We start from the raw sequence: 141553 nt of genomic DNA, 5'->3' as shown, positions 1-141553 counted from the left end.
CCCTTCCAGCTTCCTTTTAACTATTCGCCTCATTTTTGTAAAGTTCCCTCTTTCAAAATCAAATGTTACAGAGTTTGGGATTTTAGGGGGCACTTTCCATTGGTATGAATGCTCAACTTAATCGCACTGAGGTCTCTGTTCCCAATTGGTGCAAACCTCTACATCTCTAACCAGTCTCGGGTGCCACTCAGAAGAAGAAGAGCTGGTTTTTTTATAGGCTGACTTTCTCTACCACTTAAGGAAGAATCAGACCGGCTTACGATCACCTCCCCTTCCCCTCCCTACAGCAGACACCCTGTTAGGTAGGTGGGGCTGAGAGAGTGTGACTAGGCCAAGGTCACCCAGCTGGCTTCATGTCTAGGAGTGGGGAAACAAACCCAGTTCACCAGATTAGCCTTCACCGCTCATGTGGAGGAGTGGGGAATCAAACCCCGTTCTCCAGATCAGAGTCCACCGCTCCAAACCACTGCTCTTAACCACTACACCACGCTGGCTCCCTCTCAGAACCAAGTCCAAGATCACAACCCCTTCGACTGGCTCTGTGACCAACGGCTCCAGTGCACAGTCATTTATGATATCCAGGAATCTCGTATCCACAGAGTGACTTGAGCACATGCTTACCCCAGTCAATGTGAGGGTAACTGAAGTCTCCCAGTATCATAACAATATTGCTGTGGTTGTGGTACATCTGAGACTAAAAATGTCAGCTCCCGCTGAAGGCAATTCTTGATATTGATAGCAAAAAATACGGTAATGCAATTCTGATGTCTTTGGGCTGTCGTTCCCGGAACACGGCATTCTTTCCAGCCAAAATCATCACACTTCTTAAGTTATGAAAAGAAAAACGCAGCGCACCTAAGACAGGTGACACATATGCTGCAGGGATTGTTATCTGGCATTCACGGGGAACTGGTAGCTGCTGCACAACTGTGCCAGTTACTCAACCTTGACACCATGTGCATTTGTTTTGGAGTTTTCCTCCCTGCTGCCCTCCCTCTCCCCACCCTGACTTGCATCTTGAAATGGCTTGCTGTCTGTCCTTTACCCTAGCCCCTGAGAGCCCCCCCCCATTGCTTCCTGTGGTCCTCTGGCTCTTCTCCCTACCTGCTGATCCCACAAGCCACCCTAGATAACCACGTGTGTACTGTTTTAGTAAAAGCAGATCCACAGCACGGCCCCACCGGAGGGAAGGAAAGGTTGCAATGGTTCCAGGCACAGCAACAGAAGCCACCTCCCTCCCTCTGGCCCTCTTGCTTTCAGTCTCTGGAGTCATAGAATAACAGAGTTGGAAGGGGCCATAGAGGCCATCTAGTCCAGCCCCCTGCTCAATAAAGGATCCGCCTAGACGCCCTAGAGCATCCCTGACAAGTGTTTGTCCAGCCTCTGCTTGAAAACTGCCAGTGAGGGGGAGGTGCTCGCCACCTCCCTAGGGAGCTGATCCCACTGTCGAACAACTCTTCCTGTAAACAATTTTTTCCTAATATCCAGCCGGAACCTTTCCGCCCACCATTTAAGCCCATTATTGCGAGTCCTGTCCTCTGCTGCCAACGGGAACCGCTCCCTGCCTTCTTCTAAGTGACAGCCCTTCAAATACTTCAAGAGTCTTCACATCACGTCTGGCTCACAAGCCCAGCCCCCGCCCACCTACCCTGGCCTCCAGCACCCCAGACCAGCATAGCCACAGTCCACCAAGGCCAAACGCAGCTCGTGATGACTGTCCCCCAAAACTGCTTCTCCACAGCTGTACATCTCCAAGCAGAACTTACTCTGGGTCTTGAAGCCCCAGGAGCAAAACAGCCGGGGGTGGGGAACAGGGCAGGGTCCAACACCCCCTCGATCTTACTCCTGATGTACTCCTGATTCCTTACAAAGCCCAAGCCAGGGCTTTATAAGGAATCAGCAGTGAGCCCAGCTCTTATACCGTGGGACTTTTGCCCTAGAGCAGGGGTCGGCAAACTCTTTAGTCAAAAGAGCCAAATATCAACAGTACAACGATTGAGATTTCGAGAGCCAAATTTCTTAAACTTAAACTATATAAGTAGGTACATTGTTTATTAACTTAATTATCTTTAATCAAAGTTTTAAGTCTTAATTAAACTACAGGTACCCTGAATAAAACTTGATATCATACTTAATAGTGATCTTATTTATGGATAAAAATTAAATTGTAAGTCCCTGCCATTTCCCCCTCCCCGTCCGGAGCCCTCGTCTGGAGGCCTGGTCTACCGCCATAAAAGCCTATTGGTAGACCTGGCCTCCGGCTGAGTCCCATTGGGAGGCCAGGTCTACCCATTGGCTTTCTTGGCAGTAGACCTGGCCTCCGGAGGCCCATAGAAGCCAATTGGTAGACCTGGCCTCTGAAGGGGGGCTTTTCCCCCTCCTCGGAGTCCAGGTCTACCGCCAAGAAAGCCAGTGGGTAGACATGGCCTCCCAATGGGACTCAGCCGGAGGCCAGGTCTACCAAAGGAAGCCCGCCCCGCCCAACAGCTGATAGGCGGGGGGGGGGGCAGGCACTGCGGAGCCGCCTGCCCAGAAATCGTGTGGCGGGAGGGGAGGCTTTAGCCTCCCAACCATTGAGGGCAAGGGCAAGGGGGACCCAGCCATTCTCCACGGCGGGTGGGGGGGGGGAGAGACAGCGCGCTCCGCAGCCCGGCTGCCGGCGTGAGCGGGCGCAAGAGCAGGGGCTCGGAGAGCTGCACTCAACGGGCCAAAGAGCCGCATGCGGCTCGGGAGCCGCAGTTTGCAGACCCCTGGCCTAGTGGCTGAGACTGGTTGGGAGGAATGCAGGCCTGGGATTCAGCCTAAGGCACCTGCCGTGAAGCCCAGGGGTCTCCCGAGGAGATCAGAGCGAGAAGAACAGGACACAAGGAGACTGCAAAGCTTGAGAAGGTCAAGAAAAGGGCAACCAAAATGATTAGGGGACTGGAGCAACTGCCCTTTGAGGAGCAGTTAAAACGATTAGGGCTGTTTAGCTTGGAAAGAAGGCGGCTGAGGGGAGACATGATGGAGGTCTATAAAATTATGCATGGTATAGAGAGAGTGGACTTCTCCCTCATAATAGCTTCTCCCTCCCTCATAATACCAAAACGTGGGGTTATCTGCTGAAGGTGAAGGATGAGAGATTCCAAACAGAGAAAAGGAAGTATTTCTTCTCACTACGCATACTTAATTCGTGGAACTCCCTGCCCCAGGATGTGGTGATGGCTGCCAACTTGGAAGGCTTTAAGAGGGGAGTGGACGTGTTCATGGAGGAGAGGAGGTATTCATGGCTTCTAGTCAAAATGGATACTAGTCATGATGCATGCCTATTCAGGATCAGAGGAGCAGGCCCATTATATGAGTTGCTGTGGAGCACAGGCAGGATGGTGCTGCTGCAGTCGTCTTGTTTGTGGGCTTCCTGGAGGCATCTGTTTGGCCCCTGTGTGGCCCATCAGGTCCAGACTGCTGGACCTGATGGGCCTGGGTCTGATCCAGCAGGGCTTTCCTTATGTTCTAAAGTGGCACAAATAATGGATACACGTGGCCACACTTTGTACCTCTTAAACTGCTGGCCCAGAGCAGACAGAAGGCAGCACGCAAAGGTCGGTGTGGCCTGCTGGAAACAGGTTGTGAGGTTCTGGCTCAAGCTCGGAGATGACAGCTGAGAAGAAAACAGACCGATGTGGAAAAATCTACCACGTCACCTGAAATACTTTCACTGGGATCACGAATGGGGACACCCCACCACCGCCTTTCCCCTCTGATCATTGCTAACCGCTTGGGAATTAGACCACCACAATGTCCATGCTGTAGAGAAATACAGTTAACAACAGTGCCAAAAGCCACCTCTCTGCATAAAGGTATCCACAACCATCATGAGTGAAACTGTAAGCTGACAGACCAAGTTGCTTCAATCACAGGAAACAAAAAAAGGAAGAGAGCTAACACTACAAACCCATTTCCATCAGGTCTGAGATATTTCCCCCCCTACTTCTTGTTCAAGGTGTCTTTCAGAAGAATTCCCTTCTCATGGAACAAATGGACATCCTGAAAGTCTGAAGAAGAAAGGCAATGAACGACCACTTTTAAAAAAAACAAACCTAAAACAGACATCCCAGAGGAGCAAGAAAAGACAACGTGAAGAAAAGGGAGGCCCAGGTCTGAACCACCCTTGAAAGATGCTGTGTCGGAAGACACCCTTCCCTGTTCACACATCAGTTTCCCAGGAGTAGAATGGCAATATCTGGACAGCAAATGCTTCCACAGATTTGTGATCGCATTTAGGTTCATCTAAACATGCAAGTCAAGGGACTGTTGCAGGCCTGACCTGGACCAAAAACTTGCAGCCATGCCCCCGAAGCAAGTGTTCCTCAAGAAGGGAACCCATTCCACATGCAGCCAGAGACTGGCCATTAGCCCTTCCAGAGAGGACCACACACACACACACAATGCTCCTGGGAACTGCTGCTACAGTTCTCTTCCTGAACCCCCCAAACCTCTCGTTAATCCTCTCGACATGATCTTACCCGTCATCCTCACCATCCATGAGCTGCACAGTCAGCGGAAGGCCCTTCAAGGGGAAGAGAGAGGCTGCCATGCTGCCGGACCCGTCCAAAAGGCCCGAGGGGATGCCGGCACCGCTTTCCAGGCCCAGAGGCTGGCCCATGCCCATCAAGAGAGCGTCTGCGCAGCGCCTGGCTTCTTCGCCTCGGGCGGCTGACGACTGAGCGAGAGATTGTGCAGAGAACTGAGCGGAGTTCAGCGCTGGGGCGTTCTGGGGCAAATGGATGCTAGTGGACGGCGACGGCTGGGGAAGCTTCTGAGCCAAGCAGTCGTTCTGCACGCCTGAAGACGGCGCCGCGTTCTTGGAGGGTGCCAAGCCGACAGGAGGGGGCACGTTTGCCGCACAGTGGCCCGAAACAGGCACAGCACCGACGGCAGGCCCGGGACTAAGTGCGGGCACCTGCTGGCCGGCCATCCCTGGCACAAGGGGCTCTCCCGGCTGCAGCTGCGCCTGGGCCGCCAACAGAGGCGTCTGCGGGGCCAGACCCAGCAGCTGCGGCAGGCTGGAAGGGCCGGCTTGTGCCCCGGGCGGGATCATCCCCGTGGGGACGGGCGGCCCCACCTGGGAAGGGGCCATCTGACCGGCAAGCAGGGGCTGCTGCACCACCGGAGGCAGGCTGGTTCCTGGCGGCGGGGGGTTCATCATCGGCATGCCAGCCGCTGCCGCCGGCATGGGGGTTGGGGCACACGCAGCGGCCAGGTGCGCCGGTCCCGACGGCTGCCCAGACGGGAGCGGGGCTTGGCGCACGTGCTGCTGCTGGCCGTAGTCTGCCCCCGGGAGGGCGCCGGGCTTGGCCGCGTTGGCCAGCGCAGGGGCCATGTGCCCGGGGCCCGGGGGGGCCTGCCCCGGCCCGTGCAGCCGCTGCAGCGTCGGGGGCTGGGCGTAGGGCAGCTGCTGCGGGAGGGCGCTGCCGGGGGGCGGGCCGGCGGCCTCTGGGGGGAGCTGGCCCTGCGAGCGGCTGTGGGGCAGGCCGGCCGGCTGCGGCGCGGCCCCCTCGGCGCTGTCGGGGCGGGGGTTGCGGGGGCTGGGGCCGCTGCCCAGGGAGCTGCCGCCGGCGGGGCTGCCGTCGGGCGGGGGGGCGCGCCGGGCGTCGGGGGGCGCGGGCGGCGGGCCCTCCTTGTCGTAGAAGTCGGTGCAGGTCCAGCGGCCCTTGCGGAGGGGCTCGGAGCCGGAGTCCAGCTTGACCACGCGGAAGCGGGAGGCGGCGGCGGCCGGTCCGTTGCTGGAGGGCGTGGGGGCGCGGGCGGGGGCGGGTCGCGGGGGGTGGAAGGGCCCGTGGGGGTGGGCGCCGCCGTTGAGGTGGGGCTGGTTGGGGGAGAGGGCGGGGGGCGAGGCGTCGGCCTCGTGGAAGTTGCTGAGGGTCTCCTCGGAGGAGCTGCGCTCGGGGCCGGTGGCGCGCGAGAGGGAGGCGTCGAGCAGGTCGGAGGAGGAGAGCTCCTCGGTGCGCGACTCGTCCAGCTCGTCGTAGCTCTCCGTGTCGTCGGCCGCGCTGTTGCCGCCGCTCGGGCCCCCCGACAGCTGCGCCGCCGCCGCCGCCGCCGCCGCCGTCACGCTCGTGATCTGGAAGCCGCTCTTCTTCTTCAGCTGCGACCCCCCGGCGACCCCCACGCCCAGGCTCCCCGGCGCGGCCGCGGGCGGCGAGGCCGGCGGGGGGTCGTCCAGGCTGCCGCCGCCCGTCCGGGGCAGCAGCAGCAGGGCCGGATGCGCCATCTGCCTGGCCGCCGCCGCCGCCGCGTCTGGCGCTGAGTCAGGCTGCTGCATTGGACGGCAGCGCCCGGCACCGCCCGGCACGGCACGGCGCCGCAGGGAGGATGGATGGACGGCGGGCGAGCGGGCAGGGAGGCGAGGCCGGGCACACGCAGGCGGGCGGGCGGTCGGTCGGGCTGGCTCAGACGCGCCCCGGGCCGGAGCCGGCCGCCAGCGCCGCCGCCCCGGCCATTCACTCGCCCCGCCGCCCAGCCAGGCAGGCAGGCCGGCAAGAGGAGGGACCCGGCAGCCGCGCCGCCCCCAGACGAGACGAGAGGAGAGGAGAGGAGGAGCAGCAGCACCCGCCGCTACGGAGCCGCCGCCGCCCTTGCGCACGGGGGACCTCTCCGGCGCGCCCGGCGCCTCTCCATCCACAGCGGCCCCGCGGGGGCGGACGGGCAGCCCCGCTCCTCTCCTGCCGCCGCCGCCGCCGCCGGACTCGTGGGGCCTCGGGGCTGCCGGCTTCCCCGCGCCACACTCCTCCTCCTCCTCTCCTCCTCCTCCTCCTCCTCCCGGGCGCAACGGGGGGAGGCGGAAAATGGCGCGCCCGGCGCAGGCGCAGGCACCGCACAGGCGGGCGGAAAGGGCCGAGCCCGAGGGGGAGGCGCCCCGGACAACCCGCCCAACCCCCTCCCCCCCGCGGGGGACCCCCGGCCCAGCCCCGGCCCAGCCCCTGCCTTGCTGGCGGCGACGCGCGCCCTTGGCTCCGGCCCGACGCGCACCTGGGCGCCCGCACCGCGGAGCGCTCCGGACCCCGGAAGGCGGAGCCCCAGCCCCCTGCGGGGCAGCCCCCGCCCGCCCGCCACCCCGGTGCCTTTCAGAGGCGCCCAGAGGCCCCCGCCGCTCTGGCTGCCCGCACTCCCTTCCCGTCCCTGCTCAAGCTCTACCCATCGTGATAACCTCTCTGCGGAGGCCACCTGCCAGAGGTGGGGGTCTTCACCCAACCGTGACGGGTGCTGCAAGAACAGACCGAGGGAGGACCCCCACCCGCCACCCTCCCCTCCTCCAGAGGCCCAGCGCCAAGGGTGGGGAGGCTGGCCTGCCAGGGGCCGCCGGGCTCCCTCGGCCCCCCCTTTCCCCTATCGCTCCCGGAAACAACATGGGGGGGGGGGTCAAAATTGTTCTTATTTAACGGTGACAGGTTGGCCAAGGACAAAACCACAAAGAGCTGGGGTGTGACTCCTCACAACCCCAGGGTCACGCTCCACCACCCGTCCCCTTGACTAACCCTCCAGCAGGAGACCAGGGGACCAAGTCTCTGGCCTCCCTGCTTTAAAATAAAAAAGTCAGCCCTGCAAGGTGGGACGCTTGCAAGTTGAGTTCCATTGACAAAGCATTCAGGTAGCTCACAATGGGTAGCAGCGTTAGTCTCTCTGTGTGTGTAACATGCCTTCAAGTCACAGCCGACTTATGGTGACCCCTTTTTTGGGGGGGGGGGTTTCATGGCAAGAGACTCACAGAGGTGGTTTGCTTCCTCTGCACAGCAACCCTGGACTTCCTTGGTGGTCTCCCATCCAAATACTAACCAGGGCTGACCCTGCTTGCTTCTGAGATGAGATCAGGCGAGCCTGGGCCATCCAGGTCAGGGCTAGTCTGTCTGTAGCAGTAGAAAAGAGGCAGAGTCCAGTAGCACCTTAAAGACCAACAACATTTCTGGCAGGGTAGGAGCTTTCAGGTAGCTGTAGCCAATAAAGTACTGGATTCAAACTGAAGCCCCAAAATCCAAGATCACCACAAAATATAATTAACAGGGTTTATTAATGGAATGCGCAGAGATATACAATATAAAAGCAGTGAACAGCGAGGATAAAATAATAAAAGCTAAGGCACTTTCCCAAGCTTTGATTCTCTAACCCAGATGTTACCTGAACAGCCTGAGTTCAAACAGTCTCAAAGTCCAAGGCAGGTGTTATGGCCAGCAAGGCCCACCGGGTCAGGAATCAAGAGGTGACCCAAAGGCTAAGCAGGTGACCTTAATCAAGTCTGTTGCCAACAGGCCCTAACCAGTCAGGTGTGTTGCCAGCATGAGAGTGGGTACACATGAAGCTGCCTTCTACTGAATCAGACCCCGGGTCCATCAAAGTCAGAATTGTCTACTCAGACCAGCAGCAGCTCTCCAGGGTCTCAGGCGGAGGTCTTTCACTTCATCTACCTGCCTGGTCCCTTTAACTCACTGGTTCCCAACCGGGGGTCTGAGAACTGAATTAAGGTCCGCGAAACAAAGTTATAAACCCATAATAAATTAATATTTTCAATTAAAAGTTCTCTATTATAAAAATATATTCAAATATTATTCTAAGTTTGATGTTTAACTAACAGTTATGATTAAAGTTTATTTTCAAATTCTCGGAATTTTTATTTTGAACCTTGGGGTCCCTGCACCGAACAAAAAAGTCCTAGTGGTCCCTGGCCAAAAAAAGGTTGGGAACTACTGCTTTAACTGGAGATGCTGGGGATTGAACCTGGGACCCTTCTGCATGCCAAGCAGATGCTCTACCACCGAGCCATGGCCCCTCTCCAGGGTTTCAGGCAGAGGTCTTTCCCATCACCTACTTGCCTAGTCCCTTTAACTGGAGATGCCGGGGATTGAACCTGGGACCCTTCTGCATGCCAAGCAGAGGCTCTACCACTGAGCCACAGCCCCTCCCTCTGTGTACTCTGCAGCTGTCCAGGGCCTTACTGAGCAAGGTATCTTCTCCCTCCCAGGGGCCCTTCTGCTAAGGAGCTGGCAACTCCTTCCCCAGGTTCTGGGCCGGGACACCTCTAGGCCTCAGGGACCTGTGTTGACTCCCTTCCTTACCTTGTCCTCTGAAACCTGCAGTCAGCGAGACCTCGAGTTCTCAGAGAGAGAAACGTGGATGATTTTGGTTGGCCTCAAGCCTGAACCCATGCTCTTGCGAAGAGACGAGGCTGGTAGGCAAGCCACTCTCTTCGACAGCCTGTGGCTACCTTTGGGATTTTGACTCAGCATGGGGGGATGGGGTGGGCAGGGCCACAAAATGGCTGCTGCCAGGGCCTTTGAGAAGAATTTTATGAGGTGGCGCAAAACCCCCCCCCCAAAAAAACAGGGCCCCTTTCCTGATCTGCTAGCCATCTTTTAAAATCACAGTGGTTTTAATCATAAGGTCAAAAAAGGGATAGAAGGTGAGAGAGGGGTGGAATGGAGCGCTTCACTGATTTTCTGCATTCACTGATTTTCCCATACTCCCTTCTACACAATAAAGAGTGAAAAGAGGGGCTGGAGAGAAGAATGCACATTTAAACATCTTTAGAAGCTACAATGCAGATCACGAGAAAAAAAAATCAACATTCTTTTATTTATACTACAATTTTGCAATAGATACGAGATGAAAGAATTATGAATCAAAAGTGAAACAAAATAAGCTTTTTGTTTACTTCAAAATGAGCTTTCCTTGCCTCTTTTTGTGAAAAATTTCTAATGACAGAATCAAAATTAATTGTTCTGGCAATCTTTGATTCAATGCTCACCTTGGCCAAATCCACAAAATGTTATTGAGACATTGTAGACCTTAAAAAATTTCTTAATCAGCTTGAGTTTTGCTAAATGATCTCTCAGCAGGTGTTACTGTTGCTGGAATTGTTAAAAGAATTCATAAATTGACACAAACATCTGGAAACAGGTCACCAAGTTCAACAGATCCAATGGTTTTAACTGCATTTCCAAAATTTGCCTTATGTGCTGAAGGTAAAAAGAGCCTTGTGGCCCAGAGTGGTCAGCTGCAGTACTGCAGTCAAAAGCTCCGCTCACGACCCGAGTTCTATCCTGACGGGAGTTGGTTTCAGGCAGCCGGCTCAAGGTTCACTCAGCCTTCCATCCTTCCGAGGTCGGTCAAATGAGGACCCAGCTTGCTGGGGGTCAAGTGTAGATGACTGGGGAAGGGACTGGCAAACCACCCCCCAAACAGTCTGCCTAGTAAACATCAGGATGTGATGTCACCCCGTGAGTCAGGAATGACCCGGTGCTTGCACAGGGAACCTTTACCTTTACTCACTGAAGGTAAATGCTGTATTTGTTTTAAAAAATCCTCATCGTTAGGGTTGCCAACTCTGGATTGGGAACTACCTGGAGATTTTTTTTGGGGGGGGGGGAGTGGAGCCTGAGGAGGACCTCTGTGGGGTATATTGGTAGAGTCCAACATCCAAAGTGGCCATTTTCTCCAGGGCAACTGATCTCTGTTGCCTGGAGATCAGTTGTAATGGCAGGAGATTTCCAGCCACCACCTGGAGGTTGGCAACCCTAGAGTCATGTGATCTTCCAACTGGTACGTGCTGCCCCTAGTGGATGACATTGAGAATACAATGTAGTAACAATGTAAAGGATATATAAAACTATGCTATGTAGGCCAACATAAGATATAAATACTAGTCTTCATATGCAAACTTTTTATGGGACTACAGGAAACTCGAACCCTTGAGCCTAGCCCAGGTGCAATGCACCTGCTCTCATAGGGCCTGGCTGCTGCAGGAGGCAGAGCCAACCTTTACATGTCAGTGAGTGAGGTTATACATAACTCTTAATAGCAGTAGAAAAGAGCAGGAGGAGTCCAGTAGCACCTTCGACTATGAAAATTTCTCGTAGGGTGTGAGCTTTCGTGAGTCACAGCTCACTTCAGGTGTCTTTTCTACTGGTACAGATAGACTAACACAGCTACCCATCGTGATAAGCTCTGCTTAACAGGAAGCCTTTTAAAATGAATATATTTTTCATGTTCTTGTTTGCACACAGCTTACTTTCAGACACACAGAGAGATCCTCGTGCGCGGTGGCACCTGTTGCTATGCTCTTTTGAATCTGCACAGCCAATCAGTTCTCCGGTGGGCAGTCAGATCTTTGCCTGGCCAAAGATCCACACGGCCATGCCCACTTTCTGAAAACATTTGGCAGGCCCCAGGAAAGGTGTAAGCGGGTGCCCATGGGGGAACCTCTGCTCTGACCAATCTCCTGCTCTGACTAGCTCCTAGCAATGCAATCTCCTATGCCCTTTAGGGTCAAGATCCTAATTGGAGCTGAGGTCAGCTAAAAGTCAGGTCTTCATATGGCTTCTAAGTTATAGATTAATAAGCTACAGAGTAATAAAATTGGTTTTTCTTAACCCAAACCAATATTTAATAAAAAAAGAATCCTCGCCACAGTCATCTGTTTTAACTACCCAGTTCCAGGACTTAAAGAATCATCCCTGATTTATAGTAGACATTTCACTCTCTCTCTCTCTCTCTCACACACACACACCAAATAACATGAGAACTTGGAAACACTTGAAGTTGATGGGTCGTAGATTCAGGACAGAAAACAGGAAGCCCTTTTCACACACTGCGGCTCATGTGAACAGCACACACAAAAGGTGCCGGGTTCAATTCTCACCGTCTCAGGTTGAGGGAAAGAGCTTTCTCTGCAAGATTGGCCAGAGAGCTGCTACCTGTCAGAGAAGACAGTACTGAGCTTGGCCAACCAATTGGGCACCTGCAGATCGGTTTAAGACGGGTGGGCATACTCATGGAGGGCAGGTCAGTGGCTGTCAGCCTTGAGGGCTAAATGAAACCTCCATACCCAGAGGCAGTGAACCTCAAGGTGCCAGTTCCCAGGGGGAGGAGGTCGTCACCAGCCCCTCCTTGGGGACGTTCTGGAAGCATCTGGTCAGCCACTGGGAGAAGCAGGATGCTGGACTTGATGGTCCTGGGCCCAGAACAGTAGGGCAGGTGTGAACTTATGGGGCACGTGGGACTTGGAGGGTTCTAACTATAACTGGAAAAGGAGTTCACAGGGAAGTGGTGCAGCGCCCCCTCACCCCATCCTGGCCTCATGGGGCTCTGTCACCTCAACTGCTTCCTTCCTTCCACCTCCCACCTTGGCTTTAGTATCGGAAGTGAGCCAAGCGGGGATAAAAACACAGGAAAGGGTTCAGCCCCCCTTCGCACCACTGTTGAGACACACGTCAGAACAACAAATTTCTCCCTGCCCCAAAATGTGATGATGGCTGCCAACTTGGAAGGCTTTAAGAGGTGAGTGGAGATTTTCATGGAGGAAAGGGGTATTCATGGCTACTAGTTAAAATGGCCACTAGTCATGATGCATACCTATTCTCTCCAGGCTCAGAGGAGCATGCTTATCTTAGGTGCTGTGGAACACAGGCAGGACAATACTACTGCAGTTGTCTTGTTTATGGGCTTCCTAGAGGCACCTGGTTGGCCCCACTGTGTGAACAGACTGCTGGACTTGATCAACAAATCAATTTTAATGTGATTCCTACTTACATTTATGAGTTGTAAAAAAAAATGAAGAAAAATACTATGAAAATTGAAAAAACTGCAGCCAAAACCTTTGGAAGATGCACATAAATGGATGTATTTTCACAGCAAAAAAGGTGCTTGTAATAAGTGATCTGATCACCTTTTAAGCAGCAACCCTGAAATGGGACACGGACCTTCTGACTCCACGTGGCTGACTTAGGTTCCTTCAGAGGGGACTTCTGTGGTTTCCAACACCCTCCTCCTCAACAGCACAAGGAATCTGTGATGTCTGACAACGGGCCGCATCCTTGTTCTGTCCAACCCATTCATTCTGTTCTGCTGACTGATGCTCAAAGCCACAACATGTGTTCGATCCACCACGCCTGCCTGGAAAGAGCCCTTCTGCATCTCCAACGGTCTGCCCAATCTCCAGTCCTCGTGCTGAAACAATCTGCGCGTGCTGCTCAAACATATTTCGGACGATGTAGCGAACGCACTGCAAAATCACGTTCCTTTCGTGCCGAATGTCCTTGGCGAGCAGCTAAAATGAAGAGCACATGACATGCTCCCGTCAATAGTCAGAAAGGTGCATAAAAAGATCCGCACGTGAAACCAATAAAAGACTAATCACAAATAAGGTTCCAATTTTTTTTTGTTTTGGTTTTATGTATTTTTACATACTCTTTGTATTTTACTTATATTGTAAGCCGCCTAGAGCTCGGTAAGAAGAAGAGTTGGTTTTTATATGCCGACTTTCTCCACCACTTAAGGAAGAATCAAACCGGCTTACAACCACCTTCCCCTCCCCACAACAGACACCCTGTGAGGTAGGTGGGGCTGAGACAGTGCGACTAGCCCAAGGTCACCCAGCTGGTTTCATGTGGAGGAATGGAGAAACCAATCCAGTTCACCAGATTAGCCTCCGCCGCTCATGTGGAGGAGTGGGGACTCACACCTGGTTCTCCAGATCGGAATCCACCACTCTTAACCACTACACCACGATGGTGAATAAATGTTTTAAATAAATAAATGTTCAGCCTGCCAAAATTAGTGGCCTGAAATGACAGATTAGTTCTCTCAGAAGAGATACAGCTGCAACACAAGACAAATGCCTGCTTTTCCACCCAGCCAAGGTCAATGGAAACAACGATGCTATCTGAGCTTCAGGCAAACAGCTGCCCCCCCTCCCCCGCAATCAATTCACAAGAGCGAGGCTGGCTTAAAGCCCAGGTCTGCAGCGTGGTTATTCTTCCACGTTTTAGTAGAAGTGTGACAGATGGGCAAGTGGCACACAGTATTTGCCTTGGTTAAGCCTGTTCCTACAAACCTCAAAGACTGTGGCCACGTTCCAGCAATGGCAAAGGGAACCCTGAAGAGAACACACAGGACACGCTTAAGCCACAGAGAAAGCCCACTCTGCTTTCCAGAGATGATGCAGCAAAATTATCTTATGCCAGAGGGGAGGGGCTGTGGCTCAGGGTTAGAGCCCCTGCTTGGCATGCAGAAGGTCCCAGGTTCGATCCCTGGCACCTCCAGTTAAAGGGACTAGGCAATGTGAAAGACCCCTGCCTGAGAACCTGGAGAGCCACTGCTGGTCTGAGCAAACAATACTGACTTTGATGGACCAAGGGTCTGATTCAATATAAGGCAGCTCCATGTGTTCAGGGGGAAGGGGCTGAGGCTCAGTGGTAGAGCATCTGCTTGGCATGCAGAAGGTCCCCAGTTCAGTCCCTGGCATCTCGTTAAAGGGACTAGGCAAGTAGGTGATGGGAAAGACCTCTGCCTGAGATCCTGGAGAGCCGCTGCTGGTCTGAGTAGACAATACTGACTTTGATGGACCAAGGGTCTGATTCAGTAGAAGGCAGCTTCATGTGTCCTTTGGGTGTGGGGGGGACATCAACCCATAACCATGAGTAAAAGACCCGGGGACCACATGTGCATCAAGTTAAAACGGTTGCATACAATTTATAACCAAGTCCGAAAGTCAGGAATGGCGGTTTACCATCTCCAGCAGTGTTGGGCGACGTTTTGGCAACTTCCAAGGCCCCTTCCTCTGTCGGCTTGGACCTCTAGAGCGTTCGGCGCATGGACTCGATTTCCCCAACCTCTCAGCTCCACTGTGAGCAGCTTCTTTATGGTCTGTGTCTTTGCAGGCAGGGGGGATGTTGGAAGGCTGAGGCACACTTCTGAGAACGGCCTGATTTTCAGCAAGTATGTTTGCTGACGTCTTGATGGGCTCTTCTATTTTTTTTAAAAAAAAAGCAATTGGTAAAATAACCAGGGCTGAAAGCATTTATCAAATTAATTTTCACTTTAAGCATGATAACTGTGACCACCAGGGGTGAGGGGTGGGGCGCCTGGGCCTAACTAAAGGACAGCCTGTAGCTGTTACAACTAGCATTTAAGTTCAGATTTGTGTAAGGTAAGCAAATTATAACTTGGATTTTCTTCCAGGCCAGGGTTTTTTGTTGTTTTTTTGGCCATCTTCTGGGCATGGAGTAGGGGTCACTGGGGGTGTGGGGGGGAGGTAGTTGTGAAATTCCTGCATTGTGCAGGGGGTTGGACTAGATGACCCTGGTGGTCCCTTCCAACTTTATGATTCTATCCTTCTGTGACAGTGGAAAACCATCACCAACCCCCAGCAATAATTTAGCTTTTCTCATTTTGCTAGTTCTTGTCTACATCCTTTTTTTTAAAAGGATGTAGACAAGCTGGGACATGTGTCCAGAGGAGGGCAACAAAGGTGGTGAGGGGTCTGGAGACCAAGTCCTATGAGGAAAGGTTGAAGGAGCTGGGCATGTTTAGCCTGAAGAGGAGAAGACTGAGATGGGATATGATAATCATCTTCAAGTACTCGAAGGGCTGTCATAGCGAGGAGGGTGCCGAGTTGTTTTCTGTTGCCCCAGAAGGTCAGACCAGAACCAACGGGTTGAAATTAAATCACAAGAGTTTCCGTCTACTCTAGACATTAGGAAGAATTTTCTAACAGTTAAAGCGGTTCCTCAGTGGAAAAGGCTTCCTCAGGAGGTGGTGGGCTCTCCTCCTTTGGAGGTTTTTAAGCAGAGGCTAGATGGCCATCTGTCAGCAATGCTGATTCTATGACCGTAGGCAGACTATGAGAGGGAGGGCATCTTGGCCATCTTCTGGGCATGGAGTAGGGGGTCATTAGGGGTGGGAGGTAGTTGTGAATTTCCTGCATTGTGCAGGGGGTTGGACTAGATGAGCCTGGTGGTCCCTTCCAACTCTATGATTCTATGATGGTCACCACCAAGGAGGACCTGGGAAACTACTGGTACTGACCAGGATCCTAGCCCACATGAGTTTATCCAGAAAGGTGCTGACCATGATGTGTGCCCGGCAAGGGGGACCAGCAGTTACAGCCCAACTCACCATCTTCCTCGCTCTCTGACATGCTGCCATAACTGGCCACCAGGGAGCTCAGAGCGGAGGTGATCTGCCTGGGAACGACAGTCACGCCCGCTGCGGCGTCCTCCGCAGCTCCCGCCTCTTTGTCCGAATCTGAAGGGAGACAAAATCCCTGGGGTCACCAGGGAGCCAGATGTGCAAGCAAAGCCCACGGATCACAAGCCGGTCTTCCTCGTGCCCCTTGCTCCCCCCGGGGGGCCCCTTCTGACCCTCAAGAAAACTGATGATGAAGGTGGGGAGGGAGCTAGAGGTGATTCATAGTGATCAGCATGCAGCAGAGCACACGCCGCTGAGCACACTGTTCTCAAAAAGAAGCATTTGATACAGATGTGCCGGGAGCCCCTGATAAGCTGAGAAGTCGTGGCTTTGGCATATTCATCAGGAATGTCCTAACCATGGGGGGAAAACTCACCTTGATATTTGTTCTGGGATTAGCATCTCATTGTGATGTCAATCACTACCCTTCGACAGAGTTCCCAATCTAAAAACCCATTCCTTTTTCGACAGGAAGCCGGTCTCACGGCCTCTTTTATTTGCTTTTTTAGAGGCACGCGGGGGCCCCTTTTCCCAGACACTGAATGTGTTGTTGCAAAGGTTAAAAAACAGCGACGAGCCAGTGTGTTGTGACCCTCAGGGGAAAGCTCTGCTGGAGCATCTACAAATGAGCAAGTGTGACTCTGGAGCCCCCGAGAAGCAATTCCTTGTCCGGGGACCCCGCGCCAAGACCTCCGGCTGGCTCACTGTTGGAGCCCACGGGAGGAGAGGCCGAGTTCCCCACAGGTTTCCATCCTGGCAGCTCTAGGACACTTGTGGGTGGGAAGACCCCACCTGCCCCGCACTCCTAGACAGCGGGGTTGGCTAAGCATCCAGCTGACTGCAGCTCTCAGAGCCAATCTCCTCCTTCAGCATGGTTAAGAGCGGTGGTTTGGAGCGGCGGACTCTGATCTGGAGAACCGAGTTGATTCCCCACTCCTCCACACGAGCAGCAGACTCTAATCTGGAGAACAAGGTAGGTTTCCCCACTCCTACGCATGAAGCCAGCTGGGTGACCTTGGGCAAGTCAGTCTCTTAGAGCTCTCTCAGCCCCACCTACCTCATAGGGTGTCTGTTGTGGGGAGGGGAAGGGAAGGTGATTGTAAGCCGGTTTGATTCTTCCTTATGTGGTAGAGAAAGCTGGCATATAAAAACCAACTCTTCTTCTTCTGGCAGGCTGGAGGGGGAGGGGCCTCTGCCTTCAGTTAAGCAAAGCATCATTTTGCGATACGGCCTTACCAGGATCATTGGTGGCCAAAAGGCTGAGGGGGTCCACATCTCTCACAGAGGCCTGGGCTTTTCCAGAAGGCTCAGCTCTTTCAGCTCCCGCATCATTTCCACGGCCTTTCAGACCGGCGGCATTCAGGGGAAGAGACGTGGTCTGGAAGCCACCCCTCCAGTGTCCTCCTCTTCCGCGCTGCCGCGAATTCTCGCCTTGGAAGGGCTTCCACATCCCCTTCATCTTGCTGAGGGAAGAAGGATGAACATCTGTGCCACGCCATTTCCAGCCTGCTATACCAGCTCCGCTCACATCGGATACGCCCAAATTCTGTCCGGAGCATCACGCAATGCGACACTCATCAAAATAACCACCCAGTCAAGCCCACCTTCCATTCAGCATTAAGTTACACCAATGGTGCATTTAAAGCTGTCACACAGCCGAAAACTGTCAACGGTATTTACAACATTAGCATATTCACATTATCAAAAAGTACATCCTGAGAAGTCGGAGGCTGCCTTTTGAGGCCCCGTGTTGTCACAGGCCGTCCAGAAACACCCCACAACAAGCAATAGAGGCAACCAAGTCTACAGACGTGGCAAGTGAGTGTCCGATGCCCCTCTCCCCACCCACCACAGAACATGTTTTGGAACACAGCTGGCACGGAAGACCGCCTCAACTCTGTCCCTTCCCGAGTGGCAGGATTATCCACCCCACAATGCAGGAAATTCACAAGTACCTCCCCCACACACACCCAGTGACCCCTACTCCACGTCCAGAAGATGGGGGAAAAAACCCTCCAGAATCCCTGGGCTAATGTGGCCTGGAGGAAAATTGCTTCCTGACCCCAAAATGGCGATCGGCGTTTTCCTGGGCATGTAAGAAAGGGCCATGAGAGCAAAACACTGGCACAACCCTTCCTGCCCTCCCTCTCATGATCTGCCTTCCTCTTATGATCTGGGTGGGGGTGGGGGTATGAGTTTTAAAAAGCCAACGCCCACGTTGTCAGATACAAGCATTGATTTAATGACATATACTTGCTTTTCAAAAAAAATATCTCTTAATGGAAGACTGTGTATATATATTCTTATAACCACTCTACTATTGTATGTTTTATTCTGCCGGTCCACGACCATGATAAAATTGTTGACTGATTTCTTAGCACATGTCGGAGGGGGGGGGGGGAGAGGGGATAAAGGATGAAAATAAAATGATGGTTTGGAAGGTCCTGAAGCAAATCCAACCGTCCATGAATATTAAGTGCCGGGCGGTGGTCAGAGAGCGGTCAGAAATGATATCTGAGCCCACTGTGAGCCAACCACGGCTTGGTGTGACATCTAAATACAGCCATAGCCTGTTCTGGCAGGTCTGCTGGAGATGTAACCAGCACTGCACAGGATGAAGGCCAACACTGTACCTGGCAAGTCTGCAGGCGCTTGATCGCCATGCCAATGTTGTAGCCTGGAGTGGGGGTTAAAGATGCACAACTTGGACTTGAAGCAAAACAGACCACGGAGAGACCAGCACCTGGGCGGAAACCCCCTAGAAACCCCCTCAGTGCCATGAGACCGCCATGGAAGAAAGAGCACACAGACCATTCGAGACGGAAGGAGACCAGCTTGCGCCCCCCTCCCCGCGATGGTGCGAGTCATAGTCCCACAGCCCCCACCTGCCCCAATGAGTAGCCAGATCCACCCCCCAGGCTTACCCAAATTGCACCGTACTGAGCACCTCTCCTCTCTGCTCCTTTTCCATTTGCAGCACTTTCTTTTTTTCAATGTTTGCCAGCGTAGGGAAGTTTCTAGAAACAACATCCACATGGAGAAGCTTTATTATGAAGCTCTCTACGAGGCTCTGAAGCTTTCCTTACCCACCTTCGTAACTCATCAGTGGCAACGTGAAGAATTGGTTTGTACACCCCACTTTTTCTCTACCTTTAAGGAGTCTCAAAGCAGCTTACAGTCTTCTACCCTTCCCCTACCCACAACAGACACCCTGTGAGGCAGGTGAGGCTGAGAGAGTTCTGAGAGAACTGTGACTAGCCCAAGGTCTCCCAGCTGGCTTTATGTGGAAGAGTGGGGAAATTGAACCAGATTCTCAAGGTTAGTCCCCGCCGCTCATAACTCCTACACCACACTGACTGTGCGGCAAGCCAGCTTTTGTAGCAAAGTTCAGCCCGGGGGCAGGGGGAACATCATGCACAGGGGGTGGGGGTGGGGTTTGACAGCCCTGACTAGAGGCAGTGGATGTTCTGATGCCACGGAGGACAAAGAATCGTCCTGGCTGGGGCTAAAGAAGCCCTTCCTGCTGAATGGCCATGGGTTACCAGAAGTGGCCAGAGCAACAGAGGACTTTCCCTTCTTGGCCTCAGAGATGTTCCAACTTCTACTCACTTTCTTCTCTCTTCCCTCCATTTAGCAATTTCCTCAAGAGTATCTAACTTGATTCGTTTGGCTCCGGGAGAATGTATCTACGGAGAAGGGGAGAAACTCTTTAAAAAGAATGAAATACAAGTGCAGGTAAAGTACAGATAAAACTAACCTCTGCCCAAAGACTAGACGGAAACAGTAATGTAAATTACTGTCAATATTCCCCCCTCCTCCAACAAAATTTACAGACTGAGACCCTGGAGTGAAGCAACTTGCTGAAGCTGAGCAAGTTTGAGGCTAGGCGGTTCTTGGACGGAAGAGTGCTTGGGAACGGGAGAGAAGGAAGACGGGGCAGAATTGCATGAGCGCAGAGAAGGAGGACTGCTCACGGGAACGGCCATGGAGGAAAATAAGAGAACATAAGAAAGGCCCTGCTGGACCAGACCAAGGTCCACCAAGTCCAGCAGTCTGTTCACACAGTGGCCAACCAGGGAATTGTGTTGTTTGGTCAATATTGGAGGGCTGGTGGAGGGGGGTGGAGAGGACATTGAGGTCAGTTAAAGACACAGGCTGAAAATAAGTCAAAAAATGTAGAATCCTACAGTTGGAAGGGACCACCAGGGTCATCTAGTCCAATCCGTTGTACAATGCAGGAAATTCTCAACTACTCCCCCTGCCCCGACTCCCTACTCCATGCCCAGAAGATGGCCAAAAAAAGCCCCTCCAGGACCCCTGGCCAATCTGACCTGGAGGAAAATTGCCTCCTAATCCCAAAGTGGCGATTGGCACTACCCTGGGCATGCAAGAAAGGGCCACGAGAGCCAAACACAGATGCAAACCTTCCTGCCCTCCCTCTCGTGATCTTCCTGTTTACAGAATCATGCAGATAGGTCACACGTTGAAACCGCTCACTTGGCAGCTGAAACAAGGCAGATTGTCACAGCGCAAGTTACAGAAATAAGTAAGGGTTACTATCATTAGTGGACTTTGCAAGGCTGTTTTATATGCTCTGTGCCCTGACAATAAACACCAAAACATCAAAATAGCATGACTGAAACAAGGCAAAATTGCAGTTCAAAAGGGATTGGGCTCTAAGCTAAAGAGGGGAAGGTACTTACATTCTTCCAATGGATGTGAACCAATTTTTCATGTGCACTAAAACTACACCCGTCTTCTGTACACTGGAACAACAAAAAGACCACGTTTGGAAGCTGTATTAGATTTACATGCCTAACTAAGAGCTAGTTAGTCAGTCCAACAGGCCGTGGCTCAGAGGTAGAGCCTCTGCTTTGCATGCAGAAGGTCCCAGGTTCAATCCCCGGCATCTCCAGTTAAAGGGACGAGGCAAGTAGGTGATGTGAAAGACCTCTGCCTGAGACCCTGGAGAGCTGCTGCCGGTCTGAGTAGACAATTCTGACCTTGATGGACCAAGGGTCTGGTTCAGTATAAGGCAGCTTCATGTGTCCATGTGTTCACAACTGCGGTCAAAAGCCACAATCTCTAAACTACCTAGCGTTATAAATTACAGCTCTACCTATGGGTAAAATGTGTAATTTGCACCCTTGGTCAGTAGTTAGAAGACCTTTGACAGCAACGGCATCCTGATGTACCAAACAGCCCTAGAAAGGCCAACACTGCAAGTCCCCTATAGATGAAATGAATTCCCCTATAGATGAAGTGCCAGCCATTATGCCAGGTGGGCAGTCAACATTTGCCATCATCTGAGGAATTGCTGAAAACTACTCCAGCACTTAAAACTATTGACACACTAATTTTAGCACGCTGCAAAAACTCTGCATGATGCACCACAAATGTAATTGTCCACACAACCATTACAGCAGAATTTAATTCTCGCCCCCGGAGTTCACTGGGGCACCCCACCACTCACATTTTCATGTCAGTTCCCTATTGGAGATTACAGTATCCCTTCTACTTTTAAAAAAAGAAACGTGTAAGAATTTTAGAGTCAGTTCTTCAACCTGCATCATCAACCCAGTGAATTCATACCACAATTTTTCTTTAGATTGTTGTTTGTATGTGTGGTTTCATTCCCCACCCCCAACCCCGGTCCCTCTTATTTCTATGTTCTTACCATTCACAAAAGCCACGGTTACTGTCTACCACAATGAAACATGGATCAAATCAGATGCCCCTTTAGCAGTCACAACTGAGCGGCTGAGTAAGAACCCCACCTGTCTGTGCTGAGAGAGATGCTCCTCATACTTCGCCTCGTTTTTAAAGCCACGATCACACGTGTCACAATAATGAGTAAAAACTGGTTCTTTCCTCTTCTTGTTCTGCAAACACACAAGGTGGACATTAGCTAGGATCACGACCATTGATCTCAAATACTCTGAGCACAAGTATTACTGGTCTAGTTCTAGAAGTTTCATCCTAAGAAGCATTTCCCAAGGAACTAATCCCCCTTCTTAATTAACAAGGAATTTTTTATTGTTGAAAACAGGACAAAAGCGCAATAACAAACCACAGCAGACTTTTGTAGTAGGGCCTGTGTTTATATTATGCTTGCAACAGATAAGGATTCAACGCTTTGCCTTGGTCTTACAGGTAAATGTGGGGCTCAGGAGATGTGCCCAGGCAGAAATACGATAACCATATTGAACAGCTGTCATATAGAGGATGGTGCTGAGTTGTTGTCTGTTACCCCAGAAGCTCAGACCAGAACCAACAGGGTGAAATTAAATCAAAAGAGTTTCTGTCTAGAAATTAGGAAGAACTTTCTAACAGTTAGAGCGGTTCCTCAGTGGAACAGGCTTCCTCGGGAGGTGGTGAGCTCTCCTTCCCTGGAGGTTTTGAAGCAGAGGCTAGATGGCCATCTGTCAGCAATGCCGATTCTATGACCGTAGGCAGATCATGAGAGGGAGGGCAGGAAGGTGTGCGTCAGTGTTTGGCTCTCGGGACCCTTTCTTGCATGCCCAGGGTAGTGCCGATTGTCACTTTAGGGTCAGGAAGCAATTTTCCTCCAGGCCAGATGAAACCTGGGTTTTGTTTCTTTTTGGCCATCTTCTGGGTGTGGAGTAGGGGTCACTGGGGTTGTGGGGGGAAGGTAGTTGTGAATTTCCTGCATTGTGCAGGGGGTTGGACTAGATGACCCTGGTGGTCCCTTCCAATTCTACGATTCTAAACTCAATAGGTGCAGCATTCCTAAATACTTGCAATCATGTAAAGAATTTCTTCCTGGTACACCCATAACAAGCACCGTTTTCTCACCATTCTGCTCTAAAGAATGATTCTCAACCAATAAGGCTATACCGCCTGCATCAATCCAGTTCTGCTGGCTTAACTCTAGCCCATGTCCTCTCAACAGCACCGATAACCTAGCACTGGAATACACAATTTTATATATACTGGATTAAGCAAGTGTGCAAATAATTTATCAGACGTATCCTTCTCAAGTGAGTTTCTAATGTACAATTCTGAGGGTGGAAAATAAGGAAGAAAATGGGGAAGAAGTAGGTCCTTCCTTTCAAGTCCTGATTTATAGCGCAAGGAAAGGTATTTAGGAATTGACCAGCGATGTGCAAACGACAGCTTACATTGGAAAGAGAGGATGTCAGGAAAGAGAAAAACCCCTGATTTTAAATAGGAGACGTATACGTGAATCTCAGCCCAGGCTCAACACTGTTAATTCAAATGTGCAGCCATCCTTTTCAAAGCATAAGAAGTTGCAACACTGGCAAAGTGTTTATTACTCAGCATGAATAAAAGTTAATACCACACACTACGTAATAATGCTCAGTACCTTCTGCTTGTAGTTTTGTTGATAAGCTCTGAAACGTGGCTGCCCAGTTTGTTCTGCTTGCCAGTCTTCACCAAAATGGCAATTTCCCCCTTTAAAAATAAAAACAGTTATTAACTTGGTGGGGGAAGGGGAATCAAGCAAAAAAAAAAAAAAAGCAGCACTTTTGTGAAAGACAAGAATGTTCTAATCCCCAGTTTGTGACTGCAATAGCAAACGGCCCTGCTGAGGCGGCAAGGGTGCCATTAATGGTTTTATTTGCTTCATTTGCCGCCTGCCCCCTCTCCCTGAGACTCAGGGTAGATCGCACAGTGTAAGCCAGCGCAATCAATAGGGCCTAGCACCTAATAAGCAACATTACCAGAGCAGGATTTTAAGGTAATGCTATTTTTCTCTGGAAACTGTTATTTTAAGTTCTTGGTGGTCTGTTTTTGTGTCCTCTGTCATTATGCTGGGCTGGGAACCCAGCTTTTAAAAATCAGAGAACCCCATTTCAATAAATTACTAAATCGGATATTGAAAAGAGAACAACTGATGTCTCCAGGCAACAGGGCTTGGCTTTAATTACTAGGGTCCTCGGGGCAGTAAATGGTCAAAGCCTGAACATAACTTTTAAGATAGACTGGTATAAAACACCACCAGAAACAGTTAAAATGAAACACATCAACAGGAAGAACGGACTTTGCAAGAGGGATCTCAATGTACTTCGACTGGGGTAAAACTGTACAGAAGTAAAAAAGAGCCAGAGTCCAGCGGCATCTGAAAGGCTAACAAAATTTCTGGCAGGGGATGGAGCTTCCGTGAGCCACAGCTCACTTCTTCAGATACAGCTAGAATGTGAGTCCATCTATTCTTCTCTACTTGAGGTCAGATGGACTCACATTCCAACTGCATAGAATCATAGAGTTGGAAGGGGCCAAACAGTCCACCTTGTCCAACCCCCTGCTCAAGGCAGGATCAGCCTAGCATCCCTGACAAGTGTTTGTCCAGCCTCTGCTTAAAAACTTGAATCTTGAGGGAGGAAACTTGAGGGGGAGCTCGCCACCTCCCTAGGGAGTTGAATGCACTGTCGAACTACTCTTACTGTAAAAAATGTTTCCCTAATATCCAGCTGGTACCTCTCCGCCTGCAATTTAAAACCCATTATTACGAGTCCAGTCCTCTGCTGCCCACAGGAACAGCTCCCTGCTCTCCTCTAAGTGACAGCCCTTCAAATACTTAGAGAGAGCAATCCTGTCCACCCCCCACTCAACCTCCTCTTCTCCAGACTGAACATGCCCCTCAGCCTTTCCTCATAGGGCTTGGTCTCCTTTGCACTCTTGACCTGAGGAAGTGAGCTGTGGCTAACGAAAGCTCCATCCCCTGCCAGAAATTTTGCTAGCCTTTCAGATGCTGCTGGACCTTTGCCCTTTTCTACTACTACAGACTGCTACAAAGGGAAGATGACTGGGGAAGGCCCTGGCAAGCCACCCGTAAACCTAGTCTGCCTAGGAAACATCAGGATGTGACGTCACCCCACGGGTCAGGAATGACCTGGTGCTTGCACAGGGGACCTTGACCTTTTCTGCTGCTACAGGCAGACTAACACGGCTGCCCATTGTGATCTGTGCAGAAGGGCAGCTTAATTGTAGCATGCCCCCTGACTCCTGTGCGTTGCACGCTGCGCCAGAGACAACACCCGGGTCACAGGCTGCCACAGAATGTAACTCTCGGCCACGGGGGTCACCGGGGGCATCTCAGGCTCACTGTCCGCAGGGCATCCCTGGCAGGCCACTGTGGGGACAGACCGCTGGACTTGATGGACCTTGGTCTGTGTGGGGGGGAGGTAGTTGTGAAATTCCTGCATGGTCCAGGGAGTTGGACTAGATGACTCTGGTGGTCCCTTCCGACTCTATGATTCTATGACCCACCAGGGCCTTTCTGATGTTCTTAACCCTCGTCCGTCCCCGTCGTGTAGGTGGGTGACTCCCACCATCCCTTCCACCTGGCGAAGGACAAACCCTATAAAGCACGGCTGCTTGGCCTTTTCTGAGGCTGGCCGCCCCTGGCTTTCCGGGCCAGTCTCCGCCAGAAATGTCGTTAGCCTTTCAGGCGCTGCTGGGCTCTGGCTCTTTTCTTTACTTCTATACAGTTTTGCCCCAGCCGAAGTACGCTGAGGTCCCTCCCGCAGAGTCCGGGTTAATCACCTTTCTTCCTGCTGATGTGTTTCGTTTTAACTAGTAGAAAAGGGCAGGAGCCCAGTAGCACCTTAAAGACTAACAAAAATATTTTCTGGTAGGGTATGAGCTTTCGTCAGCCTGTGGCTCACGAAAGCTCCTACCCTACCAGAAAATATTTTTGTTAGTCTTTAAGGTGCTACTGGACTCCTGCCCTTTTCTACTACTGCAGACAGCCTAACACGGCTACCCACTGTGAATTACTTTCCCATGAAGGAAGGGTGCCAGGGTAGGCCCAGGGAGAGAGCTTGGGTTTCTCCCGTGCCAGCGAATGGCTCCTCTTGGCACAGAGGAAAGGGAGAGGCCTGTTGGTTCTCACCCTCAGTGGCTCACCATGTGCCTTTGTCCTGATATAGAAAAGAGCCGGAGTCCAGTAGCACCTTAAAGACTAACAAAAATATTTTCTGGTAGGGTGTGAGCTTTCGTGAGCCACAGCTCACTTCTTCAGGTAGCTCATACCCTGCCAGAAATTTTGTTAGTCTAAGGTGCTACTGGACTCCTGCTCTTTTCTACTGCTAGTTCACAGTGGGTAGCCGTGTTAGTCTGTCTGCAGTAGTAGTATAGTATACCCTGCAGTAGTAGTATACCCTGCCAGAAAAATTTTTGTTAGTCTTTAAGGTGCTCCTGCTCTTTTCTACTACTGCAGACAAACTAATACGGCTACCCACTGTGAATTTTCTTTTTAACTGTTTCTGATGGGCGTTTTATACCCTTTACGCGCCCTCCCTCCCGAGGAGACCGGAGCTCCTCCGCACGTGCAACGTTGGGGGGGGCGGCCACCGCTCTGCCGGGCCAGCAAAAAGGGGGGGGGGCGCAGGACCGGCCCTTGCTCAGCACCCGGGGCGCCAGACGCGGCGGCCTCCCCCCTCCCCGCCAGCGGCGCCGCAGCAGGAGCCCACGTACCTGGGGGAGGGGGTGGAGGCGGCGCCCAGAGGCCGTAGGCGGCCCAGCCGGGGAAAGGCGGCGGCGGGTGCGGGAGGCGCCAGGCGGACGCGTCCATCTCTCCCCCGCGTGGCTCCTCGCAGCCTCCCCTCCAGAGAACACAAGGCACGCTTCCGCCCGGTCGCGCGACGTCACCGGAAAGGCCCTCACGAGGGCGCCTCAGTGCGCACGCGCCACCGGAAACAGACCCTCCCGCATCCGCCCATCTGAGCGGGTGGACGAGGGGAGGGAGAGGAGAGAGAGAGAGGGAGGCCGGGCAGGCGCGCAGTGCGCAGGCGCCGCCCTTCCTCCCCCTCAGCCTCGGCGGCTTCCCCGCCGCTCTCCGGTCCGGCCATGGCGGCCTCGCGAGACGCGATCGGGCCCGCGCTGCCCCCGGGCTTCAGCCGCGCCTCCTCTCCCGACGACGAGGCGGGTGAGTGAGTGAGGAGGAGGAGGAGGAGGAGGAGGAGGAGGAGGAGGGGGGCCGCCGACGCCGGCGCCCGGGAGGGGTGGGTTGGGGTGGCGAGCGCCCCGCCCCCCTTGCCCGTTCCCGGAAGTGGGTTGCTGGAACAGGAAGTGACGTCCTGAGGGGGGAAGGGTTCGTTGCGGTGGTCAAAACAGGCCGCGTTCGTTGCGCCTCGTGTTTTATTTATTGATTTCCGTCGTTTGCAAATCAAAGAATCGATACATTATTGCAAATCAGTAAATAGAATTGCGGGTTTTTTCCTCACTTGGACCCCAGGCGGATTGCAGAGGCTGAGTCGGAACAATCAACGGGGTGGGACGTTCAGTAGACAAAGCAAGAGGCCCTTAGGGGGCTGTGGAGCCAGCCGGAAGCCTGGAAACAACTGGCGCAGGTGGGAGCCCGAGCGTTGGCACGGCACATTGCAAGGTGCCAGGTTCCATGCCAGGGTCCTACTTAAAGCAAACTGTGCCCTGTTGTATAGATCACAACCCCCGGTAATTTATCCAGATAACGTTTGTGAAGCCTTTTGTAATGTGACAGCAGGTAGACTTCCCCTGACTATGGAAGATCCACTGATTTAGCAATTTGTAATAATCTCTTTTCCTTTCTGTAAAATGTATTAGGGCAACCAGGGAATAGCTTGTTGCTGGGCAGAATCTCCCTGTGTGTCTGTGAGCTAGTAACTGGGGTAAGAGTCATGGAGGGTTACAGTAAACCATAACAAGAACTGGGTGAAACTATTACTCCACTGCCACCTCGATGTCTGGAGTGTTATCAGCCTACCCTGAATGTTGATGGGTTGTCATATCTTGAATTTGGATAAATATCCCTTCCTCAGTATGATCGGGGCTCAGAGATTTTTACTCGGTAGAGTGCTCTGGGTCGCAGCTGCCAGAATAAACTGTTTTCTTGAATAACGATCTCAGGTCTCTCTCTCCCCCCACGAACCCCCGTTTGCCGTATCAGTAACAGTGCAGCCTTGTGCAGAAAAGCCCTCTTGAGCAATTCAGTTTTGCAAGTTTGCAGATAGTCGGGAGAGCCGGGGCTTTCCTGACGTCCTCAGACAGGCCATTCCATAAGGTGGGGGCCACAACAGAGAAGGCCCCCTTGTTGATTGTGCCCATTCGCAGTTCGGCACCTGCAGAAGACCCTGCTGTGATGAGCGAAGCTGTTGTGGCAAAGCACAGGGAGAGAGGTGGTCTTGCAAATAGGCCATAAGGGTCTTTGTGATAGCCAAAATTTTAAATTGAGCCCAGTAACTGCTAGGCAGCCAGTGGAGTGCCTACAGGATGGGAGTAATATGCATCCTCCATCTGAGACAGCCAGCGTGGTGTAGTGGTTAAGCGGTGGGCTCTGATCTGGAGAGCCAGGTTTGATTCCCCTCTCCTCCACATGAACGGCGGCAGAAGCTAATCTGGTGAACTGGATTTGTTTCCCCACTCCTGCACATGAAGGCAGCTGGGTGACCTTGCGCTAGTCACAGCTCTTAGAGCGCTCTCAGCATCACCTACCTCACAGGGTGCCTGTTGTGGGGAAGGGAAGGTGATTGTAAGCCGGTTTGATTCTGCCTTAAGTGGGAGAGAAAGTCGGCATATAAAAATAAACTCTGGTTCTTAAGTCCTGATAACAGCAGAGCCACAGCATTCTGCACCTATTGGAGTTTCTGAGTTGGTTTTGAGGGGAGACCAAAGTACAGTGCATTGCAGTAGTGTCACCATGGCATGGATCCAGGTAACAGTATTGTCGAAGGCTTTCACGGTCAGAGTTCATTGGTTCTTGTAGGTTATCCGGGCTGTGTGACCGTGGTCTTGGTATTTTAAATACCAAGACCACGGTCACACAGCCCAGATAACCTACAAGAACCAGATAACGGTGTTCAGGTGAGCTCTACAGTAATGCAAGTTTCCATAAACTGTCGGCACGTGTAAGAAGCCAACTGCTCGGCAAGAAGAAAGGGAAATGTCTGTTGTGGTAACTGAAGAAGGTTGGAGCCCAACCGCTCTGCTCAGCAAAGTCTGACTGACCCCTTTCTCCAGCAGAAGGTTGAGGCTAGGTGGGCCAGGGGAAGGGTTCAGAATGTGCAGAGTGATTAGATAAGAGCTGAGGTCTCTTGGCTTCCTAAACCACACCTTCTGAGGAAGAGAGATTTCTCTTGCAATGGAATATTTTAACACTGCTTCCATCAACTGGGCTGTGAATAAAAATACAGCTTGACATAAAACCTTATTGTCATATTTTTATATGAGGCAAATGAGCACTTTTGCTCACAGCTGTTTTAAATTCTGTATTTAAAAATAATTCTTTCAATTCTTAAGAAATATAGTTTGAATAATTACACTAATTAATACATAAACATGGTGCATTTAGTTGCAGGGCCTGCACTGCCTCCTGACTACAAAAGCAACCTGAAACGACGAGGTGGTGATGAAGACCGTGCCTCTCCTCGTGTGCCTACGGAAACAGATTCAGATTCTGAAGATGAGAGAGGTGCAAGCCAAATGCCCAGGTCTGTGCACTGGGAGGAGGGTGGGGGTTTGTTCTTGTTGTCCTCCTTGGGCCCAGCTGGACGATGGTCGGAGCATCTTCAGAGCTTACTGTGTCATAACAGGAGAGAAGACCATGGTCTTCATCCTCGGAGGTGGGCAGGACTCTTGGAAAGCACCCGTTCTTGCTGTCTGTCAAAGCAACATAAGAACGGCCCTGCCGGATCAGACCAAGGCCCATCAAGTCCAGCAGTCTGTTCACACAGTGGCCAACCAGGTGCCTTTAAGAAGCCACAAACAAGACGAGTGCAGCAGAATTTATGGAACTCTGTGTGTTTGAGAGCCACGTGGTGTACTGGTTAAGAGTGGTGGTTTAGAGCGGTGGACTCTGAACTGGAGAACCAGGTTTGATTCCCCACTCCTCCACATGAACGGCAGACTCTAATCTGGAGAACCCGGTTTGATTCCCCACTCCTCCACATGAAGCCTGCTGGGTGACCTTGGACAAGTTACAGCTCTGATAGAGCTCTCTCAGCCCCCCCGCCTTACAGGGTGTCTGTTGTGGGGAGGGGAAGGGAAGATGATTGTAAGCCGGTTTGATTCTTCCTTAAGTAGTAGAGAAAGTCGGCATATAAAAACCAGCTCTTCTTTTTTGTGTTTGAGCATTAATCGGGAATAAGATATATTAGATGAGTAGCTTATGATAACCCTGTGTTTATGTCCCCTGAATGGAAAGTGAGGAGTGCTATTTCCAAGGGGTAAAACAAGGGATTTTGTTGATGTAAAACAAGGGATTTTGTCTTTGTTTTTCCTTTCAAATGGAGTGATTATTATCCACATCCTGGTAATGACTGAAGCTTCGTTGCTGTGTTTTCAGAAATCAGAGAAGACTTCAAGATGATGATGATGGATTCTTTGGCCCTGCCCTCCCGCCTGGCTTTAAAAAACAGGATGATTCTCCAGAGAGGTAATCAAAATGAAGATTTGTTTGGGTGTATTTCTTTAAAAGGGATGGGTTTTGCCATTTAGAAGTGCCCTAGAATTCTGCAGCGAAGATTGTTTATGTCTGTTGCACATGAACCAAGACTGAGTTTTCAAACTAAAAGGCTGGAAATAGCTGCGTCTGAGTCTCTTTATCTAAACCAATCTAAAATAACACATTCAAGTAAGAGAAGTAATGTCATTTGCAGTTAATGGAGATGTTGTTTCAATAGCATTTTAAAGGCTTGTCTTGAAGCCCGTCTGTGGAAATAACAAGTTCCTGAACTGCTAATTCAGACGTCTGGTGTGCCTAAAGTGCACACTTACAGTGGCAAGCCTTTCTGGTGCCCAGGATGCTAGCATCCACCTGGCAGGGCTCAGATGAAGCTCATGTTGATGAGCTTGTCTCACCCCAAGATGCTGAAGTGGATCTTTGGGTATGGGGTGGGGAAATAGCTCAGCAGGCATGGCTCCTCCAGCAGCTACTCATCTCTGCCATTCCTAGCCATGCTGCCACGGTGGCACCCAGGAGTCCTACATGGCCTGGTCATTCCACAAGAAGGGCACGGGAGCTGAGACTGGCTAGTGTTGGCCCCTCAGTTACTAGCATGCTTGGCTCAGCCGCCTCTTCAACAAGGAGGAAACTGGAAAGAAAACCAGTTCTTTCAGACACTGCAAAAATCTGGAATAGTTCTTTCACCACTGGAGACCTAGTCCCAGGAAGCAGTAGACATCCCAGATAGGATGTGTGTGTGCGCATGTGCACTAAACGTAGTCCAGTGTGAAGCTTCTTCAGCCAGAGCAATTTGTTCAGCTCCAGGTCTGTTGTGAAAGAATAAATAGACACAAATCTGACATTAAAAATCACAACACTCAAAAATCAGCGGGATAACATTTTAATCTTCCAATGCTGACCTAAGAGTGGTACTACTCAGAGAAGCTTCAATGAGAGATTACAACAGAAAATTACTGAACCCAAGTTAATTAACAAGTTCAGAACAATGGACAGGATTGAATAGGGATGTAGGATTTTCATTGTTCTGTTCAGCATCCGCATTTGTGCTGATACTGGAAGCAGGCCCTGGTTTGGCTCTCACCTGTAGGAAAGGCAAGGGCCGTTTGGATGTTGTGGAGAGTGTCCTGCAGGCTGGGGGGCTGGGGGCAGGCGTGCTGAGTTGGCACTGTTGACTTTCTCCCAGGTGTGATTCAAGCAACAGGCTGTTCTGTCAGTGGGATCACATAAATCATGAGCCAGAATCAGGCCTTATCGGCTTGAGGAACAGATTGAGTTGGAATTCAGTGCCCCCCCCCCCCACTCGGCGAGCATCAGACACTCGGATAGGTGCCTTTAAAAGGAATTGCAACATAGCTTAGTTCAGAGGTTCCCAAACTGTGCTCCATGGAGCACTTGGTGCTCTGCGAAACATCTAGTGCGCCATGAAGAGATTGGAAATAAAAAGAAATAAAATAAATGTGACAAAATCTCAAAATTGTGAATTTTTGCGGCCGTGACCTGTGTGTAGGTAAGTATCAAGTAGAAATTATTTTGCTTCTGCAGCATTCTGTGAAGCAGTAACTATAAAGGGCTAGTCAGCGTTCATTGCGCCAAACTCAAAGTTTGCCGTCTGTCGCTCATCATATCGGCCCTATAATATGTAGCAAGGATAGGTCGAAGTGCATGTCATGCTTCACCTTTTGACCGCCGGCACCTTCTCGGAACCACGTGAAACATTGAGAATGTCGGCTGGAAGCACAAAGCAGGCAGCGAAACCAGAGAGACTCAATGGCACACGGTGCCACGCTAACCTCCTCTCTTCTGTGAACTTTGCCGTGCTTCCCAGATCCAGTTGTTCATCTTCATGGCTCCTGCGCACATTGGGACTGTGCATGCGTAGGCCACCCGTGGAAAAGATTTCTAGCAGACTAGGAGCACCCCATCTCCCTCTGGCAGTTAACTGCCAAAACGGTCACCTGACCAGGAAAAGGGACGCTACTCCCTCAGTTCTCTTTTTGCCGCCGCGAGGAGAGGATCTCCGTTGCTGTTCTGCGTTTTTCCTTACCTCACCTCTTGAGGCCGAGGAGACTTCCTTCTCTCGTTAACAGTCATTCTAGCGAAGAACAAACTTCACGTGAAGAAGATACGTGCCTGCATTTCTACCTTGTCGTTATGGCTTAAGAAGGGCCTCCTCAGGATTGTGCCAACTGTGGCTTTAAAATGGCGCTGATAAACGCCCATTTTCTGTGCCTTATCTGCCTGAGGGATCACACAGCGGAGCTGCCTGCTCTTTCTGTCCCCAATTTACCCTGAAGGCATGATCTGGTAGAGCTGGAGAAGAGCTCTTTTTCAAAGGCTTTGGCTGTGTGCCAGCCTGGATGAAGGTACCCTTCCCCCTCTGTGGCAAGGGGTGATCTGACGGATTCATTGGCTCTCTTCAAAGGCTTTGGCTTCGCGCCAGCCTGGATGAAGGCACCTTCCCGCTACTTGGCTGCGTCAGCTCTGAGGGAAGAAACCTGGAGATGTTGCCTGACAGAGCCTCAGATTCAGAATGGCTGCTCTTTAAGGCTTTGGCTGCGGCCTGCCTGGCTGAAGGAAGCCCTCCCCCTCCCTGGTCTCAGTTGGAGCCGTGAGCCTGGCGGCGTGGCCTGGCAGAGTCTGCCTGACTGAAGGCCTCTCTCCCCCTCCTCCTGTCCGATCGGAGGGGAGAAGCCCGGGTAGGGTTGCCAGGTCCCTCTTTGCCACTGGCGGGAGGTTTTGGGGGCAGGGTCTGGGGAGGGGAGGGACCAATGCCGTAGAGTCCAATTGCCAAAGTGGCCCTTTTCTCCGGGTGAACTGATCCCTATCAGCTGGAGATCAGTTTTAATAGTGGGAGATCTCCATCTACTACCTGGAGGTTGGCAACCTTAAGCCTGGAGTTGTAGCCTGATGGGAGCCTCTTTTAACGGCTTAGCTAAGCCTGAGTGAAAAAACCTTTTCCTGGCTGCCCTCAGTTTCCAGGTGAGATCCTTGGAGGCATGGGTTGGCAGAGCCTTGCCATTCTTAATGGCTCTTTGTGCAAGGTGTTATGTATTGCGAGGGCCTTGTGCTTTTTAGTTGGGGTTGTCTGGTCCTCTTCACCCTCTGTAGTTTTTGGGGAATTGCTGAAGTGGGTGGAGTTTCCTGTGCTTGTTGTGTTCCGAGACAACAAGAAGGCTTAAGGCCTGCTGAGCTGAGTTTTACTACTCGACACAATAGCCTCAGTCCACCATTTTGCTGTAGTCTCTCGGCCCTGATCCTCAGCACAGGCCCTGTTTCAAGCAGAGGCCAGGCTCGCTATGGCCTTCTCCATGGGGCGCTCAGAACTGATCACCACGAATGCTTTTTGGAGGCAACCCTGAGCGGTTTGCCTCTCCTGCTGGTTCTATGGCAGCCTTCATAACCATCAGTGCACCTCTGAGCCCAAACCCTTTGTGGGCAATTTCCCCTGTCGGCTTCATGTATGCCCTTACTCCCATCTTCCTACTAGGGAATGGTACTGGCTCTCCCCAGGGTTTTTTATCTCACTGCTGCTTCTGGGAGAGAGCTCTTATTTCAGCTGGGCTCCGACTGTCTCTGGAGTCACTCTTATGTTACACCATTTGTGGTGAAAGCCGGTGTGATTTACTGGTTAGAGTGTTGGGCTCGGATCAGGGAGACCCAGGTTCAAATGCCATTCTGCCTGAAAACTTCCTTGTGTGACCTTGTGCCCATCTCATTTTTCTCAACCTGACCTGCCTCGCAGGGTTCTGGTGAGGATGCAGTTAAAAAGGGTAAAATGTTACAAGCCACTTTGAGTCCCCATTGGGGAGTAAAATGTGGTACCGTTCAGTACTACCCCAGGACAGGAAAAAGGTGCAGTTTTGAATCATTATTATGTACTAAGGAGGGCACCTGAAAAGCCTACCTTCAGGTCCAGGTCATCTGTGCGTGTAAAGTGCCATCAAGTCACAGCCAACATATGGCAACCCAGTGGAGTTTTCCAGGCAAGAGACTAACAGAGGTTGTTTGCCATTGCCTTGGTGGTCTCCCATCCAAGTACTAACCAGGGCCAACCCTGCATGGCTTCTGAGAACTGACGAGATCAGGTTAGCCTGGGCCATTCAAGTCAGGGCCCAGGTCATCTAATCATATGTATTACAGTCTTTAAACTTTGCTTGGTTGTCTTATTCACGGACCTCTCTACCCTTCCTGCAGAGAGTCCCTCTGGAAGCTGCCAGTGGCAAAAATCCACATTCCCCTTCATTTGGAATTATGCCTTGTCTGTGTTACGAAATGTGTGGCAATTAGAGTGGTCCATGTGAGGCTGCTATATTGTTTTCTGTTGATCATTGGTTGTTGATCAACCCGTTTTATCCTTCTGATTAAGTTCCCTTTGCTTGTCTGTCTTTTGTCAGTCATTATTTTTCTACACATCACAACAGAATTTGGGTTTGGTATATATTTCACCCTTCGGTGGTGCCCGGATTTGTTTTCTCTTGCTGTCAAGATGGAGCTAATAGCATCATTCTGGTGACCCAAGTAATGCTTTTTTCTCAGGGCACTCCTTTGGACTCTGAGCCTCTTGAGGACGAAACAGCTGCCTGTTGCAGGTTTTTGGGAGCACCTACGTGGCGATTCAGACAATATCGTCGATTTTCTTTCAATGGGTCGCTGGCTGAAGACTGGGTCCTTTAAAAAAACAGTCAAAACCTCCGTCACTGTACCTCCAATTGCTGTGGAAGCATCAACAGCTAACAGGTATGTTCAAATATTATGTTGGATGAATTTTTTATTCATTTTCAATTATTTACCCAACCCTTATTATTATTAATTTACTCAGTTGATATGAATATTATTTTTCAATTGTAGTGTGGAAGAAGATGGAGCAGTTGCTGGTGCTAGAATTGCTGGACAGGATGAAGAGTTTTTGGATGAATCAGCGGCAGCACCTCCTAAAGTGTGGAACCAACTACCTAGTTCTTCGGAGTCTAGTGCGACAGGAAAAAGAACAGTAAAAAGGAAGTACCACGATTCCTACTTGGATATGGGGTTCATTCAGACCAGTGACAACAAACCACAGTGCGTAATTTGCAGCAAAGTATTGTCAAACAGTTCAATGTTCCCAGCAAAAATGCGCCGTCATTTTGAGGGGCTTCATCCAGAATGGAAGGGCAAACCGACTGATTTTTTCAGACGGAAGTACGGTGAACTTACACAAGCCCAGAAAAGTATATCGTATCACTCAAAAACAGTTAATGAAAAGGCTTTGATGGCATCCTACTTAGTCAGTTACCGAGTTGCTCAAGCTGGCGAAGCCCATACCATCACTGAAAACCTTATCAAGCCTTGTGTAAAGGACATAGTTGAATGTATGCTGGATGGAAAAGCCTCAAAACTAGTAGACACAGTTCCTTTGTCAAATAACACAATCTCGCGACAAATCAGGGACTTAACAGAGGATGTAAAAGCTACTTTACTGTCACGAATAAAACGCACTAAATTTTCGCTCCAAATGGATGAATCAACAGATGTAGCTGGGTTGGCAATTTTAATAGTATTTGTACGCTACCAGTACTTGGAGTCTTTTGAAGAGGATCTGCTTCTTTGCAAGCCGTTACGGACCACCACAACTGGCGCTGAAATTTTCAAATTAATAGACAAATTTTTCACAGTGAGTGGCATCCCATGGGATAACTGTGTTGATGTGTGCACAGACGGTGCGAAGGCCATGACTGGGAAGACGTCTGGTGCTATCTCAAGAATAAAACAGAAAGTCAAGGAGTGCAGCAGCAGCCACTGCGTCCTCCACCGCCATGCCCTCACTGTGAAGAAAATGCCGCCTTCCCTGAAAGGAGTCTTGGACGAAAGCGTAAAAATAATTAATTTTATCAAATCACAACCTAAGAATACTAGGCTACTCAAAATGTTGTGTGATGACATGGGGAGTCTACATATATCTTTACTTCTTCATACAGAAGTAAGGTGGCTTTCTCGCGGCAAAAGTTTGACTCGGCTCTTTGAAATGAGGGCTGGAGTCAGAACCTTCCTGATTGACAATGACTTTGCTTTGGGAGACTGCTTGTGTGATGAGCATTGGCTCATGAAATTGGCATATTTAGCTGATATTTTTAAAAAGGTTAATGATTTAAGTCTGTCACTTCAAGGAAAAGCAGTAACTGTTTTTGACGCCAGCGATAAAGTACAAGGATTTAAAAAGAAAATAAGGTTTTGGGCAGAATCAATGATAAATCAAAATCTAGACAGCTTCCCAATGGTAAAAGAATTTAGAGAAGAACTAGAATCAGACATACCTGACGATACTTTAAATGAGTTTCAAGTCCACCTGCTATGTTTGCTTGATAGTTTCAACTGTTATTTTCCGGAAGAACACTATGAAAAAATTAAAGAAAACTTTTGGGTTGTAAACCCATACTCTGCTGTGTCGGAAATGCCAGCCTGTCTGACATCACAGCAGTATGAATGCTTGATTGATTTGACATCAGATTCTGTGATAAAAGAGAATTTTGCAGCTAAGAAGTCACTATCAGAATTTTGGTGTCAGCTTAAAGATGAATTTAAGGTATTGTCAGATAGAGCAAAAATCATCCTTCTGCCCTTTGCAACCACTTACTTATGCGAATCAGGATTCTCTGCCTACGTGGCTACAAAAACGAAATACAGATCCTATCTTAATGCAGAGCCGGATATTCGGTTGCAGTTGTCCCAAATTCAACCAGATATAGCCACGTTGTGCAAATCAAAACAGTCCCATCCCTCTCGTTAGAATCTTAAGTTCTTTTACGACACCAAGTTACATATTTTGGTTTTGCAACTGTAAAAAATGGTTTTAAATACCAGATCTGTTTGGTTACAATACTTGCTTTGAATTCGTTCTGAAGTGTGTTGCCTTTATGTTTTTTGTGTATGTAGTGAGATTTGTGGAGAAAATGAAAATTTTGAATGAAATAAAACTTGATGTTTAACGTGCCCAAATGCTTAAACTGCTTTCAATACTACTGTCATTTGGTTTAGAATATAGGTGCTAGGTGAAAATTGGTGCTCTGTGATTAATTTCTCTCCTAAAAAGTGCTCCATGGCTCAAAAAGTTTGGGAACTGCTGGCTTAGTTAATAGTTTATATAATAGCTATTGCTTCATGTGGTATAATAGGGTTTCATATTTGTTAGCTGCCTTCGGTGTTCTTTTGAACAGGAGGGCGGCGTAAGAAGAAATAACACGACATGGTGAACTGAGGTGTCAGGCACTGTCACATGGATTCCTGCATCTCAACTGAACCTTTCCAGACCTGCAGCAAAGAAAATCTACGCCAGGCTGACTTTTGGTCACATGCCCTGCATTATTAATGTCAGACAGTAGCTGTGTTGGCCTGCAGTAGAACAGCTAGGTTCGAGTCCAGTAGCACCTTAGAGACCAACAAGATTTTCAGAGTGTAAGCTTTTGTTTGTATCTGGCAAAGGAAGCTGTGTCTCTTGAAAGCTTATACCCCTAAAATCTTGCTGCTGTCTAAGGTGCTACTGGACTCGAATCTAGGTGTTCTGTGGTAGAAGAAAAATCTGCATGGTCTTCTAATGCATTTTAAGTTAACCAGCGGAAGGTCATGCCCAGGACTCACCGTGGCAAGTATTCTCAGAATCAGGCCCAGGGGGAAGAGCAGCCACTCAGCGCAAGCAGAGCAAGAGGCTGTTTATATGTTTCAGGGAATTTCAGTCACAAGTCCCAATTGTCCTGTGGAAAACTTTGCAAGCTGACTGGGTTTGGGCTTTTATGCCATCCTCGTTCCATCCAATAGGCCGCTGGATGCCCTGGGTCAAGCAGAAGGGCATATTGAGGTGGAGGGAGAAGCACGGACAGGCGAGCAAACTAAGAGCCAGTGTGTGGTGTAGTGGTCAAAGTGTTGGACTAGGATCTGGGAATCCCCATGGAAGCTTGTTGAGTGACCTTGGGCCAGTCACCCTAACGTACCTCACAGGGTTGTTGTGATGATAAGACGGAGGAGAATGCAAGCTGGATAATGCTGCTGCAGTTGTCTTGCTTGTGGGCTTCCTAGAGGCACCTGGTTGGCCACTCTGAACTGAGTGCTGGACTTGATGGGCCTGGGTCTGATCCAGCAGGGCTTTTCTTGTGTTCTTAACAATATAAACTACTTTGGTCCCCCTTTGGGATAAAAGCGGGATATAAATAAAGTAAATAAAGAAATAAAGTCATAGTTCACAGCAGTTTCTAATCTCTACTGATTCATCTCTGTTTTGAAAAGTGTTCTGTTTATGCTTAAAATGTGTTTTGTTCTCAAGGCCGGTTATAGGCCCTGCTTTACCACCAGGCTTCAAGAAACCATCAGAAGAGGGTGAAGAAAACAGATGCTCCCCGGGGTCTTTTGTGCCATCTCCGTTCACATCCCAGGTGCGTAAAACCAGGACCTGTTTGTTTATTTAATTTATTTAGGTTATTTATAGTCCACATTTCTTGTGTAGACTCAAGGCCGATTATATAGTGTAAGTCATGTACAATAAACAGGATGGGACAGCCAATGAGCAATACAGTAAGGTTTGAACTACAGAAATCTGAAAGCATACAGAAATCTCAGAGCTGAAACAAAGCATGGCCTTCTAAACATGATACGTTAAGAGGTATAGAAAATACCTAGTCTGGAGCAGACTTGCAACGATAGGCAGTCCCTTTCCTTTTACCAATGCAACTTTCTGACCACGTCACTACAGTCCTATTTACCTGTGCGAAAAACCCTCTTGAATCACTCTTCTGCATAGTTTGCAGAAATCCAGGAGGAGCCCTCCTGACCTCATCAGGGAGGCCATTCCATGAGGAGGGGGCCACAACAGAGAATGAGCCTGCTTCTATTCCTGGAGCATGCTTGAACTAGGTACCCAAAAGTTTGGGTAAATTAAAATTAAATGAAACAATTAAATATATTTATTACTAAGCAAATGCATATATTAAAAACAGGCCCTTATGGCAACAGATACATAGTTGATAATCTAAAACCACATGCCAAACGCGTTTCGGCCCCCAGGCCTTCTTCAGTGGCCTAGTAAAACATATTATGCACACATAAACAAATAGAGCAATTTCATATCCACCTGGGTATGTATTATAATTTGTATTCCAAGTGGCATATGCTAACAGAATGTTAATATGGAATACTGACCTACTTTACAGGGTCATGGTAACAACTGCATGAAGCACCTGAGAAATTTCAAAGCGCTGGATAAAGACTGAATAGTTTCTGCGGCAGCTTTTCTGCTGATTGGGTTGATGGGATTTCTTTTTCTCTCCTTTGGTGAGACAGGACAGCAATAGTAGCGAAGATGAAGAAGCCATAATTGGCCCACTGCCTGCCAAGGGACCAACCGAATCTAGTGTAGCTGCAGACTTTGAGTGCCGAGCTCGGAGAATGAAAGAGAAACTTCTTGGTCACGACGATGTAAGCAAAATCATTACTTTTTTAAACTACTTAACCGTCTTTCGGCAGGCCTTTCCAATAAGCTTGACTTTGCTTTTCCTGAAAGTGGTGATCGTGGAGTAGATGGATGTGCTTCTAATTTTGTTGCCTGTTTGCAGAATGAATCCAAACAAGTCAAAAGGGAGTCTTGGATGACAGAACTTCCCCCAGAACTGAAAGGCTTTGGGCTTGGTTCCCGGACGTTCAAAAGAAGAGCCGATGACAAATCAGGAGATAGATCTATTTGGACTGACACCCCTGCTGACAGAGAAAGGAAAGCCAAAGTGAGTCTTCATTCCAGCACTCCCATATGCTTATTGTCAAGCAGGACAACCTTCGTTCAGAATTTGAAAAAGGGAGATCAGGCAGTTCCCCTCCTGTCTCCAGGTGTAAAGCTTGGTCACAAGTGGAAGGGCTGAAGAGGAAAGCAGTGGAAGTGGAAGGGACACCTGGTGGTCTTGGATGGACTGCCCCCCCCTTCTGCCCAAGGCTATTTCTGTTTATGTTTTATTTAAATGGCCTTTTTCACTTATTGGAGGAGGAGGAGTTAGTTTTTATAAGCCAACTTTCTCTACCACTTAAGGAAGAATCAAACTGGCTTATAATCACCTTCCCCTCCCCACAAGAGATACCCTGTGAGGTAAGTGGGGCTGAGAGAGCTCTAACAGAGCTGTGACTAGCTCAAGGTCACCCAGCAGGCATTATGTGGAGGAGTGGGGAAACCATCCCGGTTCACTAGATTAGCCTCCGCTGCTCACATGGAGGAGTGGGGAATCAAACCCGGTACTCCAGATCATTCTCCACCGCTCCAAACCACCCCTCTTAACTACTACACCATGCTGGCTCTCGCACCACGCTGGCTTTGGGGGTGGGGGGTGGGGAATAAATATTAAATGTTAGTTTGGGAGTTTCCCCACTGGCAGCTCTGCACTCTGACCCCTTCCTGGTGCGGGAGCTCTTGCGTAGCTCCTATTCAGGCCCTGGTCTTGCCAAGGGCTTCCCTGGTCTGGGCTAAGGTAGCTGCGGGCAATGCCCTTGGCTCTTGCGCGATGTGGGGGGGGGGGGAAGCGTAGCAAGCAGCTCTTGGAGGTAGGAAAAACAGGTGTGGTTTCATCCTTAGGTGTGTTGATTTTTGGGATAAGCTCTAGCAAGAGGATTTTTACCTTGCTTTGTGGGCAGTCGAGTTTTGCGTCGTTTGCCCTGCGTGGGGTGCCTCTCAGGCTGTTTTGACAAAGGCCCTGTGGCATCACAGTAGCTGCAGCAGGGGAGGGCATCTTTTAGGGAAAGGGCGCTTGTGTCCTTGAAGCCCTCCATTACTGGCCTGCTGCCTGCACAGGCAGGTCTGTTCTGTCCACTCATGCGGAGAACGTCCTTGTTCAGCAGGGGTGCAATTTTCCTGTCATGAGAAGTAAAATTGTCCTCTCGACTGAACAATCCAAGTCCGTTATTGGGACTTGGTGCCTTTTGACTTTAATGTACATTTCCTGTGGTGCCTGCTAGTCTTTTCCTACTCCTGTCTTTTCCTCCTCTTCAGGAAATGCAAGATGGGAAGAAATCGGCGAGTAAGGGAGATGGAGCAATTGTGGTGTCAGAACGAGACAAGAAACTGGTTGAACAGGTGTCTTCACACAACGTACGCATTGTTCTGCATACCCTTTCTTGACCTGCCTGTTTTTTGATGTTTTACGGCAATACGCCTTGTATCCCCAAACTATCAACGCAGCGTGCGTGTTACTGTGAAAAACATGCCATTTTCAGCCACAAGCTTTACATTACAAATAGGTCCCAGGCAATAGTATTAGTTAAAAGCAACACAACAAATCCATTGTGACGAGCTGCCTTTCAAACCCCTGCTTTCAATCAGGTTGCTTGATCTGGAGCAGGGGTGTCCGGCATGGCGCCTTTGAACACCTTTTCTGGCACCTTTCAAGTGTTTTTAGAAAGTGGGTGGGGCCAGGTGGGCTTTTGCCCAGCAAGGCTTCAGATTGACTATTGGAGGTTTCACTGGCTGTGCAGATTTTTTTTTACAAATGCAAAAATTTATTCAGTGGCATTTGGAGTGCCCGGGAACAGGGCAGGGATGGTATGGGTGGGTTACTCCATTTTCATTTGCATTTTTCCTGTTTATTTGCCCCTGTATTTAAAACATATGAGCTGCTTTTTCTATTACGATGTACCTTTTTAATTCCATTCACCGTCTGTTTTTGAGTGGTGGCTTAGTTTTGTGAAATGTTGTCAGTTTACCCCTCTCATACACAGGTGTGCAATTCTTTCGATGTTTCCTTTTTTTATTTGCTGTCATCTTCGTTTTCCAGGACTCTCAGAGGTCTGAATCTCTTATGGAGATACACCACCGAAAAATGAAGAGGAAAGCAGCTGAAGAGAAGAATAAGCCCCAAGAGAGAAGGCCGTTTGATCGTGACGAGGATCTCCAAGTCCATCGGTTTGATGAAGCGCAAAAGAGAGCCCTCATTAAACAATCCAGAGACTTGAACACCAGATTTTCCCACAGCAAATGCAACATGTTTCTGTAATGTGAGTGAAGATGCTTAAGTATATTGTGTACTTTTCAATATTATGTAGTGTTATCTAATAAAACAACATAATCTTTGTAAATACTACAAGTGTTTGACAAATAAGTTTTCTTTCTGCCACTGTCCTGCAGCCCATTCAAAATTCCTTTGGATTAGTAGTTCATTGAAGGTCCATCGCTGTGATAAATTACTCCAGTTTAAGCCCATTGAAATCAGTGGAGTTAGACTGGAACTGATTTAACATAGGATTTTGCACCATCAGTCTTGGGGTGTGGATTTTGCACCATCAGTCTTGGGGGTGGTGGAGGAAAGTGCCATCAAGTTACAGCCAACTTATGGCGACTCGGTAGGTTTTTCAAGGCAAGAGACATGCAGAGGGGATCTACCATTTCCTGCCTCTGCATAGCGACCCTTGTTTGCCTTGGTGGTCTCCCATCCAGGCACCAACCAGGGTTGACCTGCTTAGCTTCCAAGATCTGACGAGATTGGGCTAGCCTGGGCCATCCAGGTCAGGGAAGCAGCAGTCTTAATAATATAATAAAAAGATATATGGTCAGTTCCATCAAAATATAGCCAAAAGGTAAAATTCCCACTATGAGTAATGAAGTTTCAAATAGTCCTAAACAGATGCTGAGGAAAGATATTTATGTAGCTCTTACTTTGGTTCTGGAAGTGTTTGAATTTCCAATGACAAGATGACATGTTTTTTTTCACAAATCCAGTTTTGGGCCTGGCAATGAGAGAGTTGAAGTGGAAGCAGAGGACAACTCAGGATCCCTTCTTAATAGGGAGTTCAGGGAAGATTGTGTGGGTATTAGACAGGAGTGTTGACAACGTGTATTAGTCATGCGTTTTGCCATCTCAAAACATCTGCAGCATTTTGGAACAATTGTTTTTGTTTCTCAGGCGATCAATCATCTTCCATTCTCTGACTGGATCAAGTTCATGGGCCAATAAAATCATAAGCAGTCACTGATCAGCTGGATATAGTAAGCAAGGTTTTGTCTCTCCAAGGACAGGTTTTCCTCTGCTCCCCCCAGAGGCATACTTCTAACGCAGGGGTCTTCGGTGTGGTGCTCGTAGGTGCTGTGGTACTTTTCCTGGCACTCACCAAGTGTTTTTAGAAAATGGGTGGGGCCACTCAGGGCTTTTACCCAGCAGGGATTCTGATTGGCCACTGGAGTGCTGATTAAAAGGCAGCCTGTTAAATTAAGCTTATGCTTGAAATATCGGAGTTACTATTAGAGCTACAGATCATCTTGCTCCCTGACATTTTGCGGTTGGCTCCACCTTCTGTGTCGGCCATCTTTGTTACTGCGCCCATGACCCTGTCAGAATTCCAAAAGTGCCCACAGGGCTCAGAAAGGTTGGTGACCCCTGTTCTAATGGGTGTGTGAAAAGGAGGTATGTCTTTCAACAGTGACTTTACCAGTGCAATGCTGTGGTACTAAGCCCAACTTCTCCCTGTTCCTGTCTGGATTAGATACCAGCCATCCCACGGAGACCAGGGTGCCACGCAGCAGGTTGTTTGGCCTGCCAATTACCTCTGGACCCAGGAGGCTTAGCTATGCTGTGGGTTTGTGCTTGAGAAAATGAAGTGGACTTCTCCCTCTTCAGTCAGTCTTATTACTACAGTCCACAACCCAGTAGGTATATAAGGGAAGCATTAATTACAGAAATAAAATTTATATACCAATGATCTTGTTAAAACACAAGACAGTCCTAATAGATACCAGATAAAACAACACATATCTGTCAGCAGTTAAACATTGCAACGTTTCTCCTGGGCAAATACTAGCGATTCAGTCGTTTCAGGAGCTCAAATCTCTGCCACTCTTCAGAATCAAAGGACCTTCTCAATTTTTCTTTGGTTACAGACCTGGGTGCAAAACCGGACTTCTCCCTCTTGAACCAAGTTCATATGACAATTGCATCTGTGAAGTGGTTGGCGGAGTGTGTTACAATAAACAGTCATTTATTAATGATAACATACTGTGCTGGGACCTGGCAGTCTTAACAAATTAGTCTGTTATAGCCTCCTGTGATTTGTACTGAGAGAGAGAAAGATGGTAGTCCCCTGTTGATGCTAACCAGGCAGAAGATGGTGGGGTGAGTGGGGGGGGGAGACAAATGAACCAGGGTATCGACTCCCAAAATGAATTGTTGCTGAATATACTTTTGAAATGTAATGAGAAGAGAAACAGTTGTTTGTGACAGGCACTGTGGAAATAAAGTATGACTTGTGATATGATTTATAGACCTTGATTTGGAAACGCATGAGTTCAGTTCATGGATCAGATGAAAAGATTTGGCAGGCCTGAAGCTCCGTATTGGTACAGTTTGTGCTGCTGTCCCCGTGTGGATAATGACCCAACCAAGAAAAGGGGGGAATCCCCTCCCCAAAAAAATTCTGAATCAGGAAAAGGAGACTTCTGGGCTACAGGTTAGCGCTGTTTCTAAAATGCAGCCCACCCCGGATATCTCATAGAACATGATACTACTTTGAATGAATAAATCCCTGAAATATCACCAAAGGAGTTACTGGAACTAAAGCCCCCTAAGTCAACAGAGCAGTGGGTGAGCTGAGAAAATTAAATCCAGAGGGAGGAACCAGGCGAGAGCAGCCAAAACCAGGATGCCAGAGTGGACTAGGCTGGCTACAGAAACGTTCATCTGGCCCTTGAGATGGCTGAAATGAAGCCAAAGCGGAACACGAAGGCAATATGGAGCCAGACAGGAGGTAGACCCTTCTTGGGAAAGCGTTCTGCCAGAATCAGAACGGGAACAGTTGGGGGCTTTGGCAAGGGGAATGGAGCTCAACGTTTTCCTCCAGACTTATAACCAGGCTGTACTCCAGCCCAAATCCAGTTCGCTCCCTTCCCTACCTGTGTAAAAGAATAACTCGGGAACTGACATGGGCCTGCATTTGCCATTCAGTATTTTTCCCCCAGGATGATGACAAGTTTTCCCACCTGCTCCTCTTTATCAAGCCAACAGTGATTTCTTGAGGAAAGTATGTACAGTTTCATGTATTATTGAAAGTTGCTGGAGGCACTGTTTGACTTTTCTTCAGGCATCTTGGCCAAGCTCTGTCTGCATGGACACTGTCTTAACCAGCTGTTCCTTTTCAGTTGCCAAGGTAACGTGATCAAGGTTAAACTAAATCCAGATTCAGTGACTTTTAAAAACAAAGCCATTAGCTACCGATTTAGAGATGTTAGGACAAATCAAATGTCAAAATCAATGACATGCAAAATGGAGCAATTAACTTTCCGCAGAGGCCGGGGCAACAGTTTTTATTCTGTAGTGCGCTACGAAGCAGAACCCGGGTCTTTGTGCAAGTGCATTCCTTAATCAGACGTCTAGATAAGATTGGTGAATATAAAGAACACAGCACGAAAGCTCAATATGATCTATTATGTACAATATACACATGTATGAGATTCCATATACAATAACATATATTCAGTTCTAAACAGAATGACAGTTTTACATATAAACATAAATCAAACATGTGGAATCCAAAAGAGAATAGTCCATGAAGGGTCCAGCAGTACCAAGGAACAGAGTTCTAAATAAGTACAAAAACTTCCAAGTACTGCCCGAATCAGTCAATCTTCCATCAAACTGATGCTGTAGCTACAGTACTTGGAGGTTTTTGTACTTATCCAAGAGCTTAGGTGAGGGAGGGTGGATTTAAAATGTCACAAATCACCTTAGCCTTGAAACGGAACCAGGGCGTACCTGTCTTAGCTGCAGCATATTTCTGTCTGTCGAAATTGTGCTACCGTGTTGGACATCTTTCTTCTTTAAATGTACCAAAAGACCAGCAAAGTTCGCCTCCCTCAGAAGCACTGAAGCATAGCCTGGGATTTCAGTGGGTCTCATAGGGAACAGAAGAGTCGAGGCTGCCAGAACTTGGTGTCAGGCAGCATGAGACGGGCGCATTGTCTCCCTAGCAACCGTTGGAGGAAAAAATCTCTTGCTAGCAAGAGGCATCTGGAGAGCTATTAGCGCATGAGGCCACAAGGGTCAGATGCCGTTTCTTTCTCTCGCAAGCAATTAAAAAGCATAGGCTTCTTCAGAAATCGATATGCAAGAAGAGCCCCAGCCAGAGCAAGTGGGGTTGCTTGTGGGGAGCCTCAGCACAGAAGGAATCTTTTGAGCTGCATGCTCGGGAGGAAGTCAGGTTTACAGGCCGATTAAAAATTCTGCTTCAAGGCTGAGTGACAGCAAAGCCAAATGCGAAACCCTTGCCAAGCCTCTGACAACAACAGGCATTTATTTGGGAGAAGATGCTTCTCTGCCTGCATTAAGGCCCCTGGATTGTCTTTCTGACAGCAGCTCTTTGTGACTCACTGGGGGCTGTCTGGGGGGGATGCAGGGGCTTGTTTCTGGAGGGGGGGAGTAGAGCACAGAAAGGGGGGGAGAGAGAGAGAGGAAAAGATGTCTGAAGCATGCAGAACTTTGAATCCTGGCCATGGTCTGTATTGTGAAAATGCAAGATTGGTCATGTACTCAGATTTAAGGCTGACAATGAGGAAATTTGAAATTGTTCAAGACTTTCTATTCCTTGGCTCCACCATCAACCAAAAGGGAGACTGCAGCCAAGAAATCAGAAGGAGATTGAGGCTGGGAAGGGCAGCCACAAAGGAGCTAGAAAAGATTCTGAAGTGTAAGGATGCGTCACTGGCCACCAAGATCAAGTTAATTCATAATAGGGAAGAATAGTATTCCGTATTACTATGTATGGGTGCGAAAGCTGGACAATGAAGAAAGCTGACAGAATGAAAGTTGATTCCTTCAAAATGTGGTGTTGGAGGAGTTTTATGGATACCCTGGACCTTTTGCCTTGAAAACCCCACCAGGGTTGCCATAAATCAGCTGTGACTTGACGGCCACTTTACACCACCAACTAGCATTTGCCTAGTTTTGTTTTTTAGCTGTAAAGGAGGTGGGAAGCTAGAACAGGCTAGTTTTTAACACATGAAAGCAGAAATCCTAGCCTTTTTGTACCTTGATATAAAATCAACTTTTAAGACTAAATTGATTGCAAAATGATGGGCCTACTCATGCTCAAAGATGGTTCCCCAGGAACTTACATGAGAATCTAAGTGTGTGTGGGTAAGAGAGACACAGACATTAGTGGAAACCGAGACTCAAAGATCCTCCAAAACCAAATTCTGGGCTTTGCACAGGAGCCTGACTAATGCAGCTTCTCCTTCTAAATTCTTGACATTTTCAGTTTTCACATTATTTTTATATAAAGGGAAGGGTAGACAAATATAGATCACAACTCATCTATCAGGAATGGGCTCTGGCTCAACGGGAGAGCATCTGCCCCGCATGTAGGTGGTCCCGGGTTCAATCCTTGGCATCTCCGTGTGCAAGATCTCTGCCTGAGACCCTGGAGGGCTGCTGCTGCTAGCCTGGGTAGATAATACTGATGTCAGTGGACCAAGGGTCTGATGCAGTGGAAGGCAGCTTCATGATCCCAACTCGCTCTACTCCCTCGAAAAGAGGGAGCCCTCTTTTATTCTCTCAACCCTTTTCCAGGGTATTTTTAAATCACCCCTCTTCTTCCATGAACTTTGGCTTCCTCTGTGTACGGAGCTCCACCTCCTGCAGCGGTCATTTTGTGGTTGCACCCACCATAGACTCATACAGTTGGAAGGGACCACCAGGGTCATCTAGTCCACCCCCCTGCACAATGCAGGGAACTCACAACTACCTCCCCCACACACACACCAGTGACCCCTACTCCACGCCCAGAAGATGGCCAAGGTGCCCTCCCTCTCATCATCTGCCCAAGGTCATAGAATCAGAATTGCTGACCGATGGCCATAGAAGAGTTGGAAGGGACCACCAGGGTCATCTAGTCCAACCCCCTGCACAATGCAGGGAACTCACAACTACCTCCCCGCCCCCCCACACACACCCAGTGACCCCAGCGCACGTTTCCCCCACCTGAGCCCTCAAAGCTCTGCATGGGGTGTGTGTGGGGGGTTTATTTTCCAGTTTAGAGAGCGGCGAATCCCAGGCGAAACCTTCCCGCGCATCCCCGGAACTCCTTGCCGCGAGTTTTGCAGCGCCCGCCTGCGCCACGGCCGCGCGAGAGCCGGACACCGCCCGGAAGAGGCGGGGCGGAGGAGGGGGCGCGGCTAGGCGACAGGCCCCGCCCACGCGCCCTCCCTCGGCGCGCGCGCATCTGCGGAGGGGAGGGGTTTGTCCGCCCGCGGCCGCCGTAGAGCGTGTGTGTGCAGCGCCGATCGCGGTCCGGGCGGGTTGGCGGGGCCTGGGGCGTCCAGGGAGGCGCCGCCATGAGCGACAAGGGGGAGCTCGACCTGACCGGCGCCAAGCAGAACACCGGCATGTGGCTGGTCAAGGTGAGGCAGCCCCCCGAGACCCTCCTCAGGCCTCAGCGGGGGGGCGGCGGGGGTTGTGCAGGCCTTGGCCGGCAGGGTTGCCAGCTCCGCGTTGGGAAACACCTGCAGATTTGGGGGGGGGGGTGTCTGCGAGTGTGCGCCTGGGGGTGATTATGTTGGGGGGGGGAGGGGCTTCGGTAGGGTCTTATGCCATAGAGGCATAAGAAAGGCCCTGCTGGATCAGACCCAGGCCCATCCAGTCCAGCAGTCTGCTCACACAGCGGCCAACCACCAGGGGCCTCTAGGGAGCCCCCAAACAAGACGGCTGCAGCTGCATTTATCCTGCCTGTGATCCACAGCACCCAAAATAGGCATGCTCCTCTGATTCTGGATAGAATAGGGATGCATCATGACTAAGAACATAAGAACAGCCCTGCTGGATCAGACCCAGGCCCCTCGAGTCCAACAGTCTGTTCACACAGGGGCCAACCAGGTGCCTCTAGGAAGCCCACAAGCAAGACGACGGCAGCAGCACCATCCTGCCTGTGTTCCACAGCACCTCATAGAATAGGCATGCTCCTCTGATACTGGAGAGAATTGGAATGCAACAGGACCAGTATCTATGAGAACATCAGAAAAGCCCTGCTGGGTCAGACCCAGGCCCCTCAAGTCCAGCAGTCTATTCACACAGCGGCCAACCAGGGGCCTCCAGGAAGCCCCACACACAAGACGACTGCAGCAGCAGCATCCTGCCTGGGTTCCACAGCACCTGATATAATAGGCATATTTGTGATCCTGGAGAGAATAGGTATGCATCAGGACCAGTATCCATAAGCACATCAAAAAGGCCCTGCTGGATCAGACAAAGGTCCATCAAGTCCAGCACTCTGTTCACATAGTGGCCAACCAGGGGCCTCCGGGAAGCCCCACACACAAGACAACTGCAGCAGCAGCAGCATTTGTCCTGCCTGTGCTCCTCAGCACCTCACAGAATGTACATAAGACGAGCAAGTCGTCTTGCTTGTGGGGCTTCCTAGAGGCACCTGGTTGGCCGCTGTGTGAACAGACTGCTGGACTTGAGGGGCCTGAGTCTGATCCAGGTGGGCCTTTCTTATGTTCATATAAGGTTCTTTTAAATAAAATTAGGGAGAGGCCGTGGCTCAGTGGTAGAGCATCTGCTTGGCATGCAGAAGGTCCCAGGTTCAATCCCCGGCATCTCTAGTTAAAGGGACCAGGCAAGTAGGTGATGTGAAGGACCTCTGCCTGAGACCCTGGACAGCTGCTGCCAGTCTGAGTAGACAATACTGACTTTGATGGACCAAGGGTCTGATTCAGTAGAAGGCAGCCTATGACACCTGTGTTCTTGGGAATAAGCTTTCCTGGGGTTGGAAATGGCTGCCTGGTGGAGGGGAAAGGTGTGAATCCTTGTGCTGGATCTAACCTGGTAGCTTGCATTTTCTGTTTAGTTTTAAAAATATATAATGAAACCATTCATATTTATTTATTTATTATTTCCATTTGTTGCCCTGCTCTTCCCGGCCAAAGCTAGGCTCAGAGCGGCTTGAAATACAGACTTGTTGCAATAGTGATTTTCTCTGCTTCCATTAGTAATATATTTTTATTTGGTGGTATTGTCTTCCACCTGATGAAAGAAGACAATTTTTTTTTGTTAAAAAAGAGAATATATTGCATAGATTACTGTATCTTTTCCCATTTCTTTTTAGGTCCCGAAATACTTGTCTCAGCAGTGGAATAAAGCTTCAGGGAGGGGCGAAGTAGGGAAGCTGCGCATCAGCAAGTAAGAGGTTAATGTTTTCTCTCTTTCTGCATGGAGTGAGAAGTCAGGCCTGGGTGGGTCTGCTTTGGGAGACCCTTGGGAAGTAGCCACCAGTGCAGAATACCTTGGCTCCCCTCCTCTGGGGGTCCTGGCTCTCTCTGGGAATCCCTCCTCGTGTACCCTTGGTGCTGAAGGGAGAGGATGCCCTGTCCCCTGCCTCTTCTGTCACAGAACCGGACTTTTTCCTTAACAGCACCAAGCAGGAGTCTGGAACGCTCTTTTGGTGAGGGACTTCAGTCCTTTTCCTTGCTGGTTGTAACTTATTGCTGATTTGTTTTAAAGCTGTGATTTTGTTGAGAATGCGTTATGTTTATCCTTGCTTGTAATCGTTTTGGCTCCTGTGAATGGCAGAGATTATGGTGTATCAACATTGAAACAAATAATAGCCTGGCTGGACATGGTGCTGCCCAGATGGTTTCCTAGGATGTCACGGTTCACCCTGCCTAAGCCCTGGAGCGCTTTTTGAAGTATTTTTTTTAAAAGTGAGAAGTGATGCATGAACTGACAGCTGGGTTCTGAACTCCATCTTTATATTTTTTTTCTTCCTTCACCCCTAGAATCTCACCCTTTAAGATATGTTGGTTACCAGCCCTTGTAATTGCAGATTGATGTGAAAACATGACAGCAAAATTATTAGAACTTAGACTGTAAAGGAAGGAGGTACCTTGGCGTGCGTCCATCTATTCACAAAGTGGCCTGCCTCCTTCCCCTCCTGCTACAGCCGACAGAGCCAGCCTGAAGCTTTGTTCTTTAGGGATCTTAGGTCTTCGGGAAAAGCTTAGAGGGGAAAGTGGGGATCGTCCATGGGAGGGGAAATAAGTGGGAATAGTTGCCCTCTCTTCCACAAATGGAAATGCCATTCCATCGGAGGAACAGCATGGTTGGCTATATGCCCTTCCCAAATTCCGCCATCCTACCCCAAGTAAATCATTTCTTTAAGTAGTTCTGGTTTGTCTGTTTGTCCTCACGTGCCATGCATTCCGTCTTGTGCTCTCTGAGTTTTTTCCCTAGTTGGTATCCATCCAGTGCCATGACTAATTAGGCTCTGCGTGGCGTTGGGTAGGGGCAGCTCTGCTACATCCTCTTTGGTCATTGAATTCTTCATCTATTCAACCAAAAATGCCTCGTTTGTTTGTTTGTTTTGCAATATTGTGTTGCTGTCTTGATTTTAGATCCTGATCACAGTCTGACTCCAAATCCATACCATTTACCATATTTCAGTCTCTCCTAGTATCATGTGAATCATAATATTATTTATAAATGTATTTCCATCACATAGTAGTTTGCATTTACTTTTAAAAATCACTTATAGTCCCGTTCTCTGACTTCTCAAGGATATTCTGACTTTCAGTAGTGATGGAATTATTTATGGGCATTAATGCATCGTATCCTTCCTTTCTTTTACAGAAATCAAGGAAGAACAGAAGTAAGTAAATGCAATACAAGTACGGTAGAAGTAGATTTTTATTGGAGTGTGCCAATTCATTACATTAAAAGCTCTTTTAATATACAGGATAATTAGTAGAGAAGAAAATGTGTGTGTTGATGATCGCAAATGTACCATTACTATTTATAAAGTGCCCAACATTGCTGGGTGCCATACAGAAGTTAAAAATAAAACATGCCCTATCTGGAGGCTTGCAAATTAAATGTAAGATGTGACAGATAAGGGAGGGAAGAGAAGAATTAATTAAGGGAATAAGGGAATTGGGTGAATAAATGTTTCCTCAGGAGGGGGCTTGAATGTAAAAACAGATGAAAAGAGTCAAATTTTCAATGGAACTTATTTCCAGAGACTGGAAGTGGCACGGGAAGGAACTGCAGGCAGGTAATGGAGAGGTTAATATTAAGTTAGTCCAGGAGTCTTGAATGAAGGGCCCAAGCAGGAACTGTTGAGAAAGGAACAAGACCATGGACTCATCTGAAACAAACTGCAAGAATCTAAAAGTTGGTGAAGAGAACTGTTCCAAGGACTTGTATGATATGGATGAGAGAACATTTCATATGAGTGGCAGCATTTGAGACTCTCAGAAGAGCTATAAAAGTAGAAGCAGGAAGAAGAGCAACAAAAAAGGATGCAATAATTAAGCAGGAAATAATAAAGATAATGAACCAACATGTTGGAGGTTTCCGTAGCAAGGAAAGCGCAAGTTGTAGATCAATGGAAAGCAACAGACCTAGGCCAAAACCTGGACACAGGGATGCTAAAGAGAGTCTTTCTTTAAAAAATCAAAAATTGTAATATTCTGAATTTGAGAAGGACAAAGAAGAATATTATTATGAGCAAGGGAAAATACAGTTTTTACTCAAAAGGAAGATGAGTATGAATGTAAGATGACACCATTAAAAATGTTATGCATACTCAAAATAATTATTCAACATAAAATGGCAGAAGGCTCATTTTCGGTTTTGGTACAACATATTAACATGGTTCCCCCTCTGGAATTTGATTCTGGAATTAATTACTTCATGAGTGCCGAGTCCTCTCTAGGGCTTTAGTCTGGAATGTTTTCAACCTGCACTCTCGACTTTTCTCCCCACCCCCCTTGCCTTTTGCCAATTTCCAGCCACTTAAACAAAAAATGTATTTAAAAACTCTCAGAGTAATAGAAAATAATTTTGTTTTGCTTAATATTCATCTGGATACTTTTTTTAAATAACTTACAGTATATGTTGAAGTTTGAAAAAATCTCCTCCCTTTCCCAATCCTGTCAGCAACCCTGCAACCTTCTGCAGTCTGTGGGGTGTAAAAGGAGCCAGAATTTATTATATGCCGGTTTCTTTGCCTTCCTCTGTAACTTGTGTGATGAATAATTATGTGTGTGTGTGTGGGAGGGGGAGAGGCTGGAGAAGGAGATGCCACTTGAACCCTCAAGGCTTCAAGTATCTATAGTACTTGAGAAAGATGCTTAATGCGTCTTTGGTCACTATAAATAGCTATATAGTACGAGGATGTGCGTGCGAGGGGTATTTGGAGGGTGGCTTCTCTGGAGCAGGTGGAAGATAAGCATGCAGTTGTCCTGCAGAGCCATCCAGATGAGCTTCTAGCAGGAGGAAGAAGAATGAGGCAAATGGTTCCACTCGCTCTAAGTGGCATTCCTCTCCTTGTGTCTCCCCAAGCAGTTTCTTGTTTGGCTGAGCCAGCATGGTGTAGTGGTTAAGAGTGGCAGACTCTGATCTGGTGAACTGGGTTAGATTTCCCCACTCCTCCACATGAGGCTAGCTGGGAGACCTTGGGCTAGTCACAGTTCTCTGAACTCTCAGCCCCACCTACCTCACAGGGTGTCTGTTGTGGGAAGGGGAATGGAAGGGAAGGAGATTGTAAGCTGGTTTGATTCTTCCTTAAGTGGTAGAGAAAGTCGGCATATGAAAACCAACTTTTCTTCTTCATCATCATCCCCTTGATTTCTGCCCCTCCTGCTGCAGCCCCTTAAGCATCCTAATATGGTGTTCCTGGTAGGCACGAGACCCTCAGGAACTGCATGGAGGGTCAGCAGTGGGAAGGGGAACTGGTGAAAATTGTCTCTTCAGTGTTACTCCTCTGAAGATGCCTGCCACAGCTGCTGGCAAAACGTCAGGAAAGAAAATACCAAGACCACAGCCACACAGCCCGGATAACCTACAAGAACGAAAGACTGGAGGCTTGGACCAAAGGGCATTTTCTGCCATCAAAATGGGTGGGGGGACAGCCCGGATAACCTACAAGAACCAATGAACTCTGACCATGAAAGCCTTCGACAATACTCCAGTCTTTCATTACAAGATCTTTTTTTCCTTCCTTAATTATTGCAAGCAGTTGACAATTGCTCTTTTTGTTAATAATATTCCATGGCATTTGTGGTTCTCAGGTATCTTTCACTTTGAACGAAGATCTTGCAAACATCGATGATATTGGTGGGAAGCCGACTTCTGTCAGCGCGCCCAGAGAACACCCGTTTCTTTTGCAAAACGTAGGAGGACAAACTTTAACTGTGTTTACAGAGAGCTCCGTAGGTAAGTTAAACTAAAAAGCATTGAGTGCAAATCCTGATTAACTAAAGGCTGCCTAAGGCTGAATTAGACCCCCAAGCTCTCTCTGATGGTCTCTTGTCTGTGTTCTTCACTGTTGTGGTTAGTTTCTTGATTCATTTATGCTGTCTGAAGAAAAACATTAACAGTAATTGACTAGTGCCTGTAAATCCAGAATAAATTGGGAAGTTTGTTGTTTTTAGAATCTCTCCTACATGTAGCTAATACTACTATGAAGTGTCTTCATCAAAACAGAAACAAAGAAGTCATCACACTGAATTTTAAGTTCAGATTTTGTGCATTTACATGCATTTGTTCATATACATAAATGTTGGTCTTGCTCGTTCATCCGTGTTTCCAAGACATTTTATAGTACAAAATAACCCACAACAATAGCAAGATCTAAGATAAATTTAGCCTCCAAAAGCTTGGTGGAAAGGAATGCTTTTGCTTGCTTCCAAGGAGAATAGATGAGCCCTTCCAGATGAAAGGCTTCCCATAATTCTGGGACTACTCTAGAAAAGGCTGTGCTCCTTGTAGAAGACAGCAGGACCTCCTTCAAGGGTGGACGTTGCAACAGGCTAGCCTTAATATTCAGGGAAATCAGGATGGTCAAGGCAGTCCCTGAGATAATTTAGACCCAGACTGTTTTGGCCTTTAAAGGTTAAAATGAGGGCCTTGAATTGGACTCAGAAACTGGTTACCAGTGAAGTTTTGAAATTGGCTGTGATATATTAATAGCAGTTCTCTCATGTAAGTGATTGAGAAGCTGCATTCTGTACCACTTGACATTCTGTACCACTTGAATTGTTTTCAAGGACAGTCCCACGCAAAGAGCAGTACAGTAAACTGATTTGAAAGTTACTGTGGCATGGAGGATATGACCATTCCAGAGAGGTAGCAGTGTTAGTAGTTTACTGTAGCAAAATAAAACAGGAGTCCGGGGGCACTGTAAAGATTAACCACATTTATTCCAGCGGGAGCTTTTTTCAGTCACCGCTCACTTCTCTGACTCAAGAAAGCTGCTGCCGCCAGAATCTCCCATCCTCAGTTGGTCCAGCGCTATTTACTGGTCAAATAGGCAATACAGTGCATTGAAGGCAAGATGACAGCTATGGTTTGTTTTGCCCGTTATTTGGAAATATAAGGCAGAGAAACGGCGGGAGATTACAAAGCATAAACAGAGCATTATTTCCCAGGAGTGGCGTTCCCAGGCTTTGGTATGTGTAGCCGTCCTTGAAGTCTGGACGGTTCAGCAGAGAAACGAAAGGAAACATCTAAACCGAGATAACAGCCTGACATCCTGCTCCCCTTAAGTCCCCCTCCCATCCGCCAAGGGGGCTGGTCTGTCCGGGTAGGTATTGTGAAAGGCGTTGACGAGTTTGGGGGCGGAGACATCCCGTGCGCGAACCCATTCGTCATAGGCAGGGGGGAAGTGTTTCCAGCGGATCAGGTATTGTAAGGCCCCGTGGTGTATGCGGGAATCCAGGATTTTGGAGACTTCGAAATGTTCTCCCCCCCCCCCCCACCATTATGGGCTGTTCAGGAGGCGGCTCCGGGTGCCATTGTGGGGAAGCAACATGGGGCTTTAGAAGGCTGATATGGAAAACGGGGTGCACACGCCTCAGAGTTTTGGGGAGAGACAGTTCCACAGTGACAGGATTTATGAGGCGGGTGATGGGAAATGGGCCAATGTATTTAGCACTGAGCTTATGGCACGGACGGGTGGAGCGCAGGTTCTTGGTGGAAAGGTATACCAAGTTACCCACTTGCAGGTCTCTACCGGGGAAACGATGCTTGTCAGCCTGCGCCTTGTATTTGCGCTTGGCTCGGTCTAGGTTGCTAACCAGCCAGGGCCATGTTGTACGGAGGGTGTGTGCCCAAGAGGCAATGTCGGCATCCCCCTCCCTCTCTGATCCTTCTATTGGGGTGATAGGACCGAAGTCCTGTCCATACACCGCATAAAACGGGCTGAAACCTGTGGACTGATGTACAGCATTATTGTAGGCATATTCTGCAAAAGGCAACAGTTCCACCCAGTCATCTTGGTGGTAATTGACATAACAGCGCAAATAGCATTCAAGTACAGCATTGACACGTTCGGTTTGACCATCTGTTTGGGGATGGTATGCACTAGACAACCCCTGCTCCACCCCCACCAATTTGAGAAAAGCTTTCCAAAACTTAGCAACGAAACTACTTCCGCGGTCGCAGATTATCTTGCGCGGAAACGAATGTAGTCTAAAGACATGTGACACGAAGAGGCAGGCCAACTTCTGAGCGGAGGGGATCCCCGCACATGGAACCAAATGTATTTGCTTAGAAAATAAGTCAGTGATAACCCATAACACAGTTTCCCCCCCGCTGAGAGGGAGATCCGTCATAAAATCCATAGCAATCACTTCCCAGGGTTTGCTGGGTATTTCAAGTGGTTGCAGTAGTCCTGGGGGCTTGCCTTGAGATCGTTTGACTGTGGCGCAAACAGGACAGCTGCGAATAAAAGAGTCAATGTCAGAACGCATCCCCCCCCACCAAAATTGTCTGCGCAACAGGTGAAGGGTCTTTAGGAACCCAAAGTGTCCAGCTGTTTTTACTCCATGAGCCAAGTGTAAGACGTCTTTTCGGAGCGCTTTGGGCACATATAATTTCGAGTCTTTGTACCAAGAGCCTCCTTGTTCGATTACACCAGGAGGCAGGGTTTGATCAGAGCGTTCCATAAGGCATTGTTCCCGAAGGGAATTTAAGAAAGACTCGGAGACGGGAACCCCCCCCCCCTTGTTTACGGTGGTAGTAGGAGCAGTTATGGGGGTTGACGAGGGGGAAGCGCTTACGTGCGGTGGTGTGCAGACTGCAGGCGGCTGGGTGGCCGGTTGGGTTGGAGGAGCTGGAGCGCCGGCTATCGTGTGCTTCCGTTGTGGGGGCAGCTGGGCGGCCGGTAGGGCTGGAGGAGCTTGCGCGCCGGCTATCGTGTGCTTCCGTTGTGGGGGCAGCGTTTGGGATCGGGTTTGTACAGCCAGTACGGGCAGGGCTTCTCTCTGCGCGGGCGTAAATAAAGAGTCTGTTGGCCGATCGAGTTTCGCCGGGTATTGAGGCAACCGGGAGAGAGCATCTGCGAGAATGTTTTGCTTTCCAGGTACATGCTTCAGGACAAAACGAAACTGAGCAAAGAATTCCGCCCAACACTGTTGTTTCGCGGATAACTTATGGGTTCCTGTGAGGGCAGCTAGATTTTTGTGATCGGTCCAAACTTCGAAGGGGACTTTAGACCCTTCCAGGAATTGTCGCCATAGAGTAAGTGCATGGTGAACGGCTGAGGCTTCTTTCTCCCAAATGGGCCAGTTCAATTGGGAGTGCGCAAATTTCTTTGAGAAGTAAGCGCAGGGGTGAAAGAGACCATCTGGTCCTCTTTGGAGCAGGGCCCCTCCCATAGCTACGTCGGAGGCATCGACTTGTACAATGAACATTCGATTTGGGTCTGGGGGCCGTAGCACAGGTTCCGACGTGAAAAGGCATTTGAGGGCTACAAAGGCGGTCTGGCATTGATCAGTCCACAGTATCTTAGCGGAGGGTAACGTAGCAGAGCTTCCTTTACCCTTGGTTTTCAGAAGGTCGGTGATGGGCAGCGCTATTTGGGCGAAGTTAGGGATAAATCCGCGGTAGAAATTAGCAAAGCCCAGAAACTGTTGTACTTGCTTGCGGTTGGAGGGAGGAGTCCAATCGAGGACGGATTGGACCTTGGCCGGGTCCATGCTAAGGCCATGGTGGGAGATTATATATCCCAAGAAAGTTATTTTGCTCTGGTGAAATTCGCATTTAGCCAACTTTGCAAAGAGTTGGTGATTGCGCAGGCGGTGCAGAACTTCTCGGACCAAAGTGACGTGCTCATCCATGGTTTTTGAATAAATAAGAATGTCATCCAAATAAACTACCACCCCGCAGTACAGTAAATCATGGAGGATTTCGTTGATGAGTTGCATGAAGACCCCCGGGGCACCTTTTAATCCGAAGGGCATCACAAGGAATTCAGACATTCCAAAACAGCTAGAGAAGGCAGTGAGGGGTTCGTCCCCCTCGCGGATACGGACGTGGTAGTAGGCTTCTACTAGGTCCAATTTGGAGAATATACGTCCCTCTTGTAACTGCCCCAAAATATCTGAAATTAGCGGTATAGGATAGGCGTTGGCTTGAGTAACTGCATTCAGTTTTCGGAAGTCGATGCAGAGGCGCAGGTCGCCCTCCTTTTTTCGGACGAAAAACGCGGGGGCTGAGTTGGGAGCATTCGATGGGCGGATGAACCCTCTGGCAAGGCTTTTGTCCAAAAAGTCCCGTAGTACAGTGCGCTCGGAAGCGCTCATAGGGTAAATCTTACTCTTGGTTAATGTGCAGTCCTTCACCACCTCAATTGCACAGCCAGTGGCCCGGTGGGGGGGTAAGGCATCACATTCTTTAATGTTAAAGACATCCACAAAGTCCTGGTATACATCAGGTAGGGACGGCGGTGATGGGACATCGGAGATTAATGCTGGAGCGGGTGGAGACAGCACCGCAACTTGCTGTCGGTGCTGATCGCATTTGGGGTTGGCAAAGGAGATCGTGTTCGTCTCCCAGTCTATACTGGGACTATGACCTTTAATCCAGTTAATTCCCAGGACCACTTCAAATCGGATAGGGGCTATGGTAAAGTCTATTTGCTCCCAGTGGGAGCCAATACCCATCGCCACCCCTGTAGTGCGATGATCAACTGGGCCCCCCTTGAAATGGCTTCCGTCCATTTGGGCAAATTGGACGGGGGCTGGTAAAGCCTCGGACTTGACTTTGAGTGCTGCAAATGTGGCCTCATTGATTAGAGTGCGACCGCAACCGGAGTCAATGAGTGCCTTTACGGGTAGTTGGGGACCACCTTTATAGTGTTGTAAAACTGCGTCCACATAGACGGTGGTTTCCACTTCCTTCACTTTAGTGGGAGCTTTCGGTTTAGCAGGAGATTCTGCAGAGGTCTGTGGAGACGCTCCACTCACCACAGACCGGAGCCGTTTTTTGACAAATCAAGGAGGGTTTCCAGGTTTAAAGCTGGAGGATTCCATGGGTTCTCTTCGTCAGAAGAAGGAGAGTTGTCCCCCAAAGGGGCATTTGTAATCCGGGACCCTGCGGGGTCATTCGATGTAGGAAGGATAGATGAGTCCTCAACGTGAAGTGCAGAGGGTGTGGGTCTTCCCGGCGCTGCGCTGCGGGTGGCAGCGGTGCCTCTGCGTTGAGGTCGTCCTCTAGCTCGGGCTGCCATGCTGGGACGAAAGAGTTCAGGGCAATGTGGGCAGACTGCCGCAAAGTGGCCCAGTTCCCCACAAGTGAGGCAAGCACCTCTTTGAAACCGGGTTTCGCGATCCTGGGGTGGACGCGCGGGTTTCCGTGGATTGGGGGGCGGTGCCTTGGGCTGGGGTTTTTGGATGCTTTTCTCCTTGTTTCTTTGGCGGACAAGGGAAATAAAGCGCCGGCAGCTTTCCACCTCTTCGGCTAATAGAATCCAATCCTCGAGGGTGTCGGGATCACCCCGCATATACGACCAGTTCAGAATGTCAGGGTGTAAAGCTTCCCTGAAATGGTGAATTAGGGTGGCTTCGGGCCAGCCCACAATTCTGCTTGCTAGTCTCTGAAATTCATCGGCAAACTCTCGAACTGGAGTGGAGCCCTGTCTTAGTTGTAGAAGCTCCGCTTTGGCTCGTTCCCCCAGAAAGGGGTCCTCAAACCTCCTCCGTAAGGCAGTCATGAAATTGTTGAGGGAACGGATAGAGCGGGATCGGGTGTCGAACTGGAGGACCATCCAGTCGGCTGCTTTACCTGTCAAAAGGGAAGCCACATAGCGAACCCGGCTGTCCTCTGTAGGGAAGAACTGTCCTTGTTCTCGCATATAGCTGTCTACCTGATGCAAGAAACAGGGCAGGGTTTCGAGAGATCCATCGTAAGTAGTTTTCAACTTGAGTTGTTTCCAAGGACCGGGCATGGGTTGGCCCGGTTGCACGGGTGCCCTGGGTGCAGGTAAAACGGGACCTCCGGGACCCCGGGGTTGAACAGGCACATTAGCGGGTGGCTGGGCTGGCACTCCCTGAACCGGTACTGCGGCCCCCTGTGGAACGGGTTGTGCCGGGGTTGTCAGGGCCTGTTGTAACTGCCTGTTGTCCTGAAGCAAGCGTTCCATTAGCTCCTGGAGTTGATCTACACGGCCAGATAGCTCTCGATTCTGAGCTCGTAACAGGTGAACGTCCTCACCCGGGCCACCTGTACGATGAGGTTTGCTTGTCTGAAAACTTGTGGCCCATTGAGAACTGTCCCCATACAAGTCCTCTTCCTCAGACTCCTCGGAGTCTTGGCATCGTTCTGCGAGGCGGCGTGCGCGTTGGGTCGTGCGCGACGGGGCAAATACCGGGGAAAACGACAGACCCAATGGAGGACCGCTCCGTCCGGAGTCTTTGGGGCGGCCGCCTGTCCGCGCCCGATCCGCAGCCAACTGCTGCTCTTTGTCCCTTGCGGCTTGAGCCTCGGCTTCCGCCTTAGCCGCCTCAGCAGCTTCCCTATCCGCGCGAGCCTGTGCGCTTTCAAGTCTCAGAGCGGCAGCTGCGGTAATGTGCGGTAAAAGTTCCGTTTCCAGGAGCGTGAGTAGGGGGTCGGGCTCCCCACCTAGCAGTGGTTGCACTCGGACCGCGACCGCGGGTGCATCGGCCCCGAACGTCGAGGTCAAACGTTGAGCCAAGGTGGCTATCGTGGTATCCTTTGTACAATCCGCAAAGAGGAGGGCCGTCTGGATAGCGACCCTCTTGGCTTCAGCTTGACAGTCAGCTGCATTGGGTACCAAAGAAAAACCTGCCGGAGCGGCTCCCGCCATGGTACGTTCCCCCAAGGCGACAGGACGCTTTAGAGCCGTGGATGAGAGAGTCTCACGGGCAATAAGCTTATCCAATAAACCGGTTAGTATTTGTAAGTCCTCAGTTGCCAGCCGGGCATCATCCAGCAACTGATCAAAATCCTGGAGGTCTAAACGAGCATTAGTATCCTCTGACGTTAACATCCAGAGAACCCTCACTAGAGATTGCCACTGCGTCTGGACCAGTCCACTCAAGCGGCAAACCTCTGAATTAGTCCTAAAGAGTTCAGCTACTATGTCCCGTAGAAGGGTAGGATCCTCTGATGAGGACTCCAGGGTTCCAAGAAGCAGTAGTCACGGTTCACTCGGAGAGCGCCCTCCTAGCTCCCATCCGAGTGGCAGGCGAACCCTCCAGGGCTCCAGCCTGACTAAAGAATCGATGAAGAAGAGTGGAGGATAGCTGTCATAATGTGAGCTCTTGACCCATCGAACCAGAAATCACCACAGAGACAATCAGATTCCAAGCAGATGGCTTTACTGGTCAAATAGGCAATACAGTGCATTGAAGGCAAGATGACAGCTATGGTTTGTCTTGCCCGTTATTTGGAAATATAAGGCAGAGAAACGGCGGGAGATTACAAAGCATAAACAGAGCATTATTTCCCAGGAGTGGCGTTCCCAGGCTTTGGTATGTGTAGCCGTCCTTGAAGTCTGGACGGTTCAGCAGAGAAACGAAAGGAAACATCTAAACCGAGAAAACAGCCTGACAGAAGTGATATTTCTTCCTACGGTTTCTTTTCTGGTAGTTGGCAGGGGAGGGTAGTAAGGAGCCGGCTTCCTTGCCTCCCCGCCCTATGAGAATTCATCCCTTTAAAACTTCCAAGCTGATGACAGGGGTTTCTGAAAGGGGCTGCCTGTTCAGGTCCCATCAATGAAGAGGGTTTTCCCTCCCCCATGAGGCTGCTGGTTTTGTGGGGTCAGGTAAGGAGCTTGAATCCCTGCTCTGCCTTGGCCCCATGGCCAGTTGTAAGCCCTGGTCCCACTAGGTGGCCATGGGACAATCAGTCTCTCTCTCTTTCGGCCTAACCTACCTCACAGGGTTGTTGTGAGGATAAAATGGAAGAGGGAAAAACAATGTTGAAGGCCACTTCAGATCGCCTTTGGGGAGAACAGCAGGGTATAAATATCTACAGTAAATTACATTTTCATGTTTCCCAATTTATAAGCTGGTTTGGGGCTCCTAGAAGAAGCATGTGTTTGGGAGGGGGATTCTTTCCCCCCCTTCTTCCCGTTATCCTCCTGGAGCCTGACAGTCAGCAAAGGGAGTGGGGTGTGTGCAAGCACAGTACCCATTCTTTGTTTTTTGGGGGGAGATTTTGCTTGCCTTTGTTGGGGGGTGGGTGTTTAGGAATTGTATTGGGATTTCTTCCGGGTGTGCCGAATGTTGGGAGAATTCTGCAAGTTCTCTCCCATGAGCTCTTTAATGTTTGGACCCCTCTGCCTGCTACTTACCAAAGCAAAGCCAGAGAGTGTAATAGGAAACCACAAACCATGTTCTTAGGACAGTCTCAGACCATACATTCATAGCAGTAAAGCATATAGGTTTATTGAACTTGCAAAGGTAAGGCATAGAGAAGAATAGCACTCAGACAGATTTAACAATACCCCACATAGAAAATGATACATAGACAGACAACAAACAGACACAAACAGAGCCGCTCTGGGTCATTCCAAAGGAGAGAGAGAATGCTTTCTCCCTGGGAAGGACAAAGAAGGGATAGTTGGACTGTTCATTTATAGAGGAGAGGGTCTCAAATGACCCCTCCCTGTCACATTCTTAGGAAATTACTTTTCTGCAAATCATGACTAAATTGTTTAGAAATATCTTGTTCCATAATAATTTTTTCAATATCCGTTTTGATATCTGATTGTTTTTGTCCATCAGTCAGTGTTCCAATGTTCCAAAAACAACTTCTCCCTTAGTGAACAGATAATTTGTTGTCTGTTTTAATAACCTTGCATAAATTTTGGGGCATCTGATGTGCTTTGGGTGATTAACGGCTAGTAATGCAATTACTTATGACCTTTTAGGTCAGAGTCCTGGTTGGGGCTGATGTCAGCTAAAGGGCTGCTTTTAAAGGGTCAGGTATTATTATTTTTAATGGTAGGGTAAGCATGTGGTCATTTCTAACCCAAACTCATTTAATATAAATTAATAAAATATTTAATATGAACTAATGTTCAATACTGAAAATTCTCGCGACAGTTCCCCCATTTTTGGGTTAGAAATGACCCAAACTACTTAGCGGGTTGTGTCCTAAAAGTGTAAATATTGCTGGCATACATGTGAGAGGCAATAAAGCATAATTATAACAAAAACAGAAGTAAATGAAATCAGAATTATAATATACACAAGTATGTTAACTCATCCTGTTAAACTTGGAAATTAATTTTGCACCTGGGGTTTTTGGTTGCAGAAGTGTGGTTGTGCAGGGTGCCTCCATTTTCCTATCAGCTAGCTGCTGAAACTATTTTCATACATCCTATTTCCTTAACTCCCACTTTTCTTTTATTCCAGCCCTTTGTGCCACTTTCCTGATTTGCACAGGGCCAGGGTACAGTAAGAAGAAGAAGAGTTGGTTTTTATATGCCAACTTTCTCTATCACTTAAGGGAGACTCCAACCTGCTTACAATCACCTTCCCTTCCCCTCCCACAACAGACACCCTGTGAGGTAGGTGGGGCTGAGAGAGCTCTAGCAGAGCTGTAACTTGCCCAAGGTCAACCAGCTGTGTAGGAGTGGGTAAACCCACCCAGTTCACCAGATTCGCTTCCGCCGCTCATGTGGAGAAATGGGACTCAAACCCGGTTCTCCAGATCAGACTCCACCGCTCCAAACCACCGCTCTTAACCACTCTACCTCGCTGGTGTAGTAATGCTCTGACTGGAATGGTCCAGAATATCCCGATCGCATCAGATCTCGGAAGCGAAGCAGGGCCAGCCCTGGCTAGTATTTGGATGGGTGACCAGGGTCGCAATCCAGAGGCCAGCCATGGCAAACCGCCTCTGATGTTCTCTTGCCTTGGAAACCCCAGGAGGGGTTCCGGGAGTTGGCTGTGCCTTGATGGCACTTCCCACCAGGGTACAGTAATGCTGGCTGTGGTCACAGGCTTCCCCCTTCCTGGAAAGTCCTCTCAAATGGATGTTTAGTAGACTGAAGAACGAGGGCTGTGAAGTTGTTCCCCACCTTCTCCAGTCCGTTTTCTGTTGCTCGTGTCTGCGTGAAATAATATAAATTGCACTTTTCTTCCGTAAACATCGCCATATTTACATCTTCTGTTGCCATGCAACAATGTGATTCGTGCTGCAGGTTATTTTTGTCTTGCTTTTATGGTAAGGCATGTCTGTTCTGCACTGGATGCATATATTTCAGTATTAGCGGGTCACCTGAACAAACTCGGTTCTTTTTTCTGTTCTCAAATATGCAGTTGTAGTACAACCTGGTGAGCAGCGACAGTCTATTTTAGGCTGTCCTTTTGAGCTGCCTCACACCTGCTGCTCTTCAGAAACGTATGAATTCTTATCAGCGCTCTCAGGTTCCAACGTGGGTGAAGATGCAGCTCCATGGTGGGTCACGTGCTTGTGCTCATCCTCCAGCTCTTGCAATTATCGTGGTCCTCCTGTGGGTGAACGTGCAGAGAATTGTGTCAGGGGAGTTGTGGCTCTTATCCCACTCCTTGCCTCCCAAGCGTGAAATGTTGTGATGTGGTAGAATCGGAGTTGGAATGTGATTGTCACCTGCTGTGTATCCAGTACAGATCAATAAAGGTCTGCTGCTGGGGTTGTTCAGTACACTCAGGAACTTCTCCTGTGGAACTTTGCCCATGCACCCGACTCACAGTTCAAGAATCACCTGGAGGGCCAGATAGGGAAGACAACAAGCTTATTCATGACCTTTTAAAAAAAATCCCGCTGTGGTGATAGGACCATCCTCTGGGAGTGTGCTTTTCAGCAGCAGGTTTCTGCACTATCAGGCTGGCTGTGTCTCCTTACCCAGCCAAGAATTAGCCTTTGTTCTCAAATTATTTCCAAGGTGACTTCAGTTCTGAGTGCTTCTGAAACTTGGAGGAGAAACAGGAAGTCAGGCTCATAGAAGATTTACATGGAATGGGTGCTGGACGTCCCACCTCCGTAAACGGGTCTCTGACCCTCCCTATCGTTGCCTTCCATTTGGGAAATCCTCTCGAAGCAGCTCTCACCCGATTGACGCATCTTGCCTTTCCCAGCATGAATCTGGGCCAGTTGTCCACACACGGCTGACTTTCCTTTACACCTTGCTCCAGTGGTGGATTTTGGAAAGGGCCCAGATTCTGGCATTTGGGTCTCCGTTACAGATTCTGGAATTATTTGGGTTCCATTATTCCCAAAGGGGGTTGGGGGGTGGTTGGAGTGGCTGTTTTTCAACCAAATGGCACCTAAATTACAGGAGACCTGGCCCTGCCTGTCCCCTAAAGCTCCCCCCCCCCAGTTTCAAGAAAATTGGACCAATGGGCCTCTGAACCAGGTGCCCCCGGTTCTTGTCTCCTCTGTTTCCTGGGGGGGGGGGGAGAGATTCCAAAAAAGTCCGTAACCAAACACACAAGCGTAACCACGGGCCAAAAGCCTCCAAATGCAAACGGAACCGACGTTTAAGCCAGAGAATCCCAGCAGAGCCACGTGCTAAGGTGGCCAGCCCAAAACAAGCAGTGTCAAATCAGAGGATCCCGGCAGACTCCAGGGCCCATGTGGCAAGCCCAACAGACCCCTCAGTGGGCCTGCTGTTCCCTCTCATCCCTGCAAAGGACAAACCCAGCAGCCGTCCAGCGTTGCAAGGGCTTCGTTTTAGGTGCTTTTGTGGGATCTGCTTGCGCTTACTGAGATCTTGTCTACTTTCCTAACGCCTCATGGGCCAGTGATATTTGTGTGTGTGTGTGTATGGGGGGCTTAAGTGGTTAAGAGCGGTCTGTGGTGTAGTGGTTAAGAGCGGTGGTTTGGAGTGGTGGATACTGATCTGGAGAACCGGGTTTGATTCCCCACTCCTCCACATGAGTGGCGGAGGCTAATCTGGGGAACTGGATTTGTTTTCCCACTCCTACACACGAAGCCAGCTGGGTGACCTTGGGCTAGTCACAGCTGTCTCAGCCCCACCTACCTCACAGGGTTGTGGGGAGGGGAAGGGAAAGGTGATTGTAAGCCGGTGTGAATCGCCCTTAAATGGTAGAGAAAGTTGGCAAATAAAAACCAACTCTTCTTCTTATGGAAGCTTCAAGAACAATACCTTTTGACACCCAGATTATTTATTTTCTGCATACAGGGGTGCCCTTTATCCCACAGCCTAGGAGAGCTGCCTCCCTCCCCCTGGTCAGAAAACTTGTCAACTTGAAAACAGGCGTGGGAGCCTTAAAACGCCAGCCCCGAATCCAGAATCCATCTGAAAAATGCCAGTAAGGTATTTTTCAGATATGTTTTTGACTGGAAATATCCAGTAGCTCCTAATCCACATGCTTCTGCTGTTCTGTAACGACACTGGCAGAATTCTTCTCTGCTTCAGACTCGACACCTGCCTCTCCAGCTCTCTTTGTGTGAATAAAAATAGCACCACTCTGGCAGTTTTAGCCAAGGTGCATTTGTGCTGTAAGATAGCATTCTGTGAAAGTCGTGATGAGTTGTATCAGCAAAGTTTTAGTAGAACTGCTGGATTCCCCACCCCCCCAAGTAGTCTACAGGGTTTGAGGGGGGGGGATATTTACTTTTTTAAATTCTTACCTACACTTGCAAGTGTCTTGCTGGAGAAAGATGCCTTGTATAAACACATTGCCATTTGTAATTAATGGAGAGTCAGCGTGGTGTAGTGGTTAAGAGCTGTATGGAAAACCAGGTTCGACTCCCCACTTCTCCACATGAAGCCTGCTGGGTGACCTTGGGCCAGTCACAGTTCTCTCTGAACTCTGTCAGCCCCACCTACCTCACAAGGTGTCTGTTGTGGGGAGAGGAAGGGAAGGAGATTGTACGCCATTTTTTTCTCCTTAAAAAGTAGAGAAAGTCGGCATATAAAAACCAACTCTTCTTCTTTCTTTATTTGCTTTAAATGCTCTGTGAGGTGGATCTCCATTATTCCCACTCAGCAAACAAACATGGGGTTTTCCTGGTGCCGAGCCTGTCTTCGCTTGACTTTGAACCCCAGCCCCCTCCATCCCTGCTTGCCATTGGCAGAGTCAAAAGGGCATTTGCCTCCACCATGCAGAGGGGATCTGAAGATACAGAAAAGCTCGTTGGCCATCCCTCTCTTGAAATGATATGGCTGGAACCCAAGGCAAATGTGATTTTGGGTTGTATCAACAGAAGAATAGAGCCCAGATCACATGACGTGATGGTATCGCTTTACTCTGCTCTGGTTAGACCTCACCTAGAGTATTGTGTTCAGTTTTGGGCACCACAATTTAAGAAGGATGTAGACAAGCTGGAACGTGTCCAGAGGAGGTCAACAAAGATGGCGAGGGGTCTGGAGACCAAGACCGATGAGGAAAGGTTGAAGGAGCTGGGTATGTTTAGCCTGAAGAAGAGAAGACTGAGAGGGGATATGGTACCATCTTCAAGTACTTGAAGGGCTGTCATATAGGGGATGGTGCCGAGTTGTTTTCTGTTGCCCCAGAAGGTCGGACCAGAAACAACAGGTTGAAATTAAATCAAAGGAGTTTCCGTCTAGACATTAGGAAGAATTTTCTAACTGTTAGAGCGGTTCCTCAGTGGAAGAGGCTTCCTTGGGAGGTGGTAAGCGCTCCTTCCCTGGAGGTTTTTAAGCAGAGGTTAGATGGCCACTTGTCAGCAATGCTGATTCTATGATCTTAGGTAGATCATGAGAGGGAGGCCACCTTGGCCATCTTCTGGGCATGGAGTAGGGGTCACTGGGGGTGTGGGGGGACGTAGTGGTGAATTTCCTGCATTGTGCAGGGGGTTGCACTAGATGACCGTGGTGGTCCCTTCCAACTCTATGATTCTAACCCTGGGTTAGAGCTAGGAGACATGGATTCAGCTTGCAGCTCAGCTAGGAACGTGCGGCGTGGGTAGCTGATGCCGTCTCTGAGATCCTTTTTTAAAAAAATCCCAAGAACCTTTTAAAATACCAGACTGCAACAATTCTGTTTAGTTAGTCTGCTCAGCTCAGGTGGAATTGCCCAGCCGGGTCTAGGAGATGGATGAGTCTGCAGTCCGAGAGTAAAGCCTCACTCCTGGCCAGTGCCAAGGGGGGGGGGCCCTCTACGTGCCAGCGATGGCTAGCCATGACCGGTGCATCTTCGGCTCTGATGTTCTCGTGGGCGCAGATGGCCGACATGGTAATTCCACAGGCAGGAAGATGTGTGAAATGTCCCCATGACAAATTGGTAGTCAAGGGAGACGGCAATTAATACAGCTTTCTGTCTTGTTTTCCCCTATTAAGCAATGAAGGCACAGCGTAAGTGAGGAACCCGCAGTCCAGCCGCTTTGTAAAAATGGAAAAACCCAAATGTAGGGCCATCCTCATAAAGGACGGGTGGGAAGAAGGGTGGATATGCGCCCCATTACAAATGACAGTTCTTTCAGCCCTAAAACACTCCTCTCTCTCAATCTCAGTTTACATAAAACATTGTTAACTGGAGTCCAGTGTACCCTTAAGGTGTTTTTTTTTGGGTGGGGGAGGTCATGTTTCAGGTGTTTCTAAAGAGGATATGTCCTAGGGGTGTAAAACTCTTGGAACCAGAATTCTGCAGCCCTTATTAAACTCTCTAGGAGCTTCTTCCTTCTGGAGGGGTCAGGATAAATATCACCTTAAAATGTATCTCACCTTCTCAACGCAATGTCATTTTGGGGTACGTTGCCGTGTACCTCAGATCCGTGGGCTGCTGGAATAGAGGGAACAAATTGGGGATAGCCAGTAAAGAGGTAACCTTGATAAATGTGTGGCATTCCCTAGACACGGACATTAGACAATTGGAGGTTGCTCATCTTTGGTTTCTCTGACCCAGCTGATTTGGACTTAATATATTTTTTGGTGGTGTTGTCCAGCTATGATCTGAGTGAGAGGCTGCTGTTTGGGTTTTGATTGTAATTGAGGAAGGGCCAGCCAGGGAGGAATGGGGGAAGCGGTGCTGTAAGAAACACAAATAAATGAACTTACATCCTCTTGGAAAGAGAAACGCCAGTTCCGGGTTCCTTGCTGCTGAAGATGTCTTCATAGGACGCCCAAACACATGGAGGTGGTCTCGTTTCTGCGGGCTTCATCATTTTGACGACCAGGGAGTTTGTCCATTAGATATGAATCCAGCTTTTCAATCACAAGGGCCTCAAAACAGCTTATGACATTTGCTGATGTAGTGGTAATTTTTCTTCCCCACCCCCATTCCTCCTGGCCCAGCTCGGACGTTATTCTGTTGCTGCCTTGAGAACGGTCGTGGCGGGGTGCTTAGCGCCCTGAGCCCCATGTGCTCAGGACCAGGGGTCTTCAAAGGGCCCCATTCTGCTGCACCTCTGCCTTCCCAAGGGATGCCCTGGAGAATTAGGTGGCTGTTTAGGGATGCCAACCTCCAGGAGGCGGCTGGAGATCTCCCGCTATTACAACATCTCCAGGCGATAGAAATGAGTCCCCCTGGAGAATATGGCTGCTTTGGTAATTGGACTCTATGGCATTGAAGTCCCTCCTCTCTCCAAACCCCGCCCCCTCAGGCTCCACCCTCATAATCTCCAGGTATTTCCCAACCTGGAGCTGGCAATCCTATGGCTGTTCCTTGTTGGGGCTCAGTTAAATTATTAGGAAAGGAACAACCAAGCACCAGTTCTGCAGAAAGAGGTGCCGGGTTCTTGGGCCAGGTGTAGCGGATCCATCCACTACAAGAAGTGAAGCATTCAGCAACTGTTCATTCATTAATCTCTCGCCCAACTTTCTCACCAAGACTCAAGGCCAAAGAGTCCAGTATAATACTGAAGTCTCCCCAGGCAGTTCACAATAGTCTATGAAGTCTGGTTATTCTGGCTATTAATACCCAAGACCACAAAGCCCTAACCCTCTCTTTTTTGTTCTTTCCAGAGTACCAGACAGATGAAAAATCGGAGAGCAGCAATACTGGTAAGTGCGGCTTGCAGCAATTTAATTATGCAGCTAATAAAGTAACCTATATTTTTAGCATTTGCATTTTGCTTTCTAGGAATAATCTGACTTTTCCCTAAAGATTCCCTAAAGATTCAGAGTGTTTCAAGTTGAAAATAACAAAACAAACCAATTATTTGCTAGAAGTTACTTGCATTATTCTGAAGAATTTAATTCAAAATATAGTCATTGGGAAGAAGAAAATGGTAGAGGATGGAGGACGGTATCAGAAATTGAAAATAAATATTTTTTTAAAGGGTGCCAGTATTTCTTGGAACTTTCGCAGTGTTTGATACAAGTTGCAATAATCACTTAATAAAATCTCTTTCAGAAACTTAATCCCTATTTGCCTATACCGCATCCTATATACCATGCCGGCTCAGATTTGTCTTTCCATCCTACAATATGTAGGGCATCACTATTAAAGTGTAGCCACCAAAAGATGTTCACTGAGCCCAGACAATCAAGCCTTGATTGATCTGTTATTCAGTTTCTTGTTAAAATCTACTAATAGATCAACATTTTCTAATATATGGACCTAATTATAATTTTGTCTATTGCATCTCCCGTATTTAGAACATCTATTTTTTAAAAAAAATTACTCAGGGTTGGCTCCAGTGGAGGATGTGGGTGAATGGAAGTGGGGGGTGAGACATTTTTTGCTGATTCCCCCCATAGGAGACCTGTGATTCACACACACACCCCCGCGCGCGCGCTGTTTCTGGGGGCTCCCTCTCTCCCAGGAGCAGCGTTTGAGGGGGCGTTTTGGCCTGATGGGGGAGGAAGGAGACCAGAAAGTTGCCCTCTGCTGATGAAACCCTTCCATCCAACAGACATTTTAGATGGACCAAAGGCATGGGTTGCATTTCAAGAGTATTAGAAGGAAACATTTGGAATAGGTCGCAAGTTGTTCTGTACCAAATGATAAGGCTGAGCCCACCGTTCCAAGGCCCCTCCTTACAATGAAGAAAAATGTGTATGTAAATAATCTGAATCTGTTCCCTACTGGACTATAAATCTTTAATATGATTTATTCAGTGATGCCAATATTCCTTATGAATAACAACTGTGACTGTATATGGCTGGATCTGCTGAGCTTTTTCACTCTTCCAAGGGGGAGGAGGATCCCCCTTTTACACACCCCCAAAAGGCTAAGCCAGGCATCGTGAAACCCATATGGATAAAAAGCCATGTGGAATTGGTGGGTGGGGGGTTGGAACTGGACAAGAGCCTCCCTCTTTGCTCTAGTGCCGGTAGAAAAGCTGGGAGAAGCCAAGCAGTTGTGGGGGTTATGTTGAAGATCTGGCACATTCCGCCAGTGATCTGGGGCAGGAAATTCTCTGCTGCTGTGTTTTCCCATGGAAAATGTTCATTTCCATCAGTGAACTGTTTCTTCATGAATGGAATTCCAGTCAAATGAAACAATTTCAAGTTAGCTTCATTTCTCTCCTCTTCTCCCTCCTTGCCATGTGAGGGGCACATTGTTTGTTTCATTTACTAAGTAAAAATCATACAGTAAATCAGTTCAGAGCATGTGGACATTTGCCAGTTCAAAATGTTCTGGAAAACCACAGGTTGCGAGCTAACCATGAGTCATGACTGTATGATGCAGGTTTGTTTTTATTTTGAATTTCTGGGATTTATTAGAGTATCAGCCAGTATACACTCGACTAGATTTTACTCCCAAGTTTTAAGTATCTCAAGTATTTGAGATACTTGAATTCTGCCATGGATGGGAAAATCTGCTTTGTTAATTGTATGGTAGAAGAACTGTTGAGAGAGACGCTGAATACAACTAGAACAATAGTAAAATATAGGTAAGAGGCATATTGGTCTTTGGTTCCAAGGGAGAAGAAAGTGTGTTGGGGATGCTTTTTGGAGGCGAATTTTTATTTTTTATTTTTAAAACCAAAGTCTTGGCTTAGACCTGTATCACGCAGCCTGCATTCCAAATAGACCTTTGCTGTACACCATTTTGGATGGAAACATTCAATCACTTCTGGCATGGAGGCTTCTTACACCTCTTCCCCTTGGAGAGCTGGTCAGGCCCTAGTTGCGTGGTGTGCCGAGGGCTACCACATCTCTTGTATGCACTCAGAAATTTGGGGATGCATCAGGGCACTGTAATGCATGCAGATAAAGTGCTGTATACACTCAAAGGGGCTGTCTCTTGGGACCTTTCCCCTTCAACATGCACCCCCCCCCCCCGGGGCTCAGCTTTTGTAGGCGAAGCCAGTGGGATAGAAATGGAAAAATAAATAAGAATCAAAAAGGGCACAAGGGTTGTGCATTTGGATAATTAGTCCAGGCCCATTTATTTGTTCTTTGTGGGAATATGTTAATGTAGAAGGATCAAGTCAATCTGTCAGCTTTTGTCTAACCCCTTTGAACTAAACAGACCTGGTGTGATGTTTCTGGAATGGACATGATGTTAGGCAAATTTCCTTCCATGCAAAGGAGAGGCAGAAACGGCTTTTTAAAGTGTTTCTTCTTTAGCTGTATGGGGCACTCCTACTTCATGTATTAGAAAAATTACTATGCACAGCACAGCTCTATTTATAATGATTAATATTTTCTATTAGACAGTAGTTGCATTTTTCTTCTCCCAGTCAGTATAATAGATCACCCGGTCTCAACAGCGCTTTCCCAGCCCCAAGATTAGAACTGATCATTCCTCACTGCTTCTTAGTAAGCTTTTTGCCTACTGTCTTTTCATGCATAATTATCATCCCTACTGATATTTTGACAGACTTACATTTGGTTTTTAAAAACTCTGTTAATAGAAAGTGTCAGATTTTATCCACTGTGTCTTGTAGCCCACATCCAAGTCTAGTGTAGCGGTTAAGAGGGTCATAAGAAAGGCCCTGCTGGCTCATACCAAGGCCTATCAAGTCCAGCGATCTGTTCACACAGTGGCCAACCAGGGGCCTCTAGGAAGCCCCACAAACAAGGCGACTGCAGTAGCATTCTCCTGCCTGTGTTCCACAGCACCTGATATAATAGGCATACTCCTCTGATACTGTGGAGAATAGGTATGAATCATGACTAGTATTCGTTTTGACTAGTGGGCATGGATAGCCCTAGCCCTCTCCTCCATGAATCAGGGTCAGCCTGATATCTGGAAGGCCCCAGGTTGGAACCGCCACCCCTGAGACAGAATGTGAGCAGACAATTGCCGATCTTACCCATTTGCAGGATGACACCCTCAGCTTTTCTCAGATGGGCAAGGTTGTTGCAGCCGAGCATAGTAGGAGAGGCAGTGTCTTAGGCATGTAGGCCCAAGGCCATTAAGGGCATTGTAGGTGAATAACCAGTACCTTGGACTACACCTGGTAACTGATGGGTAACCAGTGGAGCGACTGCAAATGGGTTTGATTTGCGTACTCCGCCTAGTACCTGCTAGCAACCAGATTGCTCTGTTCTGAATGAACTGGAGTTGCTGAGTTGACTTTAAGGGCAGGCCCATGCAGAATGCATTTCAGTAGTCTAAGCCTGAGGTAACCATAGTGTGAATCCACATGACCAGATGAGCTGAGTCAGGGTGGGGGGCCATCTTCTGGGCTAAATGGAGTTGGTGGAATGCCCTCTTTTTGCAGCAGTGTTAGTTTAAATATTTATAGCCCTTAAGTATTTAAATTTATATCCCTTCAATATTTATATCCCTTCAAGCAGAAGTGTGGCCCCTGGGGCAGCCAGCAGTACTAAGAAGAGAATAAATTTCCAATAGAATTCAGAGATTTGAAAAATTTAGCTGAATAACTTTGTGTTTTTATTCTTAGGTGGCTTCGTCGTTTTTATGTGGTATATTAATGGGTTAGTTTTATTCATTTTTTAAAGCTGTATTGTATTTTGTTATTTTTGTGGCCCGTAAGCTTCTTCAAACACTTCCCTCCCAGGAATCGAAATAGTGGAATAGAAATCCTCAAAGGAAGTGATTCATTTTGCTCCAGGGACGAGGCCAGAGGAGGAGGCGCATTGGAATTCTTGTCCATTATTCATGGCAGGAAACGGGTTTTTGTTGGGATCTTGAGGAGGGGAGCCAGTCTTGGAAGAGAGTTTCAGGGGGGAGCCGGGTTGTTCTGCAGCAGAACAGCAAGATTCATGTCCAGTAGCGCCTTTGGGACCAACAAGATTTTCGGGGTGCGGGATTTTCGTACCCCGAAAATCTTGCTGGTCTCAAAGGCGCTATTCATACCCCGAAAATCTTGCTGGTCTTGAAGGCGCTACTCGTACCCTGAAAATCTTGTTGGTCTCGAAGGCGTTACTCATAACCCGAAAATCTTGTTGGTCTCGAAGGCACTACTGGGCTCGACTCTAGCTAGTCTTGGGAGAGAGCAGAGCAAGTGATTTCTTATCCCAGGAACATGTCTTGGTTACTTAGTCTCAGAGCCCCCGGAGAGCTTCCCTCGCCTGCTGAAATACCGTTAGGAAACCTCAGGCCTTGTTGGTCTGCACTCTCCGTAGTAATTGAAAAAGCTGCTCACACCCTCGTTGGAACTGACGGTTAGGTGTAAACATGTTTGGAGAAAATGGGTTCTGTGACGCTTCATGCGCAACAGCCTCCTCCATGTTTTCCGCTACACCAGACTCTTCTCTGACAGCGAAGGAAGCAGAGCCCCGTCTGATTCGTTAGAACAGCTCTGGGGGCTGATGAAATGGCAGAGCCTCGTAACAAAACACTAACCTATGCTGCTGCTCTCTCCTCCCCTCCCCCCCAGTGTATGTGGCTTATCCCAATTTAGACTGAGGGTAAATGACTTACCCCGCTCCAGTGTACTACATGACTAAGCAGGGATTCGAACCCAGATCTCCATAAGAACATAAGAAAGGCCATGCTGGATCCTCCGTTTTACCCTCACAACAACCCGGTGAGGTAGGACAGTGTACAACTGGCCCAAGGTCACCCAGCGAGCTTCCATGGCACGAGTGGTGATTTGAACCTGGGTCTCCCAGCTCCTAGTCTTGTCACTTTCATAGAATGATAGAGTTGGAAGGGACCACCAGGGTCATCTAGTCCAACCCCCTGCACAATGCAGGAAATTCACAACTTCCTCCCCCCCACACACCCCCAGTGACCCCTACTCCGTGCCCAGAAGATGGGGGGGGGAACCCATCTTTAACCACGGGCTCTCCTTCAAGTGAGCTGCATTTAAAACCCATTTCTGTGCATAAGGAAACAAGCCCGTGGGGAAGCCTTGGGCCCCTCTTCTTGTTTCTGTGTGGAAAAGGGTATTCAGAAGATCATTTGAAAGCGGAACGGCACCTTATGGACTGTGTATCATGTTTTTTCTGAACACATCAGTAAATCTTTACCCATCTTTTAACGCCGTATCAGCCAAGGTTCAGCAAGTTAAATGGCCATTGAACATGAAATGTGTGCCCTTGGGGTTTGTGTAGCGGAGGGCAGTTCTCGCACTTCGCAGCTGCTGATGCAGCTTGGGGAATCCTGGGCCTGCCTAGAATCAGCATTCCCCCTGGAATCCAGGTCTGCTCTTGGCTGCCGTCCCAGAAACCATTCTGTTCTCACTTGATGGATAACCTCCTGGGGCGGACGACTACTGACGATGTGAGGCTCCGTTTTTTCAAACATGAAAATGGTGTTCTTAATTTTGACCGGGAGGTGAAAAAATAATGACCATCTTTTGAGGACCACTGTTGCCTTGCTGGTTCTTGTTTATGCACGGGCCCCAGGCCTGGCTTTTGGCGAGCAGCAGTCTGCGGGTTCGGAGGCCAGCCTTGGGCAGGAGCGGTCCTTCTCTGCTTCAGCCCAAGTTCCCCTCCCTTCCCTGGTCACCTTTTAACCGTTGCAAAAGACCCAAAACACAATCTCACCACACCAACAGGTGTACAAATGCCGTCAAGACGCAGCCGATTTCTGGCGACCCCAGCGAGGGGCTTTCAAGGCAAGAGAGAAGCAGAGGCGGTCTGCCATCGCCTTCCTCTGCAGAGTCTTCCTGGGTGCTCTCCCTTCCAAGTAGTGACCCCTCTTAGCTTCTGAGATTGGATGAGATCAGGCTGTACCAGATCATTCCACATCCACCCTACACAGACAGAAATATTAAAATGTCTCCCTTATTGAAGGGATCCTCTGGCAGTGGCTGTGCCAGAAGAGGAGCAGGTGGATGAGCCCCTGATGGTGTGGTGGCTGTTGCTCGTATCCTATCATTGGAGTTGGAATCCTAACCCCAGCAGAATGGCAGCACCCCTCCCCCCATCTGCTTCCCCCATTCCTTTTTTACTCCTCTGATATAGATTACAATCTGCACCGTATATCAGAGTTGGTCAAGAGGGGCTTTTTAGACATGAACATGAACTTTCTTAGAAAAAGTTAACTTTTCCAGTGTCCCTAGTTTGTAGCACAACCCTTCTTCCTCTCATTATGTGTGGGTGTGGGGAAGTTAACACTCTGCGCAGAACAACTTCTGGTCAGAAAAGAGCCGTCAAAGATGCTCATTTGGTGGGTACACAAGGGAGGGCCTTTTCAGTGGACAACCTCCCCAGGGAGGTGGTCCTGGCCCCCTCACTCTCAATTTTTAGAAGGCGGTTAAAGACACTTTTATTTAGGATTTTATTTGATTGATTTACTAGCAGTCTTAAAACTTTGGCTTTTATATATTTTATCTGTCGCTGTAAGCTCTGTAAGGGAGAAAGGTGGCTGATAAATGTTTTAAATCAGATAAATAAATGTGTGTAGGTGTCCCTTGTACACTTCTGCATCAGCCCAGGACTACGTTATTTTGCTTATTCCGTGTATCACCTGAGACATTATTCGTGTTAAACACATGGCATCCTAAGTAGTGACTCTTTGGAAACATTCGTAATAGTAGTGTGGTGGTTCAAAAAGAGGTGTATTTACCTGACAGGTGCCCGTACTCCTTTTGTTCATTGAAACCTGACCTTGGCAGTGGGAAAAAGATCCTGGTGGGGCTGAGCTCTGAGTCAGACTCACAAGGAGTCTTAACTTCCCGAGGCCTCAGAATCTCTGTGACTGGCACATCAGTGTCTTCATGCAATTTTTCCTGCATGCATTAGCCAGACAACGCTGGGCACGTCTTGGTGTAGCGAACGTGCCGTTCATGAGGCGGGCCCAGCCAGGGGCTGTAAAAAAGCTCCAGTTCCAAATATGAAATTGGGGAAGGATCTTTGCAGTCCTGTTGTGAGGATTTTGATTTTTATACTGATAAAGGAGTCTTAAATATGGCATGCAGGAAAGAACAAAATCTGAACAGCTTACTTTTTAGCGCAGTTGTCCAGTGCGCTAAACATAGACCTGTCCCCCACTTGTTATTAATAATAATATGAAGCATGCTAGCTTTGCAAGAGAAAGTTAAACTTGTTGCCTTCTTTAAAAAAACAAACTGGCAGGCAGACGGTCTGAAATTAGAAGCTTGGCTTTGAGGTGCGGACGCTGTTTTGCCTCGGTGTGGCACTTTGATGATCTCTCCCTTCTGGGCGCAAAACTCTCAGTATTTTGTCACAAATGTCGCTGTTGCTACCGTGGGCCTGCAATACAGTGATTTAAAAACAAACCGTGGCGTGGCATCTGTCTGTGGTGTTGAAGCTGGTTTCCCCTCAAGAAATCTGAGGAAGCGATCTCTGTGTGTGTGTGTGTTGGGGGGGGGGGTGCATTGTGTAAGTTGTTCTGCCCTTTTTAGCAGGACATTGGACTTAGACGGCTATGTGGTTTCTGATTTTGTACCCAAAAACAATGGCATTTTGAAATGTGAAATCTATAATCAGAACTAAGTTGGATACCCCGATGCAATATTTTTTCCAATTTTTCAGCATTTCAATTTTTATTCCTTGAAATATAATTCCATCTCAAATTCTGGGTGTCTTTACCAAAAGGCAAACCGTGCCATGCACATTAGTGAAAAAGGAGGCATGCCTGTCATTGTTGAGGAGGAAAAAGATGTGAAGCATGCACACACACTAACCTTTCCGCGAAATGCTGTGTGGAGAGGAAGGCGTGAAGGAGCACGGATGCAGATGGTTTCGGCATTCAGTGTCATTCCCGTCACATTTAGCAAACACATTTTTTATTATTAAATTTAGGCACAATGAACTTGGAGATGGCTGGAACAATTTACATACCCTTAGCTCACATCTATTCCTTAGCAGCTGTGCTCTGTGGAGGACAGAGCGGGATAAATTGGTTGTGATTTCTGGGAGTGTAATGAGGTCTGCAGGCAGCATGCCCCCCCCCCCGGCCCTTCCGTCCATTGAGCGGAGAAGTACTAATTACTTGATAAAATGAAGTGCGTCGCTGTGCACAATGGAGCCCTTGGAGCAATCCAGGCTGGTCAGCAGCCGAAATCCACATTTGAGGGCCATCATAATCGCCTCGAACTTAAGCGTTTCCAGGGTGCAAACAAAAGTGTTGTCTTCCTTCAAAACCAGCCGGGTTCCATTTTCCGACTTTATGAAGTATTTAAACTGTATGATGTTGGAAGAGATGGAGAACTCTTCTGGAAAGCCGTCCAGCCTGCTCTTGGACACCAAAACAATGCGGGATTTTATCTTTGCGATGAAGTCAGGAGCGTTGCAAAAAATCCGGAGGCCCTGGGAGCGGTCGTGGCTGTCTGTGATTTCCAGGAAGGTGGTCTCCCTGGACGCCTGCTGCTCTTTCTCCCACCTGGACTTCACCGCCTCGGCTAACGTTTTAAGCTGGAAGAATTCCGCCTCCTGGGCCAGAAGTTGGTTTTCTTTAAACCCCTCCGGCAGAAGCAGCTCTCCGTTCCGGAGGAAGTTCAGGACATGCCTGAATAGCAACCCATCCCTGTCTATGAAATAATGGCCATCTGCGTCAGCCGGGCACAGAATTTTCCCGTTGACAACTCTTTCCAACAGGGAATCTGGATACTTGGCCAGGGTTTGCCTTTGTGTGACATACAGATAGCCGCCGACGTTGAGAGTCACCGGAGACATTTTACAGTTCCTGCCTTGATCGATGCCTTCCGAGTCGTTGCTTTTCTTGTCACATTCCATTTCACGCCTGTTTGTTTTGTTCTCCGTTGGCGAGCGGGGGGCTCTCTTGCCTTGCTCGTCTTTGGCTTTGTACGGAGATTTCTTCTTGAAAAGTACCTTCATGCAGCTCTAGTAGGGAGGACGGCTGTGCTTTAAGCCTTGCATGAGCTCCTCATCCTCGGCTCGGTTTTGCAGTAGGTGGCGTAGAAGCCGAGTCTGCAGCGGCGGCAGCGTGATCTTGGGAGCCCGCCCGCCCGCCTGCCTGCTAGACACAATTTGCATTTAACCATGTGAGGGAGAGAGGAGGGCCAGGTGAACGCCTGCTTAGTGTTTCCTTGGAAGTCCCAGAAGTTTAAACGGTTTTAAGGTGTGCTTTTGTATTACATGCCGTAAAAGACAGGTAAACTGTCTGCTTGCCTCTTAACATTTAAACTGAAATACAGATTTAGAAAATTAATTTGGGAAATTTGGAAGATTATCAAGCAATTGACGCAGCTTGGCAGTCTGACTTGCATTTTGAATGTATTTTAAAGAATTGCTACCCGATAACCTTCTAGAAAGCCTCAATAGCCGAGGTGCTTTGCAGCACAAGAGGGTAAATCAGACCTACGCCCTTTTAAGCCCATTGACCAGTGGACCTGGAAGGTAAAAATCTGTTTACGACTGCGCTGGTAACCATTATCAAAGCCTCTTGTCCTGTTTGCTTCTTGGTCTGGTTGTTTTTGCAACAGTTTGATATTTTTTAAAAATAATGTTTAGAAAGTAGGGTTTAAAAACACCACTTTGTATCACAGGTTGATATCTGTGCTTTGGTAGCAAAATGAGAAAACTGCAGTAAATTTGTTTCTTATCGGCAAAAGCCTTGATAGAAGGGAATGAGCTGTCCTTATTAGACTGTCCATTTTTAAGTGATATATAGAAAATGTGCCACACGCCTGTTTATTTTGGGTTTGTTTTTTTTTAAATGCTCCTGCTTCCACATGAAATAGAGCAGGTCTGTAACGAAGCACCGGGAGGGCTCCCTGTCATTCAGTAACACTACAGCACAGCAATTCTTCAGTGATAGAGAGGAAAAACAACAAAAAATGCCCTAGGAAAAACTGCCGTGTTTCTCCCTGCAGCAGCTGTGTTTCTACAGGCTCTGTCTCTGAAAATGGATTCTCTCTTTGCAAATACTTCCAACAAGCTGCAAGATGAGGGGAGGCTGTGCAAATATCGGTGCCTGTTTTCTCAGGGAGCGTGTGCTGGAGAGGCAGTGTCTGCAGCTGGCTTTCAGGAACCAGACAATCCCAGCCTCATGTGCATCCTCCGAGAGAGCATTTTTAATGTGTGCTGCCTGTGCATTTCTGTCACCCAGAATCAGGAAAATGGTTCTGTTTTATTTATTTGGGTGTTGCAGTTGCCCTGCCCATGATGCCTGGCATACCCTCCTCTTATTTCACTTACACGCTCAAAGGCAGACCTAATAGATGGAGCAGACTCAAGTTCGGTGGGTAACCGAGCACTTCTGTTCCACAGTTCGGAGGGCATTACAGTTATATACCCTTTGGTAGTGGAGCAAGGCCGTACAGGTGGGTAGATTGACTACAGTGCTATAGATTGACTACAGTGGTATAGCAGTACCACCAAACTGGTGATGGGGTGCCCGCTGGCAACAGCATCGGAAGCCCTCTGGTGGTGGCAGAGCTGGCAAATCTTCTCACTCAGAGGGTGCTCATGCTCTACAGTCGTGTAGAAGAAGAATGGGGGGGTTATACTCTGATTTTCTCTACCTTTAAGGAATCTCAAAGCATGCTTCCCTTCCCCTCCCCACAACAGACACCCTGTGAAGTAGGTGGGGCTGAGAGAGTTCTGAGAGAACTGTGACTAGGCCAAGGTCACTCAGCAGGCTTCATGTGGAGGAGTGAGGAATTGATCCTGGTTCACCTGATTAAAGTCCACCGCTCACATGAGGAGCGGGGAATCAAACCCGGCTCTCCAGATTAGAGTCCGCCACTCTTAACCACTCCACGAATAAAGAGGCGGTGTAAATTTCCTCCTTTTGTCTGTGGAAAACCAAATTGTGGTCATTTCCTCCTTCCAAACCCACAGCCACATTGATGGATAATATTCCAATCAATAGTGCAGCCCATTGCTGCACCTTCTGAGGAGTGCATGGGCCCCATCAAAGGAACATGGCTGATGTAATGAGGTCTATAGCGTTGGCTGCTCCTGTGTTTGTAGAGATGCAAATGGGGGATTTGTTGAGAGGCAGTGTTACAGGGAGTACTTTGGATAAAAGGCAAGCAGCCAGCTAACTGTAAATGAAGGTTAGCCTCTTACGTTCTTTGGAGGAATCATTATTAGTAATGTGCTTTACAAGTAATGAAATCAGTTCTCACTGTTTATCTCTGGTAAAATCTACTGACTCGTATGAATATGTCTTTGTGGAAATATTTTTGGAGGACTTTTTGAGAAGGCAGGGTAGTTAAAATGTAAAGGGTAACACATGTTCAACTGTGGAAACCTGGGATCGGTGATTGTGAGATGTGAGACCCAAATACTGTAGCTATGTTGGATTGAATAAAGCCATTAAAATCAAACCCTTTGATGTAGTTTAATCTCCCTGGAAGTCTGTGGAGATTTCTTCTTATCTGTTATTGTGTGTGTAGTATCCTGTAGGTAGGTAGAAGAGTGGTTGCCATGTTAACTCTTAAGAAACAGAGGTGGAGCCAAAAATTAGCCAGAACTCTATAGCTGAAGAGCAGTGATAGCCGTAGCTCTTTCCCAGCGCTTTGTATCGGCTGAGTTCCGGCCAGCGGCACAACCGTGACCTTGGGACAGGTCTCCACTTGCTGTCAGAAGGGCAGGAGGTGCAATTCTCATTTTCCGTTTCAGGGGGTAGCCGTGTTGGTCTGCAGTAGAACATCTAGACTTGAGTCCAGGAGCACCTCAGAGACCAACGAGATTTTCAGGGTATGAGCTTTCAAGAGCCAGTGCTCCCTTTGTCATATCTTGTCAGTAGGGAGCTTTGTCTCTCGGAAGCTTATACCCCGAAAATCTTGTTGGTGTCTAAGATGCTCCTGAACTTGAGTCTAGCACCCTTGGTGCATCTCAGCCTCTGGAATGCAAATACTGGCCTTTGTTTTGGATCATGGCTGACTTGGGTGGGGTAGGACCATGACTCAGTGGTAGAGTATCTGATTGGTGTGCAGAAGGTACCAGGTTCAATCCCCGGCATCTCCAGTTAAAGGGACCAGGCAAGTAGGCGATGTGAAAGACCTCTGCCTGAGACCCTGGACAGCAGCTGCCAGTCTGAGTAGACAACACTTAAGCAGGGCCATATTGCTAATTATCAACCGATCAGTCGCTTAAGTGTTATTTGTAAACTGTATGCGAAACATCTGTTGGAGAAACTGTTGGATTGGCTCGGGGAAGAAAATATTCTTGCTGATGAACAGGCTGGCTTTAGAAGTGGTCGCTCAACTACTTGTTGGGGCCTCATTCTACAACATTTAGTTGATAAATATGCTCACTCCAAAAATGGAGCTTTGTTTATGGCTTTTATTGATTTAAAAATCGGCCTTTGACCTAAACCTCGAGATTGATTGTGGGTTAAGTAACACATCTATTGACAAATGCCTGATACTACTGATACAACTACTGTATTCTGATACTAGCTTGGAAGTTATTTGTAACCGAGGTGGCCATTTGTCTAATCCCATATGTACTTCTAGAGGGGTAAAGCAGGGGTTGGGTTTTGTCCCCCACATTGCTTAATTTTTAGATTAACTTGCTGGTTGATACTCTTAATGAGCCGATATACCATCCTCCTAAACTGGAAATATTGTCGAAGGCTTTCACGGTCAGAGTTCATTGGTTCTTGTAGGTTATCCGGGCTGTGTGACCGTGGTCTTGGTATTTTCTTTCCTGAGGTTTCGCCAGCAGCTGTGGCAGGCATCTTCAGAGGAGTAACACTGAAGAGACACTGTCCTTCAGTGTTACTCCTCTGAAGATGCCTGCCACAGCTGCTGGCGAAACGTCAGGAAAGAAAATACCAAGACCTCCAAAACTGGCTTTGCATTCTCTTTCGTGTCTTCTCTATGCAGATGATGTAGTGCTATTGTCTTTAATTCCTGTAGGCCTAAAGCGATTATTGAGAGCAATAGCAGAATTTTTGATAAAGAAGGGTTAATAATTAATTTTAGTAAGTCTGAAGTTCTTATATTCTCAAAATGGAAATATAGTTGCTTGGGCAATTAAAGGAAACATCATTGATCAGGTTAAATCTTATAAATATTTAGGGGTGCTCTTTCATGCTTCTGGTATATGGCACGCAGCAGCATCTGAGTTTTGCCAGAAAATATAGCTACATAGAATTTAAACAATTTGTACTCCATACGAGAAATCTTGTAATCCCCAAAACAAGAACAGCTTTTACTCAGGCGCGTATTAATGTTCTGCCCTCTGAGCTGCCAAAAGGGAGATATCAAAAAACTCCATACTGGGAACGGAATTGCCCTTGTGGCAGAGTCAAACAAGCCGAATCAATAGGACATGTTATTTTACCCTGTCTTTATTATAAGGAATTGCTTTTCCCCATCTTGCGAAAATTCCCCGGAAGGTCTGAAAAATCAGATCATGGATAAAGTAGCAAAATTTTGCGCAGCAATGAAATCTATTCATGCTTCATTGGGGAGGTGGTTTTGCTTTATTTTACTGAATTATGTAAATATTATTTGAGATTTTAGTATATGTAAACCATGGAAATGGTTGTATATTGGAATGACTGAATCCTTTCTGTTTTAATGATGCTGGTCATTGTCCGTGATAACAAATACTGCTACTACTTTGAGGAGACAGTCCTGACTTTGAGAGACAGAGGGTCTGATTCAGTATAAGGGAGCTTCATGATTGTTCATGGAGCTGCACGATGAATGGCCACAATGTGAATGAATATGCATCAGCAGAAGTTCCAGAGTGGGATCTGGATATAATCCATCAGTTTAACCTTAGGCAGTTCATGAGAGGGAGGGCACCTTGGCCATCTTCTGGGCATGGAGTAGGGGTTGCTGGGTGTATGTTGGAGAGGTAGTTGTGAATTTCCTGCATTGTGCAGGGGGTTGGACTAGATGGTCCCTTCCAACTCTATGATTCTATGCGAGTTGGGCTGCTTGGCCCTGGACCTGGCGGTTCTTAACGTGTTTCAGGCTTATGGCCAAGGGCCATTACAAGAACCGATAAAATCCATATAACAATCATTGATAAAAGTTACATTTTGGTGACGGATTCAAACTCAAAAAGTATATATCTCTTAACCCGCCAGAACTTACCAAAATACTGGACAATAATGTAGAATGTTCTTTAAAAAATGTAACATTCTAAGTTATCTGGGAATACCCCAACATTAAATAAGCAGCAATATCACACCAGACTTGCAAGGAAATAGAATAAGCCCTAATAATTAGGTCTCAAGCTCAAACTTTGAACGGCTGCCCAAATAATGTTCACAGTTATAATTAATAAATCCCACTTCCCATCAAAAAAAGAGTTTACGTTTAAGTTCTGTTCAGTATTACTATGTTGGGCCAGCCTGGCCCGGATTTTCTTTGCTGCCAAAGCAAAAAGGGCAACTTTATGGGGTTCTTAACATGTATGGCAAGCCCATCCATTTGTTAGCCACCTTTCTTCCTTACAGAGCTTAAGGTAGCTTACAACATAGATAAAACACATAAAGTAACAAGTCACAATTTAGGACTGGACTACTAGTAAACGTAACCAAATGTGGTCCTAAATAAAACTGCCTTTAACTGACTCCTAAAGATTGGAAGTGAGGAGGCCGAGCACACGTGAATACACATGAAGCTGCCTTACGCTGAGTTGGGCCAGCGGTCCCGCACGGTCAGTATTGGCTACTCAGACTTGCAGCAGCTCTCCCAAGTGTCAAACGGAGGTCTTTCCCATCACCTACTGCCAGGTCCTTTCAACTGGAGATGCCAGGGATTGAACCTGGAACCTTCTACATACCAAGCGGATGCTCTACTACTGAGCCACGGCACCTACCTGAGGAAGTTGTTCCATAATTGTGGGGCTGTCACTGAAAAGGCCCCCTCTCATGTACCCACCAAGTGAGATTCTTTGGTTGATGGGACAGTCAGAAGGGCCCTCTCCTTGCGATCTTAAGTCCTGGGCAGGAAAGTATGGGAGAAGACGGTCCTTCAGATACTCCGACCCCAAGCTATGTAGGGCTTTTGAGGTCAAAATCAGCACCTTGGACAGAACTCGTGAGTGGATGGGTAGCCAGTGTAATTGCTGTAATATTGGGCTCGCATGCTTTTGATACCTGGGCTTATGCCATACTTTCTGTGAGCCAGATCCCCCACCCCCACCCCAGATTAATAATTCAATACAAGGAAAGGAAAGAGATAAAAGACAGCCACCCCTTTCCCATTCCTTGCAGATTACCTTAGGGAACATGGGAAGAACTCGCAAGATTGATTTATATCCTGTGTTTTCCTGCACAGTGTGAATGAAATCTACACCTTTTATTCTCAAGAAATAAAACTGTTTCACAGACATTGGGAAACTGGCTTCTCCTAAACTGGAAAAGTAGGAATGTAAAACAGGCGAATGTGTTGTTTAGAATTGCTGATTTGATTTATTCTGTTATGCAAACAAAACTAATAAAAAGCAAAAAAGAGTTCTGTGGCGCTTCAAAGATTGACAACATTTTATTTTTGATTAAAATTGTCTAACTTTTTATTCTAGTTAATTCTGTCCTTGTTAGGCTTGAAGGTACGGCCAGGTGCCTGTTTGCCCAAAGGGATAACTGTGAGTCTGTTACAGCAAATCTGATGGGGGGGGTGGAATATTGAGTTGAGTGTCTGGAGAGACTTTCGGTATCTGAATCCTGAATCGTACAAGGCCTGATCAGCTCGGCCACCCCTGGCCCTGTGGACGAGTTCTGCTGCTAATCTGTGTCTGTTTCTCTTGAAGAGAAACTGTCTTTGGAAGGAATCGTGGTCCAGCGTGCAGAGTGCCGGCCTGCAGCCAGTGAAAACTATATGAAACTGAAAAGGTGAGCATAAATCGTGGTTTCGTGTAAATCTGTGGTGTGGTTGGTGTGCAGAAGAAATGTCTACACTCGGGCAATAAGTACAGTTTGGAGAAGGGCGTTCTGTGATGTATCCCCCTGCCATCCTTGCCAAGCATCACCCCACCCTCTGTCACAGAAGCATGTGCTTCTTGCCACGTTGTCGAAGGGGAACTGCGCCTGGGCCAGAAGGAAGGTTGGATGGGGATGAAGATGTCCTTAGACATCCAGCTTCTTGCAGTGCTAAGGAACACAGGCAGGAGAATGCTGCTGCTGCAGTTGTCTTGTTTGTGGGCTTTCTAGAGGCACCTGGTTGGCCACTGTGTGAACAGACTGCTGGACTTGATGGGCCTGGGTCTGATCCAGCAAGGCCTTTCCTCATGTTCTTATGGAGGAGAGGGCTATCCATGGCTACTAGTAAAAATGGATACTAGTCATGATGCATACCTTCTCTCCAGGATCAGAGGAGCAGGCCTATTATATCATGTGCTGTGGAACACAGGCAGGATAAATGCTGCTACAGTCGTCTTGTTTGTGGGCTTCCTAGAGGCACCTGGTTGGCCACTGTGTGAACAGACTGCTGGACTTGAGGGGCCTTGGTGTGGTCCAGCAGAGCCTTTCTTATGTTATGATATTCTTAATGGCCGCATGGGCAGCATCCAGCCACATGGAAGCAGTGGAAGAAACTCTGCGGTAATGCTCCTACAGTAGGATTGGCAGTGCTCAAACACATTTTGTTTTGTGTGGTCTGTGATCCTTTTTGGGTTACATGTTAAGGGTGTTTTCCCCCCTTCCCTGTCCCCCCCTTCTCACAGACTCTTTTGGGAGGGTGGGGTGTTTTCAGCGCAATTGCCTGGCAGCAGTTTGACACAGTGTCTCTGATTAAATCCCTGGAGAACTCCTGAGTGCAGTTCTAAAGAATCGTACAAATATATGCCATATCTTTGTGGAGAACGGAACCGGTGTCTGTCTTCCATCTAGGGATCAGAAATAACGTAATGGAGGAGTCGTGTTTAGGGCTTGTGGGAGCGGCAGTTGTTTCTTTCTCGCTCCCTTCCAGAGTAGCTATGCTGACGAAGCCTAACGCACCCGCGCCCACCTCCCCCTTGAAAGGGGGGCGCTTCCCTGCAGTCTAAGCTGGAGGGATGAGAGTTTCTAAGAAGCTGGAGAACGCACCTGTTGAAAGGAATCCCAGAGTTCATGGGAGACCAAGGGCCAGCACGGTTAGCACGGCAAACATGCAAAGCACAAGGGTCTCGTTAGCAGATGCACTGGAGAGACTCAGGCATAAATTCCCATCAGCAGCTGCCGCACAAGGAGTGCATCGAAAGCCGCGGCCTACTCTGGAAAAGATTATACCGCCACAAAAGAACGTGCATTATTCAGCAGCCTCAGAAGTGTTAAAGATGTAGAGTAAAATATGCATATATCTGATAGACTTGCTCTTAACAAAACACCACTTAGCTAAGCGTGCAGTAAATGGACCAAATGTCTTATGCAGGCTTTTTTTTTACTTCATATTTTTTCAGGCAATAAAATCTCCGAATGTTCTGCAAAGCAAAAGAAAAAAAAAGAATGTAATTGCAAGATCTGTTAGAGACCTATTTTAGTTTTAAAAAAGAAAAACCAGTATCACAAAGAATTGTGGAATAGTTCCCCCCCTTTCTTTTGTGTTGTAGATTTTGGGAAAGAGTTCTCAGTAGGCAGTATGTGACTGAGAAGGAGAACAGCGTGGCTGTGCCGCTGAGCGTTGGAGGAGGTGGTAACGGGCTGGCTGGCTTTTCCTCTCCGCTATTATGAAGCTGTGAGGTGCCAGCTTGCAACAGGCAGGAGCCTGCTTCTGCTGCGGTTCAAGAACTTTAAATTGTAGAAATGCCAGGCCGATGCAAAGAATATTTGATCAAGCGTCCCCCTCCCCCTCCAGATGACTGTTTTTCACACAGTAAATGTGGGGTAACTATTGTTTTGTTTTACGAGATCAAGAGGTATTACCTTAGGGCAGCATTTCTATTGTGGAAATACTGCATTTCTCAGGAATTCAAAGTACATTATCTAATGCTTGAGAAAAAAAGATTCTTCTTCAGATACAGGGGTGGATCACACACCCAGGTGTCCATGGCAGTGTGGAAAGCACCTGTTGGCATGTCGTGGGACAAGAATGGAGAAGAATGTCACTGTTCTCACTTCCTCACACCTGCACTGTGTTGTGACTCTTGTTTTATCAGTGTGTGAGGGAGAGAAGCCCCACCCGAGAAGCCCCGCCCAATCTCAGGAGCTATTTGATCCTGGTTGGTATTTGGATGGGAGACCACCAAGGAAGCCCAGGGTTGTTGCACAGAGGCAGGCAATAGCAAAATCACATTTGAATGCCTCTTGCCTTGAAAATCCCATAAGGGGGGTCCCCATGAGACCGCTGTGACTTGAGGGCCCTTTCCACCAAGGGGGAGAGCCTTCCCCTCCATGCTGGGATGCCTGCTTGTGCTTCCAGAGGGTTCTGGGTCCAGTCTCACTCCTACACATGAAGCCAGCTGGGTGATCAGCTAGTCACAGCTCTCTCAGCCTCACCTACCTCCCAGGGTGTCTGTTGTGGGGAGGGGAAGGTGATTGTAAGCCGGTTTGAGTCTCCCTTAAGTGGTAGAGAAAGTCAGCATATAAAAACCAACTCTTCTTCTTCTTCATTGCCCAACTTTGGCCCGAAACTTGGTAGATTTTTTTTGGATAAATCTGCTTCTGCACTGACATATGGAAGCTTTCCTCTTGGTGGGCCACTTTTCCCCTGGCAGTGGAGGAGAGTGGCGCACTGCGGCCACGTGATACGCCTGGGGCGGTTCGGCAGCACCTAAAGAGCTAGCTGACTGTGGACCGCGAGTCTCAGTCGTGGTGGCCGACCTTAGAAGCTTGGGCTCGTGGTCCTCTGATGGGCACGCTGCGCTTCCGCGTCTCATGCGTTCAAATGATCCTCTTCTTGAATACAAAACGAGCTTTTGTTCCAGCTGTGAAACCTGGTTGGGAAAGGGAGCTCCGGAACAGCATCTTATCTTTTGTGATGTAGTGTTTGGAAGAGGTTTTCCCTGGCTTAACTCACCCATTAAGTGCTCCACTTGATTGTAAACGCCTAACCAAGGGTTCTTTACAGAGCGTTTTCACACATGCCGAATAATGCACTTTCAAACCACTTTCCAGTGCACTTTGCAGCTGGATTTTACTATGTGAATCGGCAAAATCCACTCGCAAACCATCGCTAAAGTGCACCGAAAGTAGATTGAAAGTGCGTTATTCCACACGTGTGAAAGGATCCTCAGAGGAGTGACGGCCCCGCATGTTGCAAATATGTTTAAATCCCTGGGGTCTAAGGAGCATTGAGGTGGGAAATCCAAAATGTTTTCTGGGGAAGTCTTAGGCAATATGATTGGTTTTCTAGTTACTTGAAACTTGCTTATTATTGTTGAGGTTAATCTAGTTCTGGTTTTGGTACCAGAAAACATGTTGTTGTAGGGAAAGGGTCTTAGGGTTAACCTTCCCCTCTTAATAAAACCAATAAAAGAAGGTTTGTCTGCTAGAATATTGGAGGAAATCCTCCTGTCCCAGGCTCCTTAGAAGGAGGGGAGGAGAAGGTGATTATAAGCCGGTTTGATTCTCGCTTAAGTGGTAGATTGTAAGCCGGTTTGATTCTCGCTTAAGACAGCATATAAAAACCAAGTCTTCTTCTTCTGTTTATTTAAATGTATTTAAATTCAGTATAAGGCATCATTGTGGGGATCCTGAAGGCCAAAACGTTCTCCACAAAGGCCAAGCAGTTTTCACAAAGCCTTCATTATTCTGCTGTAAAAAGAGATTAGCAGCACTTAAACTGAGAAATTATGCCTCTGTCAGAGAGAGAGAGAAATGAAACAGAGTCTAGCTTCTATTTGAAAAAAGGCAATGAGAGAAGATTCAAAAGAGCTTTCAGTTCGGAGATACAGTTTAAAGAATAAAGTGAGCAATTTTATGCTGCATTAACAGAAGCAGAGTATCCAATTCACCGGACATAATAGTTCCACGTCCCCCTCCTCTGGAATACTGTGTCAGAAAGCCTGGGCCCCACCCTTGAAGAAAGATGTAGACAAATTGGACACAAATTTAGTGGAGGGCAACAAGGATGGCTGGGAGGTTCATCAAGGAAGGGCCAAAGGTTAATGCTGCTTCACTCGTCTTGTTTGTAGGCTTCCCGGAGGCACCTGGTTGGCCACTGTGTGAACAGACTGCTGGACTCGATGGGCCTGGGTCTGATCCAGCAGGGCCTTTCTTAGGTTCTTATGGATGCTAGTCATGCTGCATACCTATTCTCTCCAGGATCAGAGTAGCATGTCTATTATATTAGGCGCTGTGGAACACAGGTAGGACAAATGCTGCTGCAGTTGTCTTGTTTGTGGGCTTCCTAGAGGCCCCTGGTTGGCCACTGTGTGGACAGACTGCTGGACTTGAAGGGCCTGGGTCTGATCGAAGCAGGGATTTTCTTATGTTCTTCTGAGGGTTGATTTCCATTGAATTTCAAAAGATACAGCCATGTGCTGCCTATGATTAGTGTTTGTTTTTTTAATATCCTGCACGGAGCAAAGTGAGAGCCAGCATGGTATAGTGGTTAAGGTGTCAGACTAGGATCTGGGAAACCCAGGTTCAAATCCCCATTTGCGCCATGGAAGATTGCTGGGTGACCTTGGGCCAGTCACACACTCTCAGCCCTGACCTTGGCTAATATTTGGATGGGAGACCTGCAATGCTGATTCTATGACCTTAGGCAGATGATGAGAGGGAGGGCACCTTGGCCATCTTCTGGGCATGAAGCAGGGGTCACTAGGGGTGTGGAGGGGGGAGGTAGTTGTGAATTTCCTGCATTGTGCAGGGGGTTGGACTAGATGACCCTGGTGATCCCTTCCAACTCTGTGATTCCAACTCTTCCAATGATTCTATGATTCTAAGGAATACCAGGAGTGTGATGTAGAGACAGGCAATGGCAGACCACCTCCGAATGTCCCTTGCCTTGAAAACCCTACGGGGTCGCCATAAGTCAGCTGTGACTTGATGGGATTTTTTTTTTTAATGGGGGAAGGGCTGGTCTGGATGGTCGATCAGGCCCTTTCCCGTTGAAACCGGATGAAAACCGGATGAAAACAAGACTCTTCAGATGCTTAAATGGCAGCAGAAAACCCTCTCCCCCATCATTAAATTACCTGTGTTGGCTGGCACATAGTTAGAGTTAATTAGCTTCCTTTCAAGGGTGGGCATGCGTGGTTCACAGCAGCGTTCCAGGTCATTTGGCTCAGCAGACAAGGCTGGTTCTCTTCCTAGGGTACTTCAGCAAACCCCTGAAGATGCGTTTGTTCCTATTGTGTAACTCTTCTCTCTCTCCCCCTCCCCCAATCATTTGTTTGCTGGCAAAATGTCTTCAGAATTGTGGGGTTTCCTGGTGCTTTAGTGGGAAAGAATGCTTACCGTCATTCTAATTCTTAGAGTAAAAAATGCTTCTACGCTAGACATTTGCCATAGAAAGGCCTGCACCGAAAGAAGTCCAAAAACTAGACCAGCCCCTGCTATGCTTTGTCATTCTTTTTGGATTGCATTGTAAAAAAGAATCTCTCCCTCTCTGTCTCTTTCTCTGCCTCTCTCTCTCTCTTTCTAGTCCTCAGATATATATACTGTTCATTTTATGAAAGTTCAGCATTTGGCTTTAATAAAAAAATGTACAGATAAGCAGTAAAGTAGCCAAGCAGACTTCTGGCAAGTACAATATGAAAGTCAAGGAAGACCCTGAATTTTCTCTCTGTGCGCCCCCCCCCCCAATATAATTGCTAGGATTTTATATGTTTCTGATACGTTTTGATAGAAAAGAGCCAGTGTCCTCTAGTACCCCAAAGACTGACATAATTTCTGGCAGGGTAGGAGCTTCCGTGGGTCACAGTGTGACTTCCGAAAGCTCCTACCCGGCCAGAAATGTTGTTAGTCTTTAAGGTGCTACTGAGCTCTTGCTCTTTTCTACTGCTGCGGACAGACAAACACGGCTACCCATTGTGATAAGTGTAAAATACTGTGAGATGCTTTGGGAACCAATTTTGAGTGGAAGGTAGTTTATAATCATAAGGATAGATGGGCACGCCCTAGGAAAAATTGTGGTTACTAGTTGTTGGTTTTAGAGTGTGTTTGTGGAGGAATTAACAGAAAAGTATATTGCAGTGCGACTTTCAACAAACCTCTGTGCTTAGCTGTTCCCAAGGGGACGGATGCCGCTGTCTGAATAGAGCCAGGCTCCTGGGTCTTTGATCCAGATTTTTTTTTCCAAAACTTGGCTGTGCGGTTATTAAATAATGTGAAAAGAATATTGGATTATAAGTTCATCTGACAAATGGCTGAGGCACAAACAGGAAACTCAATTATTTGATTTGTTTGGACTGGGTGTGTGTGAGTTTGCAGCAGTATCTCTCTTGTGGGCTCTTTAAAGGAATGAAAAGACTCGGTCAATCACCTTGTATAGAATCATAGAATTGTAGAGTTGGGAGGTACCACCAGGCTCATTTAGTCCAACCCCCTGCACAATGCAGGAAATCCACAACTACCTCCTCCCCACACCCCCAGTGACCCCTACTCCATGCCCAGAAGATGCCAAGGTGCCCTCCCTCTCATGACCTGCCTAAGGTCATAGAATCAGCATTGCTGACGGATGGCCATCTAGCCTCTGCTTGAAAACCTCAATGGAAGGAGAGCTTACCACCTCCCGAGGAAGCCTGTTCCACTGAAGAACTTCTCTGTTAGAAAATTCTTCCTAATGTCTAGACAGAAACTCTTTTGATTTAATTGCAACCCATTGGTTCTGGTCCGACCTTCTGGGGCAACAGAAAACAACTCGGCACCCTCCTCTCTATGACAACCCTTCAAGTACTTGAAGATGGTTATCATGTCCCCTCTCTGTCTTCTCCTCTCCAGGCTAAACATACCCAGCTCCTTCAAACTTTCCTCATTAATCAAAGGAGTAATCAAAGAAAATCTTATAGAAGAATATAAATCACAACTGAATAAAAAAAGGGTGTTTCTGTCTTTGCCTTTCCACATGGGCAGGCTCTCTGTTCGGATGGGGTTTTCAAAAATCTGCCAGTTCATTGAGGGGTATAAGGCATTATGTCTGGCCGAGAAGAAAAGTCTGTGAAAAGTTGGAATGGTTAAGAATTCAAGATAATCTGGGAGCACTGGAAAAGATGGGGTGGTCTGTCCCCAGAAGGAGGGCGCACGTTTCCTTCTGGCATCACCACATAGTTAAAGATGGTCCATTCGTTCTGAGTCTGTGAGTATCTTATTCATTACTAAAGGAAAACTTGGATAGGAAATCTGTAAACTTGAAAGTCTTTCATCTACTATCTTTGTCCAAGAGGACACAAAAGGGTCACGCTCAGTCCATTTTAAAATATCAGGAAGAAAATCCTGATCTAATAGGATAAAAATCTAAATTTCACCACAGCTTTCCATACTAAGAGGGAGGATGGAGCCGAGGCCAGACTCTAAGTTGGAGTCTGAAATACAATTAGGTGCTTGAAAGATGGCACGTAAGAATTTTGATTGCAAAGATTAAAACCATCTAATTTGTTTCCTCAGAAGGCGTGATGTAGACACCTCAGAGCACTGACTAATTGTTTCAAACCGTGTTCTGCCGATGGTAGGATTTAGTGTGGGCATAAGGCCATTTATTCATTAACTGTCTGTTTCTCAAGGATGGAACAGTGAGAACACTGCTGCTGAAATTATTTTTAAAAAAGCATTTGCAGATTTGAAAACTAAAAGCAAATTCTCAGGCCTTCTGTTCAAGAACCTCATGCCATTAAGAGTCAGAGTGTTTGAGAGGTGGATCTTCATGCTTGTTGTTCCAGAATCCTGGATGACAACACAAAATTAGACTTTCTTTGACAACACTTAGCAAAGCTCTTGGAATGAATCTTTGGCAGGCTTCTCTGCTGCAGTAGCAGTGACTGGCAGACCACTCGGTGGTCTTATTCATAGAATCATAGAGTTGGAAGGGACCGCCAGGGTCATCTAGTCGAATCCCCTGCAGAATGCAGGAAATTCACAACTACCTCCCCCACACACGCCCAGCAACCCCTACTCCATGCCCAGAAGATGGCCGAGATGCCCTCCCTCTTATGAACTGCCTAAGTTAATCGAATCAGCATTGCTGACAGATGGCCATCTAGCCTCTGCTTAAAAAACTCCAGAGAAGGAGAGCTCACCACCTCCCGAGGAAGCCTGTTCCACTGAGGAATCGCTCTAACTGTTAGAAAATTCTTCCTAATGTCTAGACGAAAACTCTTTGGATTTAATTTCAACCCGTTGGTTCTGGTCTGACCTTCTGGGGCAACAGAAAACAACTGGGCACCCTCCTCTATATGACAGCCCTTCAAGTACTTGAAGATGGTTATCATATCCCTTCTCAGTCTTCTCTTCAGGCTAAACATACCCAGCTCCTTCAACCTTTCCTCATAGGACTTGGTCTCCAGAGCCCTCACCATCTTTGTTGCCCTCCTCTGGAGACGTTCCAGCTTGTCTACATCCTTCTTAAATTGTGGCGCCCAAAACTGAACACAATACTCTAAATGAGGTCTAACCAGAGCAGAGTAAAGCGGTACCATCACTTCACATGGTCTGGACCCTATACTTACGTTGATGCAGCCCAAGATGGTGTTTGCCTTTTTAGCTACTACATCACACTGCTGATTCATTCCCTCACAGTTAGTTCCGTATTATGTTCCTTTTTTAAAGAAAAGGTTTTTTGCTTACTAGTTAGTGTTGGCAGTAATATCTACTTCGTGTGGTTTAGTGTACATAGCTTCTTCTCATCTGAGGTACTCGGCACTTTTGGCTGAAGACTGTTTTCGACTGCTGTGGTCAGTGCACACACCCCTCATTCGAGGGCCCCGGCCGGTGTTTGCTGTGTCTGGGAGAGCAGCACTGGGTTGAGTCCAGCAAGTGTTGCCATGCGTTCATGAGGCAGGCTCACTTGTAACTGGGCTTCTCAGCTACAAACTGCCCTGCGGGGAAGGGCCCTCCAGGTTGGTCAGTTTGCTAGTCGACATCCATCAATGCGAAGTACAGCAACCTCAGAGAAGGAAAAACAGGTTGCTTGCCTGGAACTGTTGTTCTTCAAGTTGTCACCTGTGCATTCATACAAGCTGCCCCCCCCCCCCCGCAACAGGTGCCTTTAACTGGCAGCATAACCTTAACATTTACAGGAAGGAACTGAAGGTATGACTCTGCCTCTCAGCATGTCTCGACTGAGGCTTCATTTCTGTGCAGGGTGGCTTTAGCACTTGAACGCCAGCTGCAGACTCTCTAGATGGTTGTTTTGTTCAGGTACAAAGCCTGAACATGAGGGAAGATGGGCTGAGGGGCATTTGTTGTCATCCCTAAAGCTGGGTGGCGGCCGAGTGGGGGAAGAGGCACTATTTCCCTCTTCCTGTTAGCCCGTCAGCTTCCTGCTGAGAGATTCCTTCTGGCAAAGAGGAGTTTCAAGTCGTTGACGAAAGGAACAGAACAGAGCGGAGCGCGCCAGTTTCAGCATGATGCTCTTCTCTCGTGGGAGGGTGAGGCTGTACATTCACGAGGACTTGCGCACATATTTTCTTGCTGATCAGGCACAGACGTAACGAGCTGTTCCTGGATAGTCTTCCAAGTCGCATCTGATTCACAAGGAGGCAGAAGTACTGGTGTAATGCTGGCTGTCCATCTGGCGTAGAGGGCCCAGTTTTTTCAGGCCTGCCATGGTGGGTTGTTTGTTCGTCCTGCACTCATTCTTGATATATACATTTTCACCGTACTTGTGTGCTGTCCAGCGTACGCCTTGGCACCAGTTTGCTTCCGTAGACAGCCTTCTCCTGAAATCATAGAATCATAGAGTTGGAAGGGACCACCAGGGTCATCTAGTCCAACCCCCTGCACAATGCAGGAATTTCACAACTACCTCCCCCCGCACACACCCCAGTGACCCCTATTCCATGCCCAGAAGTTGGCCAAGATGCCCTCCCTCTCTCATGTTCTGCCTAAGGTCATAGAATTAGCATTGCTGACAGATGGCCATCTAGCCTCTGATTAAAAACCTCCCAGGAAGGAGAACTCACCACCTCCTGAGGAAGCCTGTTCCACTGAGGAACCACTCTAACTATCAGGAAGTTCTTCCTAATGTCTAGACGGAAACTCTCTTGATTTAATTTCAACCCATTGGTTCTGGTTCGACCTTCTGGGGCAACAGAAAACAACACGGCACCCTATATCTTGGTGGTGCCTCCTATAGGATGGGCCATTTTGCAGCAGTCGGGCCCCGGGCATTCTCTCTGGTGGGCTCCTTCTAAGGACATTGCCTGTTGGCGTGGGGGCAGGGGGGGAGAGGCACCTTCGCTGTGCTGTTGCAAGAGGGAATTTGGTACAGATCGGTCTTAGGCTGTGTTTTAACTGTGTGTGTTGACTTTAACTGCATTTATTTTTTAACTGGGTCAGAGAGATAACACAGCTTCCACTGACTCACCCCTCCCATCTGGAACGTACAGGGGATGCTAGCATGGAAGGGAAGCGATAGAAGGGGGGGTAAGGGGGCACCATGGGCGACTGTTGTGTTTCCCGTGTCATATTTCCCTGTTTCACGTACACATCTTGAAGTGCCTGTCTGGTCTGAATTCATTAGGACCACTGATTGCTGTAGGAGAAGGAAAACTGCCTTTTTCGGGGTGTTTTAAAATTCTGGCTAAGTTTGATCAGATGCAGGATTAGAATATTAATGTCTAGAAACATGAGAGAAAAGGAGCCATTTAACATATTGTGGCCTGACCTCAGAGCTTTCTGAGGGTCAAACTAGACGAGGCTCCAGGGTTTTCCTTTGTAAAAAGGAACCAAGCGGAGGCCCAATTCAGGCAGGGCCTGCGATGGACAGAAGGAGGAGGATTTTAAAAAAAACCTCCCCCACGTGCCATTTCCCCTACCTGAAGAGGAAGAGCAAAGGTGCCGTATCAGAGTAGTGTCTAGTCTCAGAGGAGCATGCCTGTTATCTTAGGTGCTGTGGAGCACAGGCAGGATAAATGCAGCTGCAATCATCTTGCTTCGTGGGCTTCCTGGAGGCACCTGGTTGGCCACTGTGTGAACAGACTGCTGGACTCGATGGGCCTGGGTCTGATCCAGCAGGGCCTTTCTTATGTACTTGTGAGGATAGGGCTATACATGGCTACTAGTCAAAATGAATATTAGTCACTATGCATCCCTGTTCTCTACGGTGTCAGAGGACCAGGCCCGTTATGTCAGGTGTTGTGGAACTCCTGCATTTTACCCTAGTGGAGGAAGCTGAAGGCTGCATGGGGTTGTTTGGGGGAAGAATCCGCAGCGGAGAGAAGGGAGGGGAGCCCCCCCTCCTTCTTCGGCTGCACCCTGGTCTGAATCTGAACAGGGACCCCCGCAGAACCAATTCTGTTGACAAAGCAGAAGGCTTTGAGCTCCAACAGTGGGATTTCCAGCATCTTTTCGAGTTTGAACCTCAGCCAGTGGCCGCCGTGTATGTCAGGGCAGCGGACTTCATAGGTTAATGGTGTGTTGTGTGAAGAAGCGCTTCTTTGGCTATTTTGCACCCGCTGCTCATCTGTTTCGTTGGGTGGCTCAAATTCTAGTATTATGTGACGGGGGGTGGGGGAATGTTCCTTTTCCTGATTTCCATTCCTAATTTTGTAAATCGCTCTTGTGTCTCCCCTTACTTCCTTTTTCTCTAAATAATCCTGAACACATTTGTCCCTTGATAGTGCCAGTGTGCTTTTCTGCACTCTTTCCCGCTCAGACGCCCCTTCCTTCAGAAAGCCCTGGGAACTGTGCATACGGCCCTTCTGGTGTTCACTGATGATCTTCATATTTTTTGTCTTTCCTGCTACAGGTTGCAAATAGAAGAATCTTCCAAACCTGTAAGCTGGACCAAGCAGCTGGATAAAGCTGTAACCACCAATTACAAACCTGTGGCTAACCATCAGTATAATGTGAGTTGTTTTTCTGCCATTTCTCCTCCTCTTACCGTTTCTACTTTTATGAAGCCTCGTGGCAAAATTCCTGACCGATTATAGGAAACTAATATGTGGAATTCAGCACGCCCACCCCACTCCATCACAATAGGAGTGTAAGCTCAGTTGTTAAATTTTCCATATGATAAACAGTACGATATCATCCACTGAAAGCAAAAGGACGGTGTGGGGTAAGAGTGTTGGACTGGGGTTGGCGAGACACAGGTTCAAATCCACAGTCTGCCACGGAAGCTCACTGTGTGACTTTTGGCCAGTTGCACCCACTCAGCCTAGCCTAGTTCACAGGGTTGTTGTGAGGTAAAACGAAGGAGAGGAGAACAGCTAAAGTCGCCTTCATTGAGGAGAAAAGGTTGGATATAAAGTGAATAAACAAACAAACAAGGAATCGAAATATTGTCGAAGGCTTTCACGGTCAGAGTTCATTGGTTCTTGTAGGTTATCCGGGCTGTGTGACCGTGGTCTTGGTATTTTCTTTCCTGACATTTCACCAGCAGTTACTCCTCTGAAGATGCCTGCCACAGCTGCTGGCGAAACGTCAGGAAAGAAAATACCAAGATCACGGTCACACAGCCCGGATAACCTACAAGAACCAAACAAGGAATCCATTACTTACTGACTTTAATTATACTGCTCATGTAGCCAATCCGGCCTTGAACAGTGTCACACTGAGACAACGAATCCACATGTAAACGTGTCTTGCTCTTTTCCTTTTCTGCTGTAAGTGATTCAGCAGAGGATGAGTTGCTGCCTCTGCACTTCTTAGCCAAGGGCGGGGGGGAACCCCAATTCAAAAAAACTTAAGCACTTCAAGATGCATTTGTTTCAATGGGAAAGTTACACATCTGCTTAAATCTCTCCTTTTTGGAGTGACTAGAGCTTAAAAGTGCTGATGTTTGGCTGGGTTGGGCACACCCACCATCCATTGGAAGGGGGTCCGAACCTGGGTTTCCCAGGTCCTGGTCCGACACCTTTTAACCACCTGTACCTCGCTGGGCTCTCTAGGTTAGGTTAATCAGTTTAAAATCTCAGAAACTGTTTGAAAGTGTCCTTCCCAGTTAATCGAATATCAGCCTTTTAAAGAAGATTTGGTTTTATATGCTGACTTTCTCTACCACGTAAGGCAGAATCAAACCGGCTTACAATCACTTTCCCTTCCTCTCCCCACAACAGACACCCTGGGAGGTAGGTGGGGCTGAGAGAGCTCTAAGAGAGCTGTGACTAGTCCAGGGTCACCCAGCTGGCTTCGTGTGTAGGAGTAGGAAAACAAACCAGATCAGAGTCCACTGCTCCAAACTACCGCTCTTAACCACTACACCACACTGGTTATTCATAATATAAAGTACTTACCAAAGCTATAGTTGGCAGCTCCCATCATACAAAAGGCATCCAGATGACAATTTATGCCCTTTTAAGAAGAACTGACCTGTAGAACTAAAAGCATACTAAAATAATTGGCTTCTTGCGGTGCAGAAACCATCGCCAGCTGTCTGCTGTGTCAGATTCATGGACAGACAGATAAGGGCACTGCTTAAATGCGTTCAAGTACCCGGTAGGATAAATCAGGTTAACATAGAAATGGCACGATTGGGTTCCGTGTGCCTCATCTGAGCCAAACTGTTTGACTGTCCCCTTCTTAAATCGAACAAAGAAGATTTCTGCTCATGCAGAGTAATAAAACAATTAATGCGATTGCTCTTCTCTCATGCGTTGGATTGCCCAGCTTAATTTGTATTCTTTAATCTAACAGATTGAGTATGAAAAGAAGAAGAAAGAAGATGGGAAACGGGCCCGAGCTGAGAAGCAGCAAGTGTTGGACATGCTTTTTTCAGCTTTTGAAAAACACCAATATTACAATATTAAAGATTTGGTGGACATCACCAAACAACCAGTGGTAAGTGTGACTGTTTTAAAAAGCCTGTCTGAAGTGGCGCGGCTGTCAACTAAATAGTATATTTAGAATACCTTTCCTCAAAATACATGTATTAAAAAAATTAAGAGAAAATGAGAATATAACAATAAAAGAAAATGGAAATACAACATTACTGAAATACTCATATTACAAATTATTGAAAAGAAACTAAAACAGTGCTGCTAATATAACTAAAATTCCCATAACAGTGAACCAAGCAATACTCTATCTATTTATCTAAAATCCACATGATTATTACATCACTCCCTCTCTGCGATTTACACACTGGAGTGTTTTTTCCATCCTTGAAATTGTTAGATCCCAGCGAGCATCCAGTTCTTCCGTATTTTTCTCATTGTTATAATATGTCAACTTAATTAAAGCTTAGGTTCCTTTAACTTTATCAAGCCACTTATGTAAATCAGGGGATTTATTGTCCTAAAATATATGTATTTTAAATAATAGTTACGTACATGTTAAGTATTATGGGCAGATTAGGGAAGCGTGCAGCTTTTAGTGTTTAACATTTACATGTAAAGTGGTTTCTTTGTATTGGCCTGTCTGGTTGTTATATGAACTTCAAGCCCTTGGACTTAACAAGGTAAGTCTCCACACTTTAGGTATTCAAAATAACAGTACAAGAAGAGACATATGGCGCTTGTATCGAATTAGAAAAAATTGTTAGGGCTTGGCTTGATAGGTTGTTATGTTGATTCAGTAGTTCCGGTCCCTTTATACAGATAAGCATTTAGGCGTATCTTGGTGGTAACTTTCGGCATATCTTCAAGGCAGCTGTTAAGTAATAAACTACAGATAGAGTAACAGCTTTATCTTTACCAGACAGCAGGTAAATTAAATGATAATTATGAGAACAAACAGGAAATTGTGAAATAAGTGGAGTGATAGAAGACAGTCTTAAGGAAGATTCAGTAGTAATCCTTGTAGTTCCTTCACAGTTTAGATTAAAATTTCAGAATCAGAGGGGAAAAAGGCAACAAGCAATTTTCCTCCAGGACAGATTGGCCAGGGATCCTGGAGGGTGTATTTTTTTGGCCATCTTCTGGGCATGAAGTCACTGGGGGTGTGTGGGGGAGGTAGCCGTGATTTTCCTGCATTGTGCAGGGGGTTGGACTAGATGACCCTTGTGGTCCCTTCCAACTCTATGATTTTATAATCCTTATTCAGAAGTCTTTTTTTGGCATGGGAATTCCAGTGTGCACGTGAAGCTCCCAGATTTGGCTTGCATTCCCCATGCAAGTCAGTGGGGGGGTCCAGTTTACATGAAAAAATTAGCTCTGTTGAGATAACATCTCTTCTACCTAGAATCTGTTTTCCCCTTGGCACGTGTGAGGCAGATACCTATGCTGGAACTGCTGTTTTCAAGAAGGGTGTGTGAAAAACTGACTCAAAGTGAGTCAGTTTATGAAGTTACAGGACTGATGAGTGGATTAAAAAATAATAAGTCTTTGGGTCCGGATGGCATACTTCTCGAAGGGTTCTTAAAGAACTCAAAATGTAAAATTTCGATAAAACGGAGGGACGTCAACCATCTATTTCAGTAGTTTCAGATGAGACGTACAGTGCAGGAAATATAAAGATCTGTTAAAAAGAGGAAAATTATAATTTCAGTTTGTTAATAGAAGAGCTACATGTACAGGTTGATTAGGCGAGCTATATTATGAATTCATAATCTAAAGAGTAAGAATATTGGATTAAGTGACAGAAAAGAGCAAGAGTCCAGCAGCACCTTAAAGACTAATTTTTGGCAGGGCATGAGCTTTCGTGGGTCACAGCTCAGATCTGAAGAAGTGAGCTGTGGCTCACAAACACTCCTACCCTGCCAGAAATGTTGTTGGTCTTTAAGGTGCTACTGGACTCTGGCTCTTGCTCTGGAAAAATGACAGTTATGGATATATTTATTGCACCTCTGCAGTTGGGCCCTATTATCTCCTGTGAAGCAGCCCCCATCCTCGCTTCATGCTCCTGCAATGTCTATAAAGAAGCTGGATGTCCGATCTTTTAGTGTCTCCACGTCTTGCATTAATTGCATTAGTATTTCTTTTTTTTTAATTAAATTTTTTATAACATAAAAAGAAAATAAAATAAAAAAAGAAAAGAAAAATAACAATTGTCGAAGGCTTTCACGGTCAGAGTTCATTGGTTCTTGTAGGTTATCCGGGCTGTGTAACCGTGGTCTTGGAATTTTCTTTCCTGACGTTTCGCCAGCAACTGTGGCAGGCATCTTCAGAGTAGTAACACTACTCTGAAGATGCCTGCCACAGTTGCTGGCAAAACGTCAGGAAAGAAAATTCCAAGACCACGGTTACACAGCCCGGATAACCTACAAGAACCAAAAATAACAATTGTTACAACAACAACAACAACATAATATAATAACCAAAGTAACTAAGAAAAACCAGGAGTATCCATATATATTCACTAATAAAATTAAAAGTATCATTATTAAATCTATTAAAATACCCCTTTTCCCACCACCCATCACCTTTTGTGACCCTTCATTAGTATTTCTTTACAGAAGTAGAAACGGTTTAAAAATGTAGTAGAAGTAGAAACGGTTTAAAAATGTCAAAGCTGAGAACTGGCGTGGGAGGAAATGGAGGACGGCGATTCAAATTGAGTGTGGGAGGGCGAATGTTTGTGAAAAGGGCAAACAGAATAAATTAATTTTTTAAAAAAAATACCAGACTCATCCTCAAGACATTCACTTTCCTTCAACGCCATGTATCCCAGTCTCTGGCCTATTAAAGACTGCGTGTTCTTCATGTTTTATACGTGGAGAATTTTTTTGCAGGATTTGGATTCCTAGGAATGCAGACAAAAATTAAATCCTGCCAACTATGGGCTGGCTGGAGGTGTTGAAGCAGACGGGAAATGTCAAGCAGGGGGAGATCAGAGGTAGCTGAGAAGAGGCCAGATGCCAGGCTCCCTTTCTGGAAGGGGTTCATAAATATCTCCTCCAACTAGTTGTGCTCTGCCTCTGATATGGTCTGAAAAATAACAAGACAGACTCTTTCCACATCAGTCCTTCTTCTCCTAATTCGAAACAATGCATCTCCCTCCATTTCCCAGTTTTCCAGTTTTGTGTCATTTATTACTCTTCTTTCTCACGTTCTTCCACCTTGCAAGGCATTGTGTATTGTTTTCTCTATGTATACTTAGAGGTTTAAATAAATGCACGAGAGTCAGTGTAGTACGGTGGTGAGAGAAGGAGGCCTGTGGTCTGGGAGACTTGGGTTTGGATCCTTGCTCAGCCATAAAGCTCCCTGGGTGATCTTCGGTCTGTCTCTCTCTCTCTCAACCCTAACCTCCCTCACAGGGTTGTTGTAATGATAAAGTGTAGGCGGGTGGGGGGGGGGACGACAACATTGTATGCTGCCTGGAGCTTATTAGAGGATGGGTGGGTAAAATAGGACAGGCACATAAAGAATTAGAAATAAACAATTCATAAAATTCCTGCATAATATTACTAAAATTAAGTAACTGTTTCTGTGAAATACCAGGCAGATCACCAGTCACATCTATGAGAAAGCAAATATATTTGCTATCTCCAAAATCTTCCCTTCCGTTTCTGTAGAACTATTATCTTTTAACTTGGTCACTCATGCTGGCTATATTTACTTATCTCAACCACCCTTTTGACCACCAGGGTCCCTAAGGCAATTTGTAATACAATATTAAAACAAATCTTAGATAGTAAAAATGGATTAAAACAGCATACAGGTTGAGTATCCGTTATCCAGCCTGCTTGGGACCGGAAGTGGTCCATATTTCAGATCTTTCCGCGTTTTGGAATATTTGCATGTACATAATGAGATATCTTGGGGATGGAGGCGAAGTCTAAACATGAAATTCATTTATGTTTTACATACACTTTATGCACATAGCCTGAATGTAATTTTAAACAATATTTTAAAAATAATTCTGTGTACATTGAACCACCAGAAAGCAAGTTGACGTACTGCTGAGGGCCTGTGAGTACTGTCTGCATGCCGGCTCAAAAAGTCCAGTTTCTGGGTCAGTCCGGTTATCGAATATTTGGATAAGGGATACTCAACCTGTATTAAAATAACACTTAATGCATTGGAGGAGGCCTCCGAGGGGCTGGGGAAGTGAATGGCAGGCAGAGGGGGCCCCGGAGCAGGGGAGAGGCTGTGGCTCAGTGGTTGAGCATCTGCTTGACATGCAGAAGGTCCCAGGTTCAATCCCCAGCATCTCCAGTTAAAGGGACTGGGCGAGTAGGTGATGTGTGAAAAAACATGTAGGGTTTTAAAGAACAAAACCAATGTTTCCTATTGGACTGTAAAGAAATGGAAAGCCTATGCAAATGGGCAGCTATCAGTGTGGTCACCTCAGTGTGTTCCCGTAGACATCATGGTTGTTTCATTTTTGCGCTAATGTTTTCCAAACCGCAGACCCACATGTTGCCTGTTACAGTAGAAGAAAAGTTGGTTTTTATATCCCACTTTCTCTACCATTAAGGAGTCTCAAAGCAACCTACAATCTCCTTCCCCTCCCCACAACAGGCACCCTGTGAGGCAGGTGGGGCTGAGAGAGTTCGGAGAGAACTGTGACTGGCCCAAGGTCACCCAGCAGGCTTCATGTGGAGGAGTGGGGAACCCAACCCGGTTCACCAGATTAGAGTCCATCGCTCTTAACCCCTACCCCCCACTCTGGCTCAAGGGCAACCTCCTCTTGACTGGCCTGCCCTTCTGCCATGTCCCTCAGTAAAGGAATTTATTTACTTTATTTATTTCATTTATACCCCACCTTTCTCCCCAATGGCAATCCAAGGGGGCTTACATACTTCTCATAAGAACATAAGAAAGGCCCTGCTGGATCGGACTCAGTCCAGCAGTCTGTTCCCACAGTGGCCAACCAGGTGCCTCTAGGAATCCCACAAACAAGACGACTGCAGCAGCAGCATCCTGTCTGTGCTCCACGACACCTAATATATTCGGCATTCTCCTCTGATACTAGGAGAGAATATGTATGCATCGTGACTACTATCCATTTTGACTAGTAGCCACAGATATCCCTCTCCTCCAAGAACATCCAAGTTGGCAGCCATCACCACATCCTGGGGCAGGGAGTTCCACACCTGGCAGCCATCATCGCCAAAGCCAACAACTCTCCTCCATTGTAGCCTCACAACAACCCTGTGAGGTAGGTTAGGCTGAGTGTGTGACTGGGGCCAAGGTTACTCAGCGAGCTCCCATGGCGGAGTGGGGATTCGAACCTGGCCCTCCCAGATCCTAGTCTGACACTCCAGCCACTACACCACACTGGAGAAAAAACACTCTCTGCCTAATCCCCCCCCCCCCCGTTCTACACTCCTGCTTTCTTCCCTGGCGCGCCGCCACTCCTGCTTTCACCGTCTCCATGGCAGCAAGTGTAGCCCGTGTCTCCGATTGTGTGTGCAAGACAGTTTGCAGAGAAGTACTAATACAGCGTAAAGCTTTGCTGCCCACCGGGACTGGAGGTGGCCAGTTAACCAGATAATGATGGGTCAGAAAGTGTTTTACCCTGCAGTGTCAAGCAGGCAGCAACCAGGCCTGAGACCTGCAGCCGGCTTCACTGCTGCCTCTGGACGGTGCAACCGGTCTGCTGGCACCAAGGAGTCAGCCACGTAGAAACATAGAGATGGAAGGGACCTCTGCGATCATCTAGTCCAACCACCTGCACAACACAGGAAATTCACAACTACTTCTCCCCACCCACCCACCAGTCCCTGAGTGACCCCTGCTCTATGCCCAGAGAAAGGCAAAAAACCTCCAGGATCCCTGGGCCAATCTGGCCTGGAGGAAAATACCTTCCTGACCCCAGAGTGGCAACTGGCATTTCACTGGGCATGTAAGAAAGGGACACGAGAGCCAAACACTGACGCAACCCTTCCTGCTCTCATGATCTTTCTAAGTTCTCAGAATCAGCTTTGCTGACCGGTCCCCATGCTGCTGCCCCGTGTTCACTGAGCGGGTGGCAGGGGCACAGGCTGCAGGTCCCGGGTGGGCTAGTAAGACCCGCCATCCAGTTAACCAAGTGCCAATTAAGAAAGCTTTTCCTGGAAGAAGAAGGGTCGGGCCTTGAGGCGCTCCCATCACTGCAGAGGGATTGTTGATCTCTCCCCACAGTCTCCTTTGGACTCTTCACCAGTCACCGTTAAGTGGATTTTGGTATCTGCTCATTGGGGCCAGCACGTGCCCTCTGTTTTAAATGTGTTGTCTTCGCCTGCCTCACATTAGTGGTGTTCACAAGCAATGCATTTCTGGACTAAAAAGTGTTCTCGGTAGGGCTGTCGATTCGGTTCGGCCCGAACCGAAAAACAGCCAAATTTCCCCTGATTCGGCGGTTTTTAGTTCTGGACGAACCGAACTCAAAAATGGCGGGAAAACGAGGGAGCCGAATTCAGCGAGTTCGGGAGTTCACGAATAAATTCGGCAAATTCGGGACGCAGCAGCATAACCGTCAGTAAGCAGCATTCTCCCCCGGCCAATCGGTGGCCAAGTTGGGTCTTCTTCTGGCCAATCAGTCAGGATTGAGTACTGGAGGAATCAGCTGCTGCGCTGCCCGGCCGGGGAGAGAAAGAGAGAGAAATCCTCGTGGGGGGGGGGGTGAGTGTGCACATTCGCTCCTTTCCATGGCTGCAGGGGGCGCATTTTTGGGGGTAGAGACCCCAAACTTTCAGTGGAGCTTCAGACGAGCCTTCTTAAGAGACCCTCCAAGTTTTGTAAACATTGGGTCAGGGGGTCCCGAGATATGGGCTCCACTCCTTTTCCCTCCCCCTTTTCCATTTCTGTGGCTGCAGGGGGGTGCAGCCCCCAAACTTTCAGCATAGCTTCAGACGAGCCTTCTTAAGAGACCCCCCAAGTTTTGTAAAGATGGGTTCAGTGGGGGCAGAAATATGGGCTCCCCCCTTTTCTCTTTCCGTGGCTGCAGGGGGTGCAGCCCCCAAACATTCAGCATAGCTTCAGACGAACCTTCTTAAGAGACCCCCCAAGTTTTGTAAACATTGGGTCAGGGGGTCCCGAGATACGGGCTTTCCCCTTTTCCCTATTGGGATGAATGGATCACCCGATCCTGTATGCATCTCCAGAGCGGCAAATCCAAGGCAAAACCTCCCGTGCTTAAATAGAATTGTATTGGATTACCCAGTCCTCCCAGCCCCTCCTGATGGAACAGAAGACAGCCACAGTAAGACCCCTTTGGGGGCTTTAATCTATAATTTTTCTCCTGTGTGTGTGGGGAGGGAGCAGTTTCTGTGGGGGGGGGAAGCCAAAGGGGGCTTTCGCCTGTTCTGCCTGGGGTGTGTGTGCCCCCTCGAGTCTCTCTCCCCCTGGTTTGAGAGGAGGCTTCAGTTGTGTGTCCTCAGGTTTTCCCTCATTCATAAGATCGGTTAGGTCTATTTTGATGCTTGCTCAAAACTGGTTTTCAAATGGTGACTTAAAGAATGCATTTTCCTGGTCCCGACTGGAGTCCGATGCAAAAGGGGAAATTCCACCCCCTCCTGCTCATTATGCATAGCTAGCTGTCTCTGTCCCTTTCCATGGTTTGCAAACTCCCAAGTGTCAGGTGTTGCTTTGCATGGTTGCAAACATGTTGCTTTGCAGTTGTGTTGCTTTGCAGTTGTGTTGCTTTGCAAACTTCTTCGCACCTGCCCTGCCCATTATGCATAGCTAGCTGCCTCTGTCATTTCCATGGTTTGCAAACTCCCAGGTGTCAGGTGTTGCTTTGCATGGTTGCAAACGTGTTGCTTTGCAGTTGTGTTGCTTTGCAAACTTCTTCGCACCTGCCCCGCCCTTGCTCCCCGCAGCTCAGCTGTTTGTCAGGGCTGGGAGCTTTGTGCGTGGGCGGCAAGCTCTGCTCAAAGATGCACATTAAGGGTGGGGGGATCCCTTTTGGGGCCCATATCTCAGCCCCCCCCTGGCCCAATCTTTACAAAACTTGGGGGGTCTTGCAAGAAGGGTCCTTTGAAGCTCCACTGAAAGTGTGGGCCCTCTACCCCCCAAAATGCCCCCCCCCGGAGCCGCGGAATTGCGCGGTTGTGTTTTTAATGGCTTTATTCGGCCGGATTTTTTTCCTGAACTTTGAATTCGCGCCGAATTGCATGGACCCGAAGCGGGGGAGTTTGGACTTTGGCATATTTCGAATCCAGACGGGCTGAATTCGGCCGAATCCGAACTATACCGAATTTTTTTTTCCACAGCCCTAGTTCTCAGCACCATGAGCAAGTGAAAAGCCCCTTAATATGAGGCCTGGGGACAGTTTGGTGTGGTGTAGCCGCTGTGACTGGGAAGGAGGAGACGGTTCAGACCTGGCCTTAGATGTTCTTCAAGCCTCCCTCTCTCTGGAAGTGGTCTGCAGAACCACCAGCCCGCATGCCAGTGGGTATTTTATTCATCGTATCCTCATCACTGGCTGTGATGGTGCCTCAGCTGTGTTTACTTTCTCTACCAGTTTTGAGAAGCAATCTTCAGAGCTTGAGTGCTTATGAACTCCACATCTCCCCAAAGTGCTTTCTGATCCTTATAGCTCATTAAGCATTTCCATTCTATTTAAAAATCTGTATTTTTCCAAAATGCAATTGTGACAGAAATGTTCTTGTGAATGTAATCTTGTTGTCATTGACTTTAGAGACTCGTCTTTTCAAAAGCCGAGCAAAGGAACAAGGCAGTCACAATTCACCAAGCTCACTTCTAAAAGCAAAAGAGCGGAAGAACATTTCCCTAAATTCAAACAAATACGTCTGATGGTGTTGTAAATGTTAAGCTAACATTTACAAAGAACGTTGTGAATTATCGGCTTCAGTCACACTGTGAAGGGGATTCTGGGTCCCCGCCTAGCGATGGTTTTCAGGATGGGCAGACGGGAGCTTTTCTGGTTTTGGCCTCCCAGAGGACATTCTCAGTTCTGGGTGAAGGGCATCTTGTCAATCATGGGTCTTACCATCACATGCCCAGGGAGGCAGGACCAAAACTTTTTCAACTTCCTGTCTCCCTGGGCGGGAAGGACAGTTTCCGTCCTACCTTGGTTAGGGTGGCAGCGTCGTTAGCGAACTCCGAATTTTTGAAGGCTATTTCCCTTCCCTTTGTTTGTGTCCGTTTTTTCCTGAGTCCATTCGTCTCTACCCTCCCTTTCTGTTTGCCGGTTTCGGCCGTGTGCGTTCCCTTTCCTCCGTCTCCCCTCCTAATTTACCTCATCTCTCTGCCCCCACTTCGCCCCGTTGGGCAAGATGGCGGATGGCAGGAGAGATTCGGATTCGGACCTTTTGTCCAAAGTGGTCCGCGACTCTGCCCTCTTCGCCTCGACAGGAAAACGGCGCAAGGAAAACGCCAGCGGTCGGAGCAGCGGCTCCACCACTCGCGGTGCAGAGGGGCCGACAGCTTCAAAAAAGGTGCGCTCTGAGGAGCCGCCTCAAAATGGCGCGAAGCGGAACGAAGTCCGCGAAATGGCGCCCGTTGCAGCTGCGGCCTCAAGGAGTCCCGGGAAGGACGGAGCCTCGGTTGTGACCGATTCCCTGCATGGGGGTAACGTATTTCTAGCGGAGCCCGAGGTTCCTGTTACCAGGCAGGAAATGCTCGATTTGGTTAATGGGGTGTTGGACAAACAGGCCCAAATGATGGACGCCTTTAGAAATTCCCTTGCCCCCATCATCCAGGGAAACGTCCCAAGTCAGTCAATCTCTATTCCCCCTCCTCACCAGGAACCGAGGGATCAGGAAATCCGCCCTGGGGCTCAGTGGCGTACAAAGGCGGCCTTAAAAGCCCAGCCTTCTCTGCAATCCAGACAACCTATGGAGGACTACCTATCAGTAGCCTCTGACACAGAAAGCAGAGAAGAAGGGGAATTTGATTCTGACGAAGACTGCCCAATCTTGCTGGAAGAGCAGCATCCTCGTCTCTTTCTGGCTGAGGATTTCCAGAGTCTATTAAATAAGGCTCTCATAGTCCTGGACCTCAATGAAGACCCAGACACTTCTAATGAGGCTAAACCCAAATCCAGAAAAAAGGGGACCAAGGAATTCTCTTTTAGTACTAAGCCACGTATTTGGGAAATTCCTTTTCCTGAGTTTTTTGAAACTCAGGTGCAGACAGAGTTTGACAAGCCTCTCGCTAACAGGCAGTTCCCTGCTAGCATTAAGAAGATATACACTATGGTCCCTCAGGCCATGTCCTTATTTCAGCTACCCCTTATAGACGCTCCTGTAGCGGCTGTTCACTCTCCGGACCTTCCTTCTGAGGATGGAATGGGGACTATAAGGGACCCAATTGACAGAAAGATGAAGGTCCTCTCCAAAAAAGTACATGAGGCTTCTGTCCTGGCCATTCAGGCCTCTGCAGCAACCTCTCTTATGGCACGGGCCTCCATTGTGTGGCTCAGGAAAATTATCCAACTTTACATAGGGGACAACCGTAAACTGTCTGAAGGACTTAACAGACTTCTCAAGGCCTCGGCCTTTATGGCAGACGCCTCACTGGACGCCATGTCCTTCGCTGCCCGTGCCACGCACTTTGGATTCGCCCCTGGCAGAATGAAATTAAAACAAAGACCTTGACCATGTCTTATCCCTATACCGGGGGAAAGCTCTTCAGGGAGAGGCTAGAAAAGATTCTCATAGAGAATAAAGATAAGAAGAAGGTTCTGCCCAAATCTTACAAGAAGGATGGGAAGACCTCTTCCTCCTTTCCCAATTTCAGATCCTCCCACACTCTGGCTCCTTTTAGGCCGGACCAGCACCGGGGTTCCTGGAGTAACAGTAGTAGGGGATCCTTTCGTAGAGGGGTTGGCAGATTTTTTTATCCCCAACAGGGACAACAGCACTTCTCAGCCAACAGAGGTGACAAATTCACCAAAAACCTCAAGCAGTGAAGCCATGTCCCTAGAAGTAGGGGGCAGGCTCCTACAGTTTCACCAAACGTGGGAGCGCTCTTACACGGATGCCTGGGTGTCTCAGGTCATCTCATCGGGATACCTCATAGAATTCACCAGCATTCCCAGAGACAAATTCATAAATTCCCCAAGGTCAATTCGAATAGAAAAACACCAAAGAACATTATAGGCAATTTTACACCTTCAACAAATTCGGGCCATAGAACCAGTCCCTCAGATGGAACGGGGCAAAAAAGTATATTCCATCTTCTTTATAGTCCCCAAGAAAAATGGGGACTGGAGAGCTATTTTAGACCTGAAACATCTCAACAGAAAGGTCAGGTACAGGAAATTTTGTATGGAAACGCTCCGTTCCATTCTGGAGGCCCTCCAAATAGATCAGTTTCTAACCTCCTTAGACCTGAAGGAGGCGTACCTACATGTTCCCATACACACCTCCCACCAGAGGTTTCTCAGATTCTGCTACAACAGGGAACACTACCAGTTCAGGGCACTTCCCTTCGGACTTGGGTCCGCCCCACGTGTATTCACCAAAATTCTGGTGACGTTGGTGGCACTACTATGTCAAGAGGGGATTACAGTGTTTCCTTATCTGGACGATCTTTTAATCTGCTCGAAGTCCAGAGAGGAGGCCATCTCCCATACATCCAGAGTGGTACACATCCTTACCAAACATGGCTTCCTCGTGAACATGGGGAAAAGTCATCTGACCCCGACACAGAGGTTGGAACACCTGGGAGTCATCCTGGACACCCACAGGAACCGGGTAATTCTTCCTCAGAACAAAATCACCAAGATTCAGTACATGGTTCAAACCGCCATCAGCTCCACTCAGGGCAGGCTCATGACATTAGCCAAGCTGCTAGGGAAGATGATAGCATGCATCAGCTTGGTTCCGTGGGCCAGGTTTCATTCCAGGCCTCTCCAGAGTCTGTTACAACCTTACCAGACTCTCATTACTCAAAGCAGAGACAAGTCAATCCTTCTTCCTCTAGCTTTCTGATGCTCCCTCCTTTGGTGGAGCAAGACCAGCAACCTCAACAAGGGGATGCACTTTGTACTAGGGGACCAGATACAAATTTACACAGATGCAAGCCTAGACGGATGGGGGGCCACATGTCAGAACTGAATAACCCAGGGAATCTGGTCCCTGGGAGAAAGAAAACTACACATAAATCTGTTAGAGCTAAGAGCGATTCGACTGGCCCTAGAGCACTTCGGAAGCGTCCTTCGACGCAGACATGTCTTGGTCCGAACAGACAACATATCGGCCAGGGCATATCTCAACAAGCAGGGGGGGGGTCGAGATCCTCCAAGCTCCATCAGGAGGCAGAGATCATTTTCTCATGGGCCGAGTCGAACCTGCTGTCACTCAGAACACGTGAGTGGTGTACTCAACCTTCAAGCCAACTGGTTGAGCCGTCAGATGCTGGACGAGGGCGAGTGGTCCCTCAACAGATCAGTTTTCCAACAGGTAGTGGAGAGGTTTGGCCAACCCAAGATAGACGTGTTTGCTTTGGCGAGCAACCACCTACTTCCCAGGTTCATAACCCGTTACTTTCATCCAGAAGCGAGGACATGGATGCTCTCATGGCTCCATGGCCAAAGGAGGTTCTGTTCGCCTTTCCTCCAATCCCTATCATACCGAGAGTGATAAGAAAGATCAAGAAAGAGGAAGCAACAGTAATCCTCATTGCCCCCATGTGGCCAAGGAGGCCATGGTTCCCCAGTCTGAGAGAACTGTCGGTTCAACCACCATGGGAACTGCCAAACATCCCGAACCTTCTCAATCAGGGCCCATTGTTCCACCCAGACCCTCAATGGCTTCGCTTAACCGCGTGGAAATTGAGAGGAGGTCCCTCTTAGAGGAAGGTTACACGGCAGCGGTAGTGGATACCATGCTAGAGGCCAGAAAGCCGTCCACCAGGAGAATTTATAACTCCTCCTGGCGAGCTTTTGTACTATGGTGTAGGCGCAAGCACTTCGACCCACTCTCTCCGGGTATCCCTGCCATCCTGGATTTCCTGCACGAAGGCGTGCAGATGGGCCTTAAGGTTTCCACCCTGCACAGGCAGGTGGCAGCCATGTCCACCGTGGTCTGTGGAAGAGGGCTTACCACTGTCCAGACATCCCCACATCATAACTTTTCTCAAGGGTGTGGGTCAGACTAACCCTCCGGTAGTTCACCGTTTTCCTACCTGGCGGCTAAATGTGGTTCTAACGGCTTTAACTCGGCCCCCCTTCGAACCAATCAGCGAGATTCCTTTAAGGATGCTGAGACTTAAGACCATCTTCCTCACAGCAGTGACTTCAGCTCGTCGTGTGTCTGAGCTGAGTGCACTTTCCTCCAACGAAGGTTTCTGTATATTTCATAGGGACAAGGTGGTCCTTAGACCAGACCCCACCTTCATTCCCAAAGTGAATTCCATCTTCCACCGATCACAGGAAATTCACTTACTGTCATTTTGTCCGAACCCCACTCACTCCAAAGAGAAAGAGTGGCACCACCTGGATATGAGGAGATTATTGAAGGTGTACCTCAAACGTACTGCCCCTATCAGGAAATCAGATGCTCTATTTATTTCCTTAACTAGTCCCTCCAAAGGTAGCGAAATGTCTAGTTCTGCAATCAGTACAGCAGTAAGACAATGCATTATCGAAGCATATAGGGCCAGTAAAATTTCTCCTCCTTCAGGCATCACCGCACATTCTGTGCGCAGTGTGGCCACATCCGCAGCTTTCAATAGGCAAGCCTCACTAGACGAAATTTGTAGGGCAGCCACCTGGTCTATGGCCTCTACATTCATAAAACATTACAAAATTGATTCCATGGCTTCTGCTGACGCAGCCTTTGGTAGAAGGGTCCTGCAGCAGGTCTTGGATAAGTCCTAATCCCACCCAGTCATCCAGCTCTTGGATATCCCATGATTGACAAGATGCCCTTCACCCAGAACTGAGAACAGAGCCTTGTTTACTTACCGTGACAGCTCCTTCTGTTCTGGGTTGAAGGGCATCTTGCCCGCCCATTAGGATCCAAGACTCAGCTTGCTCTTGTTCATCGAGTGTTTAAGAATTTGGGGTTTGGACACTTTAAATTTGCGGTACTGGATGCTCCCTATGTCCGCCATCAATTCCAAAATCTGTTTAAGGGACCTTCTTGTTGTACTTTCCATGTTATCGTTATATAGGAGTTCGTAGTTTTTTGATAAAGTAGTGTTTATTGTTGTCTTTTGTATGCACTTACCTGTCTCATCAGCTTGGCAAGTACGAAAACTGGGCTTCCCGTCCAGGGAGACAGGAAGTTAAAAAAGTTTTGGTCCTGCCTCCCTGGGCACGTGATGGTAATACCCATGATTGAAAAGATGCCCTTCAACCCAGAACAGAAGGAGCCGTCACGGTAAGTAAACAAGGCTCCATTTCCTAGGGCCTTAGTTAGGTGACGATGACCACCACCCCTTTCCAGTGCAAAAGAAGAAAAAAAGGCCAGAAACTGAGTGGGGATGTCCTCCAACCTAAGCTTCAGATCCCACAGAATTACTAAACTGTACAGTGACCTGCGCTACCAGCAGTCAGTTTCATAGCCTAACAGAAGGCCACGTGTGAGATGTGGGGGCAGCCATGTTTGCCCTCTGGCACTGAAATTAGGGGCTTATTCTCTCCCTCCCATTCCTTCTCTGAGGACTCTTGCTTCAGTTTCTTTCCCCTACTGCCCTGGTTCTGATAGCAGAAGTGAGTCAGGCTGGAAGACAAGAAGAAAGAGTTGGTTTTTATATGCCGACTTTCTCTACCACTTAAGGGAGCCGTGGGACCCTTGAAACCCAGCTGAAGTGTGAATAACCGACATTAAGATGTCTTCGTTGGAATTGGAGGCTCAGCCCTTTGGATGAGGAGCCCCTTCTTCGGCTGGCCAGGGAATGGGGTTGCTTGGATATTTTATTTTATTTTTTAGACTTATAACCCGCCCTCCCCAGCAAGCTGGCGCAGGACGGGTAACATCATTTTAAAATACAACAACCAATATATATATCTATATCTATAATAAAACCAACAATAAAATTCTAAAACCTAACGTGATGGTGCACCAAATCTAAAAAACTGTAGGGACCGTGCAGGTGACAACCCTTCATAGAATAGAATCATAGAATTGGAAGGGACCACCAGGGCCATCAAGTCCAACCCCCTGCACAATGCAGGAAATTCACAACTACCTCCCCCCTCCACACCCCTAGTGACCAGAAGATGGCCAAGATGCCCTCCCTCTCATCATCTGCCTAAGGTCACGGAATCAGCATTGCTGACAGATGGCCATCTAACCTCTTCTTAAAAGCCTCCAGGGAAGGAGAGCTTACCACCTCCCAAGGAAGCCTGTTCCACTGAGTAACCACTCTAACTGTTAGAAAATTCTTCCTAATGTCTAGACAGAAACTCTTTTGATTTAATTTCAACCCGTTGGTTCTGGTCCAACCTTCTGGGGCAACAGAAAACAACTCGGCACTCTCCTCTGTATGACAGCCCTTCAAGTACTTGAACATGGTTATCATATCCCCTCTCAGTTTTCTCCTCTCCAGGCTAAACATACCCAGCTCCTTCAACCTTTCCTCATAGGACTTGGTCTCCAGACCCCTCACCATCTTTGTTGCCCTTCTCTGGACATGTTCCAGCTTGTCTACATCTTTCTTAAATTGTGGTGCCCAAAACTGAACACAGTACTCTAGTTGAGGTCTAACCAGAGCAGAGTAAAGCGATACCATCACTTCGCGTGATCTGGACACTATACTTCTGTTGATGCAGCCCAAGACTGCATTTGCCTTTTTAGTTACAGCATCACACTGCTGACACATTATATAGTTCACATTATATAGTTCCCACTCAGGGAGGGAGAAGGGGTGGCCAGTAAGATGGTATAAATAATATAAGCTGTTCTAAGCGGCTGTCCTCAATTGTAGGCCTGGTGGAAAACCTCTGGCTTGCAGGCCCTGCTGAGAACTTTCAGATCCCGCAGGGCCCTGATGTTACCAGGCAGAGCGTTCCACCAGGCCAGAGCCCAGACCAAAAAAGCCCTGGCTCTTGTCGAGGGCAGCCGCACGCTCTTAGGGCCAGGGACCACCAGTAAATTTTCATCAGACCATCTTAGGGCCCTTCTGGGGGGGGGGGTAATACCAGGAGAGGCGGTCCTGAAGATACAAGGGTCCCAGACCATGTAAGGCTTTAAAGGTCAAAACCAGCACCTTGAACCTGATCCGATACTCCAGTTGGAGCCAGTGCAGATGGTAAAGCACTGGCTTTATATGCTCTCTAGTGTTGCGTGTAGCTGTGACTCTTCTAGGGCCTGGTGTCGTGTTCTGAGGGCAAGTTCTTTCAACCTGATATGGAGAAGTCGGCCTTAGTAGTAGGAGCTTCTTCTTGGCCAGTTTTCCAAGCATTTGCAGCATTCTGTTAGTTAAAATAAACACCTTCTTTCCCATTTCAGTTATTCTGAATGTGCTTCTCCACCCCCACCTCCGCCCAGTTTAATATTCTTATTCTTTTTCAAAACACTTTGGCTGTCTGTTGATTACCAGACATTAGTAGTAATTAGCTTGTAAATTTGGCAGCTCAACAGAGGAGTTGGTTACCTTCGCATAGGCTTTGTGAATAGTCCTCACGGACCACTTCTGATGAGCTTTTTGTTCTTGACTGCTCAGCTGAGTCTGCTGCCGAAGAGTGTCACCAAATGTATTATCGAGGACGGCAGCGCTGGGCTGCTCACGAGGAGGAACCTTTGGGGGCTGCAGTTTTGGGGTGTGTGAATATGTTCATGTTCTCTCAGCCTGAGTGAGTGTACACAAGGTTGTTGCATCCCTAGCACATGAAACAGTCAAGCAGAAATGGCCTGAAATCGGGCCCCGTGTCTTGGGGGGAGGTATTGTCTTTTTATTGGCTTCATGTTCAGTGCTGGCTCACCTCCGCACTTCAGGCCAGCCCGAGGAGCCTGCCATAAATCTTGGATCCAGGTGAGCGGCATCTGGTGGAGGTCAGGGAGCTGCTAGAGGTCAGTATTGTCTACTCAGACCGGCAGCTGCTCTCCAGGGTCTCAGGCTGGGGGTTTTCAAATTACCTACTTGCCTAGTCCCTTTAACTGGAGACGCTGGAGATTAAACCTGGGACCTTCTGCCTGCCAAGCAGATGCTCTACCTCCCCTGAAGGGGCTCTAGAGCCAGTTTGGAAACAGCTTGGTGTTAGGTGGTTTTGGGCTCATTTTCCAAAACATCCTTCTTTTCTTCCTTTGTTAGATGTTTCAGGTTTACTGCCAAGAATAATGGCTAGGGTTATTATACAAGCATTAATTGTTTAATCAGCGGGATAATTGAGTCAGGGGTAATTAATGCAGCGGATGACAGGCTGAGCTGCAGAGCCAGGAGTTCCACGCGTGAGGCCAGCTTGGATGCCTGTCCACACCTTGCAAGCGTTCTTTTCACTTTGCCTCTCCCACCCCCTGGCCATCAGCCATTCCTTTCTGCTTCTGCCAATGTTGCCTGGCACCAGAAGACGACAACCCATTTCAGGGCTTCAACACCCACTCCTGGCAAAGCAGCAGAAAGACCTACAGACCCCAACCATCTGTGGCATTCACAGTACCATACTGGAAATTCTGAATGTGCACACCTTCCATTGGTAATGTCTCTTCTCCCCCACCCCCGATTTGGTCCTTGTTGATACATCTGTAGAGTCTCATACAGCTAGACTGAAGAACTCAACACTAGTTAGCACATGCACACCTTGATTTCCAGGAATCCAGCAAAGAGGAGGGAAAACACCAGGTTGTTTTAAATAATGGCTATTGAGCATCTGAGCCTCAGGAAATTTACACAACCATCAGCCTAATTTCTGGTCTAGATAAACTGATAAAGAGCATTATTAAGAGTAACGTTGCCAGGCCTTACTGAAGGAGATCTGCGTCACCAGACTCTTTGAATTGAGTGTGTCAGCAAACAGGAAGGGAGGGGTGTGTGACGCAAGTCTATATGCTCGGCCTTCCACCAGTGCAATCCTAAGAGGCTGTGGCTCAGTGGTAGAGCATCTGCTTAGCATGCAGAAGGTCCCAGGTTCAATCCCCGGTTAAAGGGACTAGACGAGTAGGCGATGTGAAAGACCCCTACGTGAGGCCCTGGAGAGACACTACCAGCCTGAGTAGACAAGACTGACTTTGATGGACCAAGGAAGGTCTGATCTAGTAGAAGGCAGCTTCATGTGTTCAAGACGAGTTATGCCCCTTGTAAGTCAGCGGACCATTTAGGATTGCACTGCAAATGACTTTTGGCAAAAAACCCTCTCTAAAGATCCCTAAAGGTTTGGCAGTTGGGGGACAAAAGGACAGGTCCTCTTATGCGTTGATAAGCAAAGCAGGAAGAAAGGGAAAGATCTCCGCTTCTACCCCATCACACACTTAAATTAAATGATTTTTTACAAATTTCCCCAAGCAATCAAAACTCTGCCTTTAAAAAAGAAAAACTGGTGAGATATATCAGGTGTGCTTCAAACAATCGGAACAGTAGACTCTTCTGTATTAGTACTTAAAGATTTTGTCATGGAAATCTTAAGCCTGTAGCAGTCGCTTCATTTGGTTCCAACTCTACCCTAGAGGTAGGAGTGTTCCTGCCGTGTGAGACCACCATCAGATATCCAGGTACAGGAGGGATAGTCTGGATATATAGTTTCCCCTTCTCTGGGGCTTTCCCACCAGAGGTCTTTCCTTGCTAAAAGTCCTACCTGCAAGGAGCGCTCGGAGTTGCTTTACCTGGAGCCTTAGATGATGTATCGCTGCCCCCTGCTGGGGTTGGTGCTTTATGGAAAAAATAACTGAAGCACTGAAATGGCCACACTGGTTGAAAACCAACAGAACCATCTAAGTGATTCGGACAAGCATTTGCTGCCCTGGAAATATATTCACCGAGAGAAAAGTGCTTGGTCATCTAAAGGGGACAGGCGAGGAGCTAGAGATTTAACGATGTGTCTACGTGCCACAGCCCGGTGTAGTGTTAAGAGCAGTGGTTTGGAGCAGTGCACTCTATCTGGAGAACCGGGTTTGATTCCCCACTCCTCCACACGAAGCCAGCTGGGTGACCTTGGGCAAGTCACAGCTCTGATGGAGCTCACTCAGCCCTAACCTGCCTCACAGGGTGTCTTGTGGGGAGGGGAAGGTGATTGTAAGCTGGTTTGAGTCTTCCTTAAGTGGGAGAGCAAGTTGGCATATAAAATCCAACTCTTCTTCATCCTCTTTTAAGGGATTTAATGCCTACCAAACATTTATGTGAAGCATAATTTCTTCACCACTGTTGTCACAGAAGAAAATTACATTAAGCAGCTGTTGTTACCTTCATATTAAGCTACTTTTTCTTCCTTTTATTTTCCAGATCTACTTGAAAGAAATCTTAAGAGAAATAGGCATCTACAATGTTAAGGGGACGCACAAGAACACGTGGGAGCTGAAGCCAGAATATAGACATTACCAGGGTGAAGATAAGAGTGACTAACAGGACGGCGCAGCCAGCCAGGGAAGCCCACCTTCCTATTCAAAGATGTCACCAGGAACTTTCTGCTTGTTTGTATTTATGTTTTGGTAGAATAAATGCACATTAGATTTAACGTTTGGCATTTTTATCACATTTTGTAAGAAGCTAACATTAATAGGGACCAGAAGCCCGATTAATTGAGGTGCCAAGTTTCCCATTAGTAAAGTATGAGTGGCCATGAGTCTTTGAGGATCGCTGAACCCCAAGGCCTTATACGGACCTTTTCAGGATCATGCCTTATCAGAGGCAGCCAATAGAGATCTGAACTCTTCCTTAATGCTGGGGGTGGGTGGGCGCACGTTCTTTTGCTATACAGGCAAGTAATGGAGAGAAGAAATATTACTGAGGGAAACATTTACCCTGAGCACAATAAAAAGCAGTGTCTCATGGCTTGGATCCTGGTTAGAATTCTGAGGGCACAAGGTGTGTCTGCCGTGGGAGATCCAGCTATCCCTGGAGGTCTCCTCTTCCCCACAGCATTTTGGGTAAAGTTGGAGGCTGCTGCAGGAGGGAAGAATAAGGGAAGATCACTCCCCCCTCCCAAACCCATAGGAAGTTCTAGGAGGCTCCTCAGCAGGGTGTTTTTCTATAAAAGATTTTTGGATCCACAGTATTAATAAAAGCCGCTTTTTAATTTGTACAATTGTAAATGTTTCTGCTTTAGTTGGTGAACTGAAGGGGGGTGTTCTTGTACTGTGAAATGCCCCAAAGTCACAAAGTGTGCGTACCTTGAGATTTGTACAAGCAAAAACTTGTTATTACTCACACATTAGTTTTCTGGGCTTTCATTAAAAAAGAAACTGAGTTTACATTTTAGGTGTGTATGCTTGTTGTTTACTGCCCAGGGAAGACAGCACATATCAATAATAATACAAGGCAGGCACAGCTCATCAGAAAATTAAAGTTGGGAGTAGCATAAGATGGTAAGGCTGCAGTATTCTTCCTTTAGAAAACAAAGGCTCTGATGTCAGCTTCCTAAACCCCTCCTTCCCTTCTACGTGCTTCCTCCATTAACAATTCTCCGGGCAACCAAGCAGCTGTTTTTACAGACTTTTGCCAAGATCAAAGTCTTCCTGCTAGCTGAAGAGACATCTCAGCCACAGAGAAACCAGGCTGACTGAATGGTTTGTAAAGAAAAACAAATGGGCCGTGGTATGTATACATTTTCCTAGAGCTGGGGATTTCATTGAGCCAGTGTGGTATAATGGTTAAGAATGGCACTCTAAACTGGAGAACCGGGTCCGATTCCCCACTCTTCCACATGAAGCCTCGGGCCAGTCAGTTCTCTCCGAACTCTCTCAGCCCCACCTACCTCACAAGGTGCCTGGTGTGGGAGAGGAAGGGGATTGTACACTGCTTTGAGACTCCTTAAAGGTAGAGAAAAGCAGGGTATAGAAAACCAACTCTTCTTCGTAGAGGAATGTCCAAAAACCAACTCTTCTTCGTAGAGGAATATCCAAATACAGCAATGCACTTTGGTATAAATAAAATACAACAGCGTCATCTAGTATAGGTTGAGTGTACCTTCTCACAATGTTGTGTCATAAGTTTTAGACTGCATATTGCAGCAGGAAAAGAGGAAGACCCAACAAGAGATGGATTGACTCAAAGCAAGCCACAGCCTTCAATTTGCAAGATCTGAACAAGGCTGTCAAAGATAGGACATTTTGGAGGACTTTCATTCATAGGGTTGCCATGAGTCTGAAGCGACTTGACGGCACTTAACACACACTGCAGCAATTCAAAGAAATAACTATGGGAGGAGTTGCTATTGTTTTAGTCGGGCACGAGACAAACACTTCCTGCTATTCTGAAAGGAACTAAAGTGGATGAGTTGCATACCTGCTTCAGATGGTCACAGTTGCAGCAGCGTCCAAAAACAGTTGAGTTAAAGTACGCAATTGCATTCAAAATATTGTCGAAGGCTTTCACGGTCAGAGTTCATTGGTTCTCGTAGGTTATCCGGGCTGTGTAACCGTGGTCTTGGTATTTTCTTTCCTGACGTTTCGCCAGCAGCTGTGGCCGGCATCTTCAGAGGAGTAACACTGAAGGACAGTGTCTCTCAGTGTCAAGTGTGTAGGACTTTCTACACACTTGACACTGAGAGACACTGTCCTTCAGTGTTACTCCTCTGAAGATGCCGGCCATAGCTGCTGGCGAAACGTCAGGAAAGAAAATACCAAGACCACGGTTACACAGCCTGGATAACCTACGAGAACGCAATTGCAGTTTTTAAAAAACTCCCCCCCCCCCCAAATAGTAAACCATGAGGATGTCCCAGGACGATTCTAGCTTATAAACAAACCACTGCTGAAATTTAGTGTGCATCCAACACCAATGTGCTTGTAGCTTTTTGCTGTTTTTACACTCCAGGGGTCCCCAACCTTTCTGAGCCCGTGGGCACCTTTGGAATTGACACAGGGTGGTGGGCACACCCACAAACATGGGTGTCACAGGGCTGCAGCCATACGTAGCGAGGAGTTGACGTGCAGAGAAGAGGGGTAGAAATAAACACACACTGGGAATGAAGGAGAATTAAAACCAATGTTGTATTGGCAGCTGCCACTAAAACAATGTTATTTTAATCTGCCCAGCCAGATCTCCAGTGGCCAGTCAAGAAGCCTTTCTGGGCAAGCACTCCCACCCACTTTCTAAACATACTTGGTGGGCATCACTTGGCGGGTATATAAAGCCAAAACTAAATAAACCAAGAAAGGTGGTGGCAGGTGCCACGTTTGTACACACCCACACCCTCTGTGGCCCCACAACCTACATATATTAACCAACTGGATTCATCACATGGCATTTTGCTTGACTTCAGAAATGTAATTCTTTGATGTATAACCAGATCTACAAAAAATTCTGGTTACTAAACTCCTCTCAACCATGGGTGGGTGGGGGAGAGAGGTTGGATAGAGATGGAACCATCATCAACAGAGGCTCCCCCAATCAACAGTGTTCTAGTCTCTATGAAGTCGCTTGTGGGACAACTCAGCATACGGGTTCAGCCCCATTGCAGTGTTCTCCAATATGCTTTTCAGAAGCCCGGTGCTGCTGACTCCACCACCCTTGTAAAGCTATTTAAAAATGCCCGCAACGTGGCCAGCTCCCCCACCCCCCAAACGCAGCTGCTTCAGCACCCGAAAAGGTGTAAGGGGGGATAAGAGTGCCACAGCCTACTACAGTGGTTCAAGGCTGGCTCCTGGCAGTATTTTTAGATTGCTAGAAAATGCTGTTGTTGTCCATGTACATTTGTTCAGTGAGAGCTCACTTAATCCAGCACAGTGGGGTGCACACTCGGGAAAGGTCTCTCCATGTTACTTGAAATACTGCAGAAGCCACATTTCTCCAGCATGGTTTTGAACAGGGAGAAGTGCCCCAGAGCAGGCAGGCAGGAACTCACATTGAGCCCCACACCTGGAGTCAAAGGGAAGGAACCCCTCCGTCAGGCCCTCTTCCTCACCTCTGAGCAGAAGACACTCAATGAATCCAACCCTCTGTTCCAGATGCACCAACTCCGCTGTTTCCCGCAATGTAGCCATCACTAATCAAGAAGACTGAAAACCACATTTTGACCACATTTTGCTACGTTCGAAATGCATTTAATTGTAGCCACACGCGTACTGGGTGCAACTAGTTTGTAGAAGATCCACGAGCTGGGCTATGTTCTACAAATAAACTAAAAAACCCAACACAGCATGCATTTCATGAAATGTTCAGACTGAAGATATTCAGCATTTTGGACCGTCTCCTATCTAGAAGTCTGTGGGCATTCTCCCCACCCACCCCCCTTTGGAAATAGTGAAAAGTGCCACAGTGGCATAAAACACTTTCACTTTAATACTGGATATATTTTGAATGTTGCTTGTAGAAAACTAAGGCATTTATCCTTTTTTAAATACTATAAACATGCCAATTAATACAACTTTATATGCTAAGTGACACATAACGTTTTTTATGTTGTTAAAGCAGTTCAATGGGCTTAGGTTTGATAGGAAAGATACTGCATGTGTTTTTATTTCTCCATTTTCCAGGAAAAATTAAAATCCTAGTTTCCCCCCCCACCCCTCAGGGCCTCAAAATTTCCAGAATGTTATGTTTCCAACCAGGCAATCCCACTAAGCAAAGATGAAGGCATCCCTCTAACTTAAGCAGCTCTTCTGCTGGAGGGTCCTGAAGCTGGAAGGAAGACACGGGTCGTGGCGTTTCTAGCCCTTAAAACCACAAGCTACTGAGAAGGGGGCCTTTATGGAACTCGCACAAGCTAGAAGTTGTGGAATAAGAACACGGGCAAAAAGAGCTCCTGTTGTCCTCTTTGCGCACCCATTGCCTTTAGCATCAAGCTACAGGCTGTCCTTTTTTAGACACAGCGATACAGTAAACATCAGCCTGCTGGTTCATACCACAGAACAGTATGGAGATGAAACATCTAGTCCTTCCTTGTGATTATGGGAATACCAACAAAAAGTGCTCCCCCCCCCACAGATAACTACAATATCATATGTCCTGAGATTTCTGGCAAGAGACAGGCGCTTCCTCTTATTTTCAAAGACCCACTTGGCTGAGCCCAAAACGTGCCACTCAGCTACCGAGTTTCAAACCTTTCAGGTGGGACAACCTGTCACTCCCTGTAGCCTCTCTTAGAGGAAAGGAGGCACTAGAACATGGGTTCTCAAAAAGGGGGGGATTTTAGGGTTCCGGGGGGGACCACTATTCAGCAAAGCGTGATGTCCTGTAAATTATGTCCTGTAAAATTGTAGTTTGTTTTTAATAACTGTTAGGACTGTCTTGGGAAGGGGGGGAATTATATTCTGAACAATGATGAAAGGGGGGAATGGACCAAAAAGGTTGAGAACCAATGCACTAGAAGTTACCACCACACCTGGTGACAACCCCCCACCAGCAACACTTCCCCCCCAAAAAAAAACACTGGCTGGGAACTGTTTGTCAGATCTCCAACCAAGACTGAGCAGCAAAGAGTCTGGGGGGAGGAAAGGGGGTCACAGAGAGGAGCCAGGAGAACGTGGAAAGACCCACAAAGGAACCAGAAGGCACGCGGGTGGCAACATGTGGACTGGGCGGAACCGATCGCGTCAAAAAAGTGACGATGCCACCGAATCCCAGAAGCAACGTGAGACCAAGGGTGAAAATACAGGAGACACAGCAGGAGTCATTTTCTTATTAGTCTTGGTACAGAACGCAGCAAACTGCCAGTTGACTGGCCGGCCATTTCCTGCACATGCCAGCCGTCAGGGCTTCCAATAAAGATGCAAACGTTCTCTCTTCTTGCCGCAAAAACTGGACCCCACAGTGACCAGCCACCCTAGGCTTACAGCTGGGAAAAAGTTCCCCAATCCCTGCTGGGACCACAAAGCAGCGGCCCCATAACCGTACAGCGGCCTCTTCCAATGGGCTTTGATTCCGGGAGCCATTTGTAACAACACTGGTTATAGCTTCCACCAATTCGACCCTTAACTATTCTCACTTAAATGCTCATGATGGGAAGCCGTGCTAGTCTGAAACTAGCAGCAGAAAAGAGCCAGAGTCCAGTAGCACCTTAAAGACTACAAAATTTCTGGCAGGGTAGGAGCTTTCGTGAGCTGTGGCTCTATGCTTTTTACTCAGAATCACCACGTTTTTGTCTCGACAATCTCATGCAAAGGAAGGCACAACAGGGGCTGAGACTTTGGAAAGCAAGCTGCTGGGCTCTGGACCCTACAAGGATCGGCTTGCTTCTTCTATGCTTGCTGGAAACGGCTACTGAGGAAGCCCTACAGAAGGCAGCAAGATGCACATATTGTGAGAACAAGCACCAGGAGCTCCTTGCAGTCGTTTGCACTTGCAGATTCAAAAGCGACACACACAACACTGCAACTCAGAAACCTGTTAAGCTAGTTCTTACTCGTGTATTTTAAAGTTACAGTTCTCTCCCACTACAGCACGCAGATTCGTTTGCCTAATTTGCTTCTTTCTGCTGACAAAGGGCTCTCTTTTGACTCCCTCTGCCTCAAGTCAAACTGCAATGATACACTGAAGAAACATCCATCTCTCCTTGATTAGTTAAGAGCTCAAAGAAACTCCGCGTTAGGGCTTCGAAATCTCATCCTCCAGAAAGTTACTGCAGCCGGTCGGGACAGACGGAGGCGCCAGGGGGGTCCGCTTCAGAACGAAGACCTTCCTTCACCTCCTTGGTTGGGCACAGGCAGCGAGAGCATGATGGGCAGCTGGTCTTCTGTTTCCCGGAGACAGTCTGAGGCAGGCAAGAGGGCCAGGGCTACGGAGATGGCAAACTTTCAAGCGCACGAGGGCTCCGCGCATTACACCAAGAGGCATCAACCTACGCTGGGTTTCAATGAGTTTCTTTTTTATTTTAGACAGCCTACGTGACACATTTTTTTAAAAAACAATGCCTCCACTCCAATCAATTCAGGGTCAAAATAAATCAAATTAAGCTCAAGGTGACAGCAGTCCAGTTGCCAGACATTGCTAAGTCATGATGGTTTGTGGATGAAGAAAGAGCAGCAGCCAATTATGATGATGAAGACGACAGATGATCCCCAAAGGGAAGACCTCGTTACTGTTGAGAAAGGAACCACAGTTAGCACCCAAAGCTCGTATCCGTCCCTGAGGCAGACCACTCTTAAGCCGGTCTCGTCCAACTGTTCTCCCCGATTCAATCTGAGCTGCCATTTTATCGGGCAGGCAGGAAGCGCAAGGAGGTTGCTCTCGCATCGTGATGCAAGCCAGAGAACAAAAGGATTTGGTCCCGGCCTATCAGCAGATGCTTCTTGTTCAAAAGTTACACATTTTGTGGCTTTCCCTAAGGCTGTTTGGAAAGGAATCTGGATTTACAACCCTGCTTGCAGTGATAGAGGAAAGCCATTCATTTAATGGCCTCAAAAACCCTTATTGAAGTCACATCTAGCCCAGCAACAAGAAATTAAACTGAGCTCCCCCTCACTGGTAATCTTTAAGCAACGGCTGGACAAACAGTTTTCAGGGATCCTCGAGGCTGATCCTGCATTGATCAGGGGGCTCGACTAGATGGCCTCTATGGCCAATTCCAATTCTCTGATTCTAACCTACTGACTCCAGTTGTGGTGATGTCCTGTGCTTAGATGACCATAAAAGACTAGATACATTCTTAGAGAAGCAGAATGTCAGAGTCCAGGAACTGCCACCACCAGCTGCTGGGGGAGAAACAGCTAGAGGGTGGCTGCCTCACCGCTCCAGCACATGGACAAATGCTGGGGTGTCAAACATACGGCCTGCGAGCAATTATCCAGACCGTGAGCCAGCCACTTCCCCACCCCCACTCTCAATCTGGGCTGGCAAGGCATTGCCTGACCTAACCAAAGTGGCATTGATGTAATATCAGGCCCTCGTAACTATTGAGTTTGACACCCCGCCGTAATGGGATCTGGCTCATCAGGGTCATCAACTGGATGCAGGACATGGCGGCCAGCAGGGCTCTCATGGGGCTCCTTGCAGTTTCCATAAGCAGCCTCCGCCCTTTCTGTCACCAGCACAGACACATCTTTCCAAGTCTAACTTACACATTTTTCCATGTCTAATCCATCCTTAAAGAAAATCATATATGGGGTTACGCCATCCTCACGGAAATCCAGCAACGCCACCATGCCATCAGGATTCATGTTCTCTCCTACAAAAAACTTTGGGAAGGAGAAAAGTCAGAACAGATCTTCCTTGCCCAAGAATCAAATTTCCTGAAAAATGTCAATTTCTAACCGACAGCAACAAAGGACAGGCTCTAAGCTGCAGGAGAGATGAAAACGCTGTCATTTCCACAGATGAAGCTGAGAGAGAAAAGAAGGCTTTGAAACTTACCTGGTAATTTTTGAAGTTTGCAAGGATATGTTTGACTTGTTCTGCAGCCCCCGTCATGAACGGCTTTACTCTCTCTGGCTTTGTTTCCTCGAGTCTGGCTTTGATTCTAGAAAGAAAACAGCAATCCTCAGAAATCTGTTACTTTCAATGAAACAAACGGAAGTGATATTGCAACTAGAATCTCAGACCCAAATTGAAACCCTCACTCTGCCATGGAAGCTGGCCAGGAGACTTTCAGCCAGTCACCTTCAGCTAGAGAGGTATTTCTTCCATTTTTTTCCCTGAAGTTTCCGCCCCCCCCCTCCACAATTTTGATGGAAAAATTGAAAACTTGGGTGAACACTGAAAATAAACTATGACGTATTTACTTTTTGAATGAGTAAAATGCTAAGTTTTTCCACGTTCCAAACATACAGCACAAGACTTTCTCAATTTTTCCAATGGAAAAACGGGAATTTCAGGGAGCGCTAGAACAAAACCTTAACTGCTTGTGTTTCAATCTACCCCAAAGTTTCCTTTTCCCCATGACTTCAGCATTTCTGGAAATCTGCATCCCTACCCTCAAGCCTTCTCTACCTTGCAAGATTGTTGTGAGCATAAAACGGAAGAGAAGCAAACGATGTAAGCAACTTCAGCCCCCCACTGGGGAGAGACAGGGTAAAAAAGAGGGGAAAACAAATGATGTACTCAGCCCGAAAGTTAGTTCGTCTCTCCCCAACAATGGGCAGTTTCAGCCAAACATCCTTTCTGATTTTGAAACAGAGTACAGAAGGTTGAAACTCTGGTGTTTGCAACTGCACTCTAAGAGCAGAAGATGGCAGCCGCCATAAGAACGTCTAGCCGGTATTTTATTTATGACCAGCAGCTTAATTTCTTAGTTCTACCATTTAACCTTTATCTTCTATAATAAAAGGCTTTAGCCATTTTGTCTATGGCAGGCATAACTCATCAGAAAACAAGGCCAGGAATCTCAAAACTGGCCACCAGCTTCAGGATGATCGCGAGAGTTGCAGTGCCAAAATTGAAGGGAATCAGAACTGCCAGGCCTGGATTGCCTCCAGAACACCTGTTCTATTCGCAATGGAAGTAAAGTTTACTCACAAGAAGTGGGAAGAGCAGGCAGCACAGACAGGGAGGGTGAAAATATCCCCTTTATTACAAAACAAAGGGGGCTTAACTTCCCTGATCTACCAGGGTCTGCCTACATCCATCAGAAATATCTTTCAGGTATTTGTAGCAGGTACTATTCTTTTGGTACTAGTTATAGACAGGAATCCAAAATAGCCTGAAGCCATCTGAGCGTGTCTTTCTGACAACTGTCAAAAAAGATCACCTGCAACCAGCACAATCTTGGGCTGAGTAACCTCCAGATATACATCCCGCTGAGGCCCAGGGGCTTAAAACAGTGTAGCTGCTTAGGCAGGCACTGTTGACCAAGTGAACCAATATTTCAACAGACAAAATTTCTCAGGACTAGACTGCAAGTGTACAATGCAAAACCTGCAAAGGCAAGGACTTCGTTAAGTATCAGTGACAGAACCTGCCATAATCACCTGATTATGATGCCATCATTTTTGCTACTGTGCACTATCCTGGCAGTTATAATGCTTTTACCTGTTGCTGCAGCTGAAGCTTAGCTGTAAAAAAAATGCCCAAACTTAACAAATTTCACATTTAAATTTGTGTAAGTTTGAGTAAAATGAACATGCTTTGTTTGGATTTACAGCCTATGCCAACCTGGACATTCAGGGAAAAACTCTATGGTGGGGTGCAGAGAGCTACCAAGGGAATCAAGTTCAGTCAGCAAGGGCACAGATGAGTACTGCAACCAGCATACTGACAGTGACAGTCTGAAACAGACCTGCTTTTGATGTTGTAATCACCACCCTGAATTTTGTCTGGAAGAGAACACAGGACCAATAGAGATGACCCCAAACTAGTCCAAAAGGCTTCTTAGGTCTTTTGCCATCAAGAATGGGGCTTTGAGCCCCACAGAAGCCTCGTTGCAGGAGCCAGCCCTTGACAGGACACAGCCCCAAATGACTCACGCTTTCATGTAGTCCTTGATGTACTTCTTGTAAGACTCTTTAGTGAAACTTGTTTCCTGAAGATGGTGATTCATTACGATGTCAACGCCAGTGACAACTGTGGCCTCTGTCCCGTCTCCTTCTGGGCCTTCAGCAGATGCATTTCCACCAATCAAGGCATCATCAATTTCCCCTTCTTTCCGGCTTACCATCTGTCCAAAAGAAACAGGTTTCTGATGAGACACCGCCATGCGACTATAAGCCATCAATATACAATTTACTTGTTGCCTGCTCATGTGCACAAACTGAAAAACAACAAGTCAAGGTATCACCTTTGAATTCAAAGACTACATTCTTGACTCTCAAAACACTTCACTTTGAAAAACCACTTATCCCAGTTACATTTAATATTAACCAGCTTCTAATACTAACTGCAGACTATTTCATGTTGTGAAGATAATATGCTTAACAATTACATAATGCGGAGAGTCTTCACAGTGCTTCACGTCCACTAACCTGTTGTGACTGTTACAACAGGTGTGTACAGCCAGTTGGCGTGCCGATATTGCTAGGAACAGCATCAAGGCCAAGGAAGCTAAACTGAAGTCGCCTGTGAGCTCCCATTTCCAAGCTGAATATCCAGATTTGAATGCCAGCCTGGGCGATTATACCAGGCAACTGAGTGCTGCTACACAGACAGACTCTTTTCTGCTACGGACAGACCAACACGGCTACCCACTGTGAGCACTGCTCAGCTTTGCTATCGCGACTCGTGAAGGTACACTACTTTGCAGTTACTAGGGAAGTCAAACCTCAGGGTTGAACTAAACAAGTTTTTTTGGGGGGCATATTCTCCAAACAAAGGAGTAAAGCTTCAGGGCGAGGGACCAGAATCAAGGCTATTCACAGCCCAACTTTGAAAGAGCTCTTACTCCCCTCCCCATCTTCTGGGCATGGAGTAGGGTGTGTATGGGGGGAGGTACTTGTGAATTCCCTGCATTGTGGACTGGATGGCCCTGGTGGTCCCTTCCAACTTTATGATTCTACTTAGTGAATCATTGCACCTTGACACCAAGGAGCTCAAAGTGGTGTACGTGACTCTGTTCTACCCCCCCAGCCCAAGACCCCCTGGTGAAGATCTGAACAGCTGTGATTCCCCCCCCCACCCCACACCAGCCTCCCACCCAGGCTGCGCCCCCTCACCCCGGATCTCTGGCCAGGACTCCCCCCACCACCACACCCCCAGGCTCACCTTCCCCTCCACTTCCAGGCAGAGGCCGCTGGCGACTTCCTTGATCTTATAGATGTCGGAGAACATCTCATCCTCTGGGGAGGGGGGAACAAGAGGCAGGGTCAGAGGTCAGGGGAGACCCCTGAAAGTCGGGGAGGACCGCCTCCCAAGACCAAACGCGCACGCGCAGAACGCCCCCCCCCCCGAGGCCGCCCGACCACCCCTGGGAAACCCCCTTCTCCTGACCCCGCGCCTGACCAGAAGGGCCAATCAAGAGCCGCGCCGCGATGACGACGCCTCCAGGCGACCCCCCCGGCCGCGCAAGCGCGGCAGCCGCGGCCCTGGCCCTCGGCGGCGCTCGCGCATGCGCAGCCGGCGGAATCCTGGGCTCGGGACATCCCGGCCTTTCTCCCTCCCCGCCCCCCCCCACTGCGGGCCGCACAGGCGCAGTAGGAGCAGCGCTGGCGGAGGCCTCAGGAGCCGCGCAGGCGCACTGGCGTGGGGAAGGCCCGCCTGCCCCCCCATTCCTCCTTCCCCTCCCCCAACGCGGCGAGGCGCGTCCTGCTCACGGCTGATGCAGTCGCGGTAGATGATCATGGCGGCGGCGGCGGGCGGGCCAGGCGGTTCGCGCGGGGTCTTCAGGGAGCGGAGCGGCTCTTCAGCGGCCCCGGCGCCGACTAGGAGCGAGGCAGGAAAGGCCGAGGCGGCGCCTCCGCGGAGCTCATATAGCCAGCAGGGCACGTCCCGGCCGCCCGTGCGCCGCCAATCCCCGCGCTCCTCGCCACGCACGCCGCTGTGACGTCAGGACGTAGCGCCGGGCGGGGCCCCCTCGCCTGCCCGCTGGGCCCCGCCGGCTGCGCGCATGCGCCGCCGTTACCCCCTCGCCTCGCCGCCCGGGCGCCGGAAGGACCCGGATGGGAGACCCCCGCAGGGGCAGGCCGGGGCCCAACAGCCCCTCTGGCCCTGGAGGCGACCCCCCCCTGCAAACCCCCCGCCCCCCAGCAGGCTCCAGGGGGGACCTGGGGCCCCCCCCCCATGAATTACACCCCTCCTCTCCGGCCTGCAGAGAAGGGAGGCCTGGGAGGGCTGTTTAGCTGGGAAGGAAGGGGAGGTGTGTACAATTAGGCCTGGCATGGAGGGAGCTTCTCTCCCTCTCTCATAATACCGGGACCCGGGGTGATCTGCCTGCCGCAGCTGGAGGGTGAGAGATAAAAGGAAGGATTTCCCTTCGCACAGCTCATAGTGACATGGTGGAACTCCCTGCCCCAGGATGTGGTGATGGCTGCCAGCTGGGGAGGCTTGAAGAGGGGAGGGGAGTGGATGGAGGAGAGGGCTCTCCGTGGCTGTGGACACTAGTCACGATGCAGGCCTATTCTCTCGAGGTCCTTGGGCCAGTCACAGTTCTCTCTGAACTCTCAGCCCCACCTACCTCACAAAGGGTCTGTGGTGGGGAGGGGGAGGGAAGGCGATTGTAAGCCGCTTTGAGACTCCTTAAAGGTAGAGAAAAGTGGGGTATAAAAACCCACTCTTTGGATTCCTTTCAGAAGGAGTGTTCATGGAGGAGAGGGGTGTCCATGGCTACTTGTAGAAATGGATACTGGTCCTGATGCACACCTGTTCTCTCCAGGATCAGAAGAGCATGCCGAGTATATTAGGTGATGTGGAGCACAGGCAGGATAAATGCTGCTGCAGTCGTCTTGCTTGTGGGCTTCCTGGAGGCCCCTGGTTGGCCACTGTGTGAACAGACTACTGGACTTGATGGGCCTCGGTCTGATCCAGCAGGGCTTTTTTTGTGTTCTTATGACTCTATGGCATCATACTATACTGGGGAAGGTTCCTGTTCTTCCCAGGCTCCATCCCCAAATCTCCATGAGTTCCCCACCCTGCATCTGGCCACCCTATCCCCCATCAGTGGACGGGGGATGTGGCAACCCTATTTCTGCCGTGCACACAAGCCTCCTTCCAACTGTGCCAACTCAGGTGGTCAGAGATGCAGACTGAATGTCTGTTCAGTGGCTCTCCTTGCAAACCCAAACATTTTGGCACAGTGTTGAGAGTAAAGAGAGAATGGAAAGGACTGGAAACAATGCAAGGAGATTAAATGGATGCACACCTTGAGAAGGTCAGTGAGGAGATTGGTGGCAGGATCCTGGGCAAAGAAAAAAGTAGCAACTATATAGAGGAAGTGGGAATCAGAAGTAGGGAGGTGTTTGACTGTTGAACACATGCAGCTACCTTCTACTGAATCAGACCCTTGGTCCAACAAAGTCAGTATTGTCTACTCAGTCCGGCAGCGGCTCTCCAGGGTCTCAGGCAGAGTGAGGTCTTTCCCATCACCTACCTGCCTAGTCCCTTTAACTGGAGATGTCAGGGATTGAACCTGGGACCTTCTGCATTCCAAGCAGATGTTCTACCACTGGGTCACGGCCCCTCCCTATTTACAGGATCTTCTCAGACTGCTTTGCATCCTTGGTCATGTAGATGAGATGACTGTTGTGCCTTTAAGATACAGAGAATGTAGCAAAGGCATACGGGCAGTGGGCATAATGGGGGGTATTTATTTTTATATCCTGCCTTTTCTTGCCAAGATTCAAGGTAGATTGCAGAATTACAAACACTGTGGTCCTACAGCACAAGACACCCAATGAGTAGGCACTGTCTGTCCCTTTGTGGCAGGCATAATTTGAGAGAAAAATTAAGCTAGGAGTCACAAAGCCGGCCACCAGCTTCAGGCTGACTGTGGGAGAGGCGGCGCTGAAAATGAAGGGAGCCAGAATTTCCTGGTCTAGATTATGTCCAGAACATCCCTCGGCTATTTGCAATTACTCATGAGAAGCCAGGAAGCTAGGGTTGACAGGCTTTTGGCTCCTGTCAGCATCCCTTGTCATGGGAGGGAAAAAATACAGTGAGAGAGATGTGACATGGTGTCCGTTTTCCCCTCAAAGTGACATCCTCGTGCTTCAGAACTCAATGCTGGCACCCCCCATGCCCCCGCCCCCAGGCTCCCGGTGGGGGCCTGGCCCCGGCAACCCTAAGTGGGAGCAGCACAGAGAGGGAGGGTGGAGACAATCCTTTCCTTTACGAAACAAAGGGAGTTTACTCAACAACTACTCTTGACTTCTCCAGTGAGGTCAACCCAGCTCCTTTTCCTGTGCCTGGGTGCTTCCTTAACAGTTGTCTTGGCAGCCACTGGAACTCCTCCAGGTTTCTGGTTATCCAGGCTGGTTATCCAGGTTTCTGCAGGCTGAAACAAAGCCTTTGTGATGCAGATGGAGAAGAAGGCGGGGGGGGGGGCTGTTTGATTGGTTTGTAAGGAAACAAAAAGAAAGAGTGACTCAGGTGTCCACGTGTTCCTACAGCTGCGAGGAACTGCTGAATACGTCAACTGCTGACCAACCAACTTGCTGAATTGGCAGAGGAAAAGTAAAAGCTCAAATATGACAAGAGGGTAGACTCATAGTATGGGATGAAAAGAGCAAGAGTCCAGTAGCACCTTAAAGACTAACAAAAATATTTTCTGGCAGGGTATGAGCTTTCGTGAGCCACAGCTCACTTCTTCAGATATAGCTGAAGTATGGGATGAGTGTAGCAAGTCTCTCAAGGCTGCATTAGAAGCTTTAGACTGCATATAGCAGGAGTTGCAAACAACTCTGAGGAGTCATCCTGGTAGTATCTGGGGACTTGAACACATGAAGCTGCCTTATACTGAATCAGACCCTTGGTCCATCACAGTCAGTATTGTCTACTCCCGTGTTGGCGAACCTATGGCACGGGTGCCACTTCCGGCACTCGTAGCCCTCTCTGCCGGCACGCGTGGTTCCTCCAAGCCGCTGGCCTTTCCGGCTCTGCCCTGCCCCGGATGTGGGAGGCTGTAGCCCAGGGGTGGGGAACCTCCGACATCATTGGCGGTGGCCCCCGGACTCTCCCACAGAAGCTGCCGCCATTGCTGCCACTGGAGCATGCGTGGCCGGCCAGGTGGGTGGGAGAGCGGGGAACAGAAGCCGAGCGCCCACACTCGGCATGGCCGGCAGCTTCTCCGGCGCCCTCTGTGCGGGTGGAGGGGCGTGGCTGGCCGGTGGGTGCGAAGGAGGCGTCCTCTGCCCTACCCTGCTCGCCTCTCACAAGCCTGCCGCCGCTGCCACGCCCCACTGAGTGGCAAATTCAAGGCAAAACCTCCCATGCATAAATGGCCTCTTTCTTTTTGTCTCCTTTTCTTTCCCTACTTTTCTTTCTCTCCCTTGCTCCATTTCCTTCTCCCTTTCTCTCTCTTTTTCTTTCTTTCTCTCCCTCCCTTCCTTCCCTTTCCTTCTCCCTTCCCTTCTTTCCTTCCTTCCTTCTTTCCCTCCAGCGGCTTCTCCAGCGCCCTCTGGGTCTGTGCGGGCGGAGGGGTGCTCAGTCCTATTCCACCTTTGAAGTGCCCACAAGCCATCCTTCAAACACCTTTCCATTTGTCTTGATATGTAGAGAGAAAACACTAAGGAACTGGTTGCCAATCTCCAGGTACTAGCTGGAGATCTCCTGCTATTACAAGTGATCTCCAACCAATAGAGATCAGTTCCCCTGGAAAAAATTGCCACTTTGGCAATTGGACTCTATGGCACTGAAGTCCTTCCCCAAACCCCGCCCTCCTCAGGTGCCACCCCAAAAACCTCCCACTCATGGTGAAGAGGAACTTGGCAACCCTAGCCTCTCCCTCTGGGCCCCCTCTGGGGGTGGTATTCAGGTTAAATTGCCGCATTGGCACTCGGCGATAAATAAGTGGGTTTTTGGTTGCAGTTTGGGCACTTGGTCTCTAAAAGGTTCGCCATCACTGGTCTACTCAGACCTGCAGCAGCTCTCTAGGGTCTCAGGCAGAGGTCTTTCCCATCACCTACTTGCCTGGTCCCTTTAACTGGAGATGCCGGGGATTGAATCTGGGACCTTCTGCATGCCAAGCAGGTGCTCTGCCACTGAGCCACGGCCCCTCCCCCTTCTGAAAACACTTCCTGTTATTCTGCAGGGAACTAAAACGAAAGCTACATCAAATCATCGTGCTTTTGGAGTAGTGTCCAAAAACCTGCTTGAAGAAAAGTATGCAAATACCACTTGCTAGTTTTAAAAAAACATGCAGTCCCCTGGATGATGAACCATGAAGATCTCCCCGTCCACTGGGTGCTTCCTATTGTTTCATCTTTTTTGGTGGGGGGGTTACTACCATGTCCTCCCCACTAAAAAGGTCTGATATAATTCATCTTTGTTCTTCCCTGATGTGTTCTTTAAGCGTACTGATAGGGTATTTTTAGGATTGAGGAGGGATGGTTTTTATACCCATCATCCACTTAATATAAACAACAACCTGCAATTCTTGGTTGATTGGACAACCACCATGGCATGTGCATATAATCTGTTGATAAGTTCCTGCATTCCCACAACTATTAAGGCTGTCTTCATAAATGTGGAGTTTATGGTGAGCTGAGTGCCACAAGTGAGCTACTTTGTGTACATTTTCTTCCATGTTGGTGCAAACTGTCTTTGCAGAGCCTATGGGGACCATGACTTTCCCTTCAGTGTCTTCTCTATTGCCATTCAGCATTTCTTAACAAAACTATTGATAAAATTTGGTTTTATTATTGTTCCTATTACTAACAGACAATGATGAAAACATGTCAAGAGACATTATGTTTCCTTTTTTGTATACAAGATCTGCAAAATTTGTTAATGAACCGTGTAATTGATTTTCTCTCAAATTAACTGCTATGTAATCTCATAATTGAAAATACTGAAGTCACCTTATGTTACCCAGCTTATTTCTCACTTGTGTAAATGAGATATATTAGTCATTCACCATAACATCAATATTCTGGCAATATTATAATATATCTGGCAATATTATAATATATCTGGCAATATTATAATATATCTGGCAATATTATAATATATCTGGCAATATTATAATACATCTGGATGGATGTAGAGTTTGCCATTCTAAATGTGAAACTGTACATTAATGACATTATTGGAGAGAGAAGTAGACTCAGATATTTCCTCAATATTTTCTACAATTTCATAATGTGCATAATCAAGGGAATGAAACACGCCAAAGAAGTAATATTCCCTTGTATACCATGGTAGATTTGCAAATGTAATTTTTATCTTGGTCAAGAGTACACTATCTGTAAAAGATTTTTAATTTTATGTTCGTGTCAATATTGGATCTCTGTATGAACAATAGTAGTAAAACCTGACAAGTTGAATACTGATAGAAACTGGCTTTCCAGTGACCCCTGAACCAGGAATTAATCTCACACTATGCTTTAGGGTTTATCCACAGATTTTTGAGCAAACACTAGAGCATCACCTGTGTGATGACATCATTTCCAGGTCATGCCAGAAGTGACATCATTGCACCAGGGATGCTGATTGATACGGTTGCCAGGTCCCTCTTCGCCATAGGCAGGAGATTTTTGGGGCGAGGCCTGAGGAGGGTGGGGTTTGGAGAGGGGAGGGACTTCAATGCCATAGAGTCCAATTGCCAAAGCAGACGTTTTCTCTAGGTGAACTGATCTCTATTGGCTGGAGATCAATTGAAATAGCAGGAGATCTCCAGCTAGTAGCTGGAGGTTGGCAACCCTAGTGGAACTGGAGGTGAACAGTGAGGAAGTGAAGTTTTCAGGTGACACCCAATTGATCAGGATGGTGAAAACAGAGAGTGTGTGGTGAGGTGCCCATTAGATGAATGGGCAATGAAATGGCAAATAAAATTCAGTGTAAGGAAGAACAAAGTAATGCACTTTGGGGCAAAGAATGCGAATTTCATACATATGCTGAAGGGATCTAAACCGGTGGGAAAAGACTAAGAAAAGACCTTGGGTTGTGGTGGATTGCTCGTTGAACTCACCAAAGCGGGGTGCGGCAGTTATACTAGAGGCGTATTCCATGGGATGGATCACGAGGAAAAGGGTTGAGAATAAAACTACCAGTATAATAAAGTTCTGGTACAAGTCGTTGGTGGGTAGGGCTGCCGTTTTCCTGCTGGAAGAAGGAGATCCCTGCCCCCTGGCTCTAGTTTTCTATCACCACTCCTGTGGTTGGCAGGAGAAAATTAATATTTAAAAAAATCACTGGTGGGTGAAGGCATGACTTCATTTCTGAGTTAATGACAATTTGCTTTAGGAATTGGCAGAAATGCTAAGTATTTACTATAGACTATCCAGGCTGTTGAGAAAGTGGGTAGAAAAAGGGCTGCTTCACAAAGCAGGAAGTTGACTTGTGGAACTCACTGCTAGGTAGGGTTACCAACGTCCAGGTGGTGGCTGGAGATCTCCCGGGATTACAACTGATCTCCATGCGACAGAGATCAGTTTATCTGGAGAAAATGGTCACTTTAGAAGTTGGACTGTATGGCATGATAATCCGTTGAAGTTCCCCCCCCATCCCCTTCCCAGCTCACTCCACTTACCAACCCCAAAATTCACTATGCTCATACTACTGTTTTATAGGGGTGATGCCACAGCACATACCACAGGCTAACCCCAAAAGGGGTGTTTGACCCTCTCTTTCTCGTCTAATAAGCATTTTCAAAACATGTTGTTTGCGCACACAAAAATATTCTGTAAAAGAATTCAGTTACAACCCCTGAATTTAGCAACATACAGCATTACTATGTTAGTTTGTTCAAATATTATGCATTTTTTATATAAAACGTGGCACAATGTTACATACAAGCCCACATGGAGTACTGGTTAGAATGTTGGACTAGGACCTGGGAAACCCAGGTTCGAATCCCCACTCTGGCTTGGAAGCTTGCTGGGTGACCTTGGGCCAGTCACACTCAGCCTAACCTACCTCACAGGGTTGTGGTTGTGAGGATAAAACAGATCAGAGGAGAAGAATGTAAACTGCTTGTGGTCCCCATAGGGGAGAAATGCGTGGAATATACGAAGTAAATAAAATAAAAACAGCTCAGTTTAACAATAAATTAAAATATAAATTGAACCCAACCAGTTACCAGAATGATGTAACTCAAAGAAATGAATTACTAAAATGTAATTTTAAAAAAGTAAGCTCCATAAAAACTGTAATAATATGTTTATTTATGTTTAAATGTATGTTTGTATATAGAAAATAAAATTTAATTTTTGTAAAGGAGTGCAAATTTCTGCCCATTTCACAGAAAAAAGGAGTGCAAATTTCTGCCCATTTCACAGAAAATAGGAGTGCAAATTTCTGCCCATTTCGCAGAAATCCTGCATCAAGATCATTCATGCCATAGCATTTTATTATTATTTTAAAATTCTTTTTCTTATGTGCAAACATTTTACAGAGTAATGTTTCAGAACATGGTGTACTAATTTTTATATCATAATTATATGATCTGAATTTAACGGTTTCATATATAAAGGGTGACGTGTTGTTATCTCAGGTCAAACCATTAAAATGCTATTATCCAACTCACTTTCAGTTAACAAAAACTTATTCATATGTAATGCTTATAACACTTCTTTACCTTCATAACATCCCTTGCATTGGCAAACTGATTCACTAGAGGCCCTACTGTAATAACAAGTGTAGTGGTTATATTATTTTTGAAAAAAGAAAACTGGTTAACACATCCATTCCAAGTGACTTCCTACTTCCCCTTCCCCTTATAGCACCCTTTTAATATCAACGTTGCACAGTCATACCAATCAAAAGATAACTTCAGTTCTCAATCTCAAAAGTCAAAGAAGAGTTTCCAACATTGAGAAAATGCTGGGTGTTTCCCCCTCCCATTTGCTATTCCTATCATTCCCATTAATTTTGCTCTTCTCATGCCATAGCATCAAAAAACAGAGTGCTTAGCAACTAACAGCCCAGTCCCAAGATGCCAGAGAGCCACCACCAGCTGTTACCCTAGGCCTACTCTGTAGAGAGGAAGTACCGTACATGGTGGAAACAGGCCCCGGCCAGGTGTAGGGGGCACAGCCAGGGCATCTGAGCCCACAGCAACCCTGCCAGCGAGCCACAGAGCACGATGTGCTAAGCTATGACTCAGCACTAGATGGCAGGAATGTTCCACCAGCTTTCACCAAGCGAAAACCGCAGCTCTGCTGTCTCGGAGATGTGTTGGCTTCCAGGGTGGCGCAACATGTGCAAGGATTCTTGTGCTGGATTGAGAATCAGGGGGCTCCCTCCATGACCTGTCATACCCAGATATGTGAGAACGCGAGGCTGCGCAGGGCAATCCTATTAGTATTTCCCAGCATGACTGCCAAGCGCCAAGTTAGAGTCGAATAGAGTTGCCAGAAATGGCCAATATGAGAAACACAAACAATGACCGTGAACTTTGAGCAGATCTATGAGAAGTGGAAACTATTTTATAAATATGTCGGGATTTAATTTTAATAGAAAAGAAACAACAAAGTAAGCATCGGTTAATGGTAATTATACTTTAAGTACAAATTTAGATAACCGTTTTGAGTGTAGAGATATTATGCGTGTTCAACAGGTACAAAAGGCGATCATTTCCCAACTATTTTGTATGTTAGTTCACCCGAATGATTTTTCTCTTTTGTTTTATAATTTGGACCACTATAAGATTGAAAAATGATATTGAAAAGCAGAGCAATGTAGTCTGCCCGAGTTGTTTTTTAATTTCTGCTCTTTTAATTATATGCTGGATAGCTTTATTTTCCCCCTTTTCTTTCTTCTGTACCCCTTTTATTATATATATATATATATATATATATATATATATATATATATATATATATATATATATATATATATATATATATATATATATATATATATATATAGAATAGAGTTGCTAGCTCTGGGCTGGGAAATATCTGGAGATTTGAAAGTAGAGCCTGGAGAAAGTGGAAACTGATCTCTGTAGTCTGGAGATCACTTTTAATTCTGGGAAATCTCCAGGTGCCACCTGGTGGTTGGCATTCCTAGTAGGAGAATGTGCCAGATGTCTCAAAAATTAAGACAGATTGTCCTGGGTGGGGGGTGTCCTCATAAAAAAACTCAAGGCTGTCCTGATAATTTCCGGTGCTTCCTCAGAAAGGCCCATCGCATGTCCCAAGAGCCCTAACTAGTGAAAATCCCTAGTGAAATATGTTTCAGTGGGCTTTAAGGGTGCTTTCCTAGTCCGCTTGTTGGTTGGGATTGCTATAACCAAGGGTGCTTTCTTGTGCAAAGGAATGTTCTTTCTGGTTGCAAACTCTCCCCCTTCACAGTTTGTCCAAGTAGATTGCTGGTACCTTCCCTCATCTGCTGGAGAGTAAAGAAAAACTCCAATGGGTTTTCCACCTTTTGGAATGAGTGAAAAAAATTTTTTAAGGCAAAGTCTTACTCAAAATGTATTGTGTG

The 141553-nt window shown here is 47.9% G+C and overlaps 5 protein-coding genes and 1 non-coding gene across 6 annotated transcripts; 2 read left to right on the top strand and 4 right to left on the bottom strand.

The window, feature by feature from the left end:
- Positions 1-12763: 12763 nt before the first annotated feature.
- NUFIP1 (nuclear FMR1 interacting protein 1) lies at positions 12764-26560 on the bottom strand. Its single transcript, XM_056862118.1, has 10 exons — positions 26464-26560; positions 23348-23436; positions 21777-21881; positions 20703-20765; positions 19609-19685; positions 18924-19016; positions 17236-17462; positions 15928-16056; positions 14540-14778; positions 12764-13078 (listed from the first exon to the last, which is right to left on the bottom strand). The coding sequence occupies exons 1-10, from the start codon at positions 26558-26560 to the stop codon at positions 12764-12766; spliced, it is 1434 nt and encodes a 477-aa protein (XP_056718096.1).
- A 275-nt stretch (positions 26561-26835) lies between these two features.
- On the top strand, positions 26836-42476 carry GPALPP1 (GPALPP motifs containing 1). The gene is made up of 8 exons (XM_056862116.1): positions 26836-26914; positions 29321-29453; positions 30308-30397; positions 38718-38826; positions 39731-39865; positions 40003-40167; positions 41418-41516; positions 42199-42476. Exons 1-8 carry the CDS (start codon positions 26836-26838, stop codon positions 42415-42417), a joined length of 1029 nt encoding a protein of 342 aa, XP_056718094.1. The 3' UTR covers positions 42418-42476.
- Positions 42477-48734: 6258 nt separating this feature from the next.
- Positions 48735-120087, top strand: GTF2F2 (general transcription factor IIF subunit 2). The gene is made up of 9 exons (XM_056861767.1): positions 48735-48803; positions 50507-50580; positions 52027-52045; positions 54468-54612; positions 70583-70621; positions 86585-86666; positions 98602-98701; positions 100491-100634; positions 119951-120087. The coding sequence occupies exons 1-9, from the start codon at positions 48738-48740 to the stop codon at positions 120068-120070; spliced, it is 789 nt and encodes a 262-aa protein (XP_056717745.1). The 5' UTR covers positions 48735-48737; the 3' UTR covers positions 120071-120087.
- KCTD4 (potassium channel tetramerization domain containing 4) lies at positions 78884-79732 on the bottom strand. The gene has a single exon (XM_056861766.1). It carries the CDS (start codon positions 79730-79732, stop codon positions 78884-78886), a length of 849 nt encoding a protein of 282 aa, XP_056717744.1.
- A 6365-nt stretch (positions 120088-126452) lies between the features above and the next one.
- TPT1 (tumor protein, translationally-controlled 1) lies at positions 126453-131844 on the bottom strand. The gene is made up of 6 exons (XM_056861736.1): positions 131785-131844; positions 131237-131310; positions 130006-130196; positions 127958-128063; positions 127666-127782; positions 126453-126686 (listed from the first exon to the last, which is right to left on the bottom strand). The coding sequence occupies exons 1-6, from the start codon at positions 131810-131812 to the stop codon at positions 126684-126686; spliced, it is 519 nt and encodes a 172-aa protein (XP_056717714.1). The 5' UTR covers positions 131813-131844; the 3' UTR covers positions 126453-126683.
- Positions 126767-126896, bottom strand: LOC130488528 (small nucleolar RNA SNORA31). The gene has a single exon (XR_008933819.1). It is a non-coding gene; the product is annotated as a small nucleolar RNA SNORA31 (small nucleolar RNA).
- Positions 131845-141553: the final 9709 nt, after the last annotated feature.

The sequence above is a fragment of the Euleptes europaea genome, chromosome 16, assembly GCF_029931775.1.
Source record: "Euleptes europaea isolate rEulEur1 chromosome 16, rEulEur1.hap1, whole genome shotgun sequence".
NCBI lineage: Eukaryota > Metazoa > Chordata > Lepidosauria > Squamata > Sphaerodactylidae > Euleptes > Euleptes europaea.
This window is presented reverse-complemented; position numbering and strand designations above follow the sequence as displayed.

Excerpts from the sequence above, each read along its gene's own strand:
- NUFIP1 (XM_056862118.1), bottom strand. The coding sequence starts at position 26,560 with ATGGACGCGTCCGCCTGGCGCCTCCCGCACCCGCCGCCGCCTTTCCCC. Across the intron at positions 20,766-21,776 it reads ATCTCTCTCAGCACAGACAG|TGTACAGAAGACGGGTGTAG; the intron begins GTGGGGTTCTTA and ends TTGTTGTTCCAG. Across the intron at positions 19,017-19,608 it reads TGGAGGGAAGAGAGAAGAAA|AAACTTCCCTACGCTGGCAA; the intron begins GTGAGTAGAAGT and ends TGTTGTTTCTAG.
- GPALPP1 (XM_056862116.1), top strand. The coding sequence starts at position 26,836 with ATGGCGGCCTCGCGAGACGCGATCGGGCCCGCGCTGCCCCCGGGCTTC. Across the intron at positions 29,454-30,307 it reads GGTGCAAGCCAAATGCCCAG|AAATCAGAGAAGACTTCAAG; the intron begins GTCTGTGCACTG and ends CTGTGTTTTCAG. Across the intron at positions 30,398-38,717 it reads CAGGATGATTCTCCAGAGAG|GCCGGTTATAGGCCCTGCTT; the intron begins GTAATCAAAATG and ends TTTGTTCTCAAG.
- GTF2F2 (XM_056861767.1), top strand. The coding sequence starts at position 48,738 with ATGAGCGACAAGGGGGAGCTCGACCTGACCGGCGCCAAGCAGAACACC. Across the intron at positions 70,622-86,584 it reads ATCGGAGAGCAGCAATACTG|AGAAACTGTCTTTGGAAGGA; the intron begins GTAAGTGCGGCT and ends TTTCTCTTGAAG. Across the intron at positions 100,635-119,950 it reads ACATCACCAAACAACCAGTG|ATCTACTTGAAAGAAATCTT; the intron begins GTAAGTGTGACT and ends TTTATTTTCCAG.
- KCTD4 (XM_056861766.1), bottom strand. The coding sequence starts at position 79,732 with ATGAAGGTACTTTTCAAGAAGAAATCTCCGTACAAAGCCAAAGACGAG.
- TPT1 (XM_056861736.1), bottom strand. The coding sequence starts at position 131,812 with ATGATCATCTACCGCGACTGCATCAGCC. Across the intron at positions 131,311-131,784 it reads CTACCGCGACTGCATCAGCC|AGGATGAGATGTTCTCCGAC; the intron begins GTGAGCAGGACG and ends CCCCCTCCCCAG. Across the intron at positions 130,197-131,236 it reads GCCTGGAAGTGGAGGGGAAG|ATGGTAAGCCGGAAAGAAGG; the intron begins GTGAGCCTGGGG and ends TCTTTTGGACAG.